The sequence below is a fragment of the Hetaerina americana genome, unplaced genomic scaffold, assembly GCF_022747635.1.
Source record: "Hetaerina americana unplaced genomic scaffold, ioHetAmer1.1.p SCAF_4, whole genome shotgun sequence".
In the NCBI taxonomy this organism is placed as follows: domain Eukaryota; kingdom Metazoa; phylum Arthropoda; class Insecta; order Odonata; family Calopterygidae; genus Hetaerina; species Hetaerina americana.
In genome coordinates, this window is record NW_027286985.1 from 66,571,375 (window position 1) to 66,700,574 (window position 129,200).

General features: G+C 37.9%; 2 protein-coding genes across 6 annotated transcripts; one reads left to right on the top strand and one right to left on the bottom strand.

Moving 5' to 3' along the window:
- Positions 1-5,587: 5,587 nt before the first annotated feature.
- On the top strand, positions 5,588-8,266 carry LOC139692474 (uncharacterized). The gene is made up of 2 exons (XM_071590690.1): positions 5,588-7,779; positions 8,157-8,266. Exon 1 carries the CDS (start codon positions 5,632-5,634, stop codon positions 7,768-7,770), a length of 2,139 nt encoding a protein of 712 aa, XP_071446791.1. The 5' UTR covers positions 5,588-5,631; the 3' UTR covers positions 7,771-7,779; positions 8,157-8,266.
- Positions 8,267-15,895: 7,629 nt separating this feature from the next.
- On the bottom strand, positions 15,896-115,902 carry Sur (Sulfonylurea receptor). Of its 5 annotated transcripts, XM_071590763.1 has the most exons (30): positions 114,556-115,902; positions 103,901-104,402; positions 72,416-72,709; positions 69,698-69,922; positions 64,950-65,099; positions 61,025-61,306; positions 51,435-51,572; positions 51,141-51,303; positions 49,094-49,281; positions 48,789-48,977; positions 45,915-46,335; positions 45,347-45,452; positions 44,012-44,273; positions 42,674-42,811; positions 41,871-42,179; positions 39,934-40,316; positions 36,643-36,696; positions 35,070-35,144; positions 34,820-34,900; positions 30,583-30,692; positions 28,464-28,744; positions 27,306-27,530; positions 26,723-26,880; positions 23,709-23,904; positions 21,792-22,080; positions 21,040-21,158; positions 19,906-20,093; positions 18,498-18,601; positions 18,017-18,213; positions 15,896-16,260 (listed from the first exon to the last, which is right to left on the bottom strand). In XM_071590763.1, the coding sequence occupies exons 1-30, from the start codon at positions 114,840-114,842 to the stop codon at positions 16,108-16,110; spliced, it is 6,267 nt and encodes a 2,088-aa protein (XP_071446864.1). In that variant the 5' UTR covers positions 114,843-115,902; the 3' UTR covers positions 15,896-16,107. The 5 variants fall into 5 exon arrangements, with proteins under 5 accessions (XP_071446864.1, XP_071446866.1, XP_071446867.1 ...); XM_071590765.1 differs by lacking the exon at positions 36,643-36,696; XM_071590766.1 differs by lacking the exon at positions 35,070-35,144.
- Positions 115,903-129,200: the final 13,298 nt, after the last annotated feature.

Consider the following 129,200-nt stretch of genomic DNA (forward strand, 5'->3'; position numbering starts at 1 on the left):
CGGACCGCGAACCGGACATCAGCAATGAAGACAAAAGGAATCAGTCAAATATCGGGGCGTCAATAAAATAAAGAATAAAGACATGAATGGTACTCCCATGACCAAAAATATATGGCAGGAAAATCCCAAAATTAGCAATAGAACAACAAGAGGAAGCTGAAGGAGTTATTGAATGACCAAAAAAGAGGACGTCGAAATAGGACACAAATAGCGATTCTGCCAGATCCAATGTGTTCGTGTTCGTACACACGATGACCATTTGTAGGATTACTAATTTCCTTTATAACAGGAGTGATTACATATAAAGTTAAAAAAAAAAGTTTGAAGAAATGTCAATGAGAGGTTAAATTACAGATTAAATCTCTAGCATTAATTGGAAGGATATCTCTTCAGCAATGATTTGGAAAATGTAATATTAGCCCCATCGCACTATGTTACGAGAGATCACGTCAATAAAAGTAGATATATTTAGTGTAGAACGAATATATTTAAGATGCCATTTTTCCATCACGTAAATGAAAAAATGAATAAATAAGGGAGTTCAGCATCAATTAGTTATGCTTAGTAATTGATATGATTGGCAGGCGTCAATTGCTAGAAATATTATTGAGGCGTCTACGATGCGGACACTGAGCATGAAGGCGCAATTTCCTAATAGAACAAAACAGAGAAAAACTAACCGTTTCGTGAACGTAAAGCGTCAGATTGCTATCGGATAGCCTCGAATGGTAGAGATAACACCCAGAGCTTAAATATATACATACGTAAATACAAATTATTCGAGTTTAATGCTTACAGAGGAGGAATAATTTTCGCGACACACCATACTGGTAGGCAGGATCACGACGAGAACTTAAAATTAGAATTTGCTCTATCTTTAAAGTTAAACTTTAAGTTTGACTCACTAGTCGTATTTAGCGTGTATAACAATGTCCAGTATCTAGTATTGTGTCGAGGAAGCACCACATATCCTCCCTTGTTTCATCCGTTAGTAGAGAAACGTAATAAATGAGTTAACTAGAAGAATCTGACCACCGTAATTTCTTTCTTTTACAGTTAGCTTTTATTCGAACCCATTGAGTGAAATGAATGTGCGAAGATAAAAAGCACAAACTATACACAGTATTAAATTTACAAGACGGCAATTCTTCCTTCCTAAAGATTCCTTTATAAATATATTTTTTAACAATATTACTATCAGCATCATAGTCATCAACTCGGAGACTTAATTTGATAGGTGAGGGCAAAATACACATCCTTAAGATGCGTGAATTTCAATGAGGCCAGCTTTTTTTCCTACAACTTAGGGTAATCTTATTCTTAGATTGATTTACGGCAGCACTCCAAACTATCCTGTTCTCCGCCAATTTCTTCAATCCCTCATAGCTCCTCGCACCGAGATTTTTCGTTACCTGCTTCTCATAGCTCAAATTGATGAATAAAATAAATAAGTTCTCCAATGAACAGAATTTTACAATTACGAAATAGAAAATTCGTTGCTAATTTGGCTCATAATAGTCTAGACATTGTTGAATGAATATCACCCCTGAAGTTTCCAATGTATCTGAAAATAATATCTGAATATAAATCTGCAATAAGCTCAGGCGATTGAAGACTATCCCGTTTTTGTGATTATCATTATTTCTGAAACATAATGTTATCAAATTAGAAAATATGGGGGCTTTATATAATTATATATATTATATATATATATATATATATATATATATATATATATACCTACGTATATATATATACCTACGTATATATATATATATATATATATATATATATATATACCTACGTATATATATATAGATATATATATATATTTTTTTAAGGTAATCTACCGGTTAAGGTAGGTTTTTGGATGGACACAACTACCAAACAAATATTTTATTACTCCTAACAAAACACAAAATCCATCATCCTACTCTATATCAGGTCCCTCTTCATCTCTGAGTACTTTCTTCCTCCCTTCATCCCGGCCAACATCCCTATCCTGTTCCTTCCCTTTCCTCATTTGCCCAACATTCTGCCCTCTATCACAGTCTTCAACATCCCACTGCCGGTCAACACCCCCTTCATCCACTTTTCCTGCCTCCATAGGATTGCTCCCAACAAACCCCTCTCTTCGCCCACCATACCAAGTACTTCCTCATTTGTTTTCTTCTCTGTCCATTTCACCTTCTCCATTCTTCTCCACACCCACATTTCAAAAGCCTCCAATCTACGTCTATCCTCCTGCTTTAATGACCACGTTTCCGCACCGTACATAGCTACGCTCCATATCAAAGTTTTTACGAGTCTTTTCTTAACATCCTTACTCAAAGTCCCTGTCATCAACTCCCTCCTCCTTGTGAAAGCCTCTTTGCCTAGCAAAATTCTTCTCCTTACGTCCTTACTACTTTGACCGTGTTGGTCCAAAACACTACCGAGATACGCAAACTGTTCTACCTGCTCTAGTTTTTGCCCTCCTATTTTAATGTTAAGCTTGGCCTTTTTCTTTCTAGAAAATCGCATAACTTTTGTTTTATTAATATTGATTCTCAGCCCATACCTGTCGCACTGAATTCCCAATTCACTCAGCAATGCTTGCAGCCCCTTGGCTGACTGACACACTAAAGCTTGGTCATCAGCAAACGGAATGTTATCTACCCCCACGGCCTTATTTAGTTTCATCTCCCTTAATGCCCTTTCTATCTCATTGTCTAGTATGCCTGGACCTAAGCTATCTTCCTCTACGTCATGTTCCTTTTCAATGCCTAACTTTGTTGGTCTAAGCTCTTTACTATACAGGTCTTCTACATATTCCTTCCATCTCTCTTGGATCTTTCCTGCGTCAACTATTACCTTACCCGCCTTATCTCTAACTGTTAGCATAGCTCTTCCTTTCTTACTTCCCGATAACGATTTAACTTTGCTGTATACGTATATATATATATATATATATATATATATATATATATATATATATATATATATATATATATATATATATATATATATATATATATATATATATATATATACACATACATTTTTATGTGTGCATATATATTTTTAAATAAAGCACACATATTTTCTAATATGATAAAATTAGGTTTCAGAAAAAAAGAAAATCACAAAAAATGTGGTAGTCTTCGATTGCCTGAGCTTATTGCAGGTAAATTTTCAAAATCTATTTCCCTATGCTGCGCAAATCATCTATTGATCAGTGACCCTCCATATTTGTGCCTCAAAAATCTTAAATATACGAGGGTCATCCGGAAAGTAGTACCCGTTCGTGAAATAAAGACACAAAAGTAAATATTAACAAACATAAAAAATGTTATTTGAAAGAGGATACTTTAAACTACTTCTCAACATAATCTCCAAGCAAATTAAGGCATTTGTCATAACGTGTGACAAGTTTCTGTATTCCTGCTGCATAGTCCTTCGCCGCCAGCTCATTGAGATACAGGGTCACTCCTTCTTTAAGTTCTTCATCGCTGTCAAATCTTTTTCCTGCCAAAAAGTCTTTAAGCTTTGTAAAGAGATGAAAATCTGAAGGGGCCAAGTCCGGGCTATACGGTGGATGGTCGAAAGTTTCCCATTTGAATTGCTGCAAAAGTTTTTGTGTTATCCCAGCTGCATGAGGCCTGGCATTGTCATGAACGAGAATGACACCAGTAGACAATAGACCTCGCCGCCGATTTTGTATTGCCCGCCGTAATTTCTTTAATGTTTCACAATACGCATTGGCATTAATAGTGTCTCCACGGGCCATAAAATCAATAAGCAATACACCTTGTCGATCCCAGAAAATGGTTGCCATGGGTTTCCTGGTGGACAGAACTGTCTTGAATTTTTTTGGTTTGTTTGGTGAATGAGCATGATGCCACTCCATTGACTGTCGTTTACTCTCAGGTGATGCATAACAAACCCATGTTTCGTCACCAGTAATTATGCGAGTCAAGAAAGAGTCTCCTTCATCAGAATAACGTCCCAAAAACGTCAGTGCTGCAGCCATACGCTTGGTTTTGTGCTCATCTGTAAGCTTGCGAGGGACCCATCTTGCACAAATTTTTGCATAATGCAGATGGTGTTTAACAATTTCATGAACAATTGTTCGAGAAACATTGGGAAAATGCTCACAGATGTCATCAATTGTGACGCGCCGATCGTTCCTCACGAATTCGTCAACTGAGCTCACCAGTTGGTCTGTAATGACAGACGGTCTCCCCGAACGCTCATCGTCGTGTGTGTTCCCCCTCCCCATGTTGAAGTTGCGACACCACCGCCGAACAGACGACTCGTCCATTACATTGTCTCCATACACCTCCTTTAATTGGCGATGAATATCACATGGGCGAACGTTTCTTGCATTGAGGAATTTAATCACTGCCCTCACTTCACAACTGGCGGCGTTCTCAATTTTTTTAAACATTGTAAACAATCACAGAAACAACACAGGTAATGCTAGCGTCACGCAACTTGGCTCAGAGAAGGCAGACAAGCCACTGAAGCTATCTGACCTCGTCCAGCGGCTACTCGCGTCGTCAGCACTTCATGCGGCACGAACGGGTACTACTTTCCGGATGACCCTCGTATTACCTTGGTATGAAAAATCTAAGCATTTGCCATAGTTCAGTTCGCAACTGAAATTTATAATATTTGGAAAATGTTTAAGCTCATTCCTCAGACAAGAAATTAATACTTTTTATGACCAATGCGAACAAAATGCAAAACGAACAACATTCTAGGCAAGATGCAAAAATGTGAGGTAATTCATAGATCATAATAGACAATTAATTTGCAGGTAAACTTTTCGCCATCTTCGGAAAAAATCTTTATTATATGATAAATTTTAACTATTTATATGGAAATCTGTATCATGTGGAAAAAAATCTCTATTATATGGAATATTTAAATATTTATATTTGATTTTTCCTCTATGAAATGAATAAAGATAATTCGTAATAGATATATTTCCATCTTAAAAATATATTACGCAATAATCATTCGCAACTTATAACGTTTGCCGCCAATGACTTTATTTCCACCCTATCTAGGCAGATCCGGCGTTAGAATGCCTGCACCAATGGTTAAGGTACTGGTGAGAGACTGTCGAATAGACTGCATACCGGCAGCACATTCCGGGTTGGCGACCTCTTGAGGAAAAGTACGCCGCTAGCAAAAATTCTCGCGGGCGGGATATGGTAAAGCACTCAATGAATAACCTTTTAAACTATTATAACAATGCAACAGTCTCGAAAGCTATGGAAAAAAAATTAATTCTCCGCGCTTCCTGAAAAATTTCCATTCCTCAGCTATGCATCTCATACCCCCATCCATTTCCCACCTTTGATCGCTCCTACGTCAGCATGCTTCCCGGGCAGCAGTCGCGCTGCTGTCGCATTCTCTCCGCATTTCACCCATCGCCAACCCCTCTCCTTCCTCCAACTCCCACCTCCAATCCGCGACTTTCTTTGACATTTTCGACACTCCAACAATTCCACCCACACCACCACCCACCTACCCCATGAATGATCATATAAATCGACTTCTCCGAAGCCATGTCCTTAGCCTTCACTTTGGACAAGCTCCCGAGCAGTTCGGGCTCACCGGTGACGAGAACATCTAATCAAAATGGCAAAGTGGCTTTCGTTGTCTACCATCTGCTTCCTTCTCATCTCTCTCTCTTTCCAAGATGCCTTGGCGGCTGAGGAAACGAAGTTGAAGGAGACCAAAGAGCCCGAGAAGGATATCGAAACTTCTGAGACCGATGGTGAGACCAGGGTTCGCAAGTTCGCCCAGGATAGTGCCGTCATGCGGGCCGCTGCGGCGGAAGGAGCCGCTGAAGACGCGGAGATGTTCAGCGGGGCTCGCAGTTCCTACGGAGGGAAGTCGGGAGCCGGCAGCTATGGCACTCTTTACCACGCAGCCCCCGCCGGAAAGTATGATGACGATAAGTACGCCACAACAACTTACCACTTCGTCCCCGTGCAATCCTATGGCGGCAGCGGCTATGACATGGGAGGCAAGGGTGGAGACTACGGTGGATATGGCAAAGGAGGCGCCTCCTACGGCAAAGGGTACGATATGGGTGGTTCCTACGGCAAGGGAGGTTATGGAGGCGGTAAGGGAGGATACGGCGGAGAACATGGCGGCTACGGCATGGCGAAGGGATACGGCGGCTACGGAGAGCATGGAGGATATGGCATGGCGAAAGCATACGGCGAAAAAGGTGGCTACGGGGAGCATGGAGGATACGGAATGGCGAAAGGATACGGCGGAAAAGGCGGTTACGGAGAGCATGGAAGCTACGGCAAAGGTGGCTACGGAGGCTACGGCATGGCCAAGGGTTATGGCGAGAAAGGCGGTTATGGCGAGAAAGGCGGTTATGGGGAGCATGGCGGCTACGGCATGGTCAAGGGTTACGGCGAGAAAGGCGGTTATGGAGAGCATAGCAGCTACGGCATGGCCAAGGGTTACGGAGAGCATGGAGGCTACGGAGGTTACGGAATGGCCAAGGGTTACGGCGAGAAAGGCGGTTATGGAGAGCATAGCGGCTACGGCATGGCCAAGGGATACGGCGAGAAAGGCGGTTATGGAGAGCATAGCAGCTACGGCATGGCCAAGGGCTACGGAGAGCATGGAGGCTACGGAAAAGGCGGCTACGGAGGTTACGGCATGGCCAAGGGTTACGGCGAGAAAGGCGGTTACGGAGAGCATGGAGGATACGCAAAGGGTGGCTACGGAGGCTACGGAATGGCCAAGGGATACGGCGAGAAAGGTGGTTACGCAGAGCACGGCAGCTACGGCAAAGGCGGCTACGGCGGTGAGCACGGAGGTTACGGCATGTCCAAAGGGTACGGAGAGAAGGGGGGTTACGGCGAGAAGGGAGGTTACGGCGAGAAGGGAGGTTACGGCGAGAAGGGAGGCTACGGCGAGAAGGGGGGTTACGGCGAGAAGGGAGGTTACGGCGAGAAGGGAGGTTACGGCGAGAAGGGAGGTTACGGCGAGAAGGGAGGTTACGGCGAGAAGGGAGGTTACGGCGAGAAGGGAGGTTACGGCGAGAAGGGAGGCTACGGCGAGAAGGGAGGCTACGGCGAGAAGGGGGGTTACGGAGAGAAGGGAGGTTACGTCGAGAAGGGAGGTTACGGCGAGATGGGGGGCTACGGCGAGAAGGGAGGTTACGGCGAGAAGGGAGGGTACGGCGAGAAGGGAGGATATGGTGGTGGAATGGCATACGGAGCCGCTAAAGGTGGTTATGAGGGTGGCTACGGAAAACCTTCTTATGGTGCCTCATATGCTCCCGCTCCTGCTTATGGTAAGCCCATGGCTCATGGATACGCGATGATGTCAGGTTATGAAAAACCACATGGCTATGAGGGAATGTCCTACGGCAAGTCTATGGGAGGAAGTTACGGAGGAGGTTACGGAGGGGGTTCGTCCTACGGCGGTGGATATGGAGCTTCCGCTGGAGGCTACGGTTCTAAGTCATATGGAGGGGCAGCAGCATACGGGAAACCCTCGTATGGAGGCGGTTACTACGGAAAAGAGGGGGGCTACATGGGAGGCGGAGGAGGATATGCCCCTGTGTATGATTCAGTACCCGTTAAGTACAAGGACACTCTCATTGCAACCAAAGGCCACTTCTACGAGAAGTCGTACTCTAAAGGTCATCAGCCTTACGTAGCTGTTTTACCAGCACTGCCCCCCGTCCCACCTGTACCAGTGATTCCCTGCCCGAAGACTGAAAAACAAACCTATGGCGGATACTGAATGAGTAAGGTAAACCTGCATAAATTTATTTCAAATCTTTTTTCTCTCTTTCTTTGACTATTTGATACTGATCATCTCTTATCTTGAGGAAAGGAATTTACACGCATGAAATATAATGGACTGAATAAGTAATGGAATTAATCATTTTTTTTGCTCAGAAATAACATGCAAGTATCATCAGAATAGAATCAGACGATATTTAAGAACTTTGATTTTTGTAATAACCTCAATCGAATGCACTGATTCAATAACTGTTTGATAAAAAAATGGCTTGACTGCTCGTCAAGCGATTAAAAGATTATTATGATCCACTTAAAGGTTGTAATTTATGATATTTCATAATTTTATAATCATGGTGATTTAAACATATTTGTTCTCTTCTTTAGGCAGATGCTCGACATTAAACATCGAACAAGAAATAGCTGAAATCATCTCATTCCATTTCTGTTATCACCGATGTGCTCACCTGTACAACTCACAAAAATGTAAAAATAAATTAAAATATGTCATTCAAGAAATACTTTTTCATTTATCCCAAGATTAGTTTATAGCAGGCCTCAATTCTTCCCTATTCAGCATTAATTTCCTCACTTCCTGATAGATTCTATGATCCACGCTCATCTTTATTTGTTCTATTCACTTGGGGTTTTTGAAATTGAAGGAAAACGTTAATTTTGATGGTGACAGCAACCATCTATATCTCCCGCACTCCAGTACCTTCTAAAAATCCCCCGATTACTTTTAAGACCTCAGAGGACATACCTTCATTCGAAAATCATCAACTGTTTAATAAAGTTTTGAAATGAAATTTTTAAAATATTATAATTAATCTTTGGCCCCGCCATTTCCACCTCTTACAATTACCACTGGACAGTTAACTTAATCGTAATTTCTTGTCCCGACTTTCAATCTACTGTCCTCTCCTTTCCCCTGTTTTCCCTTCTATATGCACGTACCATCATTTACGCTGCTCCCCATTCCAGAGTCATGGCCTGGTTTTCGAGACGAATTGCTAGCCTACTGAAGATAACATAATCTTGCCGTTACGTGTTCTATGGTGCTGTTGTACAAAAGTGAAAACAACATAGGTACGGATTTTACGACCACTTTTTTTTACCTTAAACTTTCTTCCTCACTCACTCCTTTTTCTCTCTCATGCTCATCCCACTCCCCACCTGTGTTTATATTGTCGCCAATTTCTTTATCTCATTTCCTATGACCAAAAGTACCGACGATCACAATCGGATGCAAAGATTTAAGTTTATGTGATAAAATTAATCATCATTAACAATTAAACTCATTGGTAAAAATGCATGTTTTTAGTAAATAGCATAAATAAGACTGCAACAAAATATTACGACAATTTTGAATCAACCAAAAAACCGACATTTGTGACACAGATTTGTATTGCACACAAGTAACGCACATCCTACATTTGTTTTCTTTCCTCCCTGAAAGACAACTACACGTAATTGAATCATTTCCAATAAGACTCGGCGAGTAAAATAATTAGAAATAATCCCCCAATCAATTGCCTTAATTGTTAATTGCATAACTATTCCCTTTATACATGATTATTAATCATGTTAACTACTCAATGGTAGGTAGGCATTCATCAATTTCAAAATGTGGAATTTGTAAAAAAATATTAATATTTTGGATTGGCAGCGATTTTTAAATGGCGTGAGGTATTAAGGATGTACTGCCGTCTGCACACACATATATATATATAGTTTATTTATAAATGTTTGAAGTCACTATACGTAATAAATTAAAATTATTTTGAACAATAAACCAATGGTAATAAGCGTGACTCAGCTTATGTGCACGCAGTCAGTTCATATTCCCCACCTTAGTCTTTACAGAAGGAAATGCTCTCACCACCTGTTTAAAACTGTTGAACGAACAAATCCTAGCAATTTGGGTCACATAGCAATGAAAAATTCCATCGCCAATGCGTCGACTCAGCAGTAAACTATAGCTTAAGAATGACCAGTAAGATACAAATACGGTTTCGAAACTACTAATATCCGCTTTCGAGTCCTAGGAAGAATGAATACTTATGTTGTTCGGGGAAATTTCATTGCAAACAACCCCAGTACTATAATGAGTGTAACGCGTTGGGTCTTCCAGTGTCTTGCAAGGTTGAAGAGAAGACGTTTGGTGCATCGTACAATGAAGCCAACGACGATATTCTACATTGTGCTAATCTGGCTTCTTGGAGTGTTTGGGCAAGGTTCCATGGAACCGTGGAGGGACTTTCCTGGCAGCAGATTAAAAAACAGGAGGTGCGCTCTTAGCAGAGCTTCGGACAGAATTTTTTATCGACCGATGCATGCACATTACAGGAATCATCCGAACCGGGCATATCCTCAGATTACACCCAGACGCCGTTTCTGAGAGACAGAAGTAAGTCATTTAAGAAGTAAGACTTCCACGTTGAAAGTCGTTCAAACTAATTAATTGTCTGAATAAATTCAAGATTTAATTTTGCGAAAAAAGTATCGCTTTGTTTACACGAACAACTCTTTAGCTTAATTTATTTTTACCACTATGAAATTTTAATCGCTACTTTGAAAAGTAATTCTAATTCTTACAAATGTGCACTCCACCATTAGGGCTGGAACTGTTCTGAAATCTAAATGCTGCCAATTGTTTTACTTCAAGTATAAGTGGCTCGATGCTCAATATGATATGTGGTCAATTACTGGCAGATATGAATATTCGTAAAACTTTGCATATTAATTATTGTGGACCATTTTATTTTCAGACATCATCAGTTAATTCAGACCCAGAATGAATACTCGACTTGTTTTGTTTTCATGAGTCCAGAAATTGTGAAGGTTCAACGCTAACTCCATATTTCATCGATTTCTCCGCGTTTGTTTCATTTGAAAATATACGATTGTACAAAATATATTTGAATTTGTTATATCAATCTGTTAAAACGAATAAAAAAATAAAATAAAAATAAACTGATGTTCAGAAACATTTATTTTTTTATCTATTTCATGTATCACATTAACGGCATTATCAAAGCATAAATTTTTGTACTTAAACACCTGCATATTAGTGAGAAATCAAAACCATGAGAATATTGTACATTCAATTCTAACAATATAGGCACTCAATTTGTATATGCCCATGCATTTTTAAAATTATCACCACGGGTCAACAAGAGCAATTGGACCGAGCTTTCCACTCAATTCATCTATCGCCTCTCACTCACATGTGCACATTTATAACATCAATTTCTTATCATACTAGCAATACTTGAAATCTCAAAATGAAACTATCATAACACAAATCTACTCATAGAGAGTTCACCGAGAGTACGACGTGGAACTCTTCCGGGAAAATAATATGAGCCAAAACCAGTTTGCCGTTTTATTTGCGATTTGTATACCCTCTCGTAAGACTCGATATGAACTTCAATAAAATTGTTTGGGCACTAACGAAAAAATTACCCTCCACCAGAATAAAATAACTGAATTATCACGGAGAGGAAGGGCGTTTATTTAGGTATAAAATAGTATGATATAATTTTGTATTTGTAAAATATTATTCCATAAAATACTGTTAAATTGAAAAAAATCACCCAGTTCATTGCGAAAATTATCAGGTTGGAAGTGTCAAAATGTATCATGCATGGGAGTTCAACGCTTTACCCACTGAGCTCCCACGCCGAGCGTATAAAGGAAATCGAGTACAAAAATAAGTATTACGCGTAGAATCCAGTTGGCACCCGCAGTACCAGATATTCTGTATTGGAGTATCGGCACGTGAAACTAAGATATCAGATCAGAGATAAATCTACCGGAAATGCCAGACGAGAAAAAACCACTGTACATGTCAACATCAGCAAGAAACATGGAAAATTTACCAAAAGGCTTCGGCAAAGATTGGAAAAGATAACACCGAATACGACAAAAGGTTTGTCCAAGATGATGCCAAAAATTCATTTCCACCATCTGCACATGCCACTTCAGTTTGCTCAAATCATCCGATTCCTCATCTGCCTAATATAACATAACTTGGTACGAAAAAAATTCAACTTAAAATCTGAATTCCCATCAAACCTAACGTACCTAGGCCAAAAATAAGTGAAATATAAAAAAGTTGGATGCCTGATATGACGTTTTTTGTCTGCTCGCTTCACTCAGCCACGGAAAATGACTGGAATGGTTTACTTACGTTTTTCATTCATCCAGTTTTGCGTCGCCGTTACACCCTTGAGCTAACGGCTGAAGGAAGCGTAATGACCTATATTTTAGGATCCATGAAGACGACAATAACCACTGGTTGGGCACAAGTGAGTTGATCACCCTTTGTTTTAGGCAATGGAACGCTAGAAGAAATGATGGCTACAGAGAAAACGATGGCCAAAAGAGCTAAAACCGCCACGAAAAATTTTTGAATTCCACGAAGCTCCCATTTGTTTACGATTATAATGAGCACTGAACCTTCCCCGTGAGCCTAACAAGGATAAAACCCGACATCAAAAGTATAATTACATAGAGTATTGCCATGGTAAAGAACAAAGGAACACTATATCCGCTAGTTATCTATAAGTTGAGAATTCATACTGTAATCGTAACCTATTACAATAAAATAAGGTGGTGGGATAGTTTTCACTCGTTTATCAGGATATTTTTCCTGCCACAAAATCGGAATGCCTATGAACGACGAACCCCAAGAGAGGTGGAGAAGGCGGAATCGAGCAGATCAGAAAAGCAAAAATATCTCTTGACCGGTATTGAACCACGGATCTTTCGAAGTGCCGGACCAATGCTCTAACCACTTGAGCTATCGAGGAAACGTAATTTACGCTGAAATCTTCGGGTGATTCATGCAACCAAGTGTTCCGATTCTTTTGGCCAGGAGATGGCATTAGGAAGCTGTGTCACTCACTAAATGATAAATGGGCGACACAAGAGGAAAGGTTAGTAGGTAAAGCAATCGTACAATGCCACAAAGGATAGGAACAGTAAGTTTCGTGGCACGCATATCCAGAAGAGGGAGACGAGCCGCATGGGCCATACATCGAGAGCACGCAACTTATGTTTCCTCGATAGCTCAAGTGGTTAGAGCATTGGTCCGGCACTTCGAAAGATCCGTGGTTCAATACCGGTCAAGAGATATTTTTGCTTTTCTGATCTGCTCGATTCCGCCTTCTCCACCTCTCTTGGGGTTCGTCGTTCATAGGCATTCCGATCCCTTTCCCTTATATCTATTTCCATATCTGTGGGTCGCGGAAGTCCAGGGTTTGAGAGTTGGGCCAGACCTGAGGGCTCGGGTTCGATTCTCGGGCAAGCCTCCCTGGGCACCTGCATCTCCACCCAAGCTATGTGATTTTTCGGGTACCAGATCGTTCTGGGAAACCACAGGGAAAGGAACTGCCCCCCTATCCTGATGTGTGAATTTCACAGGATGGAGGTGAAATGGACCGAAAGGGAAACAAATGAGGAAATGCTAGGCATGGTGGATGGGGAGAAGGGATACTATGGAGTAATCCTAAGGGGGCAGGAAAAATGGATGAAAAGCATAATGATCGGCAGTGGGATGTTGAAGATTGTAATCGAAGAATAGGCAGAATCGAAGAATGTTAGACAATCGAGAAAAGGGCAGAAATGGGATAGGGATGTTTGGCGGGATGAAGGGAAGGAGGAAGTAATCAAAAATGAAAGAGGGAGTTGTTGCAGCATGGGATTTTGGGTAGTGTTTTGTTAGGAGAGACAAAATATTTATTTGGTGTTTGTATCAATCCAAAACCTAACTTAACCGGTAGATTATCAAATAATATATATATATATATATATATATATATATATATATATATCATCATTCTCAGGTTCTTATAAAAAATGTTGCAGCTCAAAGTATGATTATCACCGCGTAGAAACCTACTTCAAATTAGCCCGCGCGCTACTATTACTACGAACATTGGCAAAAAGAGCGTTTAAATTATCATTATCTGTAAGCAAGCCGAACAACCGACAGAATCCCAACGTATGACGACCTATGTACTGCACTTGTCGATTCGCATCCTGTCATGGCCCTGACAAATAGGTGTTCAACTGCGAGCCCGGAAAAAACCCCTTAACCCTGACACTCTGGGTGAAATTAAATAATGGCTATCTAATTCTCAAACCTCACCACAGTGAGCAAACTTACCTGGAATCTGACTGTCCCATTGTTTTAGTTGATTCAATATCACGTAATGAGGCACTTTAGTTTCTGTAAGAGACTGCTCAAGCAAAGATTTACTGTGAGGATCCAGAAGTCATGATCTTTGCATCTTATCACAGGATCTAAAAATAAATGTCGCACCAAATAGAAAGAAATTTTAAAAATGTTTGTTGCCACAACATTGAATATCTTTATCAGGAAAACCTTAAACCTGGGTCAAACCAACTTCAATGTGTCAAAAAATTTCGGTCAGCATTGTTAAATATAAACTGAAACATAAAGCCTCTGACTCAATTGTAAGGCTCTATTGTTTGCGGGATTAGAAGATTATTGTAAGTGAAATAGGCTTTAACATGATGAATTATATACATTTACCTCATCTACAAGTGGACACTCACCAATGCTAAATGAAATGCATATTCGTCATGGCTATTATGACTAACCGATAGAGTTCTTCATAATTACATAGAGTATTGCCATGGTAAAGAACAAAGGAACACTATATCCGCTAGTTATCTATAAGTTGAGAATTCATACTGTAATCGTAACCTATTACAATAAAATAAGGTGGTGGGATAGTTTTCACTCGTTTATCAGGATATTTTTCCTGCCACAAATACATGTAATAGTGCTGGTAGTTCCTATTAGTACTGCGGTTACTTAAGGTATTTCCAGTATTTTTTCATTACAAGCAATTCATTATCGGCAGCTGTCGACTACCACTTTCTTTGACGAAAATATCACACGCATAGGTAATATTACGAAGCGATTACTAAGGTCTAATGTAGAATTGTCAAATAAAGATCAATTTAACATGGTGCCCATGCATCTTTCCCTTTTAAAATTTTCGGCCACAACGGCCTTGTAGGTTATTGCATAGTAACCGCATGTACCTACTTACACGAAAACTACATGGAACTACTAATACAGCATTAGTAGTACCATGTTAAACACGTAGCCTAAGCAGTTATATATCCATGAACATCTATAACATGTATAATAATGGGTATCCCACACAATGTTGGTGACTTTACGCAAATTACAAAAGTCTTAGTAAATTAATGAAACAAACTTTGTTAAGACCAACCTGAATTGTGATTTTGGAATTCTCAAGCCAATCGAGTAGTTCGTCCTGTTATTCGATTTTTCAGTCTCCAAGCCAGTAGAAAGATTTATATAAGAGAAAACGGATCCCTTGAGACCATACCCCTCTTAACTTTTCACCATCAGTAGGTGGATTTTTTAATAACGATATCATTCGTTGTTCAAAATTAAACCGCCAATATGCCAGGACTAAAATGAAATGACCTCTATTTTTAAAAAATAAAACTACATTTAAAATACGCGCATGCAGCATTAGAAATTGAAAGATTTGAATGTTTAGAGAGAACTTTTCCTTTGGATCCTGGCGTAAGTAGGTTTCTCAGTTTCAACTTGCAGTCCTAGTCTTTATATTATCAGAAATGAAAATACTCAATGAGTTATATGCAATTTTTAATTGTCGAACTCAGTTACCAGCCCATGAAAGAGGTATCGGAATATTTTTAAATTCCTTGATTCTCATTGTTGTATTTTCAGTGACTGAGAAAAGAAAAATGTGGGGGTGAGAATTTTTCTTGTGCACTTGACATTACCTACGTTAACTTGGCCTAAGCTAGCGGTAAACACCTAATGTTCAATGTTCCAGGTCACACAACCGTAGGTGCCTACTTACCTTACTTTACTGGGACAGAAAAAAAGGTTCCACATTTTCATTCTTTGTAGTGACACCTACTTACCTTCATTAACAAAGGCGATTCGATAGCCTAATTTGATTCTCAAAGACTGGTAATTTGTATTTTAAAATAATTCGTTATCAGGAATACGGATTAATTGAGCAGGAAGCTGTCATTTCAAGATGAGTTTATTTGAATTTATTTGATGGAATAATTTTTAATTTGGAATTTCTAATCTTATTGGCTGAATTTTTCATGATACCAGGTCACCTTTACTTTGAGATTATTATTAATTTATTTTGAAATAAATATAATCAACTTTTTACAAAGTAGCTCAGTTTCAACTGAGGGTGTATTCATTTTACAAAGTCCAATCTCTGACATGGGCAACATTTATAATATTTTTGATTGTTTGACTTAAATTCCAGGCAATTCATGAAAAAGCTCCAGATTCTGAGGCTTTTAACATTGAAGAAAACATCCCAGATTGGTTACTTAGTAACTCATGAGGAGCACCATCCTCAGCCACTCTTCCCCCATCCAGTACCAGTATGCGATCACAGTGTAGAATTGTGGTGATACGATGCTGAAAAGAAAATTAGTGTTTCCATTACTAGTTATTTCCATTTAGATTTTCTATGATGGCCATTATACGTAAACATCATGAGCAAGTCATCAGCTAATAATCTTGATATAATTATCAGTTTTAGGGCCTGATATCAAAAGAAAAGGTGGGTTATCAGCATCTTTTTCGGGAATACTTTTGAATAATTTGGAGCTTTCTTAATGTCAACTGTAGCACACATTATTTAGCTTGTGTGGTATTAAGGTTTTTCATTTAGGATTAGGTACACCATCCTTAAAGAACATCATCTACTTGTGTTAATTACTTTAGTTGTATTGTGTGTTTGTAAATTTAGTTATTAATGGTGCAGATACTCCGGCCAGTAATTATCAGTTTAAGTCAACATTCAACCCTTATATTCATTAGTTTTAATATTTTATCAATATGTCAATAATCAACTGTAGTCCACTAGTCAAATTAGTTTTTTTAAGTACCTGGGGAGTGTTGCATTCCTAAGAGTCTTTTGAGATGTCATTAAATGCCTTAATTCCCCAATTTTATCAAACCACTTTCTAAGTTGCATGTAATTTCTCTTATCTTCAAAATATCATGTATTTTCATCCCTTTGCCATGATTACCCAACCTTTCCTCTCATATATTTTAGCATCTTATTTCTTCTCAATGTTTCCTGCACCCACCTGTTATATCTTATTCAAATCTTTCCCAACCACCTTCATTCTTCCCTTCCCTTACCACTCACTCCTTTGTTTTCCTATCTATCCATTTAATTTTTACCATTATGCATCACCACCATGTATCAAAAGCTTCCAATGTATGCTTGTATTCTTGCTTTAATAATCATATTTCACTTCCATACAAAACTACAATCCATGTAAAGTTTTCTTCTAATTTCTAAACATATTTACTTAAGGTCTTGTCTTGCACTCCCCTCTCTTTGGACATGCCTCTTTACCTATGTAAATATTCTATTAATGGTCAATTTGCCTATTTACGTGGAAAAATAATTTCTTACAATTATTTTTTCCCTACAAAAATTGCAAAATAAAAACCATTCACTCGTTTAAAATATTAGGTAGTTCACCTATCAAATTTGAAAGACCAAAAAACTGACATTTCTACTATTATGATACCTAATTATGGAGCATGGGAATGAAAGACTCATATTATTAAAGCTGCTGTGTTTTTTTTAATTTTTTGTTCTTAAAACATTCCCCGGTGGAAGATTTAACTACCAAGTTCCACTGACGTACAGTGTATGCCCGAAACTGTTTCCTTATCAATATTGTATCATTGATGAAGATGACTCCTTGATAAAAGGGCTCAAAATTCAATCGCATGCCTTCCGTGTAAGACTCAGAATATGTAAGTCTTTCGATTGAAAATGTGTCATCAGCCAGTTTTGATTGATAAACAAGGTTTGATTAAACAAGGTTGAAGGATGTATTGACTAAGTAGAATTGGGAATCTCAGGATTTGCCTCCCTATTGGCATAAAATAAATTTGTGAAAGTATTGTGAGATTTTATGTATGCCATTTATCATGGAAATTTTCCATTGTAATCTACCTGCAAACATAATTTGTTATTTTTAAAACTACATTGCTTTTCAAAAATTCTTATATTTTCCATGTGAGGCATGGGTTTTGTAATTTTGGGAAGGCAAGTATGAACATAAACACGTTGCTTTTTGGGCAACAGATTTTGGTTTTTTATGTATGATCTTATATGATCAAAAGATTGATAATTAATTTTTCTTACAGCGATAGTCACAACGGTGCGACCTGAAAATGCTTTTGTGGCCGTTTCCTGTAAAGCTGCCTCTGTTGTGGCATCAACCGAAGAAGTTGCCTCATCCATGAAAAGGCAAGAAGCACCATGAAGAATGGCTCGGGCCAGACAGAAGAGCTGTCTCTGGCCACCACTCCAGTTTTCCCCTCCTTCCTTAACCTCTCCATCTAAAAAAAAATGACAAGAATATATGTGTAAAGACAAGAATATATGAATACTAATTGTTAAGATTCAGCAGGGAATGCCTTTCCCTGCTATTATGCATTAACTTCACTAATTTTATTCCTTTATTGATTACCCCAGTTGATCATTTTGTCATCGCAACAGTGTATTTTCATGAAATAGGTACATTGATATTTTTCTTGTTTAAGATAAAATGCATGGGAAGTTGTTTTCATAGCATATTATCCCATTAGGTGTCATCAGATATGAATAAATTGATATTAATTACCAATTCCTCCTGGTTGTGAGCTAACTGCATCTTTAAGTTGTGCCAATTCTAAACTTCTCCAAATTTCTTCATCTGTGAATTTTCCGTGAGGATCAAGATTTTCCCTGGAATGTAAAAATGGATCTATTATTATTATGTATAAGTTATCAAATATGTACCACCTATGCTAATATCCTACTACCAGTGGGAATTTTAGAAGTTTGTGCAAGGAATATTATTAAGGCACATTAAATTATTAATCAGATCTTCAGAAAATACGTGATGATAACCTATGATAATGCATATTAATGAAGATATCTCAGCCAATGTTATTATTAGCGGTAGTCTACCATCTTAATGAAGGTTTTTGATGGACTCGGGGACTTACTTACTCAGAAGACCTAAAAATGACACAAAATTCTTAAACCCCATGATACATATTACAATCACTCATTCTTTAGCTATGAATATTCACTACCATCCTTGATTCCGTCTTCTGCATTCAATTGCCTTTCAGTATCTTTTGCATCCAACCATCGTGACTTCTTTTAATTTTTCTCAACAACCTTCTCTCTTCCCCGGTAATGCCTAGAACGTCATTGTTTGTTTTCCTTGTCATCTATTGTATTTTCTCCATTCTTCTCCCCACCCACATCTCATAGTTGCCCAATCTATACTTTACCAGTAAGTTGTTGACCAGAATTAGGTCCCTTCCCTTCAGATAAAAACCTATCCAGGCCATTCATTCGAGGCAGTGGTGATTGGTAATGTGAGAGAAATTTTCAATAGAGCAAAAGAGAAATTACATAAATACTTCTGAATATTCCCCTGACAACCACTGTTGGTTTTCTAAGCATTCAATAGAAGATTTTAAATCATTAGTAAGTTTAATACAGTTTCATTTTGAATTCCTGATCCCGACTCTGATTTATGACCTGGTGATGTTCCTTCAAGAATTGGAGGTTGTACTAACCCTTAATTCAACTAGAATATTTGATAGACTTCCTATTTGTTACAGTTGTTCCTTCAAATTCTTTCTAGTGAAAATTCTAAGGTATGAAAAAATTATACTTATATAAGTCACATGCTTAAAGTGAAACGATTGAAAATATTTTACCATTAGCCAAAGGATTTTTTTGGAAAAACCTACATTTTTATGAATATTTTTTTCCGTTGTTTTGATTTTTCTAGTCATAATTCATATTAACTCATAAACTTTAATTTTTTGCACTTATTAAATTTTGTAGTACATATTTGTTATGCATTAAGTGCAATAATTGTTCATATAAATTATCCCTTAGAAAAAATGTTCAAAAGTATATCCACCTATGACAGCCAAAGGTTTAAGCAGATAATTGTAGCCTAGTACTGGACACAAAGATATTTTGGAGAAAATGTAGATAAGACACATCTTGTGAAGTTTACTCACCTTATTGTCCCACTAAACATAATGACATCCTGTGGTATAATGGATAATCTTGATCTGAGGAATCGTTTGGGTACTGTTTGTATATCAATGCCATCAATGAGTATGCGTCCTTCAGAAATAGTCACCATGCGGAAGAGAGACATGACAATTGAGGATTTGCCACTCCCTGTTCGACCGCATATGCCAACCTATTAAAGGAATTTCAAGACAGAATAAATTGCATGGGTTACTTGTGATGATTGAGTTCAATTCTTGAACTTAATCAAATTTTTGCAATGCAATAACACCTTCAATTGATGTCGTGAATTATTTCTTAAAGTGTGTAATTTTAAGATTAACTGTGGCACTACTTAATGTTTAAATAGTAAGATTTCATTATTTATTTAGTATAAATTCTTTATGTGTTTCCTTTTTTTCTGCGCTGTGCATCTACTTCAGAAAGTGATGCAGAATCAATTAAAAGATGTTACAGAGTGGGAAAACCTGTATAATGTATAGAAAGGTAATGCAGAAATGTTAAGTTACTTTTGTATTTAGTTTTACGTGAGTTTCACAAGATATGCCTATATGTTATTAAAAGCAAAACTAAAATGAGCATGCACTGACTTATGGTAAGAAAAATATGAGTGACTTATATATTGAATAACAGTTATCATTGTCACAATACCAGAACATGTAAAGATATGCATGTGAAAACATCAAACCTGTCTATTTTAGCTAAAGGACCACCATCAGTGTGCACAGAATTGTTCAGCAATCTGCCTAACCATTAAAAACAATGAGACAAGAACTACACTATCCAAGAAGAATCTATTTGCATACATGGTTGAGGAGTGTTATTATAGTGCAAATAAATATTTGTAAAACTAAGGTGTATATTATTTTCCTGTCTTAACTGTATTTGTATTTCTATTTGGGAATAATATGATCTAAATTCTGTTGATGTTTCCTATACACCTGTCATGTATTATCAATACTGTACACTACGTCTGCTGGACAAAACACTATATTATTATTATTCAAATCCAGTTGAAATATATGAAATCCTATCCAGCTACAGTAATGAGAGAAAGTGCTAATGTTTTTAGTTTTCTGAATTTTCATCAGAACTAAATCCTGAAACTTATCTCTTACCTTTTGCCCTGTTTTAATATGCACATTTAGATTTCTTATCACAGGATCTCTTGTTTTGTCATATGTGAGAGTAACTCCTTCAAATATAATATCTCCATTGCATGGCCAATTATTTGGAACTGTAATATAACAAGCCATATATAAATATTTTTTTACAGTTACATAGGCATTTTAACATTATACTTTTTTGTATCACTGTGTCATAATTCATTAGCTGAAATAATATTGGAACATCAAGACATTTTTAAAATCATAGCATGTACCTCTAGATAAAACAAAATTAGGCTTGCAGATTGACCCCATACCAATATTAACTCTCTCAGCTGAAATTGAGGATATCATAAGATCGGCAAGCAGCCAATCAGTGTTTATGCTATCATCGTAGAAGCATGTGGCATCCAAATAAACATGATGAAATTACAGAAAATGATACAGAACGTCAGCAAAGTAAGTCATATATCATGTGTACAACTGATAAATGAATTACTAGAGCCAAGGTTAACAACTTAGTAGTTTTTTTCCATTGCCAGTTAATACAAAATCCTGAGTTTTGTTGTTTTCTATTCATTGATATGTATCTCTTTAAATTATAATGGACAGTCGAAATTTGTTTTTTATTTGCCGCTAAGTGTACCCTCCCTTGAAATATTTTAAATTTGTGCAGTTTATTTAAATAATTATCTAAGCATTTTGATTTTAAAATGCCAGCAGTAGAATGCTTCAAAGTCTTGGCTAAGAAAGGCCTTCCTTACCTTCTGTCAGTGGCAAAATATTTGGTTGTGGATTCTCTCTTGATTTTGTGCATTCCTCTTCCTCATCTTCAGATGGTAACCTTACATACTGCTCTATTCTCTCAACAGCCCCCATATATGCTTCCATGTCTGACAAGAATTTTACTACCCAATGTAGGTAAATTGGAAGTAAAAGCGTATAATTGATGGCTAAACCCACTAAAGAGGGTGTTACCGTATTAGGAAGTAGCTGTGCTGTGATGAGAGCGGCTACAGCAGACACAAACACTATTGCTCCCCCTAAATAATCCTGTTGAATGGTGTAAAATTTAGAATTTTTCGTTGTTCAAGTAAGATATATGTGATCAGATTTCATTTCATGGCAAAAGTTAAATTTGATGGGTAACGTTCAAGAGTTTTACCTTCTGTATGGGCAGATGAATTTTCTTAAAAAGTATCTTCTACTAGGAAAGTAATTGTCACATAAATACTGGAAATGGTTTAATCATTATTTTGTTGAAGCAACAGTAGTGAAATGGCTACATACACATAATTCTTAATCAATGTTTAGATAATCCCATTATGTGATTCCATGTGAAAAATGTAATTCCATCTAGTGATATACAATTGATAACATGGGAAAATTATAGAACAAATGTGGCATAAAAGTTTATTAAATCAATAAATCAGTCGTAGCCAGTGAATAAATTAGCATTTTTACATCTGTACACTATCTTGCAATTCTTTTCAATGAATTTTGTTTTACTTAATTAGCATAAATAATTATTTTTAAGCACATTAGAAATCTAAACTTCTCACTTCCATTTTATAAAGTATATACTTACTTTGATAGTTTCAAGGCACTACATATACTCATGATAAAGTACTCATTACATCATTCTCATATGATTTTAACATCTAAGTAAATTAACCAATGTTTATATTTTAACAGCCAATTCATGTTGACGTTAAAATATACCTTGTTTCCTCAGCTTAAATTCTTCTTAGGAATGAGCAATAAAAAAGGCTTATCAATACCATTTTTTCTTATTTAAGGATTAAATGCCTGTTTTGGTCTTGCAAATGAATATTTTTAATTTTCCTCCAGAGTAGAGTCATACTGTATGAATATAATAAATATTCCATGAATTTATAGCTGTAATTTTAATGTATTCAAATTCTGATTATGCTCACATATCAAAATTTGCAACACACGAAATTTATGTTTTGAAAAATTTACAAAAAATAAGTATGTAAGAAGGGTGATAACAATTGTTGCTTCGCCAATTTTGCAACCCTTTTTGCTGAATTATCATTTCTCTACACATATTGTCTTTGCACTACTCTTCAATTATCCATTTTCCAAGTTCATTTGCAGATGCATAAATTCTGAGAGTATTTCTATTGGTAAGAATTGTTTGGGAGCAACTACATGAATTCATATGTAGTCCGCTTAAAGCTAAGATCTAAGATGTTTTATTTATTTGATACTGACTGTTAATAAAGTGCAACTCATAACCAGAGAACTAATTACTGCATATTTCTTTGCATTAGTGACCTTTTGAAATTCTAAAAGATATTAAATAATCCAGCATGCAAAAATGAAAACACTAAAATTTAGGAAATTGATGCTTAAGTTCTATAAATATGAATTCTTTGATTTCAGTGATCCATCTTTTATGACATAAATCAGCAGATATTGTCTTGAAAATTCTCAGTGACCAAACCAGTCATCATATTTTATGACATTACATATGCTGGGTCAGAAAGTTGGGTTATGGTTTAAATGACAGGTATACATTTAGCATACATTCTTGGGTTAAAAAGCTAGCAGTGACTAATGCCACAACAAATGGTATTTAAAAATCATAAATCATGTTATTTCTCTATTCTTTGGCCTTATCCATATTCTATAAACAGGAAATAGAGTTTACTAACCAAAGCAATCCCGAGCCAGCGGTTTGCAGTGTTTACTATTAGGAATGCATTAGTGTGACAGTCAATTCGTGCTGCCAATTCAGTAGAAAACCGTCCCTGATGTCCAAATGCTCTGATTGTTGTGAGACCTCCCAGTGTTTCCGAGAAGTGAGAAAATATTGGAGAGCGGGTAATGCTGTCCAGCCTCTGCAACTCCCTTAAAAAGGCAAATAATAATCCAAAATCGCCAACTAACTTAATTAAATTGAAAAGTATTCTAAATTAAACATAGATGATGGGTTACAATAAAAAAATGTAAAATTTTCACTTCAGGCAACTTGTCTTGAGTTTGAATAGATGTTATTGATGCATATGGTTGTATGCATATATGCATATGGTTGTATGTTGCCAAAACGAACTTTCAGGTCATTATGAATGTGAAACATACCATGTGAAAGCATACTAGGTTTTTAAGTTTTTAGATCCCCCAATTTTTTTTCAGGACTGAAATTATAGAGAGATATTTTTGTGAGCTTGAAAAATGCAAGGACTCTTGGTGAATACAAGACAGATAGCTGCAACATACAGTGCAATAACCAAGAGGTGTTTTCAGTACTTAAAATAGCATCATTTCATGTAATTAGGCTTCTGAAGTGCAATGCTATGGAAGATCCAAGTCTTCCGGGAATACCTCTGTGTCTGCCCATATGTTGAGGCAACAGTGTTGCAGTCAGTGTCTTCAGGTTAGAAATGCATATTGATTTGCAGATGCAGACTGCAATGCTGGCAAACTTGTCCAAACAATATAGACTAACACAAAGGAAATTCTAGAAAAACTTGGATCTTGAACATCATTTAGTGTACTAGAACAAAGTACAATCATGTTTTCTCCATTTTTGTAGTTTATCAACTGTGAAAGTTAATTGCTAATTAAGTAAGATATGTTATGATGTCCCTCCCATGGACTACAACCTTGACATGGTGGGAGGGCTTGTGAATTCCGATGATGCCTAGAGCTGTGCTGATGGAAGCAATAATAATTGCTCCTGGTAGGGTCACCTATGCCAGATAGGTTGAAGTAATCCACCCCAGATGTAAATTAGTTCACACAGTGTCTGTTCCCCAGTGAGGTGGCTGCAAAGGTGTCTGACCCCAGTGAGGCAGCCATTGAGTGATGGTATCATTTTAAAAACATTATTGAGAAAGGCAATGGGAAACCACCTCATTTATCATGCCCAAGACTTTTATGATGGACAGTGTAGAGAAAATCAGTCCTGGCAACTACGAGACTTGGCCCAATGGGCCGTGTGCCATGCCTTACTGTGGGAGAGGCAGGGTTGTCCATTAGGTTGTCCACGAAGCTCTAGTTTGTCAGTAAGCCAAGGGGCTGCAAAAATTACTAAGTTTATTAGAAATCCAATGCGACAGATAAGGGATGAGATCAATATTAATGAAAGAAAGGTTACGCTGATTTTCTAGAGAGAAAAGGCTGAGCCAAACATTAAAATAGGAGGGCAAAAACCAGAGCAGGTGGAAAAGTTTGTGTCTCGGAAGTGTTTTGGACCAACACGGTCAAAGTAGTAGGGACGTAAGGAGAAGAATTGCATTAGGCAAAGAGGCTTTCACAAGGAGAAGGGAGTTGATGAGAGGGATGTTGAGTAAGGATATTAAGAAAAGACTCGTAAAAACTTTGATATGGAGCATAGTTATGTCCAGAGAGGAAACATGGTAATTGAAGCCAGAGGATAGATAGTAAATTGGAGTCTTTTGAAATGTGTGGAGAAGGTAAAATGAACTGAAAGGAAAACAAAAGAGGAAGTGCTGAGTATGGTGGAGGAGGAGAGGGGATTCTGGGGAGAAATCATAAGGAGACTGGAAAAATCGATGAAGGGCATACTGATCAGCAGTGATATGTTGAAGGCTGTGATAGAGGGGAGAATTTTAGGCAAATGAGGAAGGGGCAAGAATAAGATACGAATTTTGCACCGGAGGAAGGAATGACACAGAGATGTAGAGGGGCCTATTGTAGAGTAGGATGTTGGGTTGTGTTTTGTTAAGAGAAACAAGATATTTCTTTGGTGGCTGTCCATTCAAAGCCTACCTTTACCGGTAGGTTACTCATAATAATAATGCTATGATGGTGTAATTTATGCAAATAATGTACATTCAGGTGAAACAGTTCAAAGAGGACCAGTCATTGTCTGAGGGTGAGCTCAAGTGGCCTTGTATGACATCAGTGTCAAGAAAATGATGGTGGCCATGTTTTAAGAGAGCAAAGACATAATCCTCACTCATTGTTTTCCAAAGGATACTGCTGTGAAAGCTGCACCCTATGAATATATTTTGAGTAAAAAGTTGTTGCAAGAGGATCGGAAAAGGCTACCTTTATGATTTTTCATTTAGACAAAACTTCTTCATTCAGTGATCTCAAACCCAGGAGTTTATTGTGAACAAAAACTTTAAAGTGGTGTCTCATGCTCTCTTTACTCTTCTGATCTTGCCGCTAGTGATATTTGGCTTTTTCCAAAAATAAAGGAACCTCATGGCTGCACATTTTCTGGGCATACCACTCTTGCATCAACAATTTTTCAGTTGGTTAAAGGGACTCTACAAAATTTCTCTCAGCACCCATGAGCTCGTGGAATTAGTGGTGTAAAAAATATGAACGTGTACTGGGAGATTATGTTGTCAAGTAGCAGAAATTTCAACTTTCTGGTGAGATTTTTTAGGAAAATATTAGAGGACATAAAACTTGAATGCACCTAATACTAACAACTTATAGACAGTTTTGGTATTTTGAGTCCCATAAATCATCCCTTGTGAAATAACAGGTACTTCTATTGTCAAAATGACTTTGAGTAACATTTTAGATAGTGTCAAAGAACACATCTGATATCATTATACAGTCAGTATGACCTTAAAAATCCCATTCATCTTAATTATGAAAAATATTGTCAGTGTATATACATATGCATTTATATAATCATATTCTTATGCATATAATCATATTTATTTTTAAATATTCTGTACAATACCTTGAAGAGCATCGGAAGAACTTTTGCACAGCATAATAAGTTACACATATTGGAACTGCAGCTAAGAGAAACCAAGATGTAACCACTGAATTCACAACAATTGCTGATAGGCAAAGGAGCAGGAACTGTAGTAGTCTCTGAATAGATGTGGCTATTTTCTGTGGGAATAATGGAAACATTTTATTTAAAAATAGGTATAAAATCTGTTTTACTTTGGCGTACAATACCATGCTGAGATTTGCTTGCACAGTTATGATTTATCAAGTCTATACTGTTAGAATTGGAATGTAGAAAATCATTTTGGCACTTTATGACCTTTGCAAGTTTAAATTCATCTTTCTAGTGGCTACCTGGGACAAAGTAGGACTGAAACCTGTGACCTTGGGGCTAGTAGGTGGCCATGTTAACCGAATTGGCTAATCTTGATTAATAATAATTGCTGAAGCTTGATTAACTGAAATGGACAAAAACATGTGTCCTTTTTGCAGGGCAGTTTACAATCTAGCTCTTTTATCAAATTTAGAAATTTTATTTAATTTATATGGGATTGTTGTGAGTAAGCATTTACAAGTCAGTTTCTTACTTTATCAATAACTGCTGTGTCTGTAGAAAACCTATTAATGATGCGGCCTAGGGGAGTAGCTTCAAAAAAATTGTACGGCAGTCGCACAAGAACACTGGAAAGCATCTTTTCATGAAGATATCTGCGTGCTCTTGATCCTCCCCATTGACCGACTCCATTGGATGCAAGTGATAGCAATATAGAACTCAATGACAGCATGGCGTACACTGACAAATAGTTCATCATCTGTGAAGAAACCAGTAGAATATTAAGATAATATGCTCATCCAGCATTGCTTCATTTGATGATTACGTATAATGCATGGTGGCATTACTCACATGCATTCCAACTTAAAACTATGGACATTCAAAATTGGTTGGACCAGATATATTTTTTGGTAGCTCTATTTAACAGCTTTATATTGTAGGCTTGTAAAAACATAAGTGCTAATGACTGGACACATTATGAATACATTACTATCTTTGGGTTGGATTCAAAGTAAAAGGGATGAAAATCTTGCATAGGATTAAAATAGCTTGATCTAGTAAAAAGGTGTAAAAGTCCCCAGATATGCTCTAAAATTAGTCTTTCTTTCTTAGCCTGTCCCTAAAGGGAATAAAATGAGGGGCATGTATGTATGTGTATGAATAAGATCAAAACTTTGATTTATTAGTATGGATTTATCCAGAGAATTTTTTATTGGCAAGTATTTCCTCAAGTCATTGGCTCAATTATTAATATATCATCAGAAAGCTAGTGAAAAATGGCCCCATAATTTACAGTCGCAATGAAACAATAAATTTGCATTTAATAATGAATGGCCAGTTAAATAAAAGTATTGTTGAGAGGTATGTAAGTCAATTACAATGACTTAGTGACAATATAATAGCATTCCATTTATGGACATAAATTATAATTTTTACTGGGTAATAATTGACTACTTTGTGGAATTTTTAACTTAGAAAAAATCACCTTATTTTGTCTCTCAACTTCAAGATAAAAAGAAAATTGCATGTATGAAAACACTTTCTACACATCTCATTGTGATTTCATCAGTAATTAATAATAAATACTGAACCCTATGTGTATTTTTTATCGGGGAAAAGAATGATATTTTCTTTAGAGTACAGAGAAGTATTTTTCGATGTGTAAATATAAGCATATATTAATTTTACTCACTTCTCTTCTTTGGCCATCACTCACAGCCCTTGGTAGTCTCACAGCAGCTGATGAATTGAATTCTGGTTTTTCAGCTCCAGCATCTGCCCATGCTGACAGCCAAAAATCAGTATGAACACGTAAGGCTTGCCAAGCTAGTGTGGATGCTAAATAGGTGACTCCAACCAAAGGCCCACATGCACAGAGGTAGCGGAAATATGTTCTGTGTGGGATTTTTCCATATTCCCTTTCTTCTGCCCCTGCTGCTACTCCACTGCCTAAGTCTTCATCATCTATATCCACTGGAGACACAATTTAGGATAAGCAATTGAGAAACCTCTGATGCCTTTCCTAATTGAAATGTCAGCATGGTTGACTTTACCATGGTAATTGCAATCAGGTAGGTAGGTAGATCAAGATTTCGATAATTAATATTTTAAGTAGGGTAGTTCAAATAACTTTTTTTTACAAAACTCACAATGTCATCCTACTCAAATGTTGCCATTTTGGGGTTGTAAGTAACTTTCAAAATATAAATTCTTGGCCAAATGCTTTATGGCTTTCACAACTCAGCTGAAGTTTTAGCATTAAAGTAAAAGTCCATGAAATTTGTATTTCCCTTATATTGCTTCCAATTGCTGGATTTTTAGCTGAAATAGGTCAACTTATACCGCAATTGGAACTGAAGGTCATTGTACTTTGTTGTATTGCTTAACTGGCCCTATTATGGCATTTTTGACATCCTCTCCTTGAGATATATTTTTGGTTTCAATAAAATTCTAGATAAATATTACATGCATGTACGACACTACTTTTGAGTACTTGCTATCCCATGAGTGTAAAATTATCTTATGAAAGGTTTATTTTATTAATATTTGGTTGTCTACCATTTAAGGTAGGTTTTGGATGGACAAAGAGTGAACGCGCCCTCATTTCTAAGCCTCGCCTGACAGCATATACTGCAATAAACTTCTTCAATTCTGTTTACTTTTTAGCTGCCTTCTAAACATCCAATTTGCCTATTCTTTTCCTGACCCACCTCACTTTCCTAACATTGCCCCTTCTGTCACAGTTTTCAACATTCCCTCACCAAGAAAAGCAACATACATTCACTTTTATTACCTCCTTCGGATTTCTCCCAGCAACCTTCTCTCCTCCCTCATAATTGACAGAACTTCATCATTTGTTTTCCTCTCTATCCATTTTAACTTTCCCATCCTCGATACCCACATCTCAGAAACCTCCAATGCCTCTCATCTTGTTTCAGTGAAAAAGTTTCCACACTGTGCAATCCATATGAAAGTTTTCTCTAATATTTTTTTAATATTCTTACCCATTGTCCCTGTAATCAACACTCTTCCCCATGCAGAGGCTTCTTTGTCTAATGGATTCTTAGTTTTTATGCCCCTACTGCTTTGACAATCTTGGTCCAAAATGCTCTGAAGATATATTAACAATTTAGGATAAGCAATTGAGAAACCTCTGATGCCTTTCCTAATTGAAATGTCAACATGGTTGACTCCATGGTTGTTCCATGCACGCCCACACACAAGTGTCATTGCCATGGCAATAATACGTGAATTAAGATGCAAATTGTGGCCACTCATCCCTTGTTTGCCTAATTTAGCTCCATCAGATTTCCATCTCTTCCCCAAGCTCAATGTTTTCCTCCGTGGATGGAGATTCGCTTTAAACAAAGAACTAAACAAAGAGCCAAGGTAGACGGGTATTTTGCAGGCCTGAAGAAATCCAATTTTCGAGATAGGATATTCAAGACATTGGAGCATTGCTGGACCAAGTGCATTAGTATACAAGGAGACTACATTGAAAAATGAAAATGTTTCTGTAAGATAAGTTGCCTATTTCTATTAAATTTAGAGAGCTTTTCTAACTAACCTTGTATTTTTGCTTGATCGACCCTAAGTTATAAGTTATAAATGTTCTTACTTATAGCAATGTCTTTGAGTGGGTGAAAAAGGGAGTTATCAATAGTGGATAAATGTCATCTGCTGGTTTAAAATGTGGTAGAATGCTTTAGAAAATTTTTGGAAATATCATTTTTTATAAGAGGCATCTTACAACAATGAAATCATAATAATATAATGAGATGAAAAAGTAAGGATACCCTCAATACACTTACTGTTCTCCTCTTCTTCTTCTCTGCCAAGGTCATCACTAAAGCCTGATGTTGAAGATGTTAATCTTCTTATTGGGTTGTGATCACTCTCTCCCGGTTGAGAACTTCCAGATCTATGTTGAATTTAATAAATGAATTCTATCATTAAATTCTTATGATTACTTGATTTTAAAGTAGAAACTATGGATTGAAAATCTAAATCATAAACATGCTAAAATGTAATCAGCTTTACGTAAATGGTTATCTCAAAGTTAAAACTTATGAAATGTATAAGAAGCTAATTAGTGCCAAGTTTTTGAAATTATGTATGTTCTCCTTTTTATATTCAAATGGAGTTGTTTATCTACAAAGCCTCATAGTTCCAAGGCACTTAAATGTTAACAATTGATGTTTTGTATAGTGGGGATATGTTATAATGAGGTATTCTACTTAGTATAAACAATTATTTTACTTATTATGGATCCTTGCCAAAAATTGAAACATTTTTAATTGACTTCTCTGGATTTGAAATGAAAAAAACTGGAAATATTTATTTTAGTATTATTACAAGTTTTTCCACAAACCTGTTAAGGCTGTACTGCTGTACACTTTATAAGATTAATCCTTTGACGGTGCATACAAATGTTTATTGATGTTGTTTTCATATTTAAACTGCAATTTGGACATGCATTGATTGTACTTTGTAGTCTGAGGGTATGTGATCTCACAAAAATATCTTTCTTTCCCAATGCATAAATATTAGAATATATTGGTAGTTGAAATATGAATTTACGAGTTGATAGTATTATTTATAGTAGTTCATCAAAAACATGTAAATGTAATTAGTGCATTACACTTTGATTCTTCATATGACTATAATAAATGCATTTGAAATTTTGAAAATGCCATTTGAAATATATTTTTTCACTTAATTTCCTTGTATTTTCTGAATATTTTCAATGCGCTGATATGTTTTCATTTTCCCCTTTCCTCTCCAAGGATGCCTGTATTCCATTTTCACTCTGATAATGATATTTATGGGAACTAAAACTAAAGCAAAATAAACCACAATATTCAATTACCATGGAGTGCCCTTAATTCATATTTTTAGTCACATAATCACAAACAATTGATTAGCAGAGGCCTGGCTTACTAGTATGTTTATCATAAAATATCCACCTGTAAATTATCAAAAAACGTCTCAATGACTCTTAAAAAAAAGAATGGATAAAGAAATAATAATTTGCCGCTGTATTTTTTTTGATGCAAAGTTTTGAAGGAGGAGGAATTTTAACAAAATATTTACAATAAAGGAAAAGGTAAGATTAGTTTGCACTAATGCACTCTCCCACTCTAGTTTGTGATCTGCAGTGACACTTGTGAGTCACAAGGACTTGGGATTAACTCTTCCTCATGGATAATGCAGTACTGACCACCTTTCAAAGTAGAAACATTTTTTTTTTAATTGAAGGAGTTGAACATTTGTGAAATATGTACTGTTATGTTTAGTGTAGTACTGAGGATGGGAGAGATCAGCTTCTGATCATAAATCCTAATATCTATGTGTGTGGTTTCTGTTCACGAAGAGATTATAAGTTTTAGTTTGGATGATTAGGTCGTTGAGGAGATCCTTCGAAAACATAAGTGCATGTTTGCATGTGACTCACATAGGCCATTATGGATAGCGAACCCAAGTGAAAGTTTGTGTGTGGATCTACACTGTGTGTTTTCTTCATTTCAATTTAATATTATTTTGATTTGCAATTGATGGGTCCCTGCCAAGGGAATGAAATCCCCACAAACCCTGAGTGCACGTGTGTGACTTACAAGGGTCACTTTGGATTTTAAACTTGTATGGGAGAGAGTGCTTGTAAAAGATAATCTTTCCCACCATTAGCTGTTTTTTAAAAAAAATATTTTCTTTAAAGTCCACCACCTTCACAATTTTGTGCCTTAGAAGAGTATAGCCCGATGGTCATTTCTTTCTCCTTCTTATCCAGAGGCATCATATTTTATTCATCAGTTATTAGGAGTATTAATGAATAAATAAGAGCTGCTAAGGTCTTTTAACAAGTGCGAAGCCGGATAATGGGCACTGATAGCCTTAAGATTATTTGCTTTCAATTGTAAACCATGTAATATTATATCCCCCTGAGTGGTGATTTATAGCAAAAGGATCCCATACTAGAGATGAGCTCTTGTAGGAAACAAATACAATAAATTCACATGGGAAAGCACATAAACTCTAATTGATTTTTTCATGGGGAATTACTTACACATTAGTGGCAATCATGGGACAAAATCAGTCTACCTATTACTGATTTTTCATAGGATTGTCCTGAAAAACCCTTGTAATGGAAGCTACTGTTAGGTTACAAGTATACAAGATTGTTTTCAGAGAAATTAAATTCCTTGCCAGGGGCAAACTTACCAAATTTACACAAACTTCCTCCAAGGTTTTTATGAAGGTTGTGAGAGCCAAATGCCAGGTTCCAATGATAGGCAGTCATCAACCTTACTCCTGCAGGACTTCACATTAGCATTGCACTGAAGAGGGTCACTTTGTGACCAAAATATGCATATATGTTGTACTATTTTTTTGTGTCCCTTCTGACATAAGGTCATAATCCTGTTTGTTCTATATTGCTCTTTAAACCATTTAGTATTTCTTGTGAGTGTGTACGCGTTTCTTCCTTTCGTGTTTGAACTCATTGCTGTTGGTCCCTGGCATTTGGCATACAACCCTTTCAAACCAGTTCAAGGAAGTCAAGTTTCCATTCATCTAATGTGCTTATGACCTAGCAATGGCTATTTTAAGTAGGGGCTCTCCGGAGCATTCCTATGAAAGGAGAGTGATTATGGCCAGCTGTTATCACGAGCATAGAAGTAGGTTCTTGTAAACAGCCACTTGTGCTTTCCCATGTGAATTTCTTGTGTGCTTGTTTCATACCTGAGCAAATACCTAGAATGGGAGCTTTTTCCCATAAATCACCATATAGTAAGGTATGATATTTTACCTGATGCATGACTGGTAGTAAGCAATCTTGCAGCTGTCAAAGTCTATGCCCAATATTGGGCTTTGTAATATTGGGATTAATAATAGTCATGGATGCAGGTAAACATAGTACACCCATAGCACTCATAGGTGTCCAGTGGTTGTGCCATTCTCTCTCTTTCTTACTTATAAGGCTAGATTCTGCTTACACATTTTGGTGTGCTACCCACAAGTACATTGCTTTAAAGTGTGTTGTTTAAGTCTTGAATGAATCAAGAACATGTTCTGGAATAAGGCATTTTTACGTATTTTAATTTCTACCATTTTTAATTCTAATTAATACTCTATTAGGTCAAGTTGTAAATGCCAAGTGCAATCTTTGAAAGAACTGTATGGTTATCAACTTTTTGTATGCTAAATTACTCTCTCTTTGCTGGACATACTTGCAAACTATGTATCCAAGATTATATTAAGCAAAAGTGGAAGCCAAGGTCAAAATGAGAAGGATGAACTCTAGCTTTGATCTTAGGTTTTTTTTTGCTGTTGAGCTGAGCATACATATTAGTCATGTCTATTGTGGTCCTATTTTCTTTTGCCGTGGTGTACCATTAGCACCTGGTTTTTAGGTTGTGTCAGGCATAGGTAGCCTCTCTGGCAAAAAAATTGTTCAATTATACATCAATTCATTACAGGTCTCTAATTAATAGGTTTGGTAATTTATTTCAGATTCATTTGATAAAAATATCCATGAAAAACTTTAATGGGGATGACTAGTTTTCATGAAGATTTTAATGTGAACTTTTTAACCTTCCATACCACTTCATTCCTCCACACCTGGACCAAACCTTTCAAATTTAGCAAATTATTATAATAATCTCACCATACACGTAGTAGTGTAGCATAACATTTTCCATAACCACAACCAGGAAACCATATTATAACAGATTCCCACTGTACTCTGTCTATCTCAAAGATGTAAATGTTAGTATGAGGCTTAAAAACTTCATACGCCAATTAATTTTTAACCACATTTGAGGAGTATACATCATATATCAAAGTAATTATCTTTCTAATACTTGCATTAAATTTCATTTTGTCAAGAAGCTGTTGGGTTTACTTTAGTTTCCCCTTTGATATGGTAACAATTTACACTATATGTACTTAAGGCTTTTTCATTTATCTATGAATTTCACCATTCAATTTTTATTTACTCAAATTGAACAAAGTTACTTGAAAGTGAATCTTGATATGACTTCATCTACTTACTTGGAAGATGCTGTGGACATGAGCCTCTTTAGCATGTTTTTTTCCTTGATATTATTTGAATCAAAAGGTCCTGTCATAGACCTTAGAAATTTAGAAGAAAGGTACAGATTATTAGCAACAAGAATATATATTGGTAATTACTGATAAATTCTATCTGAAAATTTATGAGACCGATGGGAAAGTAAATTCTTATGTTCTACATTGTTAGTAGTCAGAGTAATACTTAAAGGAGTGTTGTAAACTATTTTACCTTTGAGAAGATATTGAAAATAGCCGCCTCAAAAAGCTGCCTCGTGGTTGAGAGCCAATGGTGTAAGTTCTGGACCTATTTGCAAAATAGCAACACATATCTATGCCATTAATGACACAAAAGCATTAAGCATGCAAAGGCATAAAATAAAATAAACCAGAAAATATAATAAAAATAAATAATATTCAACATCATTAGCATTCTACAAATGTTCTTATTTTGCCATTCATTGCCAAAAGTACAGCTGTAAATTAAAAGGTAATGCAATGACTAACAAACTGAAAAAATGCAATATCAAACTACTACTTATCTAGCCTTCCAGTGAGGTCATTATCAATGTACATACAAAATGTGTTGATGCATATTAGTTTAGTCACTGAGCTGTACATGCATAACACAGAATGGTGAGCATCTTTCTCTTCATTTGCCACTGTTAAACAACATGACTATGAAATTAAGTATTTTTATACCAGCCATAGCCAACACTTCTGGCATAATTCACAAGAATAAGCTAAATTGTATCCTTAAGGCTGACAAATACAGTATTCTAACTCAGATTTTGCCATTGAAAAATCTGGTAATATTTTTATGTAATAATGACACTCTGAGTTTAAGGAAACACTTAATTGTAATTTTTTCACTTATCAAGTGGTGAACTGTAGGATTTGTTCAGCTGGGTATGGTTTTCCAGAAGCTGTATCTTATCTCATTGTGGAATGCTGCCTCTTTGTATGTGATATGTCTTAATTAAATATATGGTTCAATACGAAGTGATTTTTGAGTGCTTTCATTTTAATTTTGAGATCCCAAGAATATATGCATTCAATGGACAAAATAATAACATAGCATTCATTTGATCATTGTAATGAAAATGATAACTTTTAGCTAGATAAATAATGTACCATTGGAAAATGAACTAACATAGATTAGACTTTTCAGATAAGCAGTGGAGAAGATTGAGGAATTAATTTAAGCAGAGGGGAAGAATAGCAACCTAGTTTTCAATCTGACAGAGAAGAGAGGAAGTTATTTCTTGACATTTATGAAAGAAAAAGCAACAAAAGTGACTGGGAGATATTGAGAGGTAATGGGATGCTAAATGTTATTTAAATGGATAGAATGTTATGCAAGTGGTGAGATGAAGGAGGAGAGCTTTTTAGAAGATAGTTAGAATGCATGAAAAACTAAAGAAGGAAATAATATAGGGCAAACATGATAGATAATTAATTGTAGGTATTATACGAGTACAAAACCTAACTTTGGCAGATACATTACCTATGATGACGAACAGTTTTTTTAGTTGTCTATAGTTTATGTGTTTATATGGTGATTAATATTTGCAAGTTCATACATCCCTGACCTCATATATTTTCAGGGATAGCGATAAAAACAATATGTGTCATTGAAAGAGTTCATAAATGGCTTAATTAATGAAATGAAAAAGTTAATAGGTATCTGAGGTTTTTTAAAAATAAAAGTGAAATGAATGCTAGCAATACAGTTTAAATGGCTTCTTTCTGGCGAGTAAGTACAATGCAATCTGCATTCAGATTAAATTTTGTTGATAACTTACTCAGTGACAACATTTTTATCCATTTGTTCCTTGGTTTCATCTTCAACATTTTCACTGCATGCATATTTATGGATTATTTTTGGTAATATACAGTAAATGCCATGCACATGCAACAAAGAAAATTTGTTGCTTACTCTGTGTGAGTAAATACAAGTTGAAAACTATGTTACCCATGTTTAATATGCAGTGAAAATAAGCCATTGGAGCTGAATGGAGAGGATATCAGGTGTTTTACCCAGAGGCAGATTACAATTCTAGGAAAGTAAAATCTTCAAAAATTTTAATTAACTTCATCATTATTTAAGCATATAGAAAAGATTTATGTAGAAACTCAAATGTATGACCCTTGATGTTATGATCAAATTATTGTGTTATGATACAAATTGCCCTGTGGGCTCTGAAAGATATCAGGAAAATTTTTCTAGCATTGAATTCATGAGGAAAGCTACATTTTATCAAGTAATCTACCAGCCCTTATTGTGAGAAGAAACTTAATTTACTGAGTTCCAGAGTTAATATATTTTTACCAAGATGGATGACAGCTGGATGATTCTTGGGATAAAGATTAAATATAGAAATAATAGTTGAATATTAAACATAGAAATAATTTCACTTGGGGCTTGATCACTGGGAGGAGAATCCTTTGATAATTGGCATCTACAAGACCAGCTGGATCTTGGTGGCAATTTTACTGTGTCTGAGTGGCATGAGATACAAGCAGGTGATCACCTGGGTAAGAATGTTGTGTGATGGAGGGTAAGAGTAAGTAGTAGGGGATAAAACGTACTTAAGGAAGTGAAAGGAGAGAGGAAAAGCAGAAGATTGTGCTGTTTTGATGGCAAGGCCTTCTTTTCGTCAGGCAAAGAATGATTTTGGAATAACTGCACAACAGATCCATGGATTCAGTATATTTCAGTGCCTCTTCCCTTATAACAAAACATAAACTAGATAATATATCAACAAGTAACAACTTCTCATCAGATTCAAGGAACATTTAGAATACGTCAAATACAAAAATTTCAATTTTAACCCTCTTCCTCACCTTTTTAACCTTCCCTACCTCCCATTTTTCTCATTTGACCTTACTTCCTGTGATCCGTAATGCTGTTCTTTGGTAATCATTCTTTGCCCGATGAAGTTGCAGATCCTTGCCATCAAACAATGCTTCATCTCTCTCTTTTTTATTCTCCTTTCCCTTCCTTAGATCCTTCTTTAAATAGTTTTTGTCTCCAACTACACACATTTTCCACTACACCACATCCCTACCATGGTGACCTCTCTTTATGGTAGTTTTAGGGGAGGCTACCGGCAGCTTAGGTCATTTGTGCCATTAGGGATGGGTGGGAAAGGAAGGGTGAAGAGAAACCCGGCGTTGGCATTAGCCTACTCTTGTCAAACCTCTCTTTATATCATGCAACTTTGACACAGTGAAATTGCCACCAATATCCAGCTGACTTTGCTAAAACCAACTATCAAAGACTTTCTTCAGTGAGTAATGTAGCCCCATGAGATATTATCTCCCTTTTAATCCCCAAAGACCCATCATCCCCCTCCTCATCTCTCCCCACTTCATTATCATTAGCCATTAAAAACCTTTGAAGAAATAATATCACATTATTGATCAGCAAGCTGTAATTGGCTTCAAAATTAATATTTCAGTTGGTGATGCTTATTTAGATCTATGCGACAATTTCAAATTGTAAAAATCATTTGCCTTGACTGAGATCCTGGTCAAGGCAAATTATTTTACACTCTGAAATTGTTGCATTGGAATGCATATCATCATATGACTCCAGTAAAACTTACTGTTGCAGCATCTCCTGCAGTTTCTTGGAATTCTTTATATCTCTCTCTAACAAATACTTTTTCTGGTATATGTTGTTATTCTTGAGCTATCTTTGCAATCTGTATCCATCTCTGGGAAAAAGTGTATAATATCCAAAATGATTGAATTCAATGTACTGTCCCCCATGTAAATGTATCATCTCCCATGTTGAAAAGTCAAAATTGTTTGCATTAGTTTGCAAATGTGGGTAAATGAAATTTTTGGAAATCCTGCCCTTAAATTAAAAGTTTATTTTTATTTAAAAATTTTCAATTGTGTAATGTGAGGGAAATATAAATATTGTTTTAGTGATAATCAAGTCTGGTTAATTTGCTAGCGATATTTATCTTCATATGCTATAATAATTGATGCCAGTTTAGGTATAATAAAACCATAAACACAGTACTCAACCCAAAGGTTGGTTTGGTAGGTGATGGTAGAGTTTACTCAATACTAAGACTGACTGCATGTGAAATTCACACATCCAAGTAGGGGGGCCTGTTTCTTGTGTTGTGTTGATTATGGTTTCCTAGTAAGATCTGGTACTCCAAAAATCTCACAGCTCAGGTGAAACTGAGGGTGCCCTGGGAGGTTTGCCCGGGAAGCAAACCCGGGCCCTCCAGTCAATAGTCCAATCCTCTACCCCTGGATAACTGCATCCCATGTTATTATACTATGTGCTTATTTGTCGAGTGAATAAAAGGTTCTATTGCTCCAAAAGAAAATTATCAGAATATTATATAGTTTAACAGTTAATGAGTATTTCAAAAATTTCTTTGCTCAATGTGGAATTATGATGCTATACCTTCACATTTATAAACTACACTGTGTACATATATACCATACACACGTATACATATATATATATATATATATATATATATATATATTTCCAGGTCAGGTCCATTCCCTGTAACCCCTTTGGTTTCCTAGGAAGTTAAAGTACCTGATAAATCATGCGGGTCAAAATCCTCATGTCAGGAGAAAATATAGAGCAATAGCAATAAATATCAAAATAGTAATTTAGGTGGTAGTCTGGTGTGTTCATTGACTCCTGAATAAAAGGTAACAGGTATGTCAATCTTTTTGGCTTTTGGCAGGTATGTCAATCTGTCAATGTCTTTTGGCTTAGTAAAGAGTGAAACCTATCCAAAATTATCAAATTCCATTTTTGGATGATCAATTTAGTTTTCATAGAGCTATTCTATAACCTAATATTCTTCTGAAAATCTAAAAAAAAACTATCAAAACTCGAAATTTTTAAACTAACTAAATGCTTCATGATTGAAATACAAATCTAACTCAACCGCAACGCAAAAATTAGGCAAGAGAAAAATTTCAGAAAAATCTTGAAACCTAACGCTTGCTAAAATTGCTAATAAAGACTTGACTTTCGGGGTACATTAGCATGTCACATATTGGTTTTAATAGTACAGGGTAAGAACTGTAAGCATAATATTACAGACCTTATTGAACCGCAAGTCACCGGATCAGGTCTTGCACTTGGAGTTGAAAGTCTCCTGACCAATGAGTTGCCACTTGTAATTCCGGGATTACGTTGACTATTTGGACATGGTGGTGACTGAAGGGAACTTGCCCTAAGCACGGCCCTATGACCCCAACTCTGTGAAGCAGGGTGCACAGAGAAAACTGAACTTGTTCCTTGTACATAGGTCAGTGATGAGGATGGTGCTCTCCGATGGATGAGAGGATGATCATCTTGATGACACTCATCCGTCGGTAGAGGCAGGTCATGAGAAAGTAGTAGCAGGTGCCTTCGGGCTGAGCGGCGAGATATTGATGATTGTGTTCCTGCTCTGTGCCTGAATGGATGCACCAAGGGTGGTGCCTGAAACAAATTCACACTTAGTTTTCACTAATAATGTAATATGAAATATTTGATTGGAGCATTGTTCATTGCTCAGAATTCCTGATTATAATCATCAATTTTCTTTATGATTGTAACCATCCATATGGGAGTACATTAAACCAAAGTAGAGCTTACTTAATGTGTATTCTGAATTTGTATTAAACACACTAACTCAGCGAGTAAAATTCAAGGAACTGCAGGAGATGCGGCAACAGTAACTGTAGTGGAGTCTTCTGCTAATATGAATTTAAATGCAGCAATTTTAAAGAGTAAAAATTACTCATTTTGATTGGAACCCTGATCCCGGTGAAGGATTTTTACACTTTGAAATTGTTGCATTTTACTGTCAGCATGTTTTATAAATGCATATTTGTCTCAGATAATGTGTGCATCATAAATGCATTTTTCTGAATTTTGTATGGGTCATGTATCAGTACATTTTAAATGGTTCCATCAGAGCCATTGTTCATCAAATGTTCATTTGAAGGATTCAGAGTTGCATAAAATGTGGTTTTGTCAATATGCACTATAATGCATTTTCCCCCATATTTCATATACTAATCTTGCACATTAGAAATTTATAATGAATGCTGCATTTGATGTTAATTTTCTATTCATTGTAGTCCTAAAAAAATTAATCAGGAGAAGAGGAAATTGCTCATAAATCTCTTATGAAAATTGATTTTTTGCAATTTTTGAATTGGTCATAAAGAGGCACATGATTTGCTATCCATTTCTTAACCCACTGTTTTTAACAAAGTTCCTTGCCTGCAGTTTTTTAGTTTCAACCTGTATTGGGCATCTTCATGTAAAACCTGTGTCTGAAAATCTATGGAACTGAGTGATATGGTGTCTTAATAAATCACAAAAAAATAACAATCTATATGTGCTTTCATTGTCAATTACAATGTTGATGTAGTCCACATGATGTGAAGAATAAATATATTTTGATGACCTCAGATGAATTACCAAAATGAACTAGTTCAAGAGGTGAGATAATCAACTAGGTGAATAAGAATTTGTCCTCAAAACCTTGAAAGAGTCTGGCCATAAGCAAAGGAAAATGATTGATGGTTCAAGCATCACCCATTAGGAAAATATTCTGGTCGTAAGCTATCCTTGTTGTCATATTCATTTTCTCTATCCACACTCATGAGCCTATTATATTCATCATAAAGTTCCTTTATATATTCTCTCCAAATTGTCTGGACCTCTTCTTCTCCAATTAATATTTTACCTGTTGCATCTCTACTAGTGTAAGTGTATGTTCCATTTTCAGTGGATGTTTTTGTCAATTCCTTTCATTATAATGCACTCATTTCCTGCTCTGTCTTTAAACTCTCAAAGTCCTCGCACTGCTCTTTCCATCATGTTTCCTTTGCCCAATTAGTTTCTTAACTCAATTTTTGTGTAGCTCTTTGTACTTTGCATATTTATGGGGTGATTTGCTGGGAAAATGCACAACATAAATCTAAAACATTCATTAATATGAGGATGTATCATAGAGTAGGAGACGCAGTCAAAATGACTCACCACATGTGCCTCATCTTCAATGTGCCATGTTCCATCTGGAACAATATGTTGCTTTAGTTGAGTACTTATTTTGGAAACCAGCCTCAGCAGCTGCCACCTTTCCTTTGCTGTCTTTGCTCCAAATGCTTCTTTGGTATCATTTTTTCTTAGATCTCCATCAGGATTAGCTTTTCCATCGATGAAATCTCTGTTTGACTCCATTTCACGTTTAACTGAAGATTTCCATGATTGAAAAAGCTCAGGGTCAGCTCTTTCAATTTCTCCTAATGTACCTTGTATTCGCACGTGGCCATTTTCCATTGCAATGATCTGTAAAAGATTGCCTCTAAAATTATTAACACCTAAATTAATACTAGTAGCAGCAACAAGAAAAATTATGGGCAATTTTATCTTAAAAGTTTTATATGTAGCTTCAATATAACTGATGTGCAGCCAAAATGAAATTTTTGGATTTTAAATAAATGGCCATTATGTATTTCTTTTGATTCATGGGTATTTATGTGCTTGAAATTTGAATTTGGATTCCTTAAGGTTCTGGTTATCATTTATTAAAATTTTTGCCTTTTATGTCTTTCAGAATTCAATCTACAGTTTCATTTGAACCAATTATTTATTTTTTGGAGAGTTCGCAAATTTCCCTTAAAACAAATGACAGGGCTAAAAATATACCTAATTGGTGTTATATGTAGATGGGAGTGAAGATTCAGTAAAATACTAAGATTTGGAAAAAGAATTAATACTGAACATACTCATCTTTAGGGTTTTAAATGCCAATGTATGTTGATACAGATATTTTTACTTACATGATATGCATGAGATAAGAGTTGCAATTGATGTGTGACTAATATGACTGTTCTTCTCTGACGAAGTAAGAGTTTTCTTATACCCTCATCAAATACATGCTGCCCAACCTGATAATCCAAGGCAGATAAAGGATCATCCTTAAATTAAAATTGATAATAATTATTAGTCAATGATTGTAAGAATAATTTTTCTGTGAAACCAAGTTAAAATTACAAATAACATTCTTGATTCTTTCACTTCATTTGTACAATTTTTTGTGGAAAGTGACTTTAAATTTTACAGAGAAGTGTTTATGCATTTTTTTATATACTGAACTTAGTACAAAAAAATTAAGATTTCAGTGATGCAATTTGTTTCACTCCAAAATTCTAGTTAAATATTCAAATAACAATTTCAGTTAGCATACTATTATTATTATTAATTTTTAAAAAGCCTGGCTTATTGCTAAATTGTAAATATTTATTTGAAATTTACCAGTCAGCTAAATGAGAAAAAAATTGTATTGCATAAATAAAGTTTAAAGAGTACCTAACTGCAATTAGTGCTCCACTTAAGAAGCTCCCTTCAAAATTAAATTGAATTTCTTATTCAAATAACCAATTTTAGCGGATTTTTTCATTTGAACCTGGAAAAATTGTTCACAATATTTGCTTCTTATGCTTTATGATTTATTGGACCATAATCCAGTCCCATAAACCTATTTAAATAATCAAGTGCAGAATTATATAACTACTTACAACTATGCATCTCACAGTTAACCTTTCAATATGCAATCATATTATTTCCATTTAAATAACATATTACGGTTTAAATTTACAATGGAAAGTTTCCTCATTCCTCTACACGAAATACATAATATGTAGTATTTTGTGTGGATATAATAATAGTTATGAGCGAATGGAACTCATAGCATGTAAGGTGATTTGTATCATTAGGGAGAGGTGGGTAATTTGGTAAGGGAAGTAATAACAGGGAATGGAGAAGGGTCAAGAGAAACCTGGAATCAGCACCATCACCCTCATGACTAAAGATGCTGGGGAGTTCAAAATTTAACAGGATGGTAAACTGTACTTGAAGCGCCAAGTAGGGATGAGGATACCACTGAAAAATTCTTCCACTGCTGGTATTCATGCCCAGACCCTTGGGGTGGAAAGCTAATGCATTAGTCACCGCACCAACCCCACCCAATTCCTAACTTTAGGGATATAATAATGAATGAAACATTGCAAGGCACTATGGAAAGCTATTTCTATTTTGAATATTTAAATGAACATGGTCATGTTCAGCATTACTGTAATGAAAGAAAAGCTATATAGCTATAATCATTATCTACTCACAAGCATGACGATGGAGGCCCTTGAATAAAGTGTGCGTGCTAGGGCCACTCTTTGCTTCTGCCCTCCAGAAAGGTGAATCCCCTTCTCTCCAATTTCGGTGAGATCTTTGGCTGGAAGTATGTCCATATCAGGCTGGAGGGCTACTGCTGAGATTACCTTGCCATAGCGTCTCAATCGGAATACTGATCCAAATAGAACATTTGTTCTAAGGGTTGCATTCAGGAGCCATGGCTTTTGAGAAGCATACGCAATAGTCGCCCCACTGTTTTTGAAAAGATAAATTCTAATTGGTTTACTGAATTATTTTGTCCTTAATTCCTATGGCTATATATAATGATGTCTGATGAATTGGAATTGTTTCATAGTGGTGAAAACAGGTTAACAATTCTTCACAAATATTTTATTATAACAACTAGTTTCTATGTATTGCATCATTTGCTAGTTATGGGATAGGAAACTCCCCACAAAACATCAAATTACTACACAATAGATTTTTCATACGCATGGATTCAAATGTTTTGAACCAGGGGTAATCCCTGCTCAGGGTAATCATGTATATCACCAGGGATTCATTTGAAATAATAAGTCCAAGTGACTTGTGGCCTCCAGGATTTTTCCTAAGCAAGGATTCCAAAATACCTAATGCAGTGGAATCCAGTTAACATGAAATGAAGGGAAAGAAGCCATTTGCTTCATTTAGGAAAAATTTCATGCCAATATTTTTATTTCTTTCTGCTTTCAGTTACTTAGGCAAGATCGTATATAATCTCATACCTTGACAAGATTTTTTTGTAAAAAAAATATACTTTGTTAGACCAGTGAAATAAAAAATCTAATTTATTCACCAAGGGGTTTTCACAATAAAAAAATTGTAACAACGTTTTATAAGGGATTTAAGATTTGTGTAGCAAAAAAAATTCATGATAACCAATTTTTGCAAAACAAATAAATATAAATTGTAACTTATAGGAGCCAGAATGGATTATACATTGACTTTGTGCTAACCATTTTTGTGTTTAGAGGTTTATTCTGTGCTGGGAGTATACAATTTTCAAATAAATATTACTTGTGTTTTATGTCTCTAAGTATATCTAATTAAATACCATATTCCACTTACTGATACTTGGGGAACATATCAACATGTAAAGAGAATATACCTCAAAGCAAATGTTTGAGCTGATCCTATTAAAATAATAAATTATGAAAATGCTAAGTGTTATTACATTTTATCATACATAATAGATAAAAAATGAAGACTTTTAGCTTTTTAAGTAAAACTGTCTTCTAATTTGTAAATAATATATTTGATTTAATTTGGCAAAATTTTCTGCTTACCTGGCCCATTTGACACTTCCCTTTTGCAGATGCATCTCACCTAGAAGAGCTGACAATAATGAGGTTTTGCCACTTCCAACCCCTCCCACAACCAGAGTAAGCTTTCCTATTGTATTGAAAAGTGATAGCAATTAATTAGGTGAAAGACTCTTCTAAAATTGACATGAACCACTTTCAGGTATAACATGAATATGAACTTCTAATTCTTGTTAAGTTTAGGTGGATTATGTCGTGCTTTATTTTCAATGGACATTTATCGGTCCCCAAGTCTTTCTTTCCCAATTTCATTCACCATTATGGAGTGAATTAATTCAGTCAAATCATAAATGAATTGTATTTCATATGATTGCCATAGGTGTACTAATTAATGAAATTCATTTGGAAACTCTTGTTGATAAATTTTCAACCAAAAATTCCAGCATGTTAACTCCATGAATTATAAATAAGAATGGTAAAGCATAAGATTTCCAATGAGAATATTCAATTTTTACTCTCACCATGCAATGCGTGCAATTTATTTTCAAAATATTCTGATTAATTATGTGATTTTGTGGTATTTAATACAAACCTTGAGGTATGTTAACTTCAGAAATGTCCAGTAATTTTGTTGAAATATTATTTTGAGGGTCAGCATTCCAGGAAAACACGGCATTTTGCACAACCACTGCATCAAAACCATCAGCTTTTGGTCCATGTCTATAGTTGTTGGCTGATGAATCTTTAGAAGTTTTGGATATCTGCATTGGAGCATTGCACACATCAAAATGTATGTAACAATTAGAGATCCACTCTTTCACTGGCTCTTCTCCTATAATTGCACCATTTTCGAGGTCATTTGCCAAAACTTCATCTCCAATCCCATTGTCTTTATCCCTCTCTTCGTCATCCTCTGGTTCTTCTTCATCTTCCTCAATATTACCAAGGCCAAATACACTGTCTTGGCTTCCTGCCACTGCTGCTGCTGTTATTCCACTGGTAGGAGTAGTTGCCTCAAAAAAATAGAATCCGTAAATGGAACATCATTTTTACATTGCTTCATGGACAATAAGAGTTTCCCAAAATTGCCCTAGCCATGGTCATTCATTACCACATGTTTTCTTCAGTTAATGTTATGCAATTGTTTTATTTAATTGATGGAGTTATTCTCCATTTAGAAGGCAAGCATGAAGGAGGAATCTGGGGTCTTTTTCAAGAAATGTAGCATTCTTATCTCATTGTTTTTCTGTGTGAGTGGTATATTTTCTGATAACTATGTTAGATTCTGATTCAGATTAATGCAAAAATTATTGAGGCTATATATTTGCTGAATAATGCACATGCAGTGGAACATACTGCACATATCTGCTTATATGATGATAATATTAAATATATTCTCCAATGAACATGCAATAATAAAGCAGATACAGGATTAATAAAAAAATATATGCAAGAACATATATGCTCAAGCATTCACCCACATAAATATATGTGATAAATGCCGAAAGGGTAGTAAAATATTCTCTCACTAAGCTTTGATTATTGGTCCCTCATTTTATGGACCTCTATGGTCATGAGGTAACCATGTCATAGTTACATTGCTATCTGCTATCTCAGATTTTTTTTTAATTTCCATGCCTGTGCCTTATGATAAATGTTGGTGGTGAAATATGATTGAGAATTAACTCCATATCTCTACATAAAAACACCTGTAAACTATTGTAGAAACTCAAAAGTTGGATGAAATTCAAAGCAATAGTAGTCTCTGCTGGTGTGATAAATGCACATCATGTTGTATTATTCATCTCTCCAAGATAATTAGAGCATTTTCTGGTTTTAGTTGTGCATGTAGAATTTTCATCAAATTTTTTCTTGCATACTTGCTGATTTCGTATTGTTTTTTCATACTGAAAATAAATAATTTGTTCTTAAGAGCATTGTGTATAAATTTTCATGCAAATAGATAAAAATTGGAGAGTGCCTCGGGTTTCAGGAGTGGATCGACGGAGGCATAGGTGGTATATGTGTGCCGAAAATCTTTTGGACTCCTCTTGAAAACAACAATGTTAGGCTAATATGAGGGTAATTTGTAAAGTTCTCGGAATGAATTAGAAATAAACCACTTATCTTAGTGAAACTTTCTTATTTCTCCATGTAGTCTCCCTGTACACTAATGCACTTGGTCCAGCAATGTTCCTATCTCAAAAATTGGATTCCTTCAGGCCTGCAAAATGCCTGTCTACTTTGACTGTTAGTTCTTTGTTTAAGGAGAATCTCCATCCACGAAGGAAAATTTTGAGCTTGGGGAAGGGATGGAAATCTGATTGAGCCAAATTAGGCAAGTAAGACAGGAGTGGCAAAAGTTTGAATCTTAGTTCATGCATTTTTGCAAAGGCAACTACACTTGTGTGAGAACGTGCCTTGTCTTGATGAAAGATGACTTCTTCCTTGCCAAACCTGGCCTTTTTCGTGTATCTTTTGCTGAAGTTGGTCCAGCAGATTAGCGTAACATTGTCCAGTAATTGTTTGACCAGTGGGAAGATAATCTATTGGCAGAATTCCTTTAAAAATCCCAGAAAACTGAAGCCATCACCTTTCTGGTTGACCATATTGCCTTTACTTTCTCTGACGGTGGTGAATGAACATGTTTCCACTGCTTTCACTGCTTCTTTGTCTCTGAGTTTTCATCTGCAGTCACAAACTGGTAGAAAGTTTTGTTCATTGCTCTTAAAACAGGTCAAACATTTCTCGGAAATTTCCATTCTGATGCATTTGTGATCCTGCGTCAAAAGTCATGGCACCCATCTACCAGCCAATTTTCTCATATCCAGTTCCACTGTTAAAATGTAATTTGCCCTTTCAGATGACATCCTTACAGCTTCAGTGATTTCTTGCCCTTTCAGTCTGCAATCCTCCATGATAATTTTATGTGCTTTTGCAATAATTTCTGGGATTGTGGCTCATTTTTGCCGACCACCTCACATATCATCATCTAAGCTGATCTTACCAAACTAACTCATTTGTCAACTTGGTAACAGTTGAATATGAAGGAGCAGAGCCCCCGAGAGTGTTCTGAAAGTCGGCATGAATTTCCTTTGCTTCTGTACTTTTCTTTAGAAAGCATATTAATCACTGCTGGAATCTCAATTTTTTCCATCTTGACAAATCACTACATGGGAACAATAACAGAGGCATCCACACCACAGATCTCTTCCCAGAGCACACAGACCCATAAAATGTTTACTCATTAAGGATTACCTATTATTATGTGGGAAACTCGTTGTGCTAGCGCTGAAATCTGGTAGTTATTCTGAGAAACTTTCAAACTACCCCTGTACATGTATAGCCTGGAAACCTCAATTGAGTAGTAAGTGTTTTAAATTTTTCTGTTCGAGTGGAAAAAATGAGATACTTTGGAATTCGATAGAATTCCACATTTGAATCTTAAAATAAAGAAATTTAATACCTCTCTTGATGCATCAGATATTTTGGCAGGGTCATCAAAAGTGTGTGAAGTTCGAGAATATTTATCTGGGGGTTCTTTTCTTGTTATCTTGTTATCCTCATCCTCTACTTCAGAATCATCCTGTTGTGAAGGTATAAAACAATTCATTTCGGAGAGAGAGAGAAAATCTTCAAGACGTCTAGTGCTCACCTGTGTGGGGAAAAATTTTTCGTTATAATGTGTTTCAGTCATAGGAAGCATGAATTTGATTAACATCATAGTAATCAGAGAGTTAAGTGTGAAATAAACCAAGAAAATATATTTACCATGGCATTGATGGCTATTGGAACTGTGACAGGGAATATAAAGAGAGGCACAGTTAACTGATTGAATAATGCCAATGCAGCAAAAATATTAGCAGGTGTAAGTGACAAACTATCCTCTTCCGCAATTGCTAGGTGTGTGCCAAATGTGACCAAGGTCACGAGCACAGATGATGCATGAGTGAGGAATGCTGTAAAAACAAACCAAATATATTTAGGCTAAATGTATCAAGACAATGGCAATTCATTGCGTGCAAAGATATTTAAAATGGAAATTCAAATCGTATTGACTCCTGTAGTTAGTTTTAAGGTGGAATAAATCAAATGGAGTCCTTACATTAATGAATATTGAAAGTAAAGTAGATGATTATTAATCTGAAATTCAAAATAATAGAGCATTGAAATAATAACAGTGATGAAGAGTCCTACAATTCTCCACTAAATGAAAATTTATTCACGACCAGTTTCAATGCACATTTTCAAGTATTTTCAACACATGAAAATGATGTAGAGACTTGAAACTGGTCGTGAATAATATTTGTTCAGTGGAAAATCGTATTAGCCTTCATATCTGTTATTATGGAACAGTTCTACCACATCACACCTGAATCTGTAATTTATATTAAAATAATGCTATAATATACTTCAATAATTCATTGTTAATAATGGAGATGAAAAGGATTGATTAGTACAATACTTTGGACCAGTTTGTTTTCTGATAAAGAGTTATTGATTATAGCTCTAAAATCATACTTCAATTATATAGTCAAGGTAGCTTTCTTGGAAAGTGTATAAGCATAATATTCAAATTACATGCTGTTGTTCCACATTAAGTTTACACACCCAAAACTCATTCTGTGGAAAAGAAATTGAGAAAGACATGTGCTTCAAGAATTGGAGGACATTACTGTGTGAAGTCAAGTGAAAATAATTTTTTTTGCTGTTTCTCTCTTCATGGGCATTTCACATGAGCTATTTGCATTTTGGAAATTTGACATGAGCCATGGCGACTTAAATGCCTGCTTTCTATGATTATGAATGAATTTCATTTTTATCTATCACTGCTTCAAATGAGGCCTCTATTTCAACACAATTTCTGTACGATTGATGGGTCATTGGCATAAGAGAAATCCTTGTAAACCCTGAACGAGTGAGTGAACTTGTGATTCGCAAAGGTCCCTGTTTCCGAACACCCCCGAGTCATTGAGTGAATGAGGGAAAATGTGCAGGCATCCATTTTATAATTTTGTATTCGTCTGTATGATTCTCCTCTGGCAAAGGAGAAATCCTTGTAAACCCTGAGTGAGTGCTATTCAAAAAGGTGTAACACACCTGAGTGATTGAGAGACTGCAAAGGTGAACTTAGATCTTTTTCCTTTTTTTGATTTTTATTTCAATTTATTTTTCATTCCTATGTAAATTCAATGGGTCTCTAGCATCAGAGATATCTTTGAGTGTGTGTGTGAATGCAATTCAAAATAGTGACTGTTATTATTTAACACACCATAGTGATGGAGTGGTTGTAAGTTTTGTTTCCTTTATGAATTTTGCATTGCTTGTTTGGGATTGAAGTACATTTGAGACACTGTTTCCCAAACACACTGAAGTGACCTAGTGTGTGTTTCCTGTCTTCCACTTACTTTTAACTTTGTTTTTATCACCCCCCTCCCCCTTAAACAAACCTAATGCCAATCAAGTGTAAGGTCTCGGCTATTTCATTTTCCACCAGTTTATCTTTCTGAAAATGAAAATTTGAAAGACTAAGGATCCCACTACCCTAATGTCTAAATTTCACATACCTCAGGAATTAGTATAAGGTGGGCTATATGCACACCTATCACACGAACCTTTGGGTTGATTACTTTGGTGGATGGTAAACACATATAGCTCATGAGAATAGTCTTCCTTCTCTACTCTGAGATAATATACATTCCCTGACCAGACACTGCTGATATAAGGTGGTCTACATTAAGTATTAATAGTTTTTTAGTTTAAAGCTAATTGTATAAATTGATTGGCACTACTAAATAGTTTTAAAGACAGTCATTACTCATTACAGCCCAATAAAAGGAGTCTTTGTCCAAAAGATGCAGCTCCTTCTCCCTGATCTTTTCTATCTCTTTCAGGTACACTTCTTCCCAGCCGTACAGCTTCAGCAACTTAATTCCTTGCAGGATTTCATTTGTTTTCCTTAGTCTTTCATCGCTGACTTCCTAAAAAAATGAAAGTTCAAAGATATACTTATGCAATTAAAAAAATTTTCTTTTGACTCAAATGAATAAGTTTTTTAAATTTGAGTTATTTACGGGTATCTCTTTGTTTATTCTCTCAGTAGAGTACTTACAGAAACTGTTTTTGAGTTGGTGGACATTTTTTTGCCGATGATGAACTGCAATGGTGTCATAGTCAAAATGCAAAATGCTGCACCAACAATTGCACTTATTCCCAGCTTTAGATATAACAGGTACATTAGCACTCCTATCTGAAAGTTGATAAAATCAATGAGACAGGCTATTTTTCCATCACCCATTAATTACAATTTTAAATGCCAAATTATGTAAAATAATGGTCTCCTGACAGTACTTCATATGTAACATGATTAACTTTTTTGGAAAACTAAATGTGGTTGACATTACAATAATGATTTTGAAAGTAGGAAGTGAGCATGTAAGACAACAAATATAATTACTTTACCATTTACTCAAGTTCCATTTGTAGTTATTGGTAGTGTGTGGGTAGTATTAATTTAAAAAAATATTTCATTGCAGTAAGAAACAAAGTGAGAGTGGTGGTCGCCAGTGTTGAAGCTGATATTTGATTGGCTTGGGACAACACCCACAGTTTGTTGTAAATGAGTGTTCAAATAATTGCAATATGAATGTATCATGTTGCAATTATTTGAAACTCTTATTGAATTTTACCATGTTATAAGACATGCTTGGGGAAACATGCAGGGGATAAATTATTCAATTACCTATATTCAAGGATAAGATCAGTACTATCAATGCTACAAAGCTCTAATTTTAATTGTCAGAATACCTGTGATTTAACTAGGTAATTTTTAGTTCTAATATTTGTACACTTTTTTCTTAAAATCAAAACCAATGGCCATTTCCTATAATTAACGGTATGTTAGCATAATTTATATTATTCCTGCTATAAATATGACGTTCATATGCTTCAATGACATTGACACACTTCTGCTCTGTTAATGATCACCTAAGCCACTGTAACGATAATGCATACTCTAATTGATAAAACTATGATTATATGATATAGAGTTGCTTTATTCATCCCTTATTTCCTAAGATGGTGTTGCATCCACAACCAAGAGGTTATAAGTATAAAGGTTATAAGTATAAGCTGTGCTTGGGTAATATGCAAGATACAAATTTATTTGATTGCCTATATTTAAGGATAGCTGAGGGAACCATTTATGCTGCAAAGCTCATTGTCTAATAGCCAGGATACCTGTTATTTAACTAGATACGTTTTATAATTGATTTTGAAACCGCAATGCCATAAAATGAAGGCTGATTTTCATCTGGAAATTGCTATTTTATCAGCATCATTCACATATTTCCTGCTAATAGCATAATGTTGATGTGTCTCAATAACCAAAACAACAAAGACATTTACACATTTCCTCTTGGTTATCATTCATCTTACACATAGAAGAAATGGCAAAATTGGTCTGGGAAGAGCTGGAGTTAGGAATGAAAGTAAATACGTAATTCATAAAATCAGTTAGATAAGTAGAAAATTAATCTTTAGTTAGCCGGTGACCCAAGTGAGTACAATTATTACTAACTATATTGAAATTTCATTGTAGTAGATATGGGATGGGAATCAAAGTAAATCAAATAAGGGGAAGGAGGAAGGCTAAGTTAAGCATTGAAGTTGGTGAGTATGAACTAGAAAAGAAGGTAAAGAAACTTTTATGAGGGGATATCACAAATTTTTAAATTACTAAAATTAATCGAGATAGAAAGTTAATTTGTATTTGTTATTCTTAAGACGTCTCTTCATAGTCACCATCCAGAGTTATACATTTCTCCCCATGTTTCTTGACCTTTTGTAGGCCTTGAAGACCATCTTTGTAGAACTCAGCTGGTTGCATCAACAACCATTGTTCCACCTCTTGATTGACATCATTTGTGCTGTCAAATCCTGGGTCCTGCAATGATTTTTCGAGATCTGGGAATAAGAAAAAGTTGTTTTGGGTGAAAGAGGGAGGGTGGACTTTAGTGATAATAGTACACCCATTACTGTTTATCGTGCAATTTATTCGGCAATGTGCAGTAATAGGTATCATTAATGGTTTGACCCTTCTCCAGGTAGTTTGTTCAGATGACTACATGACAGTCCCAAAAAGCACAGCAAGTCTTTCTCCAAAAGATTCAACATCTCTCTTGACAGTGTATTAAGCGAATGGTAACTACGGCTGTATGAATATTATGGGAAGAGTCAACCCCAGCCGTACTACCAAAGTAAGGCTGGAGTTGACTCTTCCCATAATATCTCCCTTGACAGGTCGTGCTTTGTTTGCTTCTGAAAAGGAGTCAGCAGACATAAAATCCAGCATGCTAACACCTTTGACATTGCAGTTTTTCATGGATAATTTTCCACACTCTGCCATAACTGAGATTAGCCTCATTCATGACCATTTGGATGGTAGCTCTTCAGTCTAATTGGATAAAGTCCTACACTTTCTTCAATGAGGCAACATCGCCCATGAGTGATCGTCATCCCCTTACTTCTTGAATCATCTGAGATGGACATGTGGCCAATTTGAAAATTCTTTTTCCACTGTACAGCTGTCTCATATGATGGGCTATCATTTCCATAAACAGCCATCATTTTATCATAGATTTGCCAGGCCTAGCAACCTTTCAAAATAGGGAACTTGATCATACTGCAAATGACTATAATCTCCATACTACGAGTTTCTTCAATCTACTACTTAATGAAATAAAATAAATACACAATAATAGCTGTAATCAACAACATTGTATACACAAGGATTAATTTTTATGCAGAATAAATTTTATCCTGCTATTTAATTTTTTCATATTAATTAGGTACTTAAAAACGATATCCCACATACAAAGAGGCAGACAGTCGATAACAAGGGCCTTGAGTAAGAATGTAAAGAAATGGCCTATGAAAACTTCAATATGGAGCATAATTTTGTACATTGTGGAAACTTGGTCATTGAATCAAGAGGATGAGAATATGTGTATATTGTAGGCATTAGAGATGCGGGTGTAAAGAAGAATGGAAAAAGTTGAATGGGTAGAAAGGAAAACAAACAAGAATGTATTAGGCATTGTAGGGGCGGAGGAAGGGTTGTTGGTAGAAATCTAAAGGAGGCAGGAAAAGTGGATACAGAGGTTTTTGATTGGCAATGGAATGTTGGAGACAGTGATAGAGGGGACAATTGAGGCAAGCTGGTTGTGCTAGGAAAGGAGTAGGTATGTGGGATGAATGAAGGGAGTTAGAAAGTTTGCAGAATTACAGAAGGGCTTATTGTAGCGCGGCATGTTACATTATTAACCAACACTAGGTCATGCTTAGGATGTAAGGGTTAGCTTGTATATTAATCCAAAAATTGCCTCAACTGGTAGACTATCTTTTAGAAATAATAATTGATTATCTAAGCTATTAGAATAAAATGTATACTCTAATTATATATACATAACTATATGATATTCCACTATTTTGATCGATCCTTCTCTTTTAGTGTGTGGCATCCAAAAACTAATAGAAAGGTTGTAACTCCAACATTGATTTTTCAGTCAACATGGGTTGGCGAGAGAAAATGTGACTAACTCGATGATTATACAAGAAATCGTTAATAAGTTGACGAATATAATGTGAGAAATCACGTGGAAATGTTTTGTTTCATCCCACTGCATGTGGTCATAAGCAAAGAGCGCTTGTGTGAATGGAAATTTGTGCATGTTTGAGGTGTTTTTACTACTCAAATGACTTTAAGAACGCGGTTAGCCAAGGAAAAGGTCAAGAAAATCTACATATTTAAATTTTGGTTCGCGTGTTTTGTCTTGTATGCATTTTATGGTGTCATTACCATTTTATCACATGATATACTCGCGAGCTCTCGAAGCGCTGTGGTTACGTCTCTTCGCCAGTGCCCCCTTGTAGGCGAAGGAGATGATTGGGTAGGAGGTCCGGTAGCGTTCGACAGGGTTGTGAAGTATACGACTTTGATGAGGGGTATCGAAGTTTTCTGCTGTCATTGGACTTCTCCGCCGTCATTCGAGGGTGTGACAAGTGCGTGCGCGCTCTGGGAGCTTGATTTTATGCATACTTGTGCTACGGTAATCGGGGAGTTAATTTAACTCGTCCTCGACCCCTTCAAGAATGACCGAATGATTTAAGAATGGAGGTCAAGGACCAGCTTCTGTCTCCTATGAGCGAATTTCATCATCATTCACGGGGCATTTATACACACACGTGAGTAGTATCCGATCTCTTCAGTAGTATCTCTTCAGTCGCCATCGCACGTAAATTCCACAGTCGAACGGAAGGCATTACCACAAGTTATATAATATATTTTGTAATGCAATATGCGTGCATTAATATTTCATTATCTTTATGCCAAGTTATTGGTATTTGTTTTAAGGTTCACAGACGATCTACCCGAAAGTACTAGTCTAAAAAACAGTACTCTGAAAACTGTGACTTGTATCTACTCCCAAAAATAGTACAATTTGTCGTAAGGATTACGGTAAGGATTTCATAATGTCATATTCTTTTTTCTAGTTTAATAGAGTTTTATGGATGTTTTTAGGATTTGGTCCTTAAAAAATATAATTAAAGTTATCTATAATAACAAAAATACCATTAAACGACATTCAGCGCTGAACTCGAGGTATAAATGTTGCCATGGAAAAATGTCTACGGTTACTGAGCAGAAAATTAACTAATGACTAATCACACTTTTCTCCCACTCCATTGAGAGTTCTCGGTGCTAAACAGCTTTTATTAGAGTACTTCTGTTTCAAAATTATTGACAACAGATTATTTGTTCACCAGTTCATGAGGCTTTGCAGCTCAATAGTTTTAATGTAAGTGAGCATTTTATGTAGACAAGTAACTATTAACCAGGTGTGTAACCTTGGCGTCAAACTTCGCAGCAATTCAGTCCAACATTAGTATTCATCGGAGTGAATGGTGATGGTCGTGGACAAACTACACTGTCTGATTTGTTCTATTTCTTTAGCTGTAGATAAATATCAATAGAATTTATTAGGCAATGGCCGTCTTCCAACTAAACTGCAATCGCATGAAATTCCAGAAATAAATATCAGCTCACTAGCGTAACCTTCCCAAGTTTTGTAGTACCTTGGCTTTTGCGATGCCGCTTTTGACTCATTCAGTCAAGAAAATTGAAGGTCGTCATTGGAGGCGTTCAAATTGTAAATATACCTAAATTAGGATGTTTTTCTACCTGCGTACCTTGTATGACTTTAGATCCCCCAACTGCAAAAATATCTTTTGCGCGTCTTTGCTTGCCGAGAATGTTTTGAACGTTGTTGTTTGAAAAATGCCGACATTAATGAAAGTGAGATGGATCTGTGGAATAAAGCACTTCCTTTTAAATACCAAATAGGAAATGTGTAAGAGTTCGTTGTTTTCCTTGGAATACCCTTTCATTTTATTAGCTGATGCACAATAGCGAGATGAGTTGACTCATCCTTATGAGTTATCAATCCGAGCATTGGCTTATTTGAGATTTTTAAACTATTCTGATCCCCTGCTACACTCTTCAGACCCTAATTGCTTATCGTACTAACACTTCCCATTTCTTGCTTCTCGTAGTTAGCCCTTGGGGTTCCTCTGTAATTCTTCCACCCTAGTTTCCTGCTCTCTGAAGTGGGATTTCAAAGTACCGTCTACAACTTCTTTTTCTACGCAGGCTTTGCTTCGCATTTTTTCATGTTTGTTTTCAATGGAGAGTAGCTGATTTCCGAATAGCCTTCACTTCGGCATATAAACGTAGCGCGTAAATTATACGATGATGTTTCCACAGATAACATTGTATGTCTCAGGAGAATTAATCATTTTTTCTTCCGTGGGAACGTGACTGCAGTTCATATGATTAAAACGAAAAATGACTGTCCATGATTATTCCTTGCTCGAGAATGCTAATTCTTGTAATAAAATTAGAGAAAATCATCCAGAAATGTCAGGAAATTTTCGGGTCAAAGTTGTATTTTATATGTTTACGTTTAATGTCAATGCACATGGTGTGACTTGGGGAAGATGCAGTGGCAAGGTCAAAGTCCATGCTTTATTTGAGTTGTTAATATAAATGAAAATTACCAGAGAGAGAAAGGTTTCAGGGTTATTAGTTCCAGGACAATTCGCTTATTCCTAACAACATACAAGTGATTATTCTACGATTCTCTGGAGGTAATGTAGTCGCAAAGAAATTGTGGCTCTCATAGTTTTTTCCTGCAATGAAGTTCCTCCCTACTTTAATCGTTAGTATTGCCATCACGGTGAGCCGCTATTCAGCCTAATGAGTTTGTTAAATAAGCTACTACATAGCGCTAATGAGAATGTAGACTTCGATAGGTGAGGCGACGGCTCACCTCGCACGAAGCTCTATGGCGTGTGAAATTTACACGTTCAGAACGGGGGAGTGGGGTAAGCCTTTCTTCATGCCGCTTGCGGTTTCCCACGAACTTCTGGTTCCCAGTACATGTATCATATTGCTGGGATTTTTATGCCTATGATGTTCAGATACAGCACCTGGTTTTGAACTGTATCCCTCCATTCTATAGCCAAACGCTCCTTACTTACGACGCATGCACAAGACTACCGCATCTTCAGAGCTTTCCTAGTTTAAGTGATTTTATATTCCCTGAACAGTGGAAGGAACTGTGTCAGTTACCTCATATTCAGTATTAGGCTGATCTTTAGTCCTACCATATTAATCGCGATTTGGGTCGTAAAATAAGCAGATTCGCTGATGGATATGGTGCAGATTTTACAAGTAAGGGTGACGGCCTTATTGAGGAAACTTAGATAAAAACTTCAGCCATGTATGTTCGGAGTGCACGGATGTTACAAAAAAATTAGTTTTCACGTTGGATACTCCAATTTGTTCAGCTGGAAATATTTTATCTAATGTAGCAGCCTAAATATATAATATATACTTTGATATACTCAATATATCCAGGTATGTATTATGGAGTGTTTACATGAAGAAGTTGTCTTAAAGAGATGCAGAATACTAATCTTACACTCCTTGAAATAGTTGTGCAACATTTTATCCGTAAAAGTAACGAAAAAGGTAATAAATAGTCTAAACGTGTTTATGTGTACAAAACCAGTTACAGGAAAGTAATAATTTCTGAGATTTATTGAATAAATTCCCCTTATTTCGCGATTAAAATTTAAAGTAGTTTATGTAAAAAGAAGCTGAGTCACTGCTCTTTACTCGAAAAATTACTAATAATTAAATAATAAGATTAAAATTAATGATTGAAGAGATTTACAGCCACATCAGGGATTGTGAATTAAAGTTTTTTCTGAAAGTTTTTATAATTTAAAAATGGGCTACTTTTTTACAGCGAAGAGGTTGCTGACTATAAAGTTACCGTCATGCACAGTATTTGAACAAGGACTGAGGGTAAACCTACTGATAAAAATAAAAAAGTAATTTCTTCCATTTGTAAAATTTTACATTAATTAGAAGCGTTATTATAAATATCCCAAATAAAAGTAAACTATACTTTCAATTTTTTTATGAGCCGCGAGATTCTCGAGGAGTAGGAAAGCCAAGTTAGATATTAAAGTGGGAAAGAATCGGCATGTAAAGCAGTTAATGTATTTTAGATCAAAGGGGGGATTATAATGGTACTTTGGGAAAAGAATTTCGTCAGCAAAAGAGGCAATAGGAAGAAGAAGAGGATTTATGACAGGTACATTGAGTAAATAGGTGAAGGAAAGATAAGTATAGACTAATACGAAGTGTGGTGGTGTGAGATTTGGATTTCGAGGCAAGAGGATGAGCGTAAATTGGACGCTTTTGAGATGCGGGTATGGCGGAGAATGGAGGACATAAGTTTGACAGAGGAAGGCAAACACTGAGGCTTTAAATAAGGTGGGCGAAGAGAAGAAGTGACCAGGGGGAAATCTGAAAAAGGTAGAGATGAATGGAAAAACTATTGACAAGTAGTGGTATTTGGAAGGCCCTAATAGAAGGGCTGACGTTGGAAAAGCGATTTAGAGGAAGGAAGAGAGTGGGCTTTTTAAACAGCAAGAAGACGGGCAGAAATGTCGAAGAAATGAAAAAAGATATTGGAAGTTCCTACGATACTTAGAAATAAATAGTCATTAGGAATTGTCCAAAACTTACCCTTAAAACAGGTAGAATACTTTAGTTGATTGATTGAACATGCGCATTTTTGAAAATAATATAGAGTTTTGCTATAATTGCTTGTCGGAAGAGAAATATATTTTGTAATATACTTGGCTTTATATTCGTATATTCGATGATGCTCGCATTTGCAAAACGAGATCTTGTCGCGAAGCAAATGAGGATGTTGAGGTTGATCATCTCCATAGGGCAAGGCTCCGTATTCTTCGGCATGTCAGATTAGATATTCTATATTTCCTTCATTTCACCTAGTAACAACTCGAGCTCAAAAGGGCAGATATTCGGATCCACAGTTGGTATTGCGTCATTATATGTACCTTTAACGGCCCATGGACTATCGCGGCGTATCTCGAACTATCGAGAATGAAGTTGAGCGGGAGCACCGTTATGATAGACCCACTAAAGTGGAGACTTTGAAACGAAACACAAGATTGATGATGAAAGATAGGTATGGGGGATATTTTGGTCAACGGATACGGTTGGCGAAGTTTAGTAAAATATAAAATGTAAACTTAATGGGTTCGTAAAATTCGTCAATTTGTCATAATTACTGTTCCGGAAGAGAATTATTGGTATGAAGCATACCTGCACATTAATGTACAGGCTTGCTAACACACCCCCCTTCGCATGGGTTTGCTTATTTTTAGGATGAATCTCCGTCCCCCGTCTAGTTTAGGATTTTTTCTTTGTGAGCAAGTCTCATCAATATTTTTTAGGAATTTTTGAAGACTTCGTCTCATCAGAAAAATAGCATTCTGATTCCATTTTCAGGAATAAAATCCTCTCTTCCCGAGTTAACCGAAAAGAACGTAGCGTTAGGATTAAGGGATTACATCCACTATTTTAGTTTCAATAATGATAAAGTTCTGCTTTGTGTAGCCAAGCTGTTTTGTACTCCTCCAAATTCCATCCCGTGAAGATCGTTTCTTTTCTAGCGTCAAATATTGACTTAAATATTAGTCAACATCTCACATTTTCACTGAGTATTTTCTCAGTGGATAGAGTGTTCGGGCATTGCCCTGAGGTTTCTGGATTCAAGGGCGGTTAAAGTCTATGGATATGTCTTTACCTTATTCACTCAAGCTTTGTGATTGTCTGTGTGCGAGATCTTCCTGGGAAGCCTCAGGCGCCCTCGGGAAGAAAGCCTGCTGTGCGAATATCACACACTGTGGGGCTCAGCTCGGGGTATGCACCCTACCCTCACCTATTACATTTTTACGCTTCAAGTTGATCACTTTGGTTTTTTCAGTCGCATATACCGCATCGCTATACGTTTTCTGTAGGTTTGAGCTGTTAGGGGTTGGAGATATGCATCCTTGCATACAAAATCCCGAAGCGGTCGATCTTCAAATAATCGTATGAATTTTTGATATCCTTCCCACGTTTACTCCATCTAAAAAATTGGACACGAAATTGGCTTTTCCAACGTTTTTCCAAGGCATAATGACTATTTGGGGTCATTTTTAAGCTTGGCGCAGTTAAAAGTCTTTTCTCGCTTTAATCGCTGCCGTCATACCAACCTTAAGGGGGATGGCCCAGGTGTAGTGGCCGACCCACACGAAGGACATCACGTTGAAGGCGTCGTCTGCCACCAGGTTGGTGATGGCGCCAGCATCCGCACCTGCCACCGGGGCCGCCCCGCTGCCGCCCTTGCTCCCTCCACCGCTCTCCACCGCCGCCTCCTCCTCCTCGCCCCCTTCCCCTTCGGCGCCCGCGCTACGTTTCTCGTCGGCCGCGGCTTCCTCCTCCGTCAGCTTCACGCTCCATGCGCTCAGATGCAGGGCTTTGTCGTAAACGAGTGCCTTCTCGTGGTCGGTGTTGGGTGGTAGGGGGAGATAAGCAAATCATTAACAGGAACCAGATGCGGCACGCGTAGGGCTTTTTACGCATCCCGCAGCACACAATTAGGTTGTGGCCAAACTACGGCGTGCGGTAACACACGTGGTGAAAACATTCGTGGCGTCATAGCGGGCTGGTGCTTATGCCCCAAATGCATGTGCTTCCTTCACCGAAAGGAAGCTGCTCTATATTAGGCCCAGCCATAAAGTACGAGCCAACTATGACCAGCATTCATATGTTTCTCGTAGAGCCATATCATCCGGTTTAGACTTTTTTGGCAAGGTACCTTCGAGTTTTGAGTTTTTTGGCCAAACTTGGTAGTCTCGTAATATCGGAGCCGTGATGACTGCTAATGTTTTATGCGCTTAACATCATTAGGTCCCTTATTGGCTCCTTTAAAAATGTTTGCCATCCTATGCCCCTGTTTGCTTATCCTGACTTGGAGTTTTCATATGTGAGCTAAAAATATTGCCTAATATATATATATATATATATATATATATATATATATATATATATATATATATATATATGTGTAATGCGATTTGAGTGCTTAATATGTATCGTTTGTTCTATCGCTGATAAAACAGGACTTTGTTGAATTCATTTAATGAGTGGAAATATGAAAAAAAGGGAACTAACTAATGCAATTATATTTGTTTGCAATTTTAACTACAATGTTGAAAAGCTATGTTCATTTCGTTGTTTGTAAATTTCTCGAATCTCTTCGATTACATCTGTAAAATTTAGTATTATTAGAGCACAGGATTCAGAAAAAATCCATTTATTTGCAGTATTCTCCTGTAAGAAGAAATCGTCTCTCTAGATTCTGTTTTAAAAGGTTTTCAAAAGGAAAACTAGTTTTCAACAGTTTATTACGTTTCATGCCGGCGAGTATTCTGTACCATGGGTCTCCGAAGAATCAACCTTGGTCCATCTTAATTTACAACGTTATTGTTTCAATGTAACTCCGGTAGGATTTACAATAAGATGAATATAGTATGTCCAAAAATAATATGAATATTGATAATTGATTCTTTAAGTGCAAACATACTAATGCACAATTGACCCTTAAAATGGCCTCGACCGTCCGGTGCGACTCAAAAGAATTTCTGCATTCGCATTTTACGGACCACCAGTCGGCAGAAACAATTCAATGATAGAATTAGAACAGAAAATCAAAGCTTTTTATCCCAACACAATGATCGCGACGTTATAATCGGTGGAGATTTCAATGTCCCATCTACTGCCTGAAGCACATATAGTTTTAACACGGGCGGTAAAGGGAAAGATATCTGCGATACCCAACGTCACGTTCGGGTAACAATCATTCTAGTGTGTATTCACCCCCTGCCACACACCCTAAGCGGTGGCTTGCAGAGTATATATATATATATAAATAAATATATCCTGGTGCGGCTGGGTCGCATATGAGTGCTGGGGGTGGGAGCGAAAGACAAACTAAGCTTTCACATTAATCATTTTTTCTTCCCTTTCCCCCTCAGGTCATTTTAAATGGATATCATATTCTTCCATTACTTATGCTTGGTAGGGTTGAATGGCTGAGTTGATGACATCACCGAAACATTAGTGCGAGGAGCACAGTCTGTCCTTGATTGCCCCTAGCCGACGTTTATGGGGTCTCGAACACAACTACATGTGCATCTTGTTGAGTTCTTGTAGTAAGTTTTGTAGTTTGATCTCCGGCAATTAGTCGATAGTACATCATGTATTTGCAAGGAGAGATACTATGAGCTACTAGGAGGGGCCAAAATTCTCGCGATCGGCTTCCATTCAGTTATGCTACAGGAGTAAACTTTCTTCGTAAATGGTTTCATGAAATGAAGCAATCATCCAGACTAATCATTCATCAAGTTTATGATGTATTAAGCCCTCTACCTAAGTCTGCGAATGTGTATATTGCGTCCAATGTAGATTAAATCAATTGATCTAGAGTTTTATACAATGCATAAGTGATTGCATTCTTTCCAGGCTAAATATATTGAATGAATTTCCTACCTCCTTAACCATTCTTGCAGATTTTAGGCCAAGCGCCATTTGTCGTTATTGGCACAATTTTTAAGTTAACCTCAATTGATTTGTTATAAATATTTTTCATAGCTCTAAAGTGACGCTTAATCACTATAAAAATTCATTGCTGTATATTTTGAGGCATTCATCATTTAAAAAAGTCCATAACTAATCTCGCATCGTAACGACTGTCTATTTTATCGGCTTAGCGCGTTATTTCATCACATCGCACTGGCACATTCATTTCCCTGCACGTGGAGTCCACTGTTCGACCTCAGTACGGAGACTTTACAAAGTTAATGAGACCTATCACCCTGCTTCTTGGAACTTAAAAGGGAAATAATATTCATGAGGAAGGGTCCACTGTACGTTTCATTGGTGCATTTTGTGAGTATCACGGATGTGAAGTGGCTAGCGGCTAGCGTCAATGAATATATTTTTTTTCCGTCTCCGCGCTGTTCTGAGTGAACGGAGGTAAACGACCCCGCACTCATTGAGACTTGTGCTAAAACGAGGTCGTTATCTGTCATAACCGGCCGTCACCAATGACTTTCATTTCATCAAGCGCCGTGCCATATTCTCAATTAAGTAGTGATTTAATTTCGAGAGTAATTAACCGGGAAATTCTGCAGTGCCATTAAAAAATGGTCGTTTTCTAAGGTTCCAGGTAGGAATTCCTAATCATTTTCGACTGATAATTTCACTAATAAGACGTACGTGTATTAATACAAAAATTTTAATCTATTCTTCAAAATATATTACAGTGAATGTTTTTTGAATGATTCTTTTTGTTGAATGTAGATATTAAGAAAAATACTTGGGTAATTTACGAAGGAACGGAGATACATCTATTAATTTAGTTTCCCTGTTTATTAAATGAGAAAAAAAATAGTGATCGAAATTGGAGCTGAAATTACTAAGGGGAAGAGTTGTTGCTTTTGCGATCTTTGTTCGTTAAATGAACGCTATGTGCAAGGGTTTATTGTTCTTTATTTCTTGATGGTAAATTAAAACAACAGGAATATGAATACTACTTTAAAAATGGATAAATTATTAGTGGGTTGAATAATTAAAAGTCTGTTACATCCCAACATCTTCATGTACTCAGCCTTACACCACTCGCATTTCTATAGCATGGAGAATTTGAAGGAGTGTGTGGGGGGTTTAAAATTGACTCCTCTCCCTCTCCCACTGCCTTCAATTCTTCGTGGTGTATAAACCCGAGTATTCTAACACTTTGTACCTGGAGATTTCACGACGCGACGAAACCCGGGTCGTATCAATAAAAAATCATGAAGTGTAAACAATTCATTTTTATCTATGTCTCTGTGGTGAATACTTTACGCAAAATTAAGACTGAAAACCTTTTTCGTTAATTCAAGTGACTTATATACATATGTATTTTTCAAATCATGATTTAAACACGATAATATTTCGTGATCCTATGTTTCACCCAAATTTTCGCCTCCGTTCTATGCTGCATGAGCAGCAAAGACGCAATGAGGGAAGTTACTCCTTTTTCTAGGACTCATACTATTCCCAAAATGACTAATGGTAATATGAAATGAGGCTCACCTGTAGCGCACCCTTGAGCCGTATTCCTTCCACATTGACGAGATGCGTTGATGCTTGAGACAAAGTTCCCTGAGCAATGGATCCCACCAGTACAACCACTGCCATCACGTAGCCATTCCGGAAGAACTCGGTAACCGTTGGGAAAGGAGCCTGAAAAAGACGAGTGAAGGAATTATGAGCGTTTGTGTGGACAATTTTATCAGCCCGGCAGTTCAGCATGCGTTCAAGTTTGGTGGAGTAGAGATTGTGGATGTACGAGGAAGTAGATATTATTGAAGGATAAAAGAAGAGGGTTCGAGTGGGAAGGTTTTACTCAGTTATCCAAATGCCCAGTTACCAATAATTAACCTCTGAGCCGTTGGCAGCCTTGATTTGACTTTTGAAGAGCGTCCCATTCGTAAAGACTGATTATCTTCAGAGTGATTGACAGGTGCGCCTTACTGCTCGCGCTCTCAAGATGCTTACCGAGTGCCATACTATATTCGTATAGATATGAAAAAGAATCAGTCACCATGCGTCTTGATTATCCTTTTAATTACTAATTGATGGTATTGGTAATTAGTCATAGTAACTACTGCATTTCCCTCTCAAATTATATCGTAGGCAGCTTTATATTTCTTTCACGGCATTCTTAAAACCCATGAAGAGGAACTCATTATAAAAGCGATATATATCGATCGATCGATCAATAAAAATATTTTATATCGGCACCCGTTGGGAGGAATAAGAAAAAATCGAGGAAGCGGTCGGCGGAAGGAACAATGTTTTACAGGTTTTCAGAATAAAAATAATTCCGTTCGTGCGAATCAAATATTTTTTCACATACCAGTTATTTAAAAAAAATAACTTTCCAATTTAGATCCTTTAATAATTTATCATAATGTTGCAGTGCATTGTTTCTTTTGTGGATTAAAACGTAAAAGTATTAACGAACTCATTTTGCCAGGCCTTGTGAAACCCCTTGTGATCATCATGTGACTACCCTCTCACGGCATTATCCTTGAAATAACTTATTCAGGACTCATGAGTGAACAAGAATTTCTGTAGTGCTGTTATTCATGCATCTTCGTACATGCTACATAAGTATGATGTCTTCGGATGACCCGCACGACGAAAGGGCATGATCCCTCACCCCATCTCTTTCAATGAGGGATAAAGCCAAAATCACCTTTTTCTCTCACATGCTCCTCTGTTGCTGATCGAAATAACAAGATATCATATAGGTGTACATCATTTCAGGATGTCGATAGTATGTTGCGATATTTTTGCATGGTTATTGTTCTAACATACATTTAATTACGCTACTAGCACATTAGTCAAATAATGTCTAAAAATAATAGTTGTGGTTTTTCCGAAGAAACAAAATTTTACTGATTTTAAAAACAATAAAATAAGTTTATTCATGCAGATATTAATTCCTTGAATACAATGTTAATGATTCCTTATTTTGGTTTTCTATTGTGATTTACTGTTCACCGATCGGTAATGACTCATCGGAAGCTTTTTTTGCACTCAAAAAAGAATTTATAAATAACGCTTTTATGCTTACCTCTTTTAAGACTTTTCATATGTCGGCTTGTGAAATTAGCTTGCTAGGCAGACTGTAGCCACTATTTGAAAATTTTTGTGCAGCTGTATTGTATTACGTAATTTTTGAAGGGTTGCTGGAGATATTTCATAACAAATTGTTGAAATTACGTATAATGTGCAAAAATTGTTGGGCAGTTACACCGTAGCAAATTTTGCGCTAAAATACAAAAAATGAATGATAAACTTCAATAGAGTATTAAATCATATTAATATGCATAACATACCTCACTTATGGAGTACAACGTTTATTTTAATATGTTTTTAGTTTGTACGAGGGTCATCCGGAAAGTAGTACCCGTTCGTGAAATAAAGACACAAAAGTAAATATTAACAAACATAAAAAATTTTATTTGAAAGAGGATACTTTAAACTACTTCTCAACATAATCTCCAAGCAAATTAAGGCATTTGTCATAACGTGTGACAAGTTTCTGTATTCCTGCTGCATAGTCCTTCGCCGCCAGCTCATTGAGATACGCGAGGGACCCATCTTGCACAAATTTTTGCATAATGCAGATGGTGTTTAACAATTTCATGAACAATTGTTCGAGAAACATTGGGAAAATGCTCACAGATGTCATCAATTGTGACGCGCCGATCGTTCCTCACGAATTCGTCAACTGAGCTCACCAGTTGGTCTGTAATGACAGACGGTCTCTCCGAACGCTCATCGTCGTGTGTGTTCCCCCTCCCCATGTTGAAGTTGCGACACCACCGCCGAACAGACGACTCGTCCATTACATTGTCTCCATACACCTCCTTTAATTGGCGATGAATATCACATGGGCGAACGTTTCTTGCATTGAGGAATTTAATCACTGCCCTCACTTCACAACTGGCGGCGTTCTCAATTTTTTTAAACATTGTAAACAATCACAGAAACAACACAGGCAATGCTAGCGTCACGCAACTTGGCTCAGAGAAGGCAGACAAGCCACTGAAGCTATCTGACCTCGTCCAGCGGCTACTCGCGTCGTCAGCACTTCATGCGGCACGAACGGGTACTACTTTCCGGATGACCCTCGTATATTTCTTTATGAGGTTAGTTATCCAATCTCTGTATTTGACGTTTGTGGGTTATTTCTAATTAATCTTTCTATGTAACATTGGCTTGATGCTGTTTACATTTTAATGACGTGTAACATGGTCCAGTGCCAGGCATAGGAGGATTAGCAGGTTCAGTTTTATTTCAGTATCTGCAGCACGAGGCGAGTAACGCAAGCGCCGTGTTACATTCGTCGGTCTGGACGTTAAACCCTGGTCCTCATGACACCCGTTGCTAATATGCCATTTGGGATTCCTGGTTCCTCTGAAACCCTCTCATCCCTCTAATTTCACTCGTACTTACCCGCCTGGCCATTCTAATTGTCCCAAATGACCTCAACTGCTGTTCGCAGGCCACACTCCTTTGACAGGAGAAAATTCATTTATTCCATTTTAGGGTTGAATTGAGCCACTACTCGTATCTACTATTCCAAGCCTAAAGGCATAGTTTTACTAAGCCAATCTGAAGTTACGGAATTTGTTTGAATGTTAATTGGAAGGAAAACGCATAACCTTAAGGAAAAAACTAACGATAACATACGTGACATCGTAATCCAAAAATACTTAAAAGGTGTGTTTGTTAGAACGATTGAATGTTAATGGCTAAATTAAATGACCTCAAAACATTATTATACCTTGTTTATAAGATACGGCTACCTTGCATATTTTATGTGGTTTCTTTATCGGCTTAATGGAGTTTTAAAGGAAGCATAATCAGGCGTGAATGTTCCCTTTCTTACTTGTGTTTTCGGTGAAAAAAGAGTCAAATAATTAGGAACGGTAATACAACTAACGCGTGTTTTCCTTTTTATTTTATCACGACCCTAAGTAAATGCTACTTCTTTATGTTGCGTATTTTAAATATTCTCTTTCTCTAACCGATGATATATATTTTCCCGAAAGCAACTGGGAAAATGACATTGTGATCTCATGCGCATACCTACATGCAGGAATGACAGATAAGGAAAGATAAAAAGTTTGTTTTCCGTGGCGCCTCTTTCATTCCTTTTTATGAGCTAATGAAGACATGAAAGTGAGTATTCACTTCTAAATACATCTGCTGCTGTAAAGGAGAGTGTATCATCACGTCCAAACCGGGATGGATGATGTCACGGGCCAGTTAAATCGTAGGGTAGTGTTTTCATAACATTCTTGACCATAGGAACCACTCCACGGCGGTTTATCGTTTGGGTTTGGAGGGCATGGTGCTAGGGAAGTGTTTCTATGGCTCTTACGATCCAGAGAACGTAAACAAGTACATATGCCAATGAAATTATTTATTATATGAAATAAAATAATATAAATTATTATCTTTTGGATGCGTGAAAATGGTCTGACTGGTCAGACATGCCATCATAAAAAGTGATTATTAATTATACGATGTTTATGTGCCCTCTTATTCTAGAAAAGCTTGGTTCATAGGTCAGAATCTGTAGCTATTGCAAGTTAGACTGATCAATACGAGTTTCATTCTGTGTGTGTGTAGCGACTGCACATTTTCTGAATTTTTCACTTGGCTATTAAATACTAATGTATTTATATTATAATGATAGTAATACCGTCATATTATCATGGATAGTAATACCGTCATATGGCATGCAATTCCTTGAATATATAAAAAGAAATATTCTTAAAGAAGGCACTATTGCGGAGCTTCTCGGGTTCCACGCCCCTTAAGCTATCCGTTGCTGGTATTTCGATCGAAGGCTACTATACTTGTATTTCCACCTTCCACCATATCCATGATTCGCTTTCTTGGAAGTTTAATTCCAATAAATTGGCCATATTAATAAAGCGGCGCAAGGGATAAATGAAGCACACTCTAAGAATACCTATCGCATTATCTCTTCAACTCACGCGCGTGAACGTATCGAGGATTTAATTGCAGAAGCTCGGTTTGGTTTGCCTTCAAGGTTCGAGCAGACAGTTTGCCACCGGAAGGCCGTACCTATGGATTGGGTTTCCGGCTTGAGGTGGGTCCGAATAATAATAATAATAAAACTATCCAGTTTGAAAGCGGTACTCGTAAAAAGTCCACTCGCCTATTCTCTCTCTTTCATTTGTAATCCTCATCGAGCGGAAATGGCATCGGTGTCTTTTTTTAACCAGCCTTACCTCATATGTGCTTGTAGTCGAGGCAGAGGCGTAATCTATGATGACCGAAATAGCCAGCGGACCAACTAGTCCGGCAGAGTCCCCTAAAAGCTTCAGAAAGCCTCCAAGTGTGAAGAGGGGCCAGCAGAACCGAAGGTAGCAGCGCCAGAGTGATACCCTTCTCTCGAAGACTGCTTTGGATCTCCCTCCTCCCGGAGGGGGCGGCGTTCCTTTGGCGGACCGCTTCTGTGGGATTCGGAAAAGAAAAGAAAATACTCATTGCTCAGGGTTCCGGATTGAAGAAAGCTCGCTTGCTTCACCATAAAAAATAATTCTACAGAATGATTCATGACGCAAAGAAATGGGTGTTGAATAAAACGTTGCGATCAATGTATCGTAATTTTATTTTTAATACAGGAGTGCTGTGGGAATGAACGCATTCAAGATGAGAAGTGACAACGGGATCCCTGTAAGATAAATGTATTTAGGAGATTATATATAAATCCATCGTAGAAGCATTAGACATCGAATCATTCGATGGGATTGTTGATTTATTCATATTTTAAATGAAAGGGAGATGTACTTTTCCATTTGAAATGTGGATATGCAAAACTTCCACGAAGTGAAGCTGTAAAGGTTGCACTTATATTCAAACGAATTTTAGTAAAATAGCGACTACTGGAGCCAAATTTTCATTTATTGTGATTTACCGAATGATTGTATAGTTTTACTATTAATTGTGAATTTTGTCAGTCTTTTTATTCTTGCTATAAAACTGCTTAATATTTCGATTGCAGATCAGAAATTACAATTTAAAAAGAATAAAAATTATTTTATCGCCACAAAATATGGTAAAAAAGTGAGAACTCATTAGTTGTTTTGCAAAGAATATTATGAATTGAGCAATCACTTTCAGCTATACGTTTCAGTTTAGTACTGACAGTTCATCTTATTTCAGTGTAGTATTTTCTAATGATGCTGCGCGATTCTACGGATGACATTTTGTCAGTGGACGATGGTAAGATACGAACATTGTTTAAAAAAAACTATAAATTAATTTGTTTGAAGACAATCGATTGTATTGCATTATTATTCTCTGTGAAATCATATTTTCTTTTTAACATGTATAAATTAAAGTACTTTGTGGGCGACTTTAAAGAAAGCTATTGTGCCATCAATCAAGCAATCCTCCCATTCAAGCTTTCTCTGTTCTCGCTCACTGAAGCACTCGAATGAAGTCGAAGGCCCCATCGTACTCAAAAGCTCGAGGAATTGGATTGGGCTTTCTTTCCTTCTCCAACCCTGCCTGTGGAATTAAACTGTGATCCATATAAACCTACTTGTGCCTTTGGACGGGCTTACCCGAGGGCGCAACAGTATCTTGATCCAAAGAAATCCCTTTTGGCATTCTGATGCTCTTTTGACCTGATCTTCTTGCCATCATTGATTTTTCGTCGCGTGAGACCACACCGCAAATGTTATCTTTCTCCGAACCTCATCCATGAACGTCATCGAATAGCCCTTAAATTAATATCGATGAAATCACATTCTGTTTTACTTCATTATGCTTGGGCAAAATGAGAAATTATGCTATGAAACAGAGTGTTAGTATTTAAGGCAGCCTCGACCCATCAGAATAATGAGGAGAAAGACCGAAATCTTCTGAATGGAAATCAGCTATATGTCACTAAACAATATGTCTAGTCTTACATATCCATTTCATACGTTTAGAGTGGGTGAATTTATATTTGAAGTGAATGAAGTTTTGGTAATTGCCATTATTTGCTGATTTGGCAAAAAATATAAAACAAGAGCATAATTGATGCCAAATCCAGCTCATTTAGAGACTATTTTTTCTGATTTGTGATACCAAAACCTTGAATTCACAATCCCCAATTCGATCTCTTGAATCTCTTTTACATTCACTATTCATTTCCATTTGTGTTTAATCAATGAGAATTAATAATTGGTAAACCTCCGGTCAAGTACCTTTGTGTGTCTTGTGGTGTGTAAATGAACATGCATATGAAGGTATTTATCGAACATCATTGTTCCAGTCGTATTTATTTCATCTTAGGATTACATGCGAATATAGATTAATCCGATAAAGTCAATCCGTTCTCTTGATATGGAACACCTTTAATGAAAAGTCTCCCATGAAACCTTTGTTATTTTTGCAAAGTCTTCTATGAAGTCTTATATTTCATTATTTCAAAAGAAAACTTCCCTTAATAAAAGACTGAGAAAATAAACGTCAGCGACCTTAAGCAAGTGTTTTAATGACTTTTATATGGCGATGCTAAAACTAATATAATGGGGAGTAGTCTTAATATTTTCTCATCCTATTTTTATTTTGAACGATTTGCACGTAAAAATGTGTAATGCGCTATTCAACAAGAAAAGTTAGGGGCGCAATCAAATTAAAAAAATGATTTGTCGAAAGGCTACTGTTAATGAATGGCTTAAAAATGAGCCGACTCCCATTCGTTATTTAGCGCGATTCCGACTTGCATTGAACGATATCTGCAGAATGAGTGAAGCGTAGTGAAGAATTCAATATTTTACTGAAGAGGACCGTACATATCATGTACGGACCTATCTAGTACTTGAGAAATTCGAAATTAAAAGGTCCAAGGTATACATTGATGTTACGTACGTATATTATGATCTCAAAACAGCCCCACAAATTTTATGGCAATAATCATGTTATTCGGGCTCGTTCGGTAATTTTTAACTCACCTTCTCTTCATCGAAGATCTGCTTGAATCGGTCGAAGTGGGACTTCGTGCTCTCTTCATCCGGGAGTCGACCCAAGTCCTCCAGCTCCAGCGGTCGCGAGTAACCCAGCCTCAGCAGGGGTGTGAGCCAGTAAAAGAGGCCCTTGGAGAAGGCGTTTGCGGCTGCATGGCGGTAGGCGCAGGGCAGTTGCCGGTTCGACCCCGTGGTGGTGTCGGCCGCACCCTCCTCCTCGTCCTCAGCCCCCTCCTCTCGTCCCCTCGGCAAACTCTTCCGTATTTTCCTCATCTCGCGGATCTGCGTGAAGGAATAATACACGATGACAACCAAAGTAATCAACTCGAAATTTGATTTAAGAGGTTTAAGGGTAGAGTTCACCTCGTACTAAGCCAAACGACGTATGAAATTTAAACATCAAGGTCGGGGACGGTCAGTTGCTTTTCCTATGCCGCATGTGGTTTCCCAGGAAGATGTGGCACCCGAAAAATATCAAAACTTGGGTGAAGCTGAGGATGCCCAAAGACATCACTCGGAATCGAGCCCGGGCACTCCGACCAGTAGCCCAGCGCTCTACCCATTGAACTATCACGTCCCAAATACATGATACTCGCATGGCGATGACTTATGGTGATATACGCTACTCTATGATGACGAAATTCATATTTATCGTCTAGGAGAGAAAGCAAAACCTGTTGAGGATGACGTTGTGAATCCTTATTCAAAATCCCCTCTGGGGACATTGAGATTATCCTCCGGTGTGAAAACCGTTTATTTGGATAACTTAATTTAATTTAGGCTTTACATTACTAAAGAGGTGGTAAATTAGTACGTTTCATTAATTTTGAGAAAAAAATGAGTGACGAATAACACCAAAAGTCTTTCAGTCAGAAGTCCTGGAGTGAAAAGGTGTTAATGAAATGGAGATGAGGATAACTAATTCAACTTAATCTGAGGCAGCATATAGCGGAATGGTATGAACTCCACGTGTGTGTAGTAAGACTAGTGACGAATTATGTGCAGAAGTTTTTCGGAGAAATTATTGAGATTTTTTCAGCTTTGAATCCTTGCTGTAAACTGATACTAGGAATTTTAGATTTGGGATAAATATTTGCAGCTGAGGCAGGAAGATACATTTTCGGCGAGATAGGGGTGCAAAGAAATGGAGTCAAAGGTGCGAAGCGCAAGAAAGTGCGTGGATGGTTATACAAGACCACGGAAATAAAAGAAATATGTTAACTACACGTCGGAAAGAGCGGAACAATCACGCTTTCGGTCAATTAATGTGATGATGAAAGTCACCTCATATGCTACTATTTTTTCGAAGTATTAACATTTAAAGACTACAAATAATAACTGATACTAAGTCCGGCCAGTATTGGATATTCGACATGCTCCGACAACTAATATCTCCATCCATTCATCTCACTCTGGAGAAAATGTACTGAATTATGGAATGGAGCATATTTTGACTCGCTATCTCAGACCTCGTGCAAATTAACTTGTTGGAATAGTAATCGGAGACAACGAGTTTATGATCAAGAAAAATAAATCTCATGGGGCATGATGACGGAGTATTTGAAATAGTCATTCGAGTATATATGATTCCATTCGATCCGAAGCCATACGGAACGGTTAGTATCGCCACTCGGGGTCGTGAACTCGTTTTTCTTTGACTGGTCTCCTTACGGATTTTGCTTAGGTATATTCCCGTGACAAAGGACGGGTAAATCCGGAATCGAAATTTCGGGTCAATATTCACTTTTATATCCGATCAGCGACGGTAGGCGCTCTATCTACGTGCCTTTTGAATGATAAATTGCAGTAGTACCTCATTAGTGAAGTTTGATGCATTTTAACGTATTGTGTCTATTCCTACATGTCCTTCATATTGCGTTTTTCTTCATTTTTATACTTTTAAAAAAGCAATATTTAGATTCAATGATAGGAAAGCAACTTGGAAAGGAATGGGGAAGGATTGCGAAAGCAAGCATGATATGGGAGCTCAAAGTCGCATATATGGGAATTGAAATGGGTATCTTTTGTGATAATTATGCTAATTGGGGACTTTAGTATTTAGGTTTATTCGATGGAGAATGTCTAATTTTTGCGTGAGACGGATAAGAGGAACCTATCGGATGAATTTGTTGTCAAAATTTCACATACTAGCCATCTTATCTGATAAGGAAAATGGGATATTGTTATTTCTAGTGAAAGTCAACATCTACGTTCTTTACACACCACCTGGTTTAATTACATGCATGCCAAAGATACTGAAGATGGACGATAAAGGAATCCATCGATTGTACGAGTCTCTGAAGTCCTCATGCTTCCAAAACTCTATCTTATAGGAATCCCATTATCGTAGTTTGACATTCATAAACCGTCCAGCTACAGCATCATTACATATTTCTACTCGTATGCACCATGCAAATTGGGTGTGGTAAGGGTTGCTATAAAATATTAAATGAGTCATGAGAGAGAAGTTGTGTGTGAAGTTCCCTAAAGACAAGTGCCATGATGCCACGCTCTCTTTTTCCGAATGCTTCGGAATTAGTCGGTGTGGTAAAAAACGAGGAACAGTTCATTAATGTGCCAAGTCAGCTTCGGAAATTTCCCCTTTAATCCCATTGAATAGTTTCGTGCAATAGCTCTCACTTTTTGTGAATTTTCTATTTAATTCTTTAATGTGTTTTGTTCGATTTATAGTCTCGGACGATCAGGAATCCTTGCTTGAGTATTCACTAAAGTTATATTTGTCGATATTACCCTAGCATAGGGTTTTTGTTGATATTCACGATGTATGTAATTTCTATGGAAGCTATTTTTATATTATGTGAAAGAATAAAGAATGTTGGACAAGCGAGGGAGAGTTAGGAAAATAAATGGATTTTGGTCAAATGAAGGAAGGTAAAACATAGGTAGGATGAAAAGTGGTTTATTGTAATTAATTATATCTTTTAGGGTTCTTAGTGTCGTCTTATGAAGGCTTAGAAGTAAAGCAGTCTTTAGCTTCTAATTCCACCAAAATCATAATAAATAAAAAACGTAATTTGGAAACTGTGTTACTTTATTTCGTCTTCCCACCAGCATATTCAGTGCTTTTAACAAGTTTAATCGCCTCAGGGACGAACCGAAAGTTTCTTGAAAGACGGCCTACGTGCCTGTAGGTTTGTATTACGCAAGTCTTATTCTGGTGTAATATACCTCGTTGTGATCCACATGTATTTCTCTATTTGTGCTGTCAGTACAACATAAGCATCTCCATATAAATTCGTTAAAGATTTCGCCAAACACCCTCCCTCTCCATCTTACATAAGATTGGAGATTGTTTTAAGCTTGCGTATGGCTTAACGCTTCAATAAATACTTTCACTATAAATTTTTTCAGTATTTCCTGCTGCGCGTTGGGCATGTTAAAAAATAACTTTCCTTTTACCTACTGAAGACATCGTCAGAAACTGACTGAAGAATGTATTTAATTTGCCACCCTTCTATAAGTTTCAATGAGACCACCGTTGGCCGTTGTACGCCAGATTAAAAAAATAATATAAATATTAAGCGGCCCGTAATTTCTCATTGGTGAATAGGTACCTTTCTCGCTCAGAGCTTAGGCGATAATATTATTTCCTATTAAAATTAAATAGTATTTTGGATATCTCGATTCTCTCATGAGCCGGACGAAAATATAGCCTACTTGATGTCAAAGCTTAAGCCTCATCGATTAGTGTTCCAGTGCAGACATGAAGTGCTCTGAGAAGGTTCAAATAATCCACCACCTTACATCAGGTGATCTTCAATGCTCCCTCGGTCTGATCGTAATTGATCATTTGCTTTTTCCCACTTAGCTCGACCTACAGGTATTTTGAATCTAATGCTTCGAGAGGCGGTTTAGTATCTTTCGTATATGGCAGCATACCTCTAATTTTTCTCACAGCATCAAATATGGTATCAATCAAGCCTCTACGTAGGAATCGAACTTTGCCATCAGTTATTTCCGCAATGTGTGCCAGCTTTGGTAAGACAATAAACTTGCTCTCATCTTTCTAGTCATTGTCATCTCCTTTTTTATTTGAGGCCATCTTTATGAATGAAAGACGGCGTCAATTTCCTTTAAAAACCGCAAGGAGATGCTCCTTTTGTCTTTTTTAAACGATCTTTTTATTTGATACTGTGTTAGCTCGATGACATTACGTCTTAATAAGGTACAACTCCTGGTATGGGCAATGATGAGAAGTTGCTTTTCAATGCCGGTCCATGTGGCGTTTTCTTCCGGAAAACAAAATGCCCGAGGCTAGCCTTCGTTTTAGACAACACATCAAGATTAGGTACGAAACAATTTCCCTCGATTTATTTTTTGAACTTAAATGTTTCCAAATGTGCTGTTAAGGTATTCGTGAAATTATTCAGGAGTCCATTTTCCGTGTCGCCAAATAACAAGCAAAACGTTTATATACAAAATAGGGTAGGATAGTTTCTGGACGCCAGAGTATATTTTTCAAATTTCTCAACACATATATTAGCTATGTCTGGCGACAGAAGAGAACCGTGGCCGCGTCCTTTTATTTGAGTATATTTCCTCGTTGTAATAAATATAGATGTTTTTAAACAGCACTCGCCAAGTTCAGGGGCGTGTGACGCGTTAATCCTTCCTCGGTTAGCTTTTTGGGATTATTTATGTCATCGTGGAACTCAGGTGATAAGTGACACAAAGTCGAAGTTTCCTAAAATGTCCTCATCCGATGCTCATATATACATGGAAATAGATATGAGGAAATATATATGCATAAATAAATAAATATATATACATATATATATACATATATATACATATATATATACATATATATATACATATATATACATATATATATATATATATATATACTATATATATATATACACACACACACACATATATAAATATATATATATATACACACACACACACACACACACACACACACACACACACACACACACACACACACACACACATATATATATATATATATATATATATATATATATAGTAGCACACAATATAGAAACACAAAAAAAGAAGAACACTCACACGTTATTTCTTGATATTTCGACGGAAACAATCCGTCTTCCTCTGAAGATATAGAAGCATTACTTCTATATCTTCAGAGGAAGACGGATTGTTTCCGTCGAAATATCAAGAAATAACGTGTGAGTGTTCTTCTTTTTTTGTGTTTCTATATTGTGTGCTACTGTGTATTGTACTATTCGGCACTTCTGTGTTACGTCTACGAAAGCATATATATATATATATATATATATATATATATATATATATATATATATATATATATATATATGTATATATATATATATATATATATATGTATATATATATATATATATATATCTGATGATGACGACCGTGCCGTCGAAACGTCAATTTTCAAATGTGAGTGTCCTTTTTTTGTGTTTCTATATTTCAAAAATCAATATAAGTATTTTTATATATTTGTGCGTCGCCGAAGAGCGTTCTATTTTGAAAATTCGCATCAAGCACCAATGCTCGTGGCGGCATTGAAACTCACGACCTTTGGCTTGACAGGCCGGTGCATGACTGACCTGTCCGCCGCAGCAGGTTTCTTCTATTTCTTCTGTTGTATTCAGAAGTGTTTCACTGAGCACAATTACAACTAATTTTTTTCACTGCCGGGACTGTTCGAACTGGCGTGCTTGGAATGTTTACGCTGAACGCGAGGAGCTGTATATAGTAGAATCGGTTCCGTGAGCAGCGTCATTTGTATGCAACAACTTCAGAGTGTAAAAATCATTCGCCTTGACCGGGATGATTTCTACACTCTGAAATTGTTGCATTGAAATGCACATTAGCGGATGACTCCGTTAAAAGTTACTGTTGCGGCATCTCCCGCAGTTTCTTTGGAATCGTCATTTGTGATGTTTTTCATTGTATTTACCCGTGGAGGAGTGACTAAACGACTCATGCGAGTATGAGTGCTCATACTACGATCGCTTATGAAAATTAATTAATTTATTGAATAAAAAAATATTCCGTTTATTATTCAGCCTTTGTCTTTAAAATATCATCCATAATAAGGAAACTTTTAATGTTACCGCGAGAAAATCTACCATCAACATTGGCAGTCCTTACTTGCGAGAATTGCGTCGCCGGTACTTCGGGCTGGATATTCTGTGAAGTGTTACCCAAGAGGAAAACCCGTTCACGGCCGGATGGGATCTAAGCGAGCGCTCTCCCAGAGCATGCCAATGACTTTTCTCCGTAAATGGCGACCATCACAAGAATTTCTTTCGTTCCATCTCTTCCTTCATTGTCCCTTCCCCCCCCCTCAAGAGTCAACCTTGCCCAAACTCCCGTGGTTTCCCTCGACGGCGAACCACATTACATCTCGATGACGAACTCGGGAAAACACCAAATAAGCTCCGTCCCATTAATGGCTCGCTCTTTTAGGGACTAAAACTTTCCTGGAATCTCTTTCTCTCTCTCCTCCCATCCCTCTCTCCCCCGCCACAATGCATTCCTTCCTCCTCCACCTCTCTCCACTCTTCCTATTCGCACTTCCGCCGACACGTTCACTCTCCTGCGACGCTCCGGCTCTCTCCGTCTGGAGACTCGCAGGTCACGGGAAGTCTTGGAATTACCGCCCACTGGGGCACTCGCCCTTAAGTGTGCATGTCTGGGATTAGAGTGATTGTGGGCGTCTCGGATGATTTCCGAATTGCGCTTTTGATTTCTTTTTTTCATAGGGTGTCGTTTCTCACAGAAGAAGGGAAAGAAGAGGTTTTTTTTCTCCCCTCTGTTCTAAACGCGATCGAATCCCACCCGTCGAGCGCCCAAAAGCAGGTCAATTCATGATGAAAAAGAAGCACTAGGCGATGCTTGCTGTGCCTAAGCTTTTTTACGTTACAAATTTTTATTGATCGACTTTCTAAATTTGAAGATCAAGTTAAATGGACTACGTGGGATATCTTCACAATTAGGTCTTTTGGAAGTGGCGTGACAGGATTTTCTGCTCAGTGGTTTGAGTTCAGGATTCCCCCTTGAGATGAGCATTCAATATTTACGGGAACCTTTTTTTCATTAATGTTTCGTCCATCAAGGTTAATTTGATGACGGGGAAAACCGCTCATGAGGAAAAAGATTTTTTCCTATTAATATTTTAACCATAAAATTGATAAAAGGATTGGTGGTTATTTCTTGAATAATGGCTGGGACCGAAATTCCTTTAATCTTAAGTTAGCGTGTGGGTCTTCTTTTTTGTGAAATGGATGAATCATAGAAACTGAGTGTTCGCTTAAAAAAAATTACTCAACCAATCTGCCTCGAAGGCAAAGAATGATCCTTCGTCAGAACCATACCCGGAGAATTCGCGCGGGTCGTCTCATTAAATATGTCCATGTGATGCTGCTTATTTACCGAGAAAATCTTTATTTGACGACGTCTTTACCTTCCGTTTGGTTTTATTATTTTCGTCATCAGCCATTTTCCATCTGGACATGCTTGTATTCATATTGCTTTTTTATATTTCCCCTTTGAAAGATGGATGCGATTCCCTTTGACAGTATTTCCTTCCTTCACCCTTTTAACAATATTCGACTCATCTTTAGAAGACGAGTACGTTTTCACATCCGTCTTTATGATCATTTCTGGTCTTATTTATTTTATTTAAAATTTTTAAGTTAATTAATACGAGACGCTGAAAGGTATATGTTGTTCTACATATGAACATACTAGTTAATTTAAAAAAAAAATTAGCTTCATTGTTTTTTTAGTAATCGTGTAAATATAAAAATATAGGAGAGAATTTTTCCCAGTCAAGTTTAATATTCTCCGCACCGGGTGTTGATAGCTAATGCTAATTCAGTTCATATGTTATAGCGCGTTATGTTATACGCGTTCATATGTTATGTGCGTTATCATGCAAAGGATTCAGGTACTTATTTATTAGTTTTTAGTTATTTAATTCGACCGCTACCTTTTATTATTTAATGCTTGTGCAGCCATATGCCGAGGTTCTAATTCAGACGGTGTGTCGCACAGAATTTCAGTCTAGGTACCGCCTATGGTAAAGATAATTTGTAAGTATTCGTGCGCGTATGTTTAACGTTAGGCAACGTCCGAGAAACGAAATGACAGGCGTTATTTTTGGCGAAAGTGGTTTGTGAATTGTGTGGGTTGCATGAGATGGCGCGGAGTCGTTTGAGGTCAGAATCGCCCGTAAAGCTCTCATTGGAAATGATTGAGAGGAAATAATCCGGAAAAGTTCCATTAGTCAGTATTAAAATCCGCGTGTTTTATGCCGCTCCCCGAGGAAGCTTGGGCCATATGGTGGTGAGATAAATATTATTCCCAGAACACATGGGTTTCCTCAAGCGCTTGCCTCACGGATAAACGCTCCGCGGGGTTCTTTTTGTGAAAAGGTTGGAAACTATTGATAAACACATGCCGCAGTTATGTTTGAATCTTTACGATCTCTTTTTTACCCCTTGCCCCTCTTGCGTAAATTGCATTATTCCACCGCAACGCGCAGGTCCATCCGCCCCTGGATGGGGTGCGATATATGCGGGAATTTCGGTTATTGTCTTGCGCTTTGGCGATGAAGTTAAGCGAAGCTTCGGGTAAAATTGGGAGGGCGTGAGTGATGGGGTGTTGGCACCAACGTATACGAAGTTTGTCTTTGTGGACGGGTTTTGGTCTCGGGAGCCAAGAAGCTTAAGAAATAATCCCAAGAAGGGAGTCAGGAGGGCGGAGGAAGTGGTTTGTGACAATTCAGGCAGAACTCGGATGGGGTTGAAAGATGATCGATAGCCCTTCGGATTGTGGATGTCTTTCCAAGAGTTCATCTGCTTCCTCGATCATCGAAGTTGGTGGAAGCTATACTGAAGAGCCTAGTAGTGAGATACCTTATAGCATGTTGGAATATCTTATGACGCATTTTGATTTGAAACCATTTTTAGTGTGATGATTATTCTATAAATATTTTTTTATTTTCTGAATAACGCAACCAAGAGCATAATGAAATGGTCTGATGAAAAATATGTAGTCATATAGTCGTTTTTTACGAGATCATAGGAAACTCTCATATCATTTACTAAAGATGTTCCATTGAACGAGTTTGAAATATGTGAGACCATGGACTAGTAAATGGTTCCGGTATCATTATTAATGCTTCATATTTGAAAGCCAAAATAACTCATTTTTTTACTTGCTCAACTGGTTTTAAGAGAACGTTTTTATTTTGATTTCATATTGTCGAAAAGAAAGTGGTCTCATTTGAAAATTTTGGTACTTAAGTTGATTGATTTACAAACGTATATTTTTATCCTTCGAAGCATAGTTACAATTTCTCCTCGGTATTCATTATATTGATTAACCGGATAGTGAGATGTAGTGAATATTAATTCCTTGACCTATGAAAATAATGAGTTATAAAGGTGTTTGAATGACTGCTATGAGGGAAAAAATCATCTTTTATGACGAAAGTTATCCATTTAATTGGAAACATATAAGTTCCTTAGTCTAACTTTTTTGTCTTCTTCAGTTAAGCAGTTTCCTATGTTTTTGTTTGCGAATAGCAACGGTAAGTGCTGTAAATGGTGACAAACAAGGTCATTTTCGGCTTGAGTGACAGAAGCTGGATCACTCTATGGTAGAACCTACTATCTTTCATGACTCTGGTTTATATCTTATTCTTTTCTGCTGTTAGAACAAATAAATTTGTTTCTGCCGTTCAATTACTGAACATATTCAATTGAAAATCTCGGACGTTGGGATAAACACAATTGATGAGGCTGAGAATTTTATTGTTAAAAATTAATTTTACGTAAGACTTCACTACAATATATCCCTGCAGTTTACATTTTAATATTTTAGAACTGTGACCAATAAGACTTAAATGTTTTCTTCGGGGGGGGGGGGGCAGCCTTTTAAAACAAATGACGAAGACCATGGACATTCCGAAATGATTTGAATAGAGTAATTGAACGCAATAGGATCAATGAACACTTTTTCATTATCGTAACAAATGTAACATTTTTTTTCTAGTATTATTTGGTTTGATATTTGGTCAAAGTGTATTGATAGAGGTATGACTGATCAGTAAGTTCCCATTAATAGTTTAATAAGAGATGAATTTTCGATGCAGAGCAGCGATTCTTTTAACTTCTCTGGCTTGCAGACGTCATTTCATAAATTCTACTCAGGAGACCCTTCTATGTCGCGTGAATAAATCCTTGAAAGATAAATTGGAAATTATTGTTGAGTATTTATTGTTTGAAAATGATAAAAATCTAATCAGAATTGCGGCATCTATAACCGAACAGCCAATGACCGAAACGTCAGTAATTTAGTCACTTTCAGTCAGTCACTTTAATGTTGGTGTCATTAATTGGAAGCACTTTTCATCTGACGTCTGCGAAGCTTCTGATTTAATAAGCCAATAAAAAATATTTTCTTCCAATGAAACTTTCATCCACAGTAGTCAATTACAGGGTTGTTTTTTTTTAAATTTAGGTTCGGTGATCAATCATAAATTCAGTCGGAGTTAGGTAGACCAACTTAAATTCTGTGTGGTGTGTAGTTGAAATCATTGTTCGCCTGATGTTATTTCGGAAGGTAAAAGTTATACGGTATCGTTTCTGTAAACTTGTGTTAAATGGGCTACAATAACTGATGACACTTCAATGATTGCAGATAATCATTGAAAAAATGGACGTAACGGCCCAACATCCGTGTCAGAGACGGGAATGGAGCTCACTATCTCCGGGTCAGGTGACGAACGCATTACTCATCATCTCCGCGTGTTAAAATCAACTCGCAACTGGATCACCAACATATCTTCCGAAAACTCAGTTGTCCTCAATTCGCCTAAGCTTTTACAGGTCTAGAAATAAAGGATCCGTAAGAGGAGAAATTGTGACGTTTGTTCTTAGAGGTATGTTTGGACACGAGGGCTATTGGAATTTTCACTATCCGCGAAGGAAAAATGTTAATTACGAATTAGTAGTTAAGTTAGTTAGTGTTAGATAGTTACGAATAGAAGCATCTAATATAAAAATACATATGCACCTATTGGAACGCATGCAAAGAAATTAATTTTTTTCTAGTGGTTTTATGCATTACGGATACCTCGGTGAATACTAGATGCATATCGTATTAAAGGCAAGCTCTACCAATATGCTTTCGACTCTTATGTGGTTGGACCTCGGATGGCTGGCGCTCCTCCCCGACGTGAATTGGGTTTCCGTCGGGTTTAATGGTTTGGGCTCGACTATGAGAAGACTATTACAAATTGTAATATCCCCATGTCGGGCTTCAATGCAAGGAAATTTGTGTGGGGAGAGGAATGAGTACTAAATTCTCGCTAATAGTAGGTCCACAGAGTTTATTTTTCATTAAATATTGAATATCATTGAATATAAATTTTCGATTAAATAACGAAACGTTTAGAGAGAGACGCTTTGTAAGATTATTAAAACCTCTTTCACTTATGCAAAATACGTATGATTTAATTTTGATGAATGTTTTACATTTGTACAAGCACGGAATATTCAATAAATATCTCTTAATTGAAAAAATATAGGACTTTACAACACTACTTTTGAAACACTAGTCTAATGTAGAAAAAGTAAGGACGAACTTTTTCAAAAATAAAGCGAGTTAATTTGGGTTAAAATTGCTGTAGTTATGTTCAATATCTATTGAATTTCAGTTTTAAACCTGATTTCAATAAAATTATTACCATGCAGATTTCAAATTTGTAAAAGGTTTTCACGAAATAATTGTTTTTTACCTTCATCTTTTATGTTTTTGAAAATGTTTCGTCTTTCTCTGCATCTTTTGTCGTGCTATCTCTATTAGGCCAACAAAAATACTAATTCATCTCTTTGTGTAACACACTATCATCAGTTTACTCGAGAAATGGCCAAACCAAAAGCAGATTTTATCATTTAAGTATTAAGGATGGTTTGGCGTATCTTATATTTAAATTCAGTGGCTGTTTTATCTGTTTTATTTTGGTCAGACACGTACGTGGATATTCTTAGGGATTCTTCTGTGTGTTGTACCGGATATTTAAACTTCTTTCTATGAAAAATTGGCATGCTATATGAATTTTTCAAAGGTGCACCAGACAAAAAACGACACAGCATGACGGAAGGCTCTTTAAAAATTAATAATGATTCGTCCGGAGCCCTGTACCATCTCAGCGCACGTCGACTGAGTTGCAGGCAAGCGAGCAATCAAAAATTCACGCTCGAAATGCCAGGATACGGAGCACCTTTTTAAAATACTTTTTTGGCCCTCGTATCACCAGCGTTATCGATCCATGTGATGCGAATCCTCACGGATTGCTAGACCTTCGTTCCTCGTTGAAATTTTCTTCCGGAATCCTTTTTGCATGCATGGTGTAAGTTTTATAAATGTATCAGGGAGTTACAAATTAATTGAGATTTTTAGTCATCGTCGAAAGTAATAAAATAGAAAGTAGTCGTGGTTTAGAATTTAGATTGAGCTCACCATCAAATGAAAAAATCATTTCGCGGCTTAATTTCACATCATCTCACTCTGGTGAAAAGAAACATTAATGTGGTGCTAGGGTATAAAATGAATTGAGCTCTGTCAGGTTTTTGAATTGACCTAGTACTTTTTGTTTGGGAAATTAAGTTAGGATAAAAGTAATCGCATTCCTTGAAAATATACTTCTCATCATTCTCCATGATTTTCATCATTCTCAATGAGGGCGTTATATGCCATTTTGTAAAAACTTCGCGATCGGTTCAAACTTCACCTTCGACTGATCACACATAAAATTATGCAGAACACCTTTTTGGGAAGTACAATGGGTATCACGAATCAATCCATTTTTTTTAGCATTCCGCTGGTGTTTAGTCAGATAGGAACTCAGTTTTGAAAAGTTTCCGTGAAGGTACGATTTCAGCATAAACTTCCACGACCTATGCCGCTCTTTACGAAACAAGATCCTTCATTTTTTCTCCCCTCGGACGTTTTGATGAATTTTTAGGACTTCACTGTGGCCTTGAAAAGTTTGTACTTTTAAGGATCTATGATGTGGTTGGAGGGAAGTGATTACAAGAGACCATTGAATATACTTTCATATAAAGATAGGCGACTTGGTAACATTTTGCCAATATTGATGTTGAAATAAAAATATTCTTCATCCTGGTAGTCGATTTGGCTACGTCAGTATGTCTCTTACGCTTCCTTATAATGTTATATTTTCGGGTCCCGGTTCTGGTATGGATGTTGCGTAATCGCCATGACCGTGGGAACTCGGTGATGACCTCATGTCAGTGCCAGAGGACAATTCCCTTCCTACTGAGCTCCGCGGAAGTACGTTCATATGTCAACATACCTAATTTTAAAACAGTTCGATAATAAAATCCTTTTAATGATGATATTCGTCCAGGTAGTTCAAAATATTATAATAAGGAGGCTATATATTCATTGCTAATGGACAACTCTCGAGTTTCTATCGCGCTTTGTAGGCATATGAATCGGAATAATTGCAAGCATTCGAAAATAAGGTATCTCACATCGAGGGTGAATTGAATAAAAATACGCGGAAACTCAAAACTTATAACAATAATCTAAGCCGATCGAAAAATCAAGAGAAAATAGGGTGTAATTTATTATAATTCATTAAGTTTCAAAGATGACTTGTCCGTGCACAAGATAATCCCAATGAAGGGGGAAATATATTCCGGCATTCCGGGAATTTCCCCGCCTTGTATATCGTCACATTGAGTGTTTAATTTCAAAATGAAAGAAAATAAATAGGAATGCATAAAATCTAATTTACCGTATGGTTTCGATTTCTCCCATTGCGAAATTTAAGCTTGGGAGAGTATCTCATTGGTACGCGTAAAATGGACCTCTTTAGACTAAAATAGGAGACATCGGAGAGTGTTTACAAGTATAGTCGATCGATGCTTATGCAATGCTTCCAAGTACATAACTTATTGCGTAATAGTATGTGGTCCACTTTAATTATGATATTATAATAGGTAACCGCAGGAAACAAAATTACGTTTATTAGTGATTACATTAGAGTTAGGCCATGCAAACTTTAAAATACAGTATGTAAAGTAAATAAAATATTTAAGAACACTTATGAGGTTATTACCTGAAACATTAACATTAACATCATTATAATTTTAAGAGTTATTTGCAATCAATCCACCAATATAGTTAAAACAACGATATTTTTGGAGTTGTAGGAAATTGCACTTGCAGGAATAAAATTCACTGTCAAATGTTTAGGAATGGTTTAAAGCTACCGTAACTTCGCTTTCTTTGACTTTAGTAATCGGTACTGTTTTTTTCGGCGTTGGGAGGGAGTGGCTTGATGAAAAGGTCCGAACCCGAGCCGGGCTTCATTTCACCACCGAGGGAGGGAAGAGGGTGGAACGGCGGCGTGGGAGGGATGGTTAGCGGCATGATATAGTGCGCGGATTGATGACAGAGGAAGACGGGGTTACATAGATATAGGAAACTGTCATGCTCGCTCTCCCTTCAATGAGTTATGGCGCAGCTCCCAAATGTGTGGCAAATGAGGAGAAATACGGGGATGCTGCGCCGAATGGAGCGGAGGCCATCCAATTAAGCGTCCGTACGTCCCAAAAATCCTCTCGGCATCCTCCGTATTCTCATCTGCCACGATTTCCCTTCAATGCCGTCTCATCTTCCCTTCCCCTACCCTCCACCAGCTCTTCCACCACTCCCTTCCCTCCTCTCATTTGCCTTAACCTTGGTCCCCTTCCCTCCACCCCCCCCCCCCTTTCCCCCCTCCACCCCCCCCCTTTCAAAGCCTCCCTCGTGTACAAAAGCGTCACTCCTTTTTACATTTTTCGCATCTTTTCAAGCGCGCTTACCTCGCTCACCCGCAGTCTGTCGCGTCCCCTTCCCCCCCCCCCCCGTGCTCGTCAACACACTTGTGATCCTCCTCTCCCCCCCCTTCTTCGCCTCCTCCCCTTCCCCACACTCATATTGTTTACTCGGTCCCGATGGTTCCTCGATGTACCCGAGAATTCTTTGGGCTCCCACTTTTTCTTGGGCTTTCAAAAAACCCTTCGAAATGAGTTGGCCACCCGTATACCGTCACGTAAGGCAGTGTTTTTAAATGTCGATCCCTCAAGCCATAAATGCAGCCGTGGTCGGAACACTTCCTACGACCTGAAAGGAGGTTTTCACTGGCATTTATGAGTTTATCAACCAATGCTCGGTCTTTTTATGGCTCTGAACGCACTGGTGCTGGTGGTGGCAGTTCTTCATGAGCTCATGAGGCATATTAAAGTAGGATTTTAACCAGGTGGCTCTCTCCCCTTGCGTATCAAAAGCTTGCAAAACAGGGCCAAAACCAGATTAATTTTATTGGGTCAGCGAAATGGGAAAAATGTTTGCATAATGAGAGTAACATATGGAATAATTGAGTAGTTGGATGATTTTGTATCTCCTGGCTTAATATTTGTAAAACACAACTCGTACGGTGGACTAAATGAAGATATTAAGGATTATAAATGCAAGATGATGGGGTTTTTGGCAGTGAGTGGAGTATATGAACAAATGAATTACAGTCAAAGGAATAAAAGATGGAAATGTCCAATAATTGTGGTTCTTTGAAAATAAAAAAAATTCCGATGAGTTTACTCCTGCTCAAAGCTTCGTTCATTGAAAGTCAAAGCCTACCTTAAGTAATTTTCAACTATCTTCACGATAGATGCTTGTTGCTTAATGATAATATTTGACTAAACCAGTGACATCTGTAGTGTATTCAGGTGTAGTCCTTCCCATCTTATTGCATGAATTTGAGACTAAGTTATATCATGATAACAATGAATGTCAGCTGAGTGCGCTGGTTATGGGGCCTTAAAGATGTGTTAACAGTAAAAAAAATAAGAGAAATAGTGCGAAGGCTCCTAGGTATTTTTACATAGGCTCGAGACTAATAAACGAGTATAAAAGGAAATGTATTAGATGATCTGGTAATCCTCCTTCTCTTTCATTTGGCAATGCTGCCTGTCCAGGTTGAACCTTGGCCTCCCTTGACTTCTGCTTCCATGGTTGTCTATGCTTCCATTCCTATCTTGAGTCGACATACTAAAAGTTCGAGAACATCCGAATCCGCTCCGGTCTATGGAGCGCCATTAAACGACTATGGCTGAAATGGGAATCATAAGCCTGGTAATATTGAGAGAATGCATGAGAGGCAAATCATAAAAAATTGAGAAGAGGTAATGATTTGAAATAAAATGGTTGACTGCGAAATTCATGGATTATTTGATGGAATAGTTTATCAAGACTATGGATAAAAAAAGTCTATAGAAGAAAGAATAGTAACAAATAATGTGTGAATGAGACTTGGGCGAAAGAAGAAAGAGAATTTAGGATAGCACGGAAGGAAGTAGGAACGGAGAGGTAGTTCCCTAAATATCATTAAATTAGACTTCAACTGTGCCTAACCGGAGAGGTGAAGTGCATGGCATGAAGTGTATGTATTCAAATACCATGCTTTCCCTCTACACTATAAATAAAACGAACTAAACTTTCGACTGATTTCTCGGAGGCCGGTTCAGCTTTATTGGAATATCGATTAGGTAACACGTCAATTTCGTCGCAAAAATGGGAGGCTGCCCCTTCCTAAAAGAGAAAGAAACTAAAGTCACATTTCGGTCGGGATTTCAAACTTTATTTTGCTGAGAAGCATTGATTTTCCCTTCCGCGTCGAGATTTAATAATTGGCCTGTTAGCTCAATCAATGTTTTGATACATTTCAAACAGGCTTAGATACATATACCTCAATTTATTCCTATTACTGCCTCATCTTTGTGATGACATTTACGTTATTCGAATTAATGTAGAGGTAGACGTATATCCTGCTTTGCTTCACGAGTCCCAGTTTTAGCTTCTGTGATAATGGTACAAAAGTATAATATTAATCGTTACTAATTTTATGAAATTAATGATACATATTTCAACATTAATTTATCTAATGATGCATAATTATTAATCGTATGTGGCTTCAACATGAAACTAATATCATTTGGTGGTCAACATTTCGATGACCACCATCGGAATTACGGGTGGGTCGTTCAATAAGTCTGTAGGAAAAAAAAAGAAAAGAATTATTATGGTGAATTTTTTTCAAAACTCTATACTTTTAGCTCGACACACTTTTCCCGGCGCTTCTCTAACTTTTTTAAGCCGTCCAAAAAGGCGTTGGGAAGGTCCTCAACTTAGGCATCTGTATTGGCGATGACGATTCACGTTGACCTCTTCGGTCAACGTGAATCATTTTCCGCCGAGCCATTTTTTCAAGTTTGGAGATTTGAAAAATGGCTAGGGGAGAATCTGATGAATGCGGTGGATTTTATAATAATTTGAAATTTAATTCCATTATTTTCGCCAGCGAAACTGCGCACGTGTGCACCCGTGGATGGAAGAGAATTTTTTCATTGCCAAATGAGGTTTTTTTTCTTGATTACTTCGCTCAACCGGTTCAATAACGATGCATAATGCTCTCTATTTATTGCTTTTGTAAGTAATCGATACAGATGATTCAGCGTGCATCCCAAAAAACTGTGGGCTGATTTGCCCGTATTGAACTTCTTCGGAGCCGGATCGCTTTTGAAACCCACTGTTTCGACTGTTCTTTTGTCTCTGTAATGTATTAATAAATCTGTGTTCCGGGCACAGTTATATAAATCGACGCCGTGCATTTTGATATGCCTGCGACCTCAACTATATCGCGAACTTTGACTCATCGATCACTCAAAACCATATCGTGGATTTTGTCAATCCACTGGACGCCATTAACGGTGTTCATCATTTGTGGATGTACGGCCACGTTTAAACTCATCAACCCAATGGTAAAAAGTCGCAAACACAGGATCGGGTGTGCCATGAACTTAATCAAATTCAGATTTGATTTCTCTCGGTGTTAAAACTTTTAAATAGAAGCGTTTAATCACCCCACGAATTTTTTTGCTATTTTTCTAAATAAACAAAAGTTTGTTGCTTCAATTGTCTATGAAAATGAAACCACGTGATGAAAATAGCTGAAACTGTGTACACAGCAGTGTACTGAGAGATGAAATTTACTAAAATCAAACCTTTTCCGATACTACCTGCAGAAGCTCTTCAATTTTCCAAGGAATTATTGAAGGACCTACATTTTGTCTTGGTATTATTTTTTGTCATTAGTACTTCTGCGATTGCATTGGCATGTCACTCTATCAAATCAGTTGCAAGCGTTAATGGATATCATGCGAACAGCATCGTCTCCAGGGTGTTTAATATAGAAAAGTCAATCAAGAAGTTACCTTGCAATGTACTTCTGCCAGATTCTTATGATTTGTTGCTTTAAAGGTGTGGCTCAGAGAAGAACATTAAAATTCCATATGAAACCATATTTCATGTGGGATAAATTGTAAACACATTGGTCGCTCGGTCTGTGGCCGAAGGATTTACAGATACTCAATGCACAATTGTGCGATTATTTTTTATGGTTTCGCCGTGGTCATGATATTGAGAATACATTCATAAATCAGTAAAACAATTCATAAATCGACATTTAGAGAAAAAATTGGAAAATATAACTCACAATTGCACGAAATGGGTCATTCTACGACAGTGAAAAAAATATTATTACTGAGTATTATCAAAGTTAGTGCATACAAAAATTAGCCCCTGGGATTTCGCTGAAATGTGCCATATCCTTTAACTCAAAACATATCCAAGCGGTTGTAATGCCAATATAAAGAACAATGTATTTCCCTGCCAAAACTCCTGGTATCCAGTGTGTACCTCTCGGTGTCAAACGGACGAATTTAACGCAAAATCCGCCCGCAAAGGAAGATTTACCATAAATCCACGAACTTCGATTTATCGTAGCATGCATTTCCATTACCCACGATCTTAACTCGAGCATTATCTCAACAAATTTCAATCTTCATATCATCAGGTGCCGGGGATCACCATTTATCGTGTTTAAAACTTATTTGTTTGTCGTATTTATATGGTTCTTAAATCATTGAATCCTCTTTGGGATGATTCAACAGTTTAAGATGATGGAACTACAAATAGCACAAAAAAGCTAATATTTTCAACGAAATCTTCCATAGTGTCTATACCTTCGATCTGAGACCAAACAAGTGCATGCTTCCTCGTACCACACGAAAAGAAATTACGTTACCATATCGCCTATGGATATAATTCGGCAATCCTTCGCATTAAAGCAGAAACTCACCTGGAAAGGAGGAGAAAACAGCTCTAACAGAACTTGCTTTTGACATCGCACCATACCTTGGAACACAATTAGAAATTCGATTTCCTAAAATATGGATAGTTACTCAGGACTCAAGGCCGCCAACGTCACCCATATTTTTAAGCATGATCATAAATAATAACGGAACGGACTGGCAATCACGAGCCAATATTACATTGTTACATTCCTAGCCCTTTGCTGTACTCCAGTAACTCTGCTAATATTATGGAATTCATCGACGCTAGCACCCTTATTTCTAAACGTCATCAAGACTTTGGACAAACTAAACATGAAGACATTTTAGGAATTTTTATATATGATGTTATAAAAATCAGGAGAAAGGAAGAAATATGCGGATGAGGTCATATTTGGCTTTCCAGAAAACTTTCAACAATAGTCTACGTGGGAGATATTCGTATCCCGCAGGGGAGCGTTTAAGGACCCTTGCTGTTTCATGCTGTTGCTGTATTCGCTCTTAAATAAAATTGACACTTTTCGACAAAGGTATTATCATTCTCAGAGAAATAATGACCTACTCTCAATAGTTTCATGTGATTTACAGAGCGTTGCAAAATGACGCACAACATGGGATAAAAAAATAAACTAAAGATAAACTGCTAATTTACTAGTACTTCTTAAAAAGAAGAGCAAAAGTACATTTGCACAATCAGAGAGTTTTGATGAGCGTGCTGAGCACAAAATAATTTCGGAAGTCACTAATATGCCGAGTAACTCAAGGGGAAATACGTTCTAATGCGAGGGTTGACCAGAGAGAAGTACCCGATTTGAAATTAAAAAATAACTAATTTCTATTTTCTTGAAAACATTTTTATATATTAACTAAACAACTTGAACTACTTCTTTACAAAGTCATTATGCAAATGTATACATTTGCCACAACATGTGACGAGCTTTTGCATAACAGCTTCATATTCCTCTGCTACTAGCTCATTGAGAAAAGTAGTCATCATTTCTTTCAGTTCTTCATAACTTTGGAACTTCGTTCCTGCCAAAAAGTCTTTTAGTTTTCCAGAGAGATGAAAATCTTAAGTAGCCAGGAGCTCGTATATGTAGTGCCTGCTTATAAAAGGTATTGGAAGATGCTAAAAAGTGGAGAGAAAATGTAATTTATCATCAGTTTAACCCACAAACTTTAGTTGCGGGAATTTGAAACCCTTATTAGAAATCTGACACAAGTAATGAATAAAATACAGAGGAAACTTACCTAGTACGCGAGATATTCATGCAAGAAATCCTGGTATGACGTACGTAACTAAATTGACCCATTTAAAGACGCCCCAGGTGAATTGGAGAGAAATCTAACCTATAGCTAAGGTATCAATCTTGATACTTTACTTGCGACCATACCGTTACTACACCAGTACTACGCGTGTAGTGGCAGGTTAGATAATAGTTAGAGAATTAAGAGATGCTCAATAGAATGGATGAATTTAGAGATACATTTTACTCCACGCACTTCACGATCGCAGCTCTAAGAGATGGTAATCCGCGACCATATCAAAAGTACATGAATACATCTTTGCATATATCTCCCTACATTTTAACTTTATTGCATTTGCTCACTTCCTTCCTATTTTCACGGCTGGTTTCCTAACACTACCTGCCACTCCCTTTCGCGACTTGTAAGGTATGTATACGCATAGGTTAGCCCTAGGAGGATAGAAAGTTTGGCATTCTGTTTTTTTGTTTTGTGTATCTCATGTTGTAAATTTATTTACTCCATAAATATTGTCTTTAAACGCCATAAATCTAGACTCCCAACGAGTCTGAGTTTAACGGTGAGTGGTCACCGCTCCCTAATATGTTAATAAGAGAAAGTGAACGCTCTTGAAATCCAGCCCTGACCCTGTAATAAATGATTGCCTTTTTTGTCCATGTAGCTTGTTCCATAACTTAACTATTATTTGTATTAATGCAATCAGTCTTATTAGTGAGAACGAAACCATTTCCTAATTAATCTCATTGAATGTGTAAGACGCACTTAAAGGAATTGTCTTCAATAATGGCCTCTGTTTTATGCTTTCCCGCCATAATAATTGAACTGGTATCTTTATATGTTGATCTTTTGAATATATTTTAATGATTAACCTGACTGGGGAGTTATTTAGCAGTAATAGTCAATACAGTCTCTTTCGACTTCATCGTTATTCCTCTCCGCGTACGGATCGTAGAGGCAGTCATCAATATATGTATGTACGTATTTCCTTGACCCGTATGAGATCTGTCGCGGATAAATCTTTTTGCGGTCTGTGAATCTGGAAGAAAGCCAGACTTTTCTTAAAGTTCTGCTTATTTCTAAATAATCAATTACGTAAGTTTATTCCATTTGGAATTTTTCGCTATCTTAGCTTCCAGTGAGTATAGGTTGTGTAACTAATAGCTGATACATCCTGATAAGTTATCTTTCAAACTTAAAACAATATTCATTGAAGCTTTTGAGCAAATTTAATTTTATAAAACCAAGTCCAAATCGCATGTTCTTTTTATTCACAACAGTAATAGATGTTTACGAAACTTAAACATGAGTCTAAGGCGTTATATAAAATCATGTACTGTTCTATGGTGTTCTTTTTTTCTCGATATGAAGGACTGACCTCCTACCATGTATTCAATGTAGAATTGATTCACTCGATTGCAATGGTCCTTCTAGACGCAAATTTTAAATGCCATAACCGAAGTCGGGCTAACCCTAGAAAATAGATTTATGAAGCTATTACAGAGCTGAGGATGCTGTTTATCGGTTTTACTGGAACACGTCAGTAGTGACTCCGCTTTATCGTTATATTTTTTTCGGTGTGCCATTTTTTACTTCCAGGCAATTTTACCACCAAATGAATTAAATTATGACAATCATAAAATCTTTACCCTCCTGTTTCTTCCCGATAATCTTAATGACACCGTACGTACATTTTCCCATTGCTATAGATCTCTGAAGAATATATCTCATCTGCTAACTCTTGTGCTTTGACTTCGCTTTGTTAAATTACTTTCATAATTCTGTTGACAGATCTCGAAAAAATAGGCTATCTTTGGATTACAAATTGCTAACAAAACAAAATTAAGGAATCATTTCTGTAATCCATTAGTGTTTGTCCCTTACCCGGGTGCTAAATCATTCAGGAAGAATATATAAGTAACCTAAGTTGAAATAAATCTGCTCATCTTCTGCACTATTGATAAGAAAGAACGGAAAAATTTCGCGCAACGCTTTCTTTAATTGAACGAAATTGGATGACGTATTGCAGACACCACATTATCTGCTTTAGTCTTTTCTAAATCTCGCACAATTGTATACTTAATCAGTGTACTTTAATAATTTGAAAACTTCTCTAAAGTGTAGATGTCATTAAGGTTTCTCAAAGGGTTTTCCATGTTTCAATGAATCCATTATTTCATCGTCATAATTCTTCCGTCATACCATAATGATTGTTAGCATAGGCCAGTATTGCTTCAAGCTCTTACTTTTTATTAGAGTCATCATTAACATATTCATGAGCCATTCTTTTTAATGGTGTAACCTCATAAATTTCTCAACGAGAGCGTAATAGATTGCTTTTTAAATGATGTGTGCTAAATACTCCGCCGAAGCGGAAGCTACGGCCAAAATCTATGCCCCATCCACCTGTAGGAATTTAAGACATATTTAATCCTTATGAAATTCACCAGTAGTAAAGTCCATTTCTTTCAAGAGAGAGCCGAAGCAAGCCATGGTTCAGAAAATGTAGAGAGTGATCTCGTAGTTTTCGTGACGCATCCAATTCAGAAATTTCCAACTCGAACAAAGTAAAATTTTTGTAAGTTTGGCAGGGACTTAGATTTAATTATATCCTGATCTTTAGAATATTATAAGTTTTAGAAAGCATCAAAACAACCATCCCCGTTTAAGTAAACTATAAAGCGTTAAATGGGAAGAGAAGTAAACGTCGATAGTAAAGCTTCAGCTGCCATGCTATATAAATCCCGCGCTCCAAGAAGAGCACAGAGGATATAACAGTGAGGATGAAATTTTCAGTAAAAACGATAACTGCTGATGAGCAAAAACACTAATAAATAAGGCAAACATGCCTTCTCTGCAGGATAAGTAACGAAATACTAAGGGCATTGTGCCTTGATGATTAAGAGAGGTAACAAGATAGAGAGAGCATTTACTAGCAGCACTTTAGTTAATGAAGTATTGTGAGGTTTTACTTCGAGGGGCATCAAACATTTCTTTCAATTACCTTGTGAACACAGTATTTAGGGGCTCTTGCACTGATCTTCAGGTTTCCCAATTTTTTTTTTCCAGCCAAATAATTTCCAGAAAATATGGAAATTGCAAAGTGGAACTTTCATCGCTATCCTCCCATTTGCATTTGGTCTTGATAAAGGTTGATTTTTATGTTATTTACATTAATATCAACTTAAAATATATCGTTAAAAATGTACGTATTCTTGAGGTTTCCTAGTTAACGTGTACGTAACCTCATTTTTTTCAAAACCTTTCTTCAAACAGTTGTATTTTTTAAAAGATTTGTTGATATATATTCAATTACCACCTTTTGCTGATAAAATACAAAGCCTCAAGGTCAAAAATTAAAAGGTCGTAATTTAAATTATTTAAATTAACAAAAATATGATCTAATTATTCTAGGTATGAATATCATTTTCGCAAATGCCCAAATTCGCGTAACAAATCAGTTAATTTTTCGTATTAATTTCACTTGTTTTCAAGGTTACATTTAATTAGATTCTGTAGACCTCTGTTGGCGACGGACCTTTCAAACCTGGTTAATCCTTCGTAAAAGAGGACTTTTTAATCTGAACACCATTGGCACGGTAGACGCTACCAAAAGTGAGTCTCCCAAATTCTATCACCAACCGATCGGGGGGGGGGGGACCCGGCGGGGAGCGACACTCATCACCCAGGGCAAATATTTTCTCGCGAAATTTCCCCCTCTGGCGAAAATAAACCCTCACGCTCTCTCGCTCATCCGGAGGAATAATAATGATAAAGATAAGAGCAAGAACGGTCCGCCCCTCGCCCCCGGAAAGCCGATGCGCTCCCCATGTGCCGCTGCTGCAAACATAATCAACCCCTTACCCAGCCTACCCTCCGTCACACGCACGGCCGACATTAATTTCGCCCACGGAGTTCGGTTGATCATCCCACTCTTCACACACGCTCACTTGCCGACCGTCTCATTCGAGTGTAACCTAGTTACGGGAATGGGATGAGGGAGGTGGATTGGGCCGTGAATGCATATTCCATCACCTCTCCGCCGCTCACGCTTCCTCTGAAAATATGTGAGTTTCAATTTCTCTCTCACATCTCACGCTCGGCCCCAGAGCACTCGTGAAGGGCACGATAGCAGAATGAATACGTAGAAATACGTTGAATTTTACCGGGATCCACTGCAAATTATGAGTGCGTAACTTTATTATTTCTATGAAGGATGAACCTCATGGCGATTGGATGGGAAAGGAAGGCGATCTTTCTGAATTTCCACTGATAAGCAGGCGATGATGATTTTGGGAACATTTCAACGAATCTTTGGGAAATTTTCAACGAATTTGGTATGCATGCGTGCAACTGTAATTTTAAATGAAGTAAATCTGACTAAAATCATACCGGAATGAGCACTTTTGTACATTTGCTAAGAAATACGTACATTTCAGAGATACCTAAATGCTAAATAACGTCTTACAGAGGCTCACTGATTCATATGAAATAAATTCAAACAATGTGTTGTAAAGACCCAGGGCACCCTAATGTCATCTCCGTGGTGCCGTAACGCTTCTAACATGTACAAAATTATTAAAAGTCGGCAAGGCGCATAATAATTATAAAATATTTAACTTCTCAGAGAAATTTTATTTAGTATTTCAGGAAATGAAACAGGCAAAAGATAATTGCCAAGCTGGAGTTTCCACTACTAGAAAAGGTCTGGAAAGCACTGTTTCAATCAGCACTAGTTCAGCAAAATATCATTATTTTATTCCAATATCTTGTTAAAATAATTCAGTATTATGATCATCGAGAGCCAAATACTTAAAAAGCCAAAATTGTATGAATTTGTTGTAAATGATTGTAGTGCTGACTTGCAGCGAAATCAGTTATCTTTCATGACGCGTGACAAATTCGTTATTTTCGAGGTACCACGCTTCATTTTAGACCATAGAACTTCCAAAAATTGCAAAACCATATCCACTGGATGTTAACTTCAAGACTCTTTAGGAGAAAAGTTATTTTTTATCTCTACCATTATCGGTCCACGAGATTTAGGGCAGACGGACACAAACATACATGTACTTAGCAACGGAAACCAATTTTTATTAAGTGCACTACTCAGTACATTAGCTTAAGCGCATGCAAGTCACTGCTTGTCATGTAAAATGGTGGTTTATGTCCTCAATATTTGGCGAGATTTTTTAATTATTCCATGCCCTGTTTGAACATGGAGACTGCTTGAAGTCCGTTGCGGAGAACTTAATCCGGGCAACTCTTCAGAAATTCATCTAGTGTGTCTAACAGTCCATGCCAGTAAGCCTCAGCGACGGCTCTCTGCTAAAATAAAGCGCTAAATGTTTTTGAGGGAGGAGCCAGGATCACAAATATACAACTCCTTGTGAAATAGTGGTAGGGCATCAAAAGTCTTTGGCGACGAGAAAAAAAATTTCAGGGATTGCCCAAAGCCTTTCTCTGGTCTGTGGTCCTCAAACGAGCGCCCGTGATCCTATGGGTCTTCTAATATGTAAGTTATGTTGCACATGTTTAATGCTTTAAAAAGATGTATACATATTCATACATATATACACACACAAACACACACAAACACGCACGCACGCGCGCACACACACGCACACACAAGCGTAAAAACGTTTCCTTGACCGGGACTCGAACCACGGATCTTTGACTATATATATATATATGAATGCATATATATATGTATATATATGCATATATATATATATATATATATATATATGTATATATATATATATATATATATATATATGGTGGGTCGCGGTAGTCCAGTGGGTAGAGCGTTGGACTGCTGACCGGAGGGTCCCGGGTTCGATTCCCGGGCAAGGCACTCTGGGCACCTGCAGCTCTACCCAAGCTATGTGATTTTTCGGGTACCAGGTCTTCCTGGGAAACCATAACCGGCACAGGGAAAGGAACTGGCCCCCCTACCCTGATGTGTGAATTTTCACACGCCGTATAGGGCTTAGTACTGAGTGATCTCTACCATCACCTACTAAACCGACCTTCGGGTTGATTACTGTGTTTATGGTTTTATATATATATATATATAGAGAGTTTCACTTGAAGAAGGCCTCTGAGAGGGCCGAAAGCTCGAACAATTCACCGTGTGAGTGTCCTTTTAAATTTTGCTGTTCTATTTGTGTTATATTGTGCCATCCCATTATATATATATATATATATATATATATATATATATATATATATATATATATATATATATATATTATGTGTATATGTGTGTGTATGTGATTATCGCTTTTTGGATGCAAAAACTATTGTTGGAATTTTGAAGACATGTTTAAAAATAATTAAAAAAGAACAGATATGCTTTAGTTCGACAGACAATCATTTTTATTCCTGGACCGTTAATATTATTTCTACAATAACCGAATCCAAGTTATGCTAAACTTTATCTACTGCAATGAAGAAGTATTGGGCTAATAGAGACATTCGGTGGGAAGTAGCCTTTTTACTACTTTCACTAACTACAGGCCGTTTCCGGATGATTTAGGCGGCAGTGCTTTCAGGCTATTCCAGAACGCAGTTCCCATTCAAAGTTAAACAGGATAGATGCATTTTCTGAAGGCATGAAGACAACGGGTTCCGTCATAATCATTTCGAGGTGAATCAGAACGAATTGAGCTCATTTCCTTCCTAAGTAAGTTTCGTCGTTCACTCGTGTAGTTTATGTTTGTCTCTTTTGGGTTAGTTGCCGTTAGAGTCTCTGAGTTATCCATTATGCAGGGTTGGTCAACTTGACAATTAAAGGTTAGGAGAGACTGACCTTTAAACTTAACCTCGCTCTCGGTGAAGTATTCCAGTTTGTGGAAGTGAGTTTTGAACGAGTACAGTCGTAATAAATGAAAAAGAAACACTTTGTTCCAATCCACCACTTTAAAGTGGTGGATTGGAACAAAGTGTTTCTTTTTCATTTATTAAAATGAACTTCCAAAAGTTGAGGCTGAAACTATTGAACTGAGTACAGTCGTAATTGACTGCAATGCGAAGGCTCGGCTTTCGGGGTTGGTTCTTCTAGAATGTTTTCTCTGCTGCACGTGGTTTCATTCTGTAAACCCCGCCTAACTATTCAATCATTCGGCAGAGTAATATACTTTATTGTAATTTATTTTTAATCTATCGAATTTCAGAACAAGTAGTGCATGATGTGTTATGCATTTCATTTCAATTACGCAAAAATATTTGTTTCCTTTCAAATTGACCCAAAAATATTTGTTAACCGAATAAATATTTGAAAAAGTGGCTCAAGGAATCCTACGAATTACACACTCTCTTTAGACTTTACCTTTAACTGTGATCCTTAAATATTCGAGGCATCCGATCCCATTGACATTTCGTCTCGATGTCAAATTTTGCATTTATGCTTTGGCTCAAAGATCAGATCAATGTTTGCGAAATAGAAGCATGACAACAATGAGTGACTCCGTTTCACTTGATGCTCAAATCGATCGCAAGTCACGGAATTGAGGTCCCCTGTTTTCCCTTCTCCTTCGATTCCTTTTAATCCCTGGACGCTTTCTGTTTCCACAGCACTAACCGTCCTACCGTGGTGGCGTAACTGCCGTCGGACGGGAGAAGTATGTATGCCCACCGCCGTCTCGCCTCCTGGGGGGATGCCTGTGTGTGTGTGGGGCGGGTAGGGTCGCCAGGTGTTTCAGGTGGGCTCACCGAATTTTGTCTCGGCCCCAGTTGCGTCATCCATATCCGAACGTTCCGAATTAGTTTTCTTTAACGACTCTTCGTAGCGTTTTCTCTCAACTCTTGTAAACTCTTGCTTTTTTACCCTCTGTACCACATATTTTTGTGGTCTCTCAATGTCACTTGTACCATCAAAAGTACTTCCTACCCCCTCTGATATGAAATCGATAGGGTTGATTTAACAGGAGACCACACAATTTTATCTCACATTAAAATTGGGAAATACGATGGGAATCCATTGTAAAAAATTAAAGTGATTAAGCCCGAACTGACAACTTTGGAAAAGACATGCTTACCCTTTCTGCTCCTGCATCAGTCTAAGCTTTAATATAGACTAATGGATTCCTCTCAGGTCAAAACAATTCCATCGTTGGGCTTCCTAAAAGATGATAGGAATGAAGTGGGAAACGCGTTTACCTAAGTTATCATAACTTAGTAGAAGCTCAATTATTTTTGTTACATTGAGTGAATGTCAACTTTTTTAACCATAGTTGATAACGCCGCGATTAATGTTTCGTTTTGAGTTTTTCCAATAGTAGTTAATTTACTTTAAAATAAAGCGGGCATACATTGCTAAAGTTATAATTAGTAGTATACCTTACTTCTTCTATCAACAGGATTCGAATTTAATCTCGATGTGCACTTCATTGGAATTTGTGTAAGCAACTATTATTCCTGAAGATATCGTTTCCTTTGATTTTTTTGGTGATTACCGAATTTTTTTCTGTGAATGAAAATGTTAGAAGTAACATGTCGTATTGAAGTTTATTGGACCAAGTAATTCATGTGTGTATCCTTTTTTTCCACATTACTGTTTTTTATGACCTATTCGGCCTATTGTCATTATTTTAAGATTTATTTCATGTGCCGCTTGATTCTGGGTTTATTCAAGATGTCCGCGATAGAATTCGCGGAAATTTGATTTCGAAGTGACTCAATAAGTGTTGGTGAAGAGGAACGTGAGATACGTTAGCTTTTGTGCGTCTTAAGAAGAGTATTTCAGCGAATACGTTTAGCATTCTTTCCTAAGTTTTATCGCGTGATAAACGCATTTTAATTTTCCCTCCGTTCCACAGGCACTGTTCCTCGCCCGGTGTCATAAACTTTATGCTCATTTTATTTCTCAACAGTTCGGACATTAGTTTCAAAAGATTTAAGGGCAGCTAAGTTACAATAGGCCAACAACTTTCCCTTTTTCCTCAATGTAATCAAAGGGAACACTGGTGGAATTTATACCTAAATTTCAGAAACCGTCCTTGGAGAAAATGTATCGGTTACATTAAGGTTTTTCTCAGGAAAAAAATAGACTTTTTACAATGTCCGTCAGTTGTATTTTATTGCTGGGATAAGTTTTGTATGCATTGTTACTTATTCAAGGTCAGGCTGACGAAATGCTCTTAAATCTTACCCATTCAGCCGCATGCTGGTTATCGCAAAATTATTATTGAAATATTATTCTTGACACTGAGGGTATGTCACAGTAGAGGTCCCGTGGAAATTGGAAATTTCATCGGAACGGCCCAGGGCAAATCGTTTTCGAGATGAGATGTCAAACGGCGCCAGCGGCAAGGAAGCACTCGATTTCGCGGATTTCGAATATTGAATTATGAATTTTCAAAATCACGCCTTACGTACACTCTTAAAAACTTTAATACTGACTGTAATCGCTCAATGAGTCACGAACTGCGATTCTTCCATGGAAATTATGTCTAACGGCTCATCTACATACTCGGGTGAGCATTTACGATTAAAACGTTTCATACCTTAAGATTATACTCGTGGTATTTCACCTTCAGCGCCAAATGACCCGACCGGTTTTTGGTGACCTGGATCAATCCGATTGAAATTGCTTAAAATGTGATATTAAAAGTAATTATATTTCATCGCCACTTGAAGAGAACCGTGGAGAGTAATCAACGAGCTACGGTGGTGCTGAGGAAATGGGGATAACGGGAATCATGGTTTCTGTTACACGTTACTTTTTGGTTAAGTTTCCATGGAGATAACTAATTCATATTAGAAAGAACTATTTACTTTAGAGCCATAGAAATAACCTAAGTTATGGATATAAAATAATCACCAATATGACGGCCTTTTGGTCAAGTGATCTTTTAATATATGATGCCAAACGAGAAATCCTGTTCTGTCATTTAAAATTGAATATCATTCATTCGAAAACGGTAATAAAACAAAGCGCATGGTGAACCTATGGAAAGCAAAAAGCTATTATTTAGCAATACTTTGTAAGTATTAAATACCTCAGTTTCCATGTTTTCGCGAACAACCACGATAAAAAAGGGCCAGTCGCAACGAACTGGTAGCAGGATTCTGATTCCCACGAAATTTCTCCATGGTTTACTTTTATTTAATATGCTCGAAATTTATGTGTTTTCTGGCCTTGCCTTTAAAATGTAGCGCGTTTTGCTAGTTACGCGTTCGCGTTGTTAGGCAGTATTCTTATGAGCCAGAGTTTGTGGTGGAATCGAAACCTCAGTCCGAGAGGACCGATATGATGACGCCAATACAAACCAGGAGGAAGAAAGAAGGCTTTAATTATTCCTTATTGCACTTGCGGTTTTATTAGCTTTGGAATGAATTTATCTTCGCGCAAATGTTCCCAATTTCCTTCCTATGCTCCCAATTTTACTCCGCGTACAACTCGTGTTCCAAATCTGTCAGGCAACGTCCATCTCTCCAAGGGTTGTCCTACAACCTTGTTTTCTCCCGCCGGGCCCTTTGTGAAATTTGAAATGGTCAGAAGGCGCCTTTAGAAATGCTTATAGCTGGGAGTATTAAACTTATGTCTTGATCGCAGTTCATGAAACGACCAATCACGGAGAAATTTAAAAAAATATGAAATGGATGTCGGTCGCAAATAACATTAATCATTGCGCTTTTGGCCCTCAAAAATACCCCTCCATTTTTCTCGTTTTTAATCGATTCGTTTATAAATCTACTTTTCTTGTTTCGAGAGTTCGCCGTCAACAACCCTTCCATCCCGTATTTGGTCACCACACGTAGGTGTTCTTGGCACGATTGATGGTCGATTAATACCTATCTCTCTCACTCAACATCCAGCCTCCTGGTTCCGTGTTACGTCAATCCATTGGTGTTCGGTTTCAATTTAGCAGTCAGGAAGAAAGAAAAAGTTCCTCACAACTGATGACACAAGGGAAAGTGAACGGTTCATAAAAGAAATATGTCTTACCTGTGAGCAGATATCGATCATGTCCGTTAAGAAGTGAGAGGCATACAGAATCGTAGCTGCGGTGGCTGCCCTGGAACGGAACCGGACCTCGTGGCCCCCCGGCCCCGTCGTGGCCCTCGGCACCCTCCCCGCGGCTCCTAAAACCGCCCAGATGAGGAGGAGAGCGTAGGTCAAGAGACTCGGTCGAAGGCGGAAAGATCTCGAGAGTCTCAGAGCCGTCGCCATTACTAGGGCAAAGAAGGAGGCCAAGGGGGCGGCCAGGAACACCGGGCTTCCCCGGGGGAACAGGGCCTCAGCGGTCTCCGACAAGTGGACCACGAAGAGGCCGAGAGATAGGATGCACCTCCACGTGTGGAACTTTCCCCATTCGGGGGAGGCCTGGGATGATAAGTGCTCCTGCGAGACGGAGGTGCTGTCTTCCGCATCCTCAGTGACCTCGGACGCCGCGATTTTCCGCCGCCACCCTCGGCGTCTTTTGGGGCGACCTCTGTTTTGACCGCTGCTGTGTCAATTAAAAAGAGGAATCATTAGAGCGGGAATTACTTGCTAAGCCGACAATGTCTTTATTACTTAGGTTGGATTCAGATCATTAAATCGAAAACCTAATATGGTAATTATGAAGAAAAATTAGAAAAAAGGAGTAAAGCCAACGGTAAATAAATGCTTAGTCAATTATATAATTACAACCCACGACTGGTTGATTTGTATTAATGATGAAACTAAAATCTGAACAAAAATAAATGCATTGCATTAGGGATCACAAGGAAATGAAAAACAGGAAATAAGACACCCATGATAGAAGAAAACGTTTGAAAAATTGGACTTGTGTGGAAATATTCAGTAGTTGAAGAGTATAAGGGGCTATCCATGTGCATTTGTACGTCCCACCCAATCAGGAAAAGCTTTAGACATTATGCGTGCAAAATGTTTTAGGTTACACGGAAAATGCCTTAATTTTGTTCAAGAGCAGTGTGTGGAAGGACCGATGGTAAACTGTAAAGCAGATGATTGTCATACAAATGCTAAAGTTTCCTCTTGGGAAAGAAGAACAATCGTGCCTTGGTGTTAGCTTCGGGTTTGAAGAATAGTAGCTCAGAGAGTAAGAAAATCACGCTTGACCACAGTTCGTGGGGCTTAGCACACGAACACCCTCTCATGATGACTACAAACATTTGTAGTTAATGCCATAAGTAATGTCTTGCAATTAATTTTTGAGAAACTTAATGTCGAGAGAAAGAATGACCGCTCTTCACAACATACGGAAGTAGATTAATTCAATGGATTGTTAACTCTGATTGTGGGGACCAGGCTGTTACTGAACTCTCCGTGACCAAATAAAAATATTCCCATGCACTATTTCAGCTAGGATAATGCTGTGGTAATCGAGAGCCTGTTCATTAGTGACCGGCAAATATAGAGAGCCGATGGCGCGGGAATGACGCACTAGTAATAAACTATAATTAACAAAATCTCGAATTGCTTTTGAAGTTCTGCCTGTTAAAAGTTAATGCCCACATAAAACTCTTTTGGTTATATTTCTCCATAGGGCGACTATTTTAAGATATAAATAGCCATTGTTAGCTTAAGTGTATTCGAAAGAGGTTATTATTATTAAATGGCGCCATTTAGTATCGATTATTGAAGATATCATTTAGCTTACGATCTCTGGTTTGTGTAGGAGTTAAGTTATAATTTTTAATCGATTTTAATACCAGCTGTCTGACTGGAAAAGAAAGCCACTGATGCTGAATATAATGGAGTATACCATTTTGATTTCCTAATTGTTTGATTCCTATACGAACTTTGTGGAAGACATTTGAAATGCCTCAATAGCTTCCCGACTGGCCTTCCAGAGAGTGGGTTTTGGTGTTGATTTTTTTCTCGCTGTTGGAATTTAGTACCAGTTGGAAAGTATGTTTAACGAGTTATTTGGATGATGGTGGCTTACGTTAGCTATTTTTCATTTCAAAATTGGAAATTTAGATTCATAGTTTCTCACTTGGCCTACGGTTTAAAATAATTAATTCCGAGCAGATATGCGGTGCAGCTTAAGAGCTCCAGTGTAAGATAAAATAAGAACTTCAATGTCAGTATTATCCACACAAATGTGGGCATTGACATTGTGACCACACAGGAAAAGATGAGGAAATCCTTGGAAAATTAAAAGCACTTTTTGATACGAATAAAATAAATGGTTATAAGAATAAAAAAAGGTTGAATGCTTCAGGTGCGTTTTAGTCCACGACTCAATTTTTTTCTCTCATTTTAAACGAGTGAAATAATATAGCCTGCCCTGAATTTCCAATTTATTCCCATGTCTTTCAGATTGCGAGCGCATATTTCCCCTTTCTCACCCCGGATTTTAGTGGCTGAAAATATTATTCTGAATATTTAAACTTTTGCTCTACTACTCCATCACGATTATGATTCACCACCGTAAGTGTTACTTAAAATTACACAGTTTAAAAATGCTTTCTTACATTTGAACTTTTTAGTAATATTTTGATACTGATATGCCACTAGTTAGTTAGTTTTGTGTTAAATGAAGGTAGCAACTTCTATTAGGTTAAATTTATGGCTATAGTCTTAGTGAAAAGAAGGTAATTATGGCCGATAGAGCAAAGATTTTCTGTATGTCCTCAGAAAAATAATTGAATGTAAAATATAAAAAATTTCATGAATACAAATCGCATCGGGAAGTTCATTTCTGTGTTCAACATGGGGATTGAAGTCTTTAAGAGTCAGGTATCCGAGCAACTGCGGTCCTTTTGTTCCGCGAATTTAGTTGGACAGATACCTCGCTCATTTTTACATATCGGTGTTTTATCTTGCCTTCAGGTTAAGCGATGCTGCCCGACGATTTAATCGAGTCAATTTTGGATGGTCATAATATTTCTTATTACTCTTGCCATTATTAAAGCGTAGCTCACCATTTGTGCCAGCATCTTCAGCACTTGCGATTTATAATCATTAGGTTTCGTGTACTGTTTGAATGAAAGCATTAATTGGCAGCAGGATATCTTTGATAGCAACTTCGAATCAATCCTTGAATCCATGATGATGATAACTTTTTCATAAAAATGTATAGCACCTCATGAATGCATATTACAATACATGCAGAGGTCAAATCTGTAAAAACTCATTCAGATGAAATTTTTCCTGTCCGGTTCATATTTTGAGCCATCATTGAGTGAGAGTTTCTTGATTCGAGGAATTGATGCATTTGAATGCTTGAACACTAAGGATTGATTTAGGAAGGCATCGAATGAATCCATGATTTTCATCAATCGAACGAAAATCAAGTTTTTGTTCGATGGATGACTCCGTGAAGTACCCATCACGTTGCTACGAACGAGGAGACGAGAAACTTCTTAAAATCATCTCGGTACATTGAAAGACATCTGAAAATGCGGATACGTTAGTAGTGCAATTCGAAAATAAAGAGGGAGCACTCGTGAATACAGTACGTAAATGTGACCATGATGCAGCATCTTTATCAGATGCCGCGGGAAAAATATTTATTGACCAGTCATACCTTTGTTTTTAGAGAGTGCCTCCCTTCCCCAACCCGTTTCCATTCCCCTTCTTCGCCTGGCTTCAGGCTCTCTTCAAATGTTTGGATTAGCCTCAAGAATAGTAGTTCGGTTTATCTTGTCTCAATGTTTGCCGACTTTTAAACTGAATTTTGGCCATCATCATGGGATGTTGATGCTCCCACTTGAATTGAATTTTTGCGAAGCGAATTATTTCAGGCTGCTCATAACAGCAGACGACTGATGTTAAGAAAAATTATTGGTCCGGAGGATTAACCTTTGAGGGTGTCCTTTTCTCGTCACAATAAGATAATAAAGAACTCACTTTATATTTTAACATATCGCAGAATCTCTGTCGGTGCATATCTACATCTGCAATGAATTGCGATCAGTCTTCGATGCTCATTCCAAAAGGACACGTCGTCTTTCATCATCTAGACATTCCAACCCGCCACTCTTGCTCTCACGGTGCGAGCTAATTAACAGCTATTTTCGATCGGTTTTATGAAGGTATTTCGAAAAAGAGTAATTAAAATGGTATCCACTGCCGTTTTTTACGCGTGCACCATTTATTTCTTGGGAAAGTGGCCACTGGTTGGTAAATGTCGCATGTGGTAAAAGTGGAATTCAGCCTCCACGCCGCCCCCTTGGGAGGGTGAACCTTTCGACGTAATCGAATTGACTAGAATATCTGCCAAGTTTTAAGGAAGACAATGGAGAGAAGAACGAAACTAATTGTTCATAACCTGAAGTTCACAATCATGGCACCCCGAAAATCATATTGGAAATATTCATGAAAGGGACAGTTTACAGAGGAATGCATTAAAATTAGTAAGTGATGGAAGACATCCGCGCATTGTTTCAATGGACTGAAGAGATTGACTGGGATTAGGATCACTTTGACAGCTGTTGTAAACGGACCCTCTCATATGAGTTGATAATGATCGTGACTTAAAGATTTCGTAATACAATACTTATTTTATCTTAAGAAGTTTAGCGAATTCTAAACGCTTAATGGATGATCTTTTTCCTCTTCATTTATCGTCGCAGCTGATGGGCGCTTTGATATTCCATATTCTTCTTGTCAGCCCATGTACCTAATTAATTCATATTATTTGATTGTATTCACTTGATTAACGATTACTCTGATTTTAACAATGTTCATAATGATCCTAAAACTGCATTCAACCGAGTACTTCTTCGTGAATTTACGTAGTTTCAAAGAAATTTTGTCGACAATTGTAAAGGTGGATTTAAAATCAAAGTTTAAAAAATTTATTGTAAAGGTATTTTGAAGAAGAAAAATTGAAGAAACGATAGCAAGTATTTAATATATGGTACACAGTTTCAGACGTAACGTGGTGGAACTCTTTAATGGTGAAATACGACACTTTGCTTCTCCATATAGTATTTCTTTTATGACGACCTAGGTTTCGTTACAGCGTAACATCTTCAACCTGAAGGATGTTGCGTTGTAGCGAAACCTAGGTCGTAACAAAAGAAAATCTATGTGAAAAAGCAAAGTGTCTTCTTTCATCAAAATGTATGGGGTCAAATGATAAAGGCAACTCGGAACACGTCAAGTACCTTAAGTATCGTTCTTGCCCCCAGTCTTGCATGGTGAATACGCATTGGACGAACATATGAATGGCCCTTTCAGAATCATTCCGATTTAAGATGGTGGTAACTATCTAGACAAAGTAAGCGGCAAGATGCGTCGGAGAAAAGGATCATCTTGAATTAGATGAAGGTCAAAGAAGATCCTCAAGACTTGTTAAACGTCGTTACGTATATAAGAACCTGTTGCAAGTCATTAGAGTAATTACGAGGGACATGTATTCAATCGACATGTGGGCAAGTCAAACTAAGACTTTCAGAAAGACAGAGTATTCTCGCTCACATCTTAGACCGAGGGAGTTTATATGATCTCATTCACCGCTGGACTAGCGGAAACATTATTCATATGACCTCCTCCTCCGAAGGAAATAAAAAATATTTATTTTCTGCTTTTCCCTTCGTTGTAAAGGTCATTATCATCTCCAAAACACAATTTGATCACGGATAATCGCTTTAATGGGTATAGCCGCAATTGTGATATGTACATCGTTCTTTCGAATTCTATCATAATGACGGTGCTGAAGCATTGACATGTCCCTGAGTGTTCATTAAAAACCAATTACGACTGGTATTTGGTCAGCTGGCTTGTTGCCGCTTGTATTTAAATGCTGTTTTTAACCAGTTCACCGAAACGTGTTAAAAATGATTTGTGTTTCTTCTTTTCATGAAATTTTACGAGACTCGTTGACAAATTGCAAGTTGTTCTTCCATTATGAGGCTATTTTCTATTTAAATAATAATACGTATGAAAACGTTCATGATTACACCTTTTAAAATGTCTAAACCTATTATGCATGTGGAAATTCTGTAAGGGTATTTAATGTATGAATTTTGGGATATTCCTAAGATATTTTCTCCTTCCTTTGATAATATTTTATTGATCCGAAATAATTTTGGTTTCTCATTGGACATACAGCCTTTTGTAAACACGAAAAACTTGATTGCGTGATATCGTAATACACTCGAAGAACATTTGTATGATATGTGCAACTCGGCTGTGAAATGTATCCTCCTGCATTAATCTTATTACTTGAAAGTTGAAGGCATGGGTAATTGAGTGAACACTCCCAAAACTTGTTCAACCAGTTTGGTAAATTACTGCACGTATTGTTATTACTACCGCAATTTTGAAAGATACCTCAAAGGCTATCCTCTTTTGGGAAGTCATGGGAGAATTGTTATGCTCTTAAATTATTATTAAATCCTTGAGTGGTAAGTAATATTTTAAAATAATTTATTTCATAATTTTCTATGATGACACAATTCTTTGTTTCTGTCATTATCATCATTCATTACTTCGGGTATACTCTTTTATTCCTGAGACTTCTAGCGACTTTAAATGACAGATAGACCTCGTCTTAAGAATCTCTCCGATCACACTCATCCATGCATTTCTCCGGCTTCCCCTTCATTCCCAGTTTCTCTTTTCTCATATAGCTGCTGTTGATTTGACAATCATCAATTTTCTCAACATGACCAACCCATAGAAGACCCTGCTTTCATTATAGGAACTTTTTCACTAGCTCACCGGAAGTTACCAGAATGTTTGAAATGTGTGATGACCACACAGCAGTTGAAAATCTCGTCAAAGAGTGATTCATTCAAATGTTTCCCAACTCTTTGGAAAATTCGATGTGCATACACTTTCGCATTTGATAGGAGAGCTAGTGGAGATTCTGAGTCATCATCATCAGTATTTCAATCCTAGGATTGGTTTGCTCCTCCATTCAACTCTATTTAATGTCAATGACCTCAATCCTTGATTACCTCTCTGTTTTACGTCTTTCTTAATTCGTCCTATGTACATGTCTCTTAGTCTTCCTCGTGGAATCTTCCCTTCTATTTTTCCTTCTATTATATTCCTAATCAATCCATTGTGCTTCAATGTATGTCCAATCCATCTAGTTCTTCTTTGCCGTAGAGTACTCCATATGGTGCTATCCTCTTCTGCTCTTCCATATACTTCCTCATTCCTTACTTTGTCTGTCCATTTAATCTTCATCATTCTCCTCCAGCGCCATGTTTCAAAGGTATCTATTCTTCGCTGGTCCACTTTTCCAATGTTCCAAGTCTCGGAACTATTGAGGGCCATGCTCCACACGAAAGTCTTGACGAATTATTTCCTTGTTTTCAGCCTCTGGGTACATAGCGTAAAATCCTCGTTTCTTTTGAGTAATTGTTACTTTTGTACGTAACAAAAGTTTTACTGTTAGGTATTTATTTCTGCAATTCCTAATGTTTTATGCAACGTTCTTGTTGATTGAATTTCAACGGAGTAGGAGCTTTATGTTATTTGCCCTCTAAATATTTTCTCCACTCAACTTAACTGGAAAAACCCATTTCAGGGGAGGAAGACGAAGGTTAGGTACGAAGTCTCATAAAAGTTTCCTTAAAGAAAGGAGCAGTTTTCCAACTCTTTTTATCGCAAAATTTTTCGCATCTCTGCTTAAGCCATGGGTTTTATTTGAAAACGTAACAGTAAAAAAAAAATAGTTTACCACTTTATACGTCGTGTGTTTGGCAATTTATGCGAAGCGAGCGGTGGAAATTTCGTTTTGATGCTCGTGAATCGTTGATTTTTTGCAAACGGTAACATCTACCTTCAAATATATGTCCAGATTTGCCATTATGTGCGCCAATTATAATTCGAATGTTCCCTCTTAGACACGTGAATTTTTCAAATGAAGCAAGACACATTTATTAAGACATGAAAATGAGGGTTTCTTCCGAGTTTCTTTTACGACAGGCCATCTAACGGGATTTCTTCTTCTCACAGCCACCTGTAAATTATTTGTAATAAAAATGACATCCATGAAATCTCATTGTTTTGTTCACGAATATATTCGGTGGAGAAGCGCTCCGTATTCTTCCATTAATGCCCTCAATTTACTGTCGCGTCCATCTGGTACGCCCCTCCTATCGGGATGGGAAGGAGACGAATGTGGAGGACGAGTTTATGAGAGAAGAAGCTTATAAACCGTCGTCGCGAAAGGGCGTCAGATCGTTTGGTGAAAAAAATGTGCAGCGTCAAGCGAAGAGTCGTTCAGTAATTGGTTTCACTATCTCTCGTCCATCGTCGAAGATTACTCGTACTGGTCCTCGTGAGAGTTTTTCCTTCATTTTCGGAGCATTAGTAACCCTCGGCGTGGGTATTTAAAGGAGAGCAGCTGAAACACAATAGGCGATCCATCGGAGGGCACTCTTGTTTCCAATCCCTTGGCGCCTCCTGCTCAGGGTAGGCTAACGCCGTGATGGGGTTTCCCTCTCGTTAGCGTGAGGGCGGACAAATGCCCTCATAACACCCCCTGCTGTGGGTAATGTTGCTCGTACCAAAGCCGTCTAGTCAAGTCACGTCAAAAATTTTAATCGAGCGAGGCAATGGTGACGGCTTGCCCGTGTAATGACTGTTTAACCAAATTACAAAAACTTCAGGTTATCTGAATAATTAGCTTATACACTATAGCAGGTTTGTCGAGTGTAAACTACTTTCAGAATAGTGCCCACCTGGACGTCAAACCTGTATTGTCTCAGAGAAATAAGAACTTAAAAAATGGAATTAAAACCTCATATGTATTCTCTCTCGTAAAATTCAAATTGTATTAATTATTCTCCGCCGTAGGTCTAAAGTTTTAATTGGAAATTTTTGTTATTCCTCGAAAGGTTTTATGTTTTATTTCCTTTGATTTCTAATTTAGAGATTCGAAGCTTAATGGGCAAATTTAAAATACAGATTCAATCGTCTGTGTCATTTCACATGCATACATATATACATATTGGCTCAAATATTGCCATTTTAGGGGATAGGCTATGCTTTCTGCATTATTTCCTAATGATTTCTCAAATTTTATTATATTGGAAGAGGTAAAAATGAACCCTTCGAGACTGAAAACAATCAAATTTCAATCAAGACTCGACCAATTAAATGTAGTTTCTCCCTCTATCATATGGGAGTTATACATATTTTATACCTTTATTTGTCCAGCTAAACGCATAGCTAGCTTTTGGGAATAAAAAAATAACTTTTGCATCTCAAATGAATGGTATTTTCATTGGTTACACGTAAGCAGATGGTATGTGTTATACCTGTAGCATCACTGGGGCTGACTTTTATCGTAAACATGTTCAAACAATTTTTGCGAAAATTGAATTTCAATTTTTAGCTACATAATCACATGAGAGGACACCTTTGATTATTTGTCTCCACGCCCAATACGCCGTCCCATCGGACCGAAGGAATCCGTTGGGATTCCAAACGCAATATCCCACCAAGTTATTGGAAAAATCGACCACACCAAGGAAAAATCTTACATCAGGCAAGGACGTAGAGAAATGATCAGGATTGGCAGGTTTTTTTAAGATTAATAGAAGAACGCTAATTTTGAAAACATTTGAGGATAAACATAAATTTTGGCTGATGATTAAGCAAACAAAAGATTTTTTAAGTGGTTATAAAGGATTTGGGGTTTTTCATATGTAGTTGAGTAATTTATTTTTTCACCGTACAGTTGGTAGTTTGGCAGTCGTAGGATTCGGGTGTGATTGATTCGAAAATTATGTATTGATCGATGTGTACTCACGTAAAATTACAGATGGAATAAAATTTGTAAAAATATTTGTTAATTATCTTTCCTAATTGTGTATTGCGAATTTAAGGCGTTCCGTGGACAGTCTTTTCTTACAACACCGTAATATGTACTATCAATTATGCATGTTGTTCAGTCAGGGGAATCATTGGATTGTCAAATCATTTAATCAACAAAAATATTTTGAACTGTGCAACTTCATTATGCAAAGAAAATATGACCAAAAGTTTTATTATTATGCTTTTCTTTCATTGCACGTATTATCCCATAATTTCTAGGAGTATTTGAGAAATTGAAAATGAAATGCTATCGTTAGTCCCAAGACGACTCCATTAAAGAGAGTCCTTATATATTACTATCCTTACACACAAGCATTTAATTTTATTAAATCCACCATTAATTAATATAGTACGTGCTGTTTTGAACTGTTATAAAGAGCTTCGCTCGAAAGCATTTCATTCTAGCATATTTCCGGTTTTTTGTAAAATAAAAAAGTACTCTGCCGACAGCATAGGAGATTAATATTAAAAATACTTGTTGCTTATTAGAGCCGTCGGAATAGCCATATTTTGGGTTTTCACCATTTAATACTGACACAAAGCTAAAGAAAATACGATAAATGCTTAATTTTATGTATGTCTCTTGGAAAAAATAACTTCCTGTCAACTCCCACTTAACACATTTGAACACAATGATGGAAAACGCTCCGTCGTAAAACTGTTTGCCACCCTTCAGTCTAAATTGTGAAGATAAATGCAAACAAACTGTGCCGCAAAAAAATAAGGCAGTCCCTCCCTTTCGTTGTGTCTCTCGGAACGACGGTCTTCTCCGTAAAAAAAATCGTCACGAGCACGTGACGACCGCGTCTTATGTTACGGGACATTCCGTTCGGGTAAGTAGCGGAGTAGTGGCGGCCACCCACCTGTTCTGCTTTGACTCCGCAAGGACTGATGGGCCGGCAGCTGCAGGGACTTCCCTCGGAGGCGTTCCGGCAGCGGTGCCGACGCTCCATCTTCTACAGCAGTTGGGCCTCCGGCACAAGTGGACGAGGGAGAGGGCAGCGACGGCGGTTGACGGGAGGGCAGCGAAGAAGAAGTCCCCGAGGCACTCGGACTCCGAAGGGTCCCACAAGATGCTCTCCGTGTCGTTGCCCATGGTCGCCCCCAAGGAATAGGGGGCGCACATGGCGGATGCCAGGGATTGTGTCATGTCGGTCCGCGTTTTCGATTCCTCTCTCGGCGCGCGATGTCAGTGGAGGGCATGCGGAGAGCACGGCGTCGTCATCCCCTCCCTCTGGATGAGTTTCACTCGCGCGCCTTGCTCCTCGCTTGTTCGGAATGGCCGTGGCCGGAGAGGGAGAGAGTGGTTTTGTGTATATGCGTGTAAAAAAGAGAGGGGAGGGGGACCACGTGGTTCGGTTCGGAATCCGTGCGACGTTGACGTGCGTGGGAGTTCCCTGGTTTTCGCAAAGAGACTCGGGAGAAATTATTAGGTCGGGGTCACGTATCCGATTGGTCTCGGAAAAGAAAATCCTGTTTCGGAGGAATGCGCTTTTTTAAAGCGGAGAGTGGGCCTTTGTCACTAGGTGGACGAGAATTCTCGGACTATATTTGTGTTGAGCAAATGATATCGTTCCTGGCGCATCTATTCTTCAGTTCATTTTGATCACTGGGAATGACGGAGACGTATGTCTTCAGTTCCGTTGCATCACTGTCAATAGTAAAATTCGATTTCCTTATGGAGGAACACCCCAGATTATGAAAATTCCAATTTATCTCCGGAGAAAAATATCGATTCCCTCAAAGCTATGGTTTTTTTTCAGAATAAAAAGTTGATCCAATGGAACCGTAAATATGGTTTTTCTACAGCTTAGCTGGTAGTATGGCTTTACTAATAAAAATAATACTAATTGCTTCCTTTCCTATGGTCACCTTCGAGCCAGCTGAAGCGAATCCCCTTTCGGTTATAGGATTTGGAAAGAGCCGTGAAAAAAATATGAAAAGTAAATAGGTATCTCACTTAGGCCGGCTCGTTGGCACGAAATGCGAAGTGGAGAGACCGTTCGATGTTTTCGCGGTGGGGAGGAGATGCACATGAAAATCCAATTATCATCACAAACGTCAAAGCACACACACACACAAGCACACGCCGCTGAATATCAGAAAACCCGTAATCCGTGGAAAGGTAAAAGTCACATGTTGTTGATGCCGCGACGAAAACACCTTGTCACCTTGCCCTCTATCCCTCCCTCCAACCGCACACTCCCCCTACCGCCGCGCTTCCGACACCTTCGCTGCCCCCTAGCATACGAAATAACAATTTTTTCTCAAGGGGTATTTCGCCCTCCCGGGAATCCGAGTGATGCACGGGAGTTCTATCGTCTTAAAGTCGTTTCCGAACCCCGCGGCAACTCTTCCGTAGGCGGCACAGCTTTGAGAGAGATCGCCACGGGGAGAGATGCTACGAAAAGACGGCGGCGTTCACTAGCCGTGGATTCCGAATCACGGAATATCTCTCCCGCCGATCGCGGATGCCGTTCCTCGGCGCACATGCACGTTGGTGTGTCGGCAAAGAACACTCGCGCCTCTCCCCCTCCCCTCAATGGACTCCCCCCTCCGCCCCCGATCCCTTCGTGGGGAACTTGGTGGAAGAAAATAATGGGCGGGCTGAGCGGGACGACCCCGCGTTCGAAATTCGCTGAGGGAAAGTGTTCCAGTATAGAGAAAATGGGGGGTGGAGGGGGACGTGGAGAAAGATGAGTGAGGTGATGGTACGAGGAGGGAGAAGGGGAATCCTTCTGGGGGGGGGAGGAGGCAAGGGAAGCGGGAATGGGGGCCGGGAATCGTGGCAGGAGGGGGCTGGGGGTTCGAGCAGCGGTGGGTGGGGTGCGTAGGAGAAGGAAGCGTGTAGTTTGTGGATTCTATATACACAGACCTAATGGGGAGTCCTGAGGTGGAGTGGGGCGTGGGGTGTTGGGGCGTGCGTGAGTACGATGCGGTTGGTGGGGCGGGGAGGGTCAGGGGAAAAGAGTGGGGAGGGTTAGGGAGAGGAGGATCCCTCTCCCATCGGAGGATGAGCAGGCGACGATGAAGAGAGTTTGCCCCGGGTGGGTTGGAAGGATTGGGGAGGGGTAGGTTGGGGGGCGGGGATAGGGAGAGGCAGGGGATGGGGAGAGTGGAGATGGGGTGCGGGGTCGGAAATTAGCGTGGGATGGGGAGGCGTCAGGGCGGTGCACTAGGGCAGCGTACTTCCTATTAATCCTCCACGAGTGCTCGGCCGCTTCTTCTCATTCCCTGAATCATGCACATCCCTCTCCACGCGATTTCGTCTGCATTTCTATGCGCGAGGCGCGCTTCCGCGACGCCGTGTTGCATTGTATCGTGTTTGTGACGTGCCGCTGGATGGAAACCCTTTTTCGTTCTTGGTGGAGGGGCGGAAGTGAGGGAACTGGTGGCAGTCCCTTTCGCGGTGCAAGAGTGATACACCGCACCGAGCAGTTCATTCACGGGGCCGCAATTAGCGCGATTGCTCCCGGGCTTCCCTCCCAAAAACAATATGCAATAGCGAAACGAGTCACCACTCAAGAACGTCGCAAGTAAGAAACCCTACCCAAGTGCTATCACTGATTGGTATTGAGATTTATGCAAAGTGCTCTTCCCGTGCTCCATCCTCCCAAGGTTAAACTGAATGCAGAATGTTTTCGCAGGCGTCGAGACTGGAAAGCGAAAATTACAGTTCCAAGTTCTCGACCCTGTTGACGCTACGGCCCATTAGTCTTACCCCCTCCCTTCGAGGACATGTCTCCTCGCGGTCTCCATTTCCTCCTTCTCCCTTGCTCAGCGGCTTCTTTCCTCGAGAATCGGCGCCGCCCCAGTAATTGGCGTCCACCACTCCCTCCTATGCCTCTCGCCGCCGCTTTCCGCCCCTCTGACTCACAATCAGATGGCCCCGCCCCTTTGACCACGTCTTGTGTCCCGCTCCATTCATTAATCTCCACGGGTCTGGAGAGTTAAGGCCGCTTGCATTCGTTTTCCTTGTTGTCTCCTCTCCTCTGCCTGAATTATAAAAACAACACCAATCCGCACGCACTTCTCCTTGGCCTCAGCTTTCTATCTCGTGGCGTAAATGTTTTATTTCACCACCGACGGTCGGGGTATCCCTGAATTATCATTTCAACACGCTTTAGAGCAATGAATTCTTTATGACCGTGCAAGCGAGAAGGACTTTCTAGGTTCCTTTGGACTCTCTCTCTCTCTCTCGATGTATAAATATGTATACATATATTTTTCCCCCTCTCTCTCCGTGGGTCGGCGGAAAAAAACGAGGCCGTAACGAAGGACTTAACTTGCTATTTTTTCCTAAGCCTAAGCGCAGCAGCGCTGAACGCGTTGTCGCCTTACTTCTTTGCCGAGTTTCCTGTACCGACCTGGAGAAGGTGAACGGAAGGGGACAGTCGTATGCCTGAGCACGGTAACGGGACGCCAAAGAAATGAAGCCTTGGGGAGAGGAAGCAAGAAGAGGACCGCAGTCGCGATTGGCGCCTCGTGCCGGAGGCCGGAGTCGGCGAGGGAAGGGGGTGGAAGGGGTTTGTGGCGCGGGGCTAAGGACCGGACGAGGGAGGGAATGAGATAGCGGGGTCGTCCGCGGTCGACGTCGGCGCACTTGAAGAGATTCTCCTACCCTCGGGGTAGAGACGCATTCTGCCCCGTCGAGGGAGGGTGCCAGAGGCAGTAGAGAGGCGTGTGTCTGGTGGTGGTTTTTTTTCTCAAAGGGCGGGTGGGCCGCGGATTCCTGGCCTGTGGCCGTTAGTGAAGCGGCGGGTAAGAAAATGGGCGGGAGTCAGAATGCCCTGGTGCGAGCCAGAGGAATTTTTGTCCAGTGAAAGAGTGGGAGGTCCTTTTGCGACGTGGAATCGGCCCATGAACACCCTCGCCCTCCACATGCGCACCATCGCAAACACACGCACGTTCGCACGTCCGTACCCTCCAAGCCACGCAGCAGGACTGTTCCCGCTTCTCGTGAGCACGTTGAAGATCTCACTCGCCTTGGCCTCTCTCTCTCACCTCTCCATCTCTCAATCCCACCCGCCCGTCTCCCTTCCTCCCCCTCGTCTACTTGCGTACGTATTCCGACTCGGCTACTTTTCCTCGCCTCCTCCCAGCCCCCCTTGCTCAGTCAAGCGATCTCTCATCTCCTTCCTTCCCCCTGTTCCTCCACCTCTCCTGCTTCCACATACATCCATCCATCGCCCATTCCATCCCCCCCTCCTCTGCCGTCCCCTCTATTGGTGCTCCTCAGTATCCCAATTCATATTTCTCCTCTTTTCCTTCGCCCGCCGACTGGAATGCCAGCCTTCCTCGTATGACTCACCCCGTGCGATGGGCTGGGCCAATGTCAGGGGCTCTGCAGGGCCCATGGCCAAATGATCGGATGGTCTAATATTTTAATAGACGCTGGAGTTAAAATATATGGAAAGAGAAGAGAGTATGTGGCTCAACTTGACGACCCTTTTTCTCGAAAGGGCGCAATAAATCAAGTAAATCATTACAAAACGTCATGCTCGCTCTTTGAATCAATTCCTCTGTTATTACCGTATATAATATATTACTTAGCAATCAAACACCTTATATTGTGTCTTTCAGAAGTCAGGCTATATATTTTTAGCAGCCAATCCCTAAACAATACTAGGAACCTTGACCTTTGGATAAATACGCGAGCGCGTTGCTCACCGGATTTACCGAATGGAAATTCCATAAGTGTGTCTAATCAATGGAAAAAGTGAAGTAAATATTTCACTCTTAAACTGGAAGGGATGTATTGCGTGTTCCACAAAATGAAGTGGATATTATTTCTCCCGCGTAAATATATGACTTATTGGCCTCGATTAGTTTATCTAATTCTTTAATTTTAATTTGAATTAAGAACGTTTTTGGTAGTCGTTCAGGTGAAAATTCGTAAGAAAAATCACCAGCAAAGTTTTGCTGAATCGAGTATAACAATTGAGTCATTGCGTTTTAACGGACGTGGACTTCCCTATTGGATTTCAAGGTCTCACTAGGTTGTGGTCAATTATTTGTAATTCGTCATGTAAAAACTAATTCGCTCTTTTAGGATGTCAATGGCGCGAAAGTAAATTTTTAAATTTTCACGAGCAGGCCATCTTGTCATAAGGAACCATATAATGCTTCCAAGCCTTAGCCTGTTCACGACTGTATTGCTGAATAGTTTCTTCACGCAATCACAAAGGTATCAGTATTAAATGTCTAGTACTATTAAAATGATCACACTAATTTAATAGTCAACCAAACGTCTTCACTATATCTTATCTTGGAGAATTTGACATTCATTCATTCATAATAACTACTGCTAAATATTTATTAGTTAGATTATGTGTAAGGTCCAATAATACGAATCCCAATTCTCTCACTTCTGCTTTTGAATAAAAAATATTTTCATAAGCCCTAGAGTTTTACTCGTCCATAAGTATTATTTTGAAGAAACACAGTTTCAGTCCTCTGCGAACACACGACAAAAAAGTGTCGCGACGAGATAAGCAGCGAGTTCCTCCAAATGGTTGTAAATATTTAATAACCAAATAAAATATGTAGCGTGGTTCCACGTCCTAGCTTCAAAAAATTTCCATTAATAAGATAAATTCTCAAACTTCTGTTAAATACGTACATGAAACTTGAATGCTAATCCCACTTACGTGCTTCATGTCTCCTGGTTATATACTAAAAGACAGTTTGAAGCAGTGAATTTTCCCCCGAGAGAATGCAACCCTGTATACGCCCCTGTCACAATGATCCTGGATGACCTTTTTTACTTTGTACTAGTGTTAAGTAAGAAAATCAAAGTTTGGATCTCCCCCTTTACTCTCCTCAGTGAGTTTCATTAGAGTTTCGCGTTCGCTTACCCGGCGGTTCGCAGAGGAGAGACGGGGTGGAGCGCACAGTTTCCCAGTAGGGTAGAGTTCCGAAGTCAGGTATAGGGTATTTTGCAAACCTTCTACCCAGGCTTTGGCAGCTCTACTTTGTACATGATTTTTAAAATCGGGGTCGAACAGAAGCCCAAACACTTGTCTGGACTGCTTAAATTTCCTCAATAGCCTTGTCATGCTGACTTCAATACTTAAATAAAACCATCAAGGCTGATGGTCAACACCTATCTGCAAAAATTTCGTGCATATGACAATTAATTCCCATGGGACCAATTTCATGATTGGAGTGATCTAGCCCTCGATAACCGAATTTAAATACGTACGAGGGTAGGCTGAAAACTAATGCACACATTCTTGTAGACTACGAACAAAATGACCTTCAGAAACACTCTTGGTGGCATGCGGAAGAAACATTCCCCCTTAACACGCATGTACAGTTTTGAGGTCGTTACATTCATCTAGTGTATTTTGAGAAGCGGAAGTATGGAGACGTGTTCTAGTGCTATGTCAACGCGAATGAAACAGCGTGACTTAAAAAGTGACTCCTACTGAGATTCATCGTTGTTTAAAGGCTGTTTATGGTGGCGATGCTGTTGATAGGTCTAATGTAAATCGATGGGTAGTAAAACTTCGTGGTTGCGAGCCTGGAAAAGCCATAATTGTTGATGAAACACGCAGCGGACTTCCGATCACAGCCTTAGACGATAAACATCGCAAACTCGTCGAAGATTCGATTAAAAATGAACAGCGAATCCCTCAAAAGCGTCTCGCAAACCATATTGGAATATCCAAGGAACGTGTCGGTTGCATTATTGAAAAATTGGGATACCGTAAAATCTGTCTGTGCACGATGGGTACCACGCCGTCTCACAGACGAGAGCAAACAAAACCCTCCTTATTCCCCCGATCTTGCGCCTTGCGATTTTTATTTTTTTCCTCAATTTAAGAGACATTACTCCTCAGACGATAAGGTGAAGGCAAAAATTTTATAACCGCACACTGTTTGACGAGGGTTGACATATCACTAGAACACGTCTCCACACTTCCGCTTCTCCAAATATACTGGATGAATGTCACGACTTCAAATCAATGCATTCGTGTTGAGAGGGAATGTTACTACCACATGCCACCAGGAGTGCTTCTGAAGGTAATTTTGTTTGTGGTCTACAAATATGTGTTCATTAGTTTTCAGTCTACAGTCCGTACGTTTGGTTCCATTAGTGAAGAGTTACCATGCCGGAAATTTCGTGATCACACTATTACACCATTAAGTACGTGACGAAAATTTAACAATGAAAACCATCTCCTAGTCTTGGTCTGCAGGGGAGGAATTACTCATTTCTTTTATTTGCAGCCGATGGAATTGAATATGCTGTCTGATCCCAACGTTATATGTTACATTTGAGAAAGCCTTAAGGCCTTAGCCTTTGGATAGTTGTGATAATGCTTTACTGTTTTCAGCGTTAATTATGCGTAAACATTGTCTCATAGCTCTCCGAGCGAAATATTCATTTTAGCGCTCTTAATTTCGTACATCATATGTCATTTTAAACTGTTTCCGCTAGCCGTTGTCGTTTATTGCAGGTTAATGAGAAGCTAAGATAACAGTGTACAGTTTTTCCTCTCCCGAATTTCTCCATGTTCTAATTTCCCACGCGATCTAATGACGCCACAGAACTTAGGTGCCAATCATTTACTGAAAATCATGGGTAATTTGTATTGAATTCTGCTACTTTTCCCTGTCATGAACTTAAAATACTTTTTCATCTCAACTGACTAATGTAAAATTTACTGATCAATGTTTTGTTTTTCAAAGCGTCGAAATAGTTAACCATAAACGCAGAAATCAACCCAAAGGTTGAATTGGTAGGTGATGGTAAATTTCACCAAGTACTAAGCCCAACGGCGTGTGACGTGAAATTCACACATTAGGACAGGGGGGCCAGGTCCTTTTTCTGTGCAGGTTATGGTTTCCCAGGAAGATCTGGTAACCAAAAAAACCTTGGAAATAATTAGATTCGTATATTTAAGGACTCCTTTGGCCATACCATGACTACCGTTTCGCATTGCCTCGTAAATCATGAACGCCTAAACAAATGAGGGTCTTTAATTCCTGATGTTTGTAGAAAGCTGAATGTACAGAAGGCAAACGGACTAAGCTGTTAAATTGTGCACTCACCTGCCCATTGGCCAAAGCAATTATCATTGCAAGACCTTCTGCAGTTTCAGATGACGTGCTACCAAGGTTAATTGTGCATGTGATTTATTGTGAGCGATGAATTTCACACTTCGGCATGTAAAGTACAAATTATGGTCGCTATTCAGGAACGCATTAGATCCGTTGCCAGTTGTTTAATCCGAAATACGTAGCTTTTTATCCACGAATCATAGGGAAATGGAAATTAACTCACATAATAACATCAGGAGAGCTAGGGCACCTATCTAGTAATCTTTTCGTTTGTTGGGCTAACAAATCGTGACGATTTCGCCATCTTATGTTCATTTAATTCTTTCATTTGTGTATGAAAATCATTCCCTGCCACATTCTACGATATACTACATCTATACTACATCTTCGATTGACTCACGACCACTTCTGAACCGCTCGTGCCACTGGTAAACGACCGTTTTTTTTAGAGAATCGTTGCCGAAACACTTTTCCAACATTTCCAACGTCCGTGCGCCACTAAATCCGTTTTTTACGCAAAATTTAATACAAGTTCGTTGTTGCAAATTTAAATCCATTTCTGCAATTGTAAAAAATCGCCAACACACACAGAGATAGATGTACTCTTGGCTACGTAACTTTTGCAAATGTCAAGTTATGACACTAAGATTTAAAGGGAATATCAACAGCAGATGTACCAATTTAACAAAAAAAACAGAACTCAAATCGGAACGATGGGAGCGGCACACGGTGGTTATTCCGGGAACTTTTTGATCAAGGTAGTATTTGGAATCCTATTGGACAACTTGCAGCTGTTGGTTCGTTTCAAATGGGATATTATACCTTTCCTCTTAAAAAAATAAGCGCCAGGGCATGTGAAATTCTCACTTTCAGGATAGGAATAAAATCCTCACTGATACTACCTGGCACTTTTTATACACGATGAAATCAGTTTGCAGTTTCGCTGCCAAACTAAGTAATCATATATTCCTGTACAATCAAAGTTTGCTCCAAGAACAACTCCCTCACTCCAATCACCCACGAGATTTATTCATATAGAAATTTATTGTGCGGATTACAAAGAGTCGGGTAGGCGATGTAATTGGCAGAATATAAACAGTATCATTATATGGAGATGTATTGAAATATACATTACTTGTATGTAATCATTTCTTTGGGAAAATTCTAGCAAGATTTAGATCACTCAATGTCATTGTCATCACAAGGTATTTTGCTGAGTGAAATATACCGTACGAGTACTCCACCGTCGTGCTTCATCCGCGCTTGTGTCAGGCCTACTCCTTGTATTCACCTCCCTTTAATTAATCTACCATTTTCGGTCTCCCCCTTCACTGCTCTCTCGGAAGCTGTTGTAAAAATCTATCTTCCTTTATACATGCGGCCGTTTCAGCTTTCTTGTCTCTTCTGAAAACTAATCCGTAGTTTTCTGCCCTACCTAACTCTGATTGGTACAGCCTAATTAATTCCCTACTAAATTCACCAATTTGATTCTCTCCAAATTACTCCGGAACCACATCTCAAAACTACTCAGTTCTGCCATATCTCCTCCTTCACTCCAAGGACCATGTTAGATCCCAAGGACGTCGTAAATTCCTTGAGATGGGAAACTGCCCTCTAAGAGAGTACGAGAGAAATGTATTGAGAAGGTAAATGATATTAGAATACAAAAGACCATATAGACTACACGTATTAAATTCCACGTGGACTATGTCATTTTGAACTCCTTCAAAGAGTGGCATTTAGGTTGAGTCTAATGATCGAAGGATTGATCTCCATATGCTATTATATTATTTTATATAATTTTTCTTCCATGTATTCATTATGCTTGCAATGTTCATGAAGACTACAAATGGTCGCGGAGTTCGTTGTCACTATGAATCGGCATCTTAAAGGACACACATTTAAACACTCTTAACTATACCCGAAACCTATATTAACCCGTCTCCATGCATCATGTTGTCTATCTCCGACAATCAGTTCTAGATAATTTTCCTTCCCCTTCCCATCGTATCCAGGATGCCTTCCGAAGGTAATGCAATTTTTAAAAGTAATTTATTGAACAGATTTACGCAAAAACTTAAAATTCTTCAAATTACTGTCCTTGGGCCTCTACCCACTTTTTCCAGCCCCTCTGTCAGGACCGGTACGCGCCCTAAAAGGCGTCTTCGGGGACATCTCACAAGGTCTTCGTCACGGCTAATTGGATCTCTTCTGTGGACGAAAAACGGGTTCCCTTAAGGTCTATCTTAATCCGAGGGAACAAAAGAAGTCTGCTAGGGCGACGTCAGGACTATAGGGGGGGGGGGCAGCGTCGGCACCTGGTGTTTGGCCAGGAACTCGGGGACTCGTAGCGCGTTGTCGTGATGGACTTGCCAGGTAGCGGAGATGTCTTTTATCGTCCTGATGACTCTTTTTCGTAGTCTACCCAGCACATTCACGGAGTAGGCAGCGTTAACTGTCTGTCTTTGAGGAATAAACTCCTTACGGACTACTCCTTTACTGTCGAAAAAGACAATGAGCATTGTTTTCACTTTTGATTTGCTCATCCTTGCCTTTTTGGGCTTGGAGGGCTGGTCGGTGTGCCACTCAGAGCTTCGGCTTTTCGTTTCTGGGACGTATTCAAAAACTCAGGTTTCATCACCAGTGATGACGTTGTCCAAATAATCAGGCTCATTTTCAATAAGTTGCCAAAGTTCACTTAAAATTTCCGCGCGGTTGGTCTTTTGGTCGTCTGACAACACCTTGGGCAAGAGCTTGGTGCACACTTTCCTCATCGCTAAATCATCAGTAACCATGCGAAACACAGCAGTAGACGACAATTTCAGGTCATTGGCAGCTATCTTGATAAACAATCGACGATCAGAGTCCAACAATTGTCGAACACGTGCCACATTGTTGTCGGTTTTGCTGGTTGACGGCCGCCCAGAGCGTTGTTCGTCGTGAACCTCTTCCCGGCCTTCCTTAAAGGCCTTTAACCACCTAGAAACTTGTGAGGACAGAGTAGAGTCCCCGTAAGCCTCATGAATCATTATGTTAGCCTCCTCATGAGGTTTTTTCAGTTTAGTACAAAACTTAATCGCGTAACGTTGCTCAATCGTCGATTCCATTTTTTTCGTGACACGGTCGGATCGCGGAGGTTGACAATAACTGACGTCCTGCCGCTTCCACAGCTTGGAGATCACTGAGACTGGTGTCGCGGCAAAGCTTAGCGTCCCCGCCACCTACTCCAAGTGATTCAATCTCACTCCGACCAATAGGAGCGGCGCGCGAAACTCAATTGCATTACTTTAGAAACGCACCCTGAATAACAACCCTCTGCATGTCCCAGTCCTAAGTATACCGCTACCTCCTCCTTCCACATGTTCAGATTCCCCGCGACAAATTTCTCTCTATTCCTAGCAAATGTAACATATCTTCGTGAATGTTTTTCTCTCTCTCCGCAATATTTCCTGCATCGTTCCAAAAAAAATCCACATCGTAAAAGCGATCTTTCTTTATTACTAATATCCGGATTTCTGGACCATTCAGCCCTGCGATCTTTATCAAGATGCTTAGTTAGATCGACTTGTTTCTTATTAAGAGCTCCATTCTCTCATTTTGTTAAAGCGCCTTTTGCCTAATAATTTAATTTAAAATAGTTATTACACTTATTTTGTATCTAAATACTTTCGAAATACGCATAAGAATGTTTTTCTACTCTAATTCAATTGCCTCTTATCGTGTTAGTTAATTTAGTATTTATTTATTACTATAAATAATAATATAATGTAATTTAGTATTAAATTAGCTAATTTAATATTTAGCCTTGGTTTATTCCTTCTTACAGGCCTATTATTTTCATTTTAGAGCAAATTTCTTTATTCCCGACGTTTTCTTTTTGATTCTCTAACACGACCAACAATGGGCGCTGACTATAATCTACATGGCAAGCCATCGCCGGTGTATTTCGCATGCAATATCAAAAATTAAGTTTTTCTTAATTTTGTTGGTTACAATATGTTTCTGTAAACTAATTCAAATAAGGAAGTCGTGATATCTACAAATGGTCGCGGTGGTCCAGGGGTAGAGCGTTGGTCTACTGACCGGAGGGCCCAGGTATGTGATTTTTCGGGTGACAGATCTTCCTGGGAAACCATAACCGGCACAGGGAAAAAAACTCTCCCTGCCCCCCTTCCATAATGTGTGACTTTTACACGCTGTCGGGCTTAGTACGTACTTGGTGAACTCAACCATCACCAACCAAACCGACCTTCGGGTTGATTACTGTGTTTATGGTTTTATGATAACTACAGGTACATGCACTACGGCATCTACACAAGTGAGATACTTGTAAACTTCACTACGCGTATGAGGGGAGCTGTAAGCAACAAAATTGGCCTAATCCTCCGTCATTATTGGTGTTTGGGGTGCGCTTTAATAGACTTTACACATATTTATTTTATATATTTATAATACTTTAGATAAACTATGACTAATACTTTATATTTCTATGCTCTATGTTTACTACCCTCCTTGAATGTTCTTTTCTTTGTTGCCACTACCCCGAGTTGATTCTCTTCCTTTGCCTAAAAATAGTATTTGCTATTGATACTATTCTTTCAGCTACCTTTTCATTTTACTACACACGAGCCTAAAATATCATCCATTTTCCATCTTTTTTTCATTTTTTCGAGTTCTTCGTTCTTCACCTGCTAGGCCATCACCCTTCCTCTTAATGTCCTTACGTTGCCAAAACTCATCATTCTGCAGATTGTTCCGATTGTATATTAATGAAAATCTGATGGAAATGGCACCTTGTTCTTCAATAGTGTTTTGACCTGCGTCAGTCAATTAAGTGGGAAACTTAATTGAATTAGGTGCCTTCAAGAACTCCCAATGATATGGGGTATAGACGCTTTGCGAGCTACATTTAATTTTACTCCTTTTATTCGATTCTCTACAGTAAGGTGCTCCTATCAGCATTGGCTACCGCCTGCAACGGAACTTCGTCAAACGAACGCGAGCCACCAGCAACAGAACTATATTCGTTATTAGACTTTGCCTTGAAACCTGAAATTTGGCAACGCCATCGCGTTTTCCCCCGATAATATCTACTCGAAAATTTGAGGAATTGATCCAGTTAAGTTGCATTATCTCCAGATAAGATTAATTAACTGGATCAATTCACAAGAGTTTTCACAAACCTGGGCAATGGCTTGAAAATAAACGATTAAAAAAAAACCCACACGATATTTGCGCGCATTAAGATTAAAGTCTTAAGCCTCATTCCGAATGGAATAAATTGCCAAGGCTAAACATTGATGACTCAACGAATAAGGTGATGATAGTACATTGCGCAATCTCAGTACTCAACAACATACACCGCCATCGATTCCTGCGTCTCTTCTCACTTCTTCTCTTTCGTATCACGTACGAGGTATCTGATTTCCTTCCCCGTTCCTTGGGAGGTTTGCGGCAGTAAAAACCTTCAAGGCCTTTCCTTCCCCAAACAAAGGAGCGTCAAACCACCTAATGAGGCATAGCGGTGCTCTTGATGGGTTCATTCCGATGTTATTCCTATGAGCGCTTTTCCAGTTCCTCTTTGTTGTAACTTTCCCGAAATAGGCGCCTCAGTTTATCGTTTTGGTTTACTGCGCATGGCGTTGCACCGCACGTTTTGCTTTGTGCTTGAGGCGATTCGATGTTACCCACCGACGTGAGTGTGAGAGCGGAAGTGATGTCATAACAACACCCCTTTTCTTCTCTTCCTCTTGTCGGTTGCTCGGGGGAGCCAGAGTAGCAGCGATGTTTGTGTCAATAAATGTTGCCTTTATTATTTGCGCGGAAAGGTTGGAAAGATTGTTTTAATGGAAACATCACTACGCGAAGAAAAACTTTTGATAATGATTAGCTTACATCCTTCAATCTTCGCATGAAAGCCAATTATGTATGGCATATAAATATTTGACGTGGGTCGTTAAGGGGTATCACAAAAAATAATATATAATCAGTGACGTCAATAATATGCTACATAGCGTAATACAAAACCACCAAACACGGATGCATAGCATAACATCCTAGTCCATTGAAAGTTTAAACCTGAAACCTATGTCGAGGCAGAGAAGGTAGTATGGCCTATAAGCATACTTCACAGCCTAACTCTGTGAATTTCCTCGATTTCGAATTTGACAGGGTGTAGTGAGGTAGAGTTCTTATTCTCATTCCATTATGTCCGAACTGGTTTTTATTAAGTGATACTCAAAGTACTCAGGAGAAAATTTCTTCCATAATTTAGGAAATACTACGCAGTAGTGCTAAAAAAATTTCATACGAAGAACTGGTGAAACGTAATTACATAATACTTTCTTCTTGCTCCACTCTTATTTGCACATTATTTATAAATGATCATTACATGAATAGCTCTCGTGAACTTATTATTTAAATCATTTATATTAAAGAT

Excerpts from the sequence above, each read along its gene's own strand:
- Sur (XM_071590763.1), bottom strand. The coding sequence starts at position 114,842 with ATGACACAATCCCTGGCATCCGCCATGTGCGCCCCCTATTCCTTGGGG. Across the intron at positions 48,978-49,093 it reads CAATAGCCATCAATGCCATG|GTGAGCACTAGACGTCTTGA; the intron begins GTAAATATATTT and ends TTCCCCACACAG. Across the intron at positions 36,697-39,933 it reads GTGACTTGCGGTTCAATAAG|TGAAAATGTTGAAGATGAAA; the intron begins GTCTGTAATATT and ends ATATGCATGCAG.
- LOC139692474 (XM_071590690.1), top strand. The coding sequence starts at position 5,632 with ATGGCAAAGTGGCTTTCGTTGTCTACCATCTGCTTCCTTCTCATCTCT.